General features: G+C 51.9%; 51 protein-coding genes and 2 non-coding genes across 53 annotated transcripts in view; 27 read left to right on the top strand and 26 right to left on the bottom strand.

Moving 5' to 3' along the window:
- Window positions 1–2,139, top strand: part of BDP55DRAFT_153366 (uncharacterized protein) — a 2,620-nt gene extending 481 nt beyond the window's left edge. Inside the window, exons 1-3 of the mRNA XM_060565621.1 lie at window positions 1–866; window positions 919–1,000; window positions 1,054–2,139. The exon at window positions 1–866 is cut by the window's left edge and continues 481 nt beyond it. Coding sequence (XP_060429396.1) covers window positions 1–866; window positions 919–1,000; window positions 1,054–1,700 — 1,595 coding nt within the window. The 3' untranslated portion in view covers window positions 1,701–2,139. The remainder of the gene's footprint in view (window positions 867–918; window positions 1,001–1,053) is intronic.
- Window positions 2,140–2,435: 296 nt separating this feature from the next.
- On the bottom strand, window positions 2,436–3,757 carry BDP55DRAFT_693939 (uncharacterized protein; the record flags this gene model as incomplete). Its single annotated transcript, XM_060577283.1, has 5 exons — window positions 2,436–2,597; window positions 2,633–2,841; window positions 2,922–3,104; window positions 3,174–3,461; window positions 3,733–3,757. 5 exons carry the CDS (start codon window positions 3,755–3,757, stop codon window positions 2,436–2,438), a joined length of 867 nt encoding a protein of 288 aa, XP_060429395.1.
- A 708-nt stretch (window positions 3,758–4,465) lies between these two features.
- Window positions 4,466–5,929, top strand: BDP55DRAFT_704198 (RTA1 like protein-domain-containing protein). Its single transcript, XM_060577994.1, has 3 exons — window positions 4,466–4,868; window positions 4,931–5,179; window positions 5,245–5,929. The coding sequence occupies exons 1-3, from the start codon at window positions 4,715–4,717 to the stop codon at window positions 5,706–5,708; spliced, it is 867 nt and encodes a 288-aa protein (XP_060429394.1). The 5' UTR covers window positions 4,466–4,714; the 3' UTR covers window positions 5,709–5,929.
- A 1,861-nt stretch (window positions 5,930–7,790) lies between these two features.
- On the top strand, window positions 7,791–10,876 carry BDP55DRAFT_664066 (fungal-specific transcription factor domain-containing protein). The gene is made up of 4 exons (XM_060574926.1): window positions 7,791–8,239; window positions 8,315–8,632; window positions 8,714–9,199; window positions 9,307–10,876. The coding sequence occupies exons 1-4, from the start codon at window positions 8,123–8,125 to the stop codon at window positions 10,468–10,470; spliced, it is 2,085 nt and encodes a 694-aa protein (XP_060429393.1). The 5' UTR covers window positions 7,791–8,122; the 3' UTR covers window positions 10,471–10,876.
- A 570-nt stretch (window positions 10,877–11,446) lies between these two features.
- BDP55DRAFT_153262 (uncharacterized protein) lies at window positions 11,447–12,786 on the top strand. The gene is made up of 4 exons (XM_060565620.1): window positions 11,447–11,684; window positions 11,738–11,760; window positions 11,812–12,484; window positions 12,548–12,786. The coding sequence occupies exons 1-4, from the start codon at window positions 11,563–11,565 to the stop codon at window positions 12,699–12,701; spliced, it is 972 nt and encodes a 323-aa protein (XP_060429392.1). The 5' UTR covers window positions 11,447–11,562; the 3' UTR covers window positions 12,702–12,786.
- Window positions 12,787–13,995: 1,209 nt separating this feature from the next.
- On the top strand, window positions 13,996–15,529 carry BDP55DRAFT_664060 (uncharacterized protein). Its single transcript, XM_060574925.1, has 3 exons — window positions 13,996–14,376; window positions 14,437–14,914; window positions 15,006–15,529. The coding sequence occupies exons 1-3, from the start codon at window positions 14,198–14,200 to the stop codon at window positions 15,315–15,317; spliced, it is 969 nt and encodes a 322-aa protein (XP_060429391.1). The 5' UTR covers window positions 13,996–14,197; the 3' UTR covers window positions 15,318–15,529.
- On the bottom strand, window positions 15,530–16,546 carry BDP55DRAFT_582509 (thioesterase superfamily protein). Its single transcript, XM_060570838.1, has 8 exons — window positions 16,428–16,546; window positions 16,335–16,375; window positions 16,259–16,274; window positions 16,141–16,206; window positions 15,971–16,085; window positions 15,827–15,892; window positions 15,696–15,774; window positions 15,530–15,646 (listed from the first exon to the last, which is right to left on the bottom strand). The coding sequence occupies exons 1-8, from the start codon at window positions 16,464–16,466 to the stop codon at window positions 15,574–15,576; spliced, it is 495 nt and encodes a 164-aa protein (XP_060429390.1). The 5' UTR covers window positions 16,467–16,546; the 3' UTR covers window positions 15,530–15,573.
- A 139-nt stretch (window positions 16,547–16,685) lies between these two features.
- On the top strand, window positions 16,686–18,788 carry BDP55DRAFT_664054 (transcription factor tfb2). The gene is made up of 3 exons (XM_060574924.1): window positions 16,686–17,051; window positions 17,144–17,231; window positions 17,294–18,788. Exons 1-3 carry the CDS (start codon window positions 16,919–16,921, stop codon window positions 18,555–18,557), a joined length of 1,485 nt encoding a protein of 494 aa, XP_060429389.1. The 5' UTR covers window positions 16,686–16,918; the 3' UTR covers window positions 18,558–18,788.
- A 160-nt stretch (window positions 18,789–18,948) lies between these two features.
- On the bottom strand, window positions 18,949–20,858 carry BDP55DRAFT_552302 (uncharacterized protein; the record flags this gene model as incomplete). Its single annotated transcript, XM_060569194.1, has 2 exons — window positions 18,949–19,674; window positions 19,725–20,858. Coding segments are annotated over 2 exons (1,860 nt in total), but the record flags the coding sequence as incomplete, so codon positions are not given.
- Window positions 20,859–21,135: 277 nt separating this feature from the next.
- BDP55DRAFT_715545 (NRDE protein-domain-containing protein) lies at window positions 21,136–22,476 on the bottom strand (the record flags this gene model as incomplete). The annotated part of the gene is made up of 1 exon (XM_060578313.1): window positions 21,136–22,476. The coding sequence occupies one exon, from the start codon at window positions 22,474–22,476 to the stop codon at window positions 21,421–21,423; it is 1,056 nt and encodes a 351-aa protein (XP_060429387.1). The 3' UTR covers window positions 21,136–21,420.
- Window positions 22,477–24,556: 2,080 nt separating this feature from the next.
- On the top strand, window positions 24,557–29,578 carry BDP55DRAFT_153075 (ABC transporter). The gene is made up of 5 exons (XM_060565619.1): window positions 24,557–25,083; window positions 25,149–28,168; window positions 28,222–28,668; window positions 28,718–28,834; window positions 28,898–29,578. The coding sequence occupies exons 1-5, from the start codon at window positions 24,874–24,876 to the stop codon at window positions 29,565–29,567; spliced, it is 4,464 nt and encodes a 1,487-aa protein (XP_060429386.1). The 5' UTR covers window positions 24,557–24,873; the 3' UTR covers window positions 29,568–29,578.
- A 414-nt stretch (window positions 29,579–29,992) lies between these two features.
- BDP55DRAFT_632069 (uncharacterized protein) lies at window positions 29,993–31,219 on the top strand (the record flags this gene model as incomplete). The annotated part of the gene is made up of 2 exons (XM_060572375.1): window positions 29,993–30,912; window positions 30,973–31,219. 2 exons carry the CDS (start codon window positions 29,993–29,995, stop codon window positions 31,217–31,219), a joined length of 1,167 nt encoding a protein of 388 aa, XP_060429385.1.
- Window positions 31,220–33,481: 2,262 nt separating this feature from the next.
- BDP55DRAFT_610396 (ribokinase) lies at window positions 33,482–34,754 on the top strand (the record flags this gene model as incomplete). The annotated part of the gene is given in 4 exon segments (XM_060571172.1): window positions 33,482–33,736; window positions 33,782–34,300; window positions 34,364–34,405; window positions 34,421–34,754. The coding sequence occupies 4 exon segments, from the start codon at window positions 33,482–33,484 to the stop codon at window positions 34,580–34,582; spliced, it is 978 nt and encodes a 325-aa protein (XP_060429384.1). The 3' UTR covers window positions 34,583–34,754.
- A 3,543-nt stretch (window positions 34,755–38,297) lies between these two features.
- On the top strand, window positions 38,298–40,780 carry BDP55DRAFT_552588 (peptidase S8/S53 domain-containing protein; the record flags this gene model as incomplete). Its single annotated transcript, XM_060569218.1, has 2 exons — window positions 38,298–38,498; window positions 38,552–40,780. Coding segments are annotated over 2 exons (2,430 nt in total), but the record flags the coding sequence as incomplete, so codon positions are not given.
- Window positions 40,781–41,651: 871 nt separating this feature from the next.
- On the top strand, window positions 41,652–42,602 carry BDP55DRAFT_632066 (uncharacterized protein; the record flags this gene model as incomplete). Its single annotated transcript, XM_060572374.1, has 1 exon — window positions 41,652–42,602. The coding sequence occupies one exon, from the start codon at window positions 41,652–41,654 to the stop codon at window positions 42,600–42,602; it is 951 nt and encodes a 316-aa protein (XP_060429382.1).
- Window positions 42,603–46,515: 3,913 nt separating this feature from the next.
- BDP55DRAFT_664017 (C6 zinc finger domain-containing protein) lies at window positions 46,516–48,962 on the top strand. The gene is made up of 2 exons (XM_060574923.1): window positions 46,516–46,913; window positions 47,087–48,962. The coding sequence occupies exons 1-2, from the start codon at window positions 46,798–46,800 to the stop codon at window positions 48,657–48,659; spliced, it is 1,689 nt and encodes a 562-aa protein (XP_060429381.1). The 5' UTR covers window positions 46,516–46,797; the 3' UTR covers window positions 48,660–48,962.
- Window positions 48,963–49,858, bottom strand: BDP55DRAFT_664014 (CVNH domain-containing protein). Its single transcript, XM_060574922.1, has 3 exons — window positions 49,508–49,858; window positions 49,306–49,450; window positions 48,963–49,239 (listed from the first exon to the last, which is right to left on the bottom strand). Exons 1-3 carry the CDS (start codon window positions 49,709–49,711, stop codon window positions 49,190–49,192), a joined length of 399 nt encoding a protein of 132 aa, XP_060429380.1. The 5' UTR covers window positions 49,712–49,858; the 3' UTR covers window positions 48,963–49,189.
- Window positions 49,859–51,703: 1,845 nt separating this feature from the next.
- BDP55DRAFT_152394 (uncharacterized protein) lies at window positions 51,704–52,260 on the bottom strand. Its single transcript, XM_060565617.1, has 3 exons — window positions 52,082–52,260; window positions 51,912–52,018; window positions 51,704–51,794 (listed from the first exon to the last, which is right to left on the bottom strand). The coding sequence occupies exons 1-2, from the start codon at window positions 52,172–52,174 to the stop codon at window positions 51,923–51,925; spliced, it is 189 nt and encodes a 62-aa protein (XP_060429379.1). The 5' UTR covers window positions 52,175–52,260; the 3' UTR covers window positions 51,704–51,794; window positions 51,912–51,922.
- Window positions 52,261–54,117: 1,857 nt separating this feature from the next.
- BDP55DRAFT_664003 (uncharacterized protein) lies at window positions 54,118–56,282 on the top strand. Its single transcript, XM_060574921.1, has 9 exons — window positions 54,118–54,417; window positions 54,472–54,607; window positions 54,712–54,936; window positions 54,998–55,065; window positions 55,136–55,363; window positions 55,444–55,532; window positions 55,586–55,651; window positions 55,709–55,776; window positions 55,834–56,282. Exons 1-9 carry the CDS (start codon window positions 54,229–54,231, stop codon window positions 56,220–56,222), a joined length of 1,458 nt encoding a protein of 485 aa, XP_060429378.1. The 5' UTR covers window positions 54,118–54,228; the 3' UTR covers window positions 56,223–56,282.
- Window positions 56,283–56,356: 74 nt separating this feature from the next.
- Window positions 56,357–57,722, bottom strand: BDP55DRAFT_768498 (uncharacterized protein; the record flags this gene model as incomplete). The annotated part of the gene is made up of 3 exons (XM_060581026.1): window positions 56,357–56,717; window positions 56,802–57,174; window positions 57,239–57,722. The coding sequence occupies 3 exons, from the start codon at window positions 57,720–57,722 to the stop codon at window positions 56,357–56,359; spliced, it is 1,218 nt and encodes a 405-aa protein (XP_060429377.1).
- Window positions 57,723–58,504: 782 nt separating this feature from the next.
- On the top strand, window positions 58,505–60,429 carry BDP55DRAFT_728688 (cytochrome P450; the record flags this gene model as incomplete). The annotated part of the gene is made up of 8 exons (XM_060579476.1): window positions 58,505–58,687; window positions 58,741–58,777; window positions 58,834–58,916; window positions 58,969–59,053; window positions 59,109–59,183; window positions 59,266–59,874; window positions 59,925–60,292; window positions 60,346–60,429. 8 exons carry the CDS (start codon window positions 58,505–58,507, stop codon window positions 60,427–60,429), a joined length of 1,524 nt encoding a protein of 507 aa, XP_060429376.1.
- A 437-nt stretch (window positions 60,430–60,866) lies between these two features.
- Window positions 60,867–63,491, top strand: BDP55DRAFT_715536 (uncharacterized protein; the record flags this gene model as incomplete). Its single annotated transcript, XM_060578312.1, has 10 exons — window positions 60,867–60,962; window positions 61,003–61,056; window positions 61,117–61,140; window positions 61,204–61,307; window positions 61,430–61,845; window positions 61,902–62,218; window positions 62,270–62,674; window positions 62,737–62,978; window positions 63,039–63,357; window positions 63,407–63,491. 10 exons carry the CDS (start codon window positions 60,867–60,869, stop codon window positions 63,446–63,448), a joined length of 2,019 nt encoding a protein of 672 aa, XP_060429375.1. The 3' UTR covers window positions 63,449–63,491.
- BDP55DRAFT_663998 (short chain type dehydrogenase) lies at window positions 63,475–64,631 on the bottom strand. Its single transcript, XM_060574920.1, has one exon. It carries the CDS (start codon window positions 64,391–64,393, stop codon window positions 63,566–63,568), a length of 828 nt encoding a protein of 275 aa, XP_060429374.1. The 5' UTR covers window positions 64,394–64,631; the 3' UTR covers window positions 63,475–63,565.
- A 215-nt stretch (window positions 64,632–64,846) lies between these two features.
- BDP55DRAFT_663996 (beta-lactamase/transpeptidase-like protein) lies at window positions 64,847–66,372 on the top strand. Its single transcript, XM_060574919.1, has 3 exons — window positions 64,847–65,105; window positions 65,185–66,002; window positions 66,057–66,372. Exons 1-3 carry the CDS (start codon window positions 65,012–65,014, stop codon window positions 66,315–66,317), a joined length of 1,173 nt encoding a protein of 390 aa, XP_060429373.1. The 5' UTR covers window positions 64,847–65,011; the 3' UTR covers window positions 66,318–66,372.
- Window positions 66,373–67,164: 792 nt separating this feature from the next.
- BDP55DRAFT_693926 (uncharacterized protein) lies at window positions 67,165–68,337 on the top strand (the record flags this gene model as incomplete). Its single annotated transcript, XM_060577282.1, has 2 exons — window positions 67,165–67,312; window positions 67,568–68,337. 2 exons carry the CDS (start codon window positions 67,165–67,167, stop codon window positions 68,335–68,337), a joined length of 918 nt encoding a protein of 305 aa, XP_060429372.1.
- BDP55DRAFT_152309 (uncharacterized protein) lies at window positions 68,102–69,842 on the top strand. The gene is made up of 2 exons (XM_060565616.1): window positions 68,102–68,344; window positions 68,411–69,842. The coding sequence occupies exon 2, from the start codon at window positions 68,514–68,516 to the stop codon at window positions 69,525–69,527; it is 1,014 nt and encodes a 337-aa protein (XP_060429371.1). The 5' UTR covers window positions 68,102–68,344; window positions 68,411–68,513; the 3' UTR covers window positions 69,528–69,842.
- On the top strand, window positions 69,842–70,759 carry BDP55DRAFT_152272 (uncharacterized protein). The gene has a single exon (XM_060565615.1). The coding sequence runs from the start codon at window positions 70,157–70,159 to the stop codon at window positions 70,655–70,657; it is 501 nt and encodes a 166-aa protein (XP_060429370.1). The 5' UTR covers window positions 69,842–70,156; the 3' UTR covers window positions 70,658–70,759.
- A 103-nt stretch (window positions 70,760–70,862) lies between these two features.
- Window positions 70,863–73,084, bottom strand: BDP55DRAFT_704186 (uncharacterized protein; the record flags this gene model as incomplete). The annotated part of the gene is made up of 6 exons (XM_060577993.1): window positions 72,551–73,084; window positions 72,089–72,472; window positions 71,901–72,041; window positions 71,674–71,811; window positions 70,956–71,618; window positions 70,863–70,913 (listed from the first exon to the last, which is right to left on the bottom strand). The coding sequence occupies exons 1-6, from the start codon at window positions 72,602–72,604 to the stop codon at window positions 70,863–70,865; spliced, it is 1,431 nt and encodes a 476-aa protein (XP_060429369.1). The 5' UTR covers window positions 72,605–73,084.
- Window positions 73,085–73,801: 717 nt separating this feature from the next.
- BDP55DRAFT_632054 (uncharacterized protein) lies at window positions 73,802–74,596 on the bottom strand (the record flags this gene model as incomplete). The annotated part of the gene is made up of 1 exon (XM_060572373.1): window positions 73,802–74,596. The coding sequence occupies one exon, from the start codon at window positions 74,594–74,596 to the stop codon at window positions 73,802–73,804; it is 795 nt and encodes a 264-aa protein (XP_060429368.1).
- A 256-nt stretch (window positions 74,597–74,852) lies between these two features.
- On the bottom strand, window positions 74,853–75,933 carry BDP55DRAFT_152207 (SGNH hydrolase-type esterase domain-containing protein). Its single transcript, XM_060565614.1, has one exon. The coding sequence runs from the start codon at window positions 75,757–75,759 to the stop codon at window positions 75,022–75,024; it is 738 nt and encodes a 245-aa protein (XP_060429367.1). The 5' UTR covers window positions 75,760–75,933; the 3' UTR covers window positions 74,853–75,021.
- Window positions 75,934–76,103: 170 nt separating this feature from the next.
- On the bottom strand, window positions 76,104–77,110 carry BDP55DRAFT_728682 (RNA recognition domain-containing protein; the record flags this gene model as incomplete). The annotated part of the gene is made up of 2 exons (XM_060579475.1): window positions 76,104–76,470; window positions 76,539–77,110. The coding sequence occupies 2 exons, from the start codon at window positions 77,108–77,110 to the stop codon at window positions 76,104–76,106; spliced, it is 939 nt and encodes a 312-aa protein (XP_060429366.1).
- Window positions 77,111–77,499: 389 nt separating this feature from the next.
- On the bottom strand, window positions 77,500–79,667 carry BDP55DRAFT_552250 (uncharacterized protein; the record flags this gene model as incomplete). The annotated part of the gene is made up of 2 exons (XM_060569188.1): window positions 77,500–78,497; window positions 78,557–79,667. 2 exons carry the CDS (start codon window positions 79,665–79,667, stop codon window positions 77,500–77,502), a joined length of 2,109 nt encoding a protein of 702 aa, XP_060429365.1.
- Window positions 79,668–79,966: 299 nt separating this feature from the next.
- On the bottom strand, window positions 79,967–80,981 carry BDP55DRAFT_663985 (uncharacterized protein). Its single transcript, XM_060574918.1, has 3 exons — window positions 80,858–80,981; window positions 80,087–80,756; window positions 79,967–79,990 (listed from the first exon to the last, which is right to left on the bottom strand). Exons 1-2 carry the CDS (start codon window positions 80,874–80,876, stop codon window positions 80,404–80,406), a joined length of 372 nt encoding a protein of 123 aa, XP_060429364.1. The 5' UTR covers window positions 80,877–80,981; the 3' UTR covers window positions 79,967–79,990; window positions 80,087–80,403.
- A 68-nt stretch (window positions 80,982–81,049) lies between these two features.
- Window positions 81,050–82,373, bottom strand: BDP55DRAFT_552282 (uncharacterized protein; the record flags this gene model as incomplete). Its single annotated transcript, XM_060569192.1, has 3 exons — window positions 81,050–81,660; window positions 81,745–81,929; window positions 82,066–82,373. The coding sequence occupies 3 exons, from the start codon at window positions 82,371–82,373 to the stop codon at window positions 81,050–81,052; spliced, it is 1,104 nt and encodes a 367-aa protein (XP_060429363.1).
- A 2,355-nt stretch (window positions 82,374–84,728) lies between these two features.
- Window positions 84,729–85,999, top strand: BDP55DRAFT_552368 (Alpha/Beta hydrolase protein; the record flags this gene model as incomplete). Its single annotated transcript, XM_060569204.1, has 2 exons — window positions 84,729–85,040; window positions 85,121–85,999. 2 exons carry the CDS (start codon window positions 84,729–84,731, stop codon window positions 85,997–85,999), a joined length of 1,191 nt encoding a protein of 396 aa, XP_060429362.1.
- Window positions 86,000–86,846: 847 nt separating this feature from the next.
- BDP55DRAFT_632050 (alcohol acetyltransferase-domain-containing protein) lies at window positions 86,847–88,531 on the top strand (the record flags this gene model as incomplete). Its single annotated transcript, XM_060572372.1, has 2 exons — window positions 86,847–86,916; window positions 86,967–88,531. 2 exons carry the CDS (start codon window positions 86,847–86,849, stop codon window positions 88,529–88,531), a joined length of 1,635 nt encoding a protein of 544 aa, XP_060429361.1.
- A 2,300-nt stretch (window positions 88,532–90,831) lies between these two features.
- Window positions 90,832–92,030, top strand: BDP55DRAFT_663976 (O-methyltransferase-domain-containing protein). Its single transcript, XM_060574917.1, has one exon. The coding sequence runs from the start codon at window positions 90,913–90,915 to the stop codon at window positions 91,795–91,797; it is 885 nt and encodes a 294-aa protein (XP_060429360.1). The 5' UTR covers window positions 90,832–90,912; the 3' UTR covers window positions 91,798–92,030.
- A 348-nt stretch (window positions 92,031–92,378) lies between these two features.
- Window positions 92,379–93,206, bottom strand: BDP55DRAFT_632048 (phosphoribosyl transferase; the record flags this gene model as incomplete). Its single annotated transcript, XM_060572371.1, has 3 exons — window positions 92,379–92,546; window positions 92,614–93,054; window positions 93,174–93,206. 3 exons carry the CDS (start codon window positions 93,204–93,206, stop codon window positions 92,379–92,381), a joined length of 642 nt encoding a protein of 213 aa, XP_060429359.1.
- Window positions 93,207–94,524: 1,318 nt separating this feature from the next.
- Window positions 94,525–95,655, bottom strand: BDP55DRAFT_552405 (uncharacterized protein; the record flags this gene model as incomplete). Its single annotated transcript, XM_060569207.1, has 2 exons — window positions 94,525–94,716; window positions 94,768–95,655. 2 exons carry the CDS (start codon window positions 95,653–95,655, stop codon window positions 94,525–94,527), a joined length of 1,080 nt encoding a protein of 359 aa, XP_060429358.1.
- A 1,137-nt stretch (window positions 95,656–96,792) lies between these two features.
- Window positions 96,793–97,593, bottom strand: BDP55DRAFT_552685 (oxidoreductase-like protein; the record flags this gene model as incomplete). The annotated part of the gene is made up of 1 exon (XM_060569223.1): window positions 96,793–97,593. One exon carries the CDS (start codon window positions 97,591–97,593, stop codon window positions 96,793–96,795), a length of 801 nt encoding a protein of 266 aa, XP_060429357.1.
- A 519-nt stretch (window positions 97,594–98,112) lies between these two features.
- BDP55DRAFT_663967 (uncharacterized protein) lies at window positions 98,113–100,592 on the top strand. The gene is made up of 2 exons (XM_060574916.1): window positions 98,113–100,186; window positions 100,237–100,592. Exons 1-2 carry the CDS (start codon window positions 98,209–98,211, stop codon window positions 100,368–100,370), a joined length of 2,112 nt encoding a protein of 703 aa, XP_060429356.1. The 5' UTR covers window positions 98,113–98,208; the 3' UTR covers window positions 100,371–100,592.
- A 503-nt stretch (window positions 100,593–101,095) lies between these two features.
- Window positions 101,096–101,863, bottom strand: BDP55DRAFT_632044 (uncharacterized protein; the record flags this gene model as incomplete). The annotated part of the gene is made up of 1 exon (XM_060572370.1): window positions 101,096–101,863. One exon carries the CDS (start codon window positions 101,861–101,863, stop codon window positions 101,096–101,098), a length of 768 nt encoding a protein of 255 aa, XP_060429355.1.
- Window positions 101,864–103,442: 1,579 nt separating this feature from the next.
- BDP55DRAFT_704175 (phosphoribosyltransferase-like protein) lies at window positions 103,443–105,119 on the top strand (the record flags this gene model as incomplete). Its single annotated transcript, XM_060577992.1, has 4 exons — window positions 103,443–103,737; window positions 103,759–103,866; window positions 104,010–104,620; window positions 104,669–105,119. 4 exons carry the CDS (start codon window positions 103,443–103,445, stop codon window positions 104,822–104,824), a joined length of 1,170 nt encoding a protein of 389 aa, XP_060429354.1. The 3' UTR covers window positions 104,825–105,119.
- A 1,256-nt stretch (window positions 105,120–106,375) lies between these two features.
- Window positions 106,376–107,265, top strand: BDP55DRAFT_663965 (uncharacterized protein). The gene has a single exon (XM_060574915.1). It carries the CDS (start codon window positions 106,577–106,579, stop codon window positions 107,123–107,125), a length of 549 nt encoding a protein of 182 aa, XP_060429353.1. The 5' UTR covers window positions 106,376–106,576; the 3' UTR covers window positions 107,126–107,265.
- Window positions 107,266–108,054: 789 nt separating this feature from the next.
- On the bottom strand, window positions 108,055–109,949 carry BDP55DRAFT_744144 (uncharacterized protein; the record flags this gene model as incomplete). The annotated part of the gene is made up of 7 exons (XM_060580507.1): window positions 108,055–108,152; window positions 108,200–108,417; window positions 108,482–109,086; window positions 109,220–109,260; window positions 109,439–109,573; window positions 109,643–109,718; window positions 109,900–109,949. The coding sequence occupies 7 exons, from the start codon at window positions 109,947–109,949 to the stop codon at window positions 108,144–108,146; spliced, it is 1,134 nt and encodes a 377-aa protein (XP_060429352.1). The 3' UTR covers window positions 108,055–108,143.
- On the bottom strand, window positions 109,643–109,733 carry BDP55DRAFT_t175. Its single transcript has one exon. It is a non-coding gene; the product is annotated as a tRNA-Tyr (tRNA).
- Window positions 109,950–110,142: 193 nt separating the features above from the next.
- BDP55DRAFT_610355 (heterokaryon incompatibility protein-domain-containing protein) lies at window positions 110,143–112,636 on the bottom strand. Its single transcript, XM_060571171.1, has 2 exons — window positions 112,563–112,636; window positions 110,143–112,509 (listed from the first exon to the last, which is right to left on the bottom strand). Exon 2 carries the CDS (start codon window positions 112,416–112,418, stop codon window positions 110,316–110,318), a length of 2,103 nt encoding a protein of 700 aa, XP_060429351.1. The 5' UTR covers window positions 112,419–112,509; window positions 112,563–112,636; the 3' UTR covers window positions 110,143–110,315.
- Window positions 112,637–112,805: 169 nt separating this feature from the next.
- Window positions 112,806–115,265, bottom strand: BDP55DRAFT_151806 (major facilitator superfamily transporter). Its single transcript, XM_060565613.1, has 5 exons — window positions 114,641–115,265; window positions 114,187–114,569; window positions 113,847–114,125; window positions 113,389–113,764; window positions 112,806–113,328 (listed from the first exon to the last, which is right to left on the bottom strand). The coding sequence occupies exons 1-5, from the start codon at window positions 114,834–114,836 to the stop codon at window positions 113,045–113,047; spliced, it is 1,518 nt and encodes a 505-aa protein (XP_060429350.1). The 5' UTR covers window positions 114,837–115,265; the 3' UTR covers window positions 112,806–113,044.
- Window positions 115,266–115,972: 707 nt separating this feature from the next.
- On the top strand, window positions 115,973–116,896 carry BDP55DRAFT_663957 (endoribonuclease L-PSP). The gene is made up of 3 exons (XM_060574914.1): window positions 115,973–116,470; window positions 116,562–116,719; window positions 116,772–116,896. Exons 1-3 carry the CDS (start codon window positions 116,306–116,308, stop codon window positions 116,836–116,838), a joined length of 390 nt encoding a protein of 129 aa, XP_060429349.1. The 5' UTR covers window positions 115,973–116,305; the 3' UTR covers window positions 116,839–116,896.
- Window positions 116,897–116,909: 13 nt separating this feature from the next.
- On the bottom strand, window positions 116,910–118,516 carry BDP55DRAFT_663954 (alpha/beta hydrolase fold-domain-containing protein). Its single transcript, XM_060574913.1, has 2 exons — window positions 117,762–118,516; window positions 116,910–117,713 (listed from the first exon to the last, which is right to left on the bottom strand). The coding sequence occupies exons 1-2, from the start codon at window positions 118,154–118,156 to the stop codon at window positions 117,098–117,100; spliced, it is 1,011 nt and encodes a 336-aa protein (XP_060429348.1). The 5' UTR covers window positions 118,157–118,516; the 3' UTR covers window positions 116,910–117,097.
- Window positions 118,517–119,733: 1,217 nt separating this feature from the next.
- On the bottom strand, window positions 119,734–120,169 carry BDP55DRAFT_728665 (dolichol-phosphate mannosyltransferase subunit 3; the record flags this gene model as incomplete). The annotated part of the gene is made up of 3 exons (XM_060579474.1): window positions 119,734–119,895; window positions 119,975–120,043; window positions 120,122–120,169. The coding sequence occupies 3 exons, from the start codon at window positions 120,167–120,169 to the stop codon at window positions 119,734–119,736; spliced, it is 279 nt and encodes a 92-aa protein (XP_060429347.1).
- Window positions 120,170–121,296: 1,127 nt separating this feature from the next.
- BDP55DRAFT_632036 (rhamnogalacturonase B) lies at window positions 121,297–123,156 on the top strand (the record flags this gene model as incomplete). Its single annotated transcript, XM_060572369.1, has 5 exons — window positions 121,297–121,427; window positions 121,479–121,929; window positions 121,982–122,166; window positions 122,228–122,873; window positions 122,944–123,156. The coding sequence occupies 5 exons, from the start codon at window positions 121,297–121,299 to the stop codon at window positions 123,154–123,156; spliced, it is 1,626 nt and encodes a 541-aa protein (XP_060429346.1).
- Window positions 123,157–123,583: 427 nt separating this feature from the next.
- BDP55DRAFT_t174 lies at window positions 123,584–123,670 on the bottom strand. Its single transcript has one exon. It is a non-coding gene; the product is annotated as a tRNA-Asn (tRNA).
- Between the last annotated feature and the right edge of the window lie 290 nt (window positions 123,671–123,960).

Here is a 123,960-nt window from a genome sequence, read left to right as displayed (position 1 = left end):
GCGACCGCTTCATGCAAGAACGGGAGCGGGACCGTGGCTATCCAGATGACCGTCGCTATCCCGATGAACGAAGCAGATTCGAAGAGAGAAGCCGCTTCGAGGAACGTGACGACTATCGCCCACCGCCTCGCCGCGGCAGAGATCACTCAGATGAACGCTTCGACCGCGGTCCATTTGATCGTGGACACCGCGGCGGATACGAAGAGGACATTGTAAGAGACCGCCGCTACGTTGAAGAAGACCGTTATGGCCCCCGTCGCGGAGAGCCTTTGGACCGGGAGTTCGACCGTCGCCTTTTCTTCGAAAAGGAGCAGCGCGAAGTCCGTGAGGCCTCGCCACCACGTCGCCCGACCATGCTCCGTCGCCAGTCTTCCCTCGACACCTTTGACCGTCGTCCCCTCCGCTTTTACGAGCGTGAGGAATACCCCCCGCCAGCCCGCCGAGAGGATGTTCGCCCTCGCGACGATTACCGGGCTCCTCCATACGTTCCAATCCCTCTACCCCGCACCCGCCAGCTGGGCCCCGCACCATCTCAACGATACGACGAGATCCAGATCGCCGAGCCAGGCTTCTATGGCGACGAGGAGTTCCGCGGTATGCCTGAGCGAGTGAAGGAGCGCGAGGTCGTCACCTCACGCCGACGCAGAGACCGCAGCCGCGAGTCTAGGGTGTCAAGGTCAACTAGGAAGAGTTCGCACCGAAGCAGCTCCCGATCAAGCAGCACCTCCAGCAGGTCGACCAGCACCACCACAAAGACCGCGACGACCGTCCGTAGCTCATACCCGAAGAAGGGCAAGACTCGCATTCCCCAACGCCTAGTCTCCAAGCGTGCGCTCATCGACTTGGAGTATCCTTACATTGAAGAGGCAAGTTCCGATTCAATCTAGTGCACTGAACCTCGACTAACAGACACCCCAGGGTAATACCGTCATCGTCCTCAAGGCTCTTGGCCAGGACAACATTGACGAACTTCTGAAGCTCAGCGAGGAGTACAAGCAGAGTAAGTGAAAATATGTGTCTACAGTTGGTTGACTACATCTAACATGATGCTAGGTGAACTGGAGATTGCCGCAGCACGATCATCGGCAGGCAAGCATGAAGAACGCCACGAGGAGATTTACACAATCCCTCCACCGGTTGCTGCCCTCCCCCCACCGCCCCCGACTGTGATCCATGCCCCTCCTCCTCCACCAGCGCCTGCTTCAGTGGCGCCGCCTCCCGCGCCCCCGACTGTCGTTTCTTCTCATCATCATGCCCCTTCCGTCTACTATGAGGCACCCCCTCCACCACCCCCGGCTCCCGTCCAAGAGGTTGTCAACAAGACTACCATCATTCGCGATGTCTCCCCCGCTCGCAGCTCCACGTCCTACACAACGTCAACGACCGCAACACCAGTCGTCTACGAGCGCCGAGAGTACAGCGAGGAGGTTCCCATTGGACCCATGGCCGTTGCTGAGCGTCGCCGTAGCCGGTCTCGGTCTCGCAAGAACATCAGATCTGAGATTAAGGCTCTCGAGGCTGAGCTTCACGACCGCAAGCACGGAAGGAGCCGCGAACTCGTCCGTGCTGAGCAGATGCCCGATGGCGCTGTCGTCCTCTTCGAGGAGAAGGTCGAGAAGGTGGAGGAGCCGCGTCGCGGAGTGCGGATCGAGAAGGACAAGAAAGGTAGGATGGCCATCAGCGTACCAAAGTACTACTAAGGTACGCTTCGTCACCGTCTTGTCAAAGCAGAGCCCAGGCTAACGCGAGAGTTCCCAGGTCCTCCTCCTGGAATCATGCGCGCCATGCTGGCAACTCTCACGTAAGGGTACTGCAATGGTCAGGCGCATGACTTGTTGTTAAGTACGCGATTCAATGTACAGAAGGCGATTTACAGACCTCGTACATTACGAGATGGACTTTGTTGCATTTGTTTTCAGGACGGCAAATGGTTTCCAGGACGATTTTACCATTATTATTCCCCAATAGAAAAAAAAGGAACTCGTTGGTTTTGCGATCCTTGGAAGGGATTTGCATACATGTATGGATGGGATTGGCAGCCCGATAGTTTCACATGTCCTAGCCCAGCTTTCGGGACGTGGTTCATCGCTTCCAGGTACTGGACGACTTGCAGGTATACTCTTTTTGGTTAGATGGCGCAGGTTACTAATTTATGACTTATATCTTTAATCGATGGGATATCGACCATCTCACCTTGCCTATTCTTGAACTACAACATCACTACTGATCTGTAGACGTATGTACGAACGCCTTGCTCGGTATTGTCCACTTGTACTGGCAAAAACATCAACTAGAAGTTAAACGCATTAATTACTGTGAAGCAGCGGTGGAAACGGTGCTCTGAAATTGGGATTCAGAGCCAAGACGAAGGGAAACATCCTCAAGCTCTCCAGTATCACATCTCAACTCTCTCTCTCTTGTACGCGATCTCCCTCTCATTCTCTTCCGGTGTGCAATGTGCAACAAGCAGCCCAGCACATCTTAATGTCCGGATAATCTCCAATCAGCTTGATCATTTCCACGACCCCAAACCCAACCTCCTGCCCCAGAAACTTCCCAGAAACATTAACATACCCCGCGTAAACAGTGTCACTTAGCTGCCGCATCCCATAAATCTCCTGGTCCTCCTCACCGACTTGATATCAAGCACATCCCCATTCTCAAACCTGAGTTCCCAGCGCTGGGGGTACGTGATATTTGACTTCGGAGACGTCCAACCGCTGCAGCCCCGCGTCTCCATATCGAATGGCAGGACGTAGTGCAATTCTTCACCCACACGGATCGTTGCAAATTGGTAAAGCTGGTGCGAGGGTGCACCGAAGCCGTAGGACCAGATACTTGCTTTCGTCGACGAGTTGGGGAAGTGCAACTGGAATCAGGTCCATTTCTGGGGGGCGCCGGCGCCCTTTTGGTGGTCGTACGTGAGCGGGCTGGGTCGATGGTGATGGTCTCGATGTTACTGAGGGTGAGGGTGCCGGAGGTCGTGCTGGCGGGGACAGACCACTCTGTGGGGTTTGCAAAGTTTGGGCCAAGGGTGAAGGCTGCGTTGCCACCGTTGAAGAGGACTTTGGAGGTGCCTTGCCAGGTGAGGTTGTATGCGTAGTCTGGGGTTCAGCCGGAGGTGTACATTTCTGTGATGAGGTCTGCAAAGGTGGAACCTAGAGCGCAGTTACCGTTTCCGGCTGAGACGTGGAAGCCTGCTGCTGGGTTGGAGGAAGAGGCGGTTGTGTTTTGGTAGGTCCTGGTGGTTGCGTTCTGAAGGGCTGTTCCATAGTTGAGGTCGTTGCTATATTCGAGGGTGTCAAGGTTCAGAAGGGAGGATTTGCAGATTGAGCCGAGGATGCGGGAGAGGGCGAGGTATTGGGCTCCTGTGATTGTTGTGAGGAAGGCTGATGTCCAGTGGGAACCGCTCGTTTGGTCGAGGGTTAAGTTGTAGACTGAGGGGACGCGAGTCTTTTGGTCTTCTCGTTCGCATGTGGTTTCTCTGTCTTGATGAATGTTCTGTAGGAGGCACCAACATTGAGGTATGTGCTGTGGTTGTCGGGCTTGAAGATCTCCAAGGCACAACCTATTCTGAGTCCAAAGGAGAAAATGTGAGGGCATCAAATGCATGAGATGGAAACTGAAAATGCTCCGTGGATGACTTCTTAGATAGAGCAGGTGAACGAGGACACCTAAGGATCCTCCTTTCTATCATTTAAATGTACACGGCATGATTGGCAATACACGTACCAAGTATGAATAGGATGGCATCCATTATATATTGTGGGTGTAGCCATCACTGAGTAATAATGGCAATCTCACTCGTCGCTTTGTGTATCATAACAAAGACCTCGGATAATTACCTTATGGCAGAGAGTCAGATAGCGGGTGTCAACTTTCATCTAGCATGAGACTAGTTCATCTGGAGGGTCTTGCCACATCGGGTCTACGTCTGAGATTCAGTTGCCAAGGCCATCAGGAACAGCTCGCATTCACCGCGGCCTGAACCCTAAATCGACAAGCCTCTCATAAGCTCAGTTCCGGCCCCTCTCACAACTTGGCAGCCAGATCGTCAGCAAACAATCATTTAGGGCTAGAGAGCTGAAGCAAGCTGAAGGCAGGGTGACGCGTATGCTCAGCTGGCAAAGCGTTCCTCAAAACCCAATTCTACGGGGTTTGCGTTTTCCAGCCCTGTCGAAACAGGCCGTGATACGCCGCCATCTCAAGATGTATAGGTTGATCCATTGATAATCTATTGCGTCGTCACCCAGAGCATGGCTGAGTACTCCAATGTCACCATCGAGTCAAGATCTCCATAGCGACGTTTCGGACATAACGTGAAGACATCGGTGTATGGGAAGAACGCGGAGGGCGGCTTAGCCCCTGTCAATCTCGTATGCTTACTTTGACACCGGCTCGGCAACTATGTAAGGCCCGCACTTTGAACATCTAAACTCCCCGAACTATATTTTCCCCGGGGACACTAGGGGCGGATTGGGAAATTGGAACCCGAGCACTGCCTCAACACCAGCCTCTGATGTTGTTCATGATACAAGGCGTTGTAACAGGAACACCGTGAATAGATCAGCCAGCGCATATCCACGGGGATCGATATCACAACATGGCTCTTTATAAAAGAATGATGGTCTCGTAGTTGCACAAGGAACTCCAAAATCAGCTAACAACGTGAACAAGCTTCTTCCATACAACAGAGAAGATTGCACGCGCAACAATGGATCAGCCGCCTTCCAAGTATCCTTACGATCCGTCTCTCGCGGCAGCGGTCACCTTCGCCGTACTATTTGGCATTAGCGGTGTAATACACTCCATTCAGCTCAAGCGGGCGAAGACCTGGTACTGGATCGCCTTTTTCATAGGTGTTAACTGTAAGAAGCCCCCAGAACCCAGTGAATTCTTGTGGCACAATCGTTGCTAAGCTGTCGCATAGTTGAAAGCATTGGATATGGGAGTCGAGCAATGAATGCGTCCGAAACGCCGAATTGGTCAAAAGTCCCCTTCATCATCCAGACTCTTCTACCGTTGCTTGCCCCGGCACTGTACGCCGCATCAATCTATATGCTCCTAGGCCGTATTATCGACTCATTGGAAGCGGGCCATCTATCACTTATTCCTGTTAGATGGCTGACGAAGATCTTTGTTTTCGGAGATGTGTTCTCGTTCGCCTTCCAGTGCATCGGTAAGCCCAGTCTTCATCGTCGTCATCTGTGATCTTAATGGAAGGACTGACTCATTATGCAACAGGTGGAGGCATCCTCTCCGGCGCAAGTGATAAAGACGGACTCGACCGCGGTCAGAATATTATACTCGTCGGTCTCGGAATTCAAATCCTCTTCTTCGCAGCCTTCATCGTATCCATCTCGGTCTTTCACCATCGAATCATCAAACACCCAACGGCAATGAGCATGAACGGGCGACGGCCGTGGAGACAGTTCATCATGGTGCTCTATGCCACCTCGTTCCTCATTCTTGCTCGGTCAATCTTCCGGGTGGCTGAGTTCGCCGAGGGACGGGAAGGCGTGCTTCAGACTACAGAGGTGTATCTGTACTGTCTCGATACATCGCTCATGTTCCTATGTGCTGCGGCTTTCAATGTTTGGTTTCCGGGGCGTATTGTTCCACCCATCACTTTCAAAGATGAGGAAAGATTTCCTCTCGGGGCTGTTTCGAATCAGGAGGATGATGGTGCGTTTAGACTTCGAAGGTAGATTGCAGCCTAAAGCCTGGAGCTTTAAGAAGTTCAGACGAACAAGGACAGTCTGTAATGGGACTTTATCACGCGGTCTAGAGAGCTGATGGGTGGAGGAACTGAAAGTGTAAGCGTTTGGATTTTACTTTAGATACTAGCCTAGGAGTCAACAAGGGTATCCATAGTTGTCACGAGATATAGATGAGGTAAATGCTGCCCTGGGCCTATAAGAAGTAGTCCACGTTGTATGACAAATTTCTTCCGATGCCCAGTCAGTTCCATGATTTGGAAAAGCCTTGAGAACATCAGCAGTGTAATTGTAAAGGAATTTGAAGTGTACATATTCAGCTAATCGGCGGACGGGTCTCCATTGATATCTAGAGTTATGCCTTAGTTTTGCAAAACCTCAATCCATCGTTCTTACAGCCATCAATAGGGGCCAAGTGGGGGGGAATATGCATCATTGGAGTGGTGTTGTGGTGGCTGATCCATTCTACTTCACGTTGCTTGAATCATCAATATATATGGATAGTCGGATTTATTACTTTCGTGGACCTCTACTTTTTGCCGCGGCAGAACGTGCAAGGGTCGTTCTCATATAATACTGCCTTGCTATGTCCGCCCTCAGGCACCTTTGGCGTCGTTCTCTTGCTTGTCTGCCTTGTGCTACTGTCTTGGTATTTCTCACCACACTACTTGCTGACTCTTGAACATCAAGTTGCTTGATTTGTTGTGATTGGAGAGCGCATGTCTTGGGTGACGTCCGTGGTGGCCCTGTGGAGGGAGCTCCCAAGGGCCAAGGCCAGTGCAAATACGTCAGCGACGTCGTCGAGGTAAAGAGGACGTGGTATCAGCCAAATCAAATGACTTATCTAGTTCATTCTCAGTACGGGGTAATATTTGGAATTCGTTCCCCAGGATCAGTGGCTTACCCTCAGCCTCGATCGTGCCTCACACAGCGCAGCGCAGTAAACCTACCAAAAGGTGGTATGACTATCGCCTCCCAATCCGGTAGTATTTCCTGTATGGCCAATACACCGCCTAAACTATCGAATCAAGACGGATATACATGCGTGATGAACTCAACTCAAAGAATTTTGGACCCGCGACTATGATCATAAAGTCTGTCGCGGCTTTGTAACCGCCGTAACGGCCCGGCATCCTCAGGCAACCTCAGATAGATAGGTTGTATACAGAGGCGCGAGGCCTCAACCCAAGGCACTCAAAAAACTACACTTTTTGATTCAAGGCCAAGACATAGATGCATTTGAGTTAATAACCATCAATTTGCCAAACTTTGATAGAAACTTTGCTGAGTTGCGCGAATGATCTCAACGGGTTGAACTTGGGAGGTGGCCCACTGGCACATCATCACTTTGGCCGTCTCGCTTCTTATAAAGAACCCGGGGGCCCGCATTTCGCTCCTTATTAAGAGCCGAAAGCCCACGGCCCAGCAAGGCTCTGTGCCCGCATCGCACGGGCATCACCTGGAATCGCACACAGCATGCTCGGTCTTGTTGATTCGAATACTGATAATTTTGCCTAGATCATGTAGATTTTCACTTATAATAGCTTGGTGGCATGGCTTGTCTGCGATAAATATTGTATTCTCCATAGCCTCAATAACTCCATTAGATCATTCACCATGCGATAGGGCTGTGCGACTTAACATTATAGTACGCGCCTTTCGGGAACAGGAACTCCAAACGATTTCCTGCGCTCTCATCAACCTGGACCAGCTGATCGTCTGAGCCCTGTTTCTTCGCAAACCATCTATTGACAGATGTGAAAGGTTTTCCTGCGACAGATTGCATGCACTCGTAAGAGAAGTCGACCTCATCCTCCTAGACTCTCAGCGTCATCAACCGAGGTGGAAAACATCGATTCCCTACTTTGGAGACCTCATCGTGTGTAGAGCCGATCCACAGCAATATTTCACTGACGGAAGTAAGGCGACGAGGACGCCTTGAACCCTGCGCCAAGTATGTTGTAAGTTAAGTTGAAGGGTCAAATCTCGAGCATGTGTGGGAGAGCGAAAGCGAACTGACTTTTCCGAAATCTTAACTCCGAGTAGCCTTTAGAGTTAGAATTACTACATGATAGGTACACTACAGTACCCGTACGATTCATTTGATTGCGTACGCTACCGCTATACGATGGTGCATGTGGCTTAGTGCCCGGTGCTCAGCCCGGGCCTGTGTCACTGGTAGATCCTTGCTCACAATGCCATAAAGGGATGGACGCCCTACGCTCTTTTACCATTGCATAAAAAAATCCGTTCTAGGGACGAGCCTAAAGAATGGTGACATCCTCTGTCCCACCTTTCCTTTCGCGATGCTCTGGAGGCCGCCGTTACCATCGATAAGCTACTCACATCTATTTGTCTGACAGTCTTGGGTAGTAGCTGGTGCTGTGGTGTTATTCGAGCCCGGCATGGAGTCTGCAAATGCTGAAGCACAGCCAATCCCACGCAAGCCAGCATGCGTTCTTTGCAAATCACGGAAAGTCAAGTGCGATCGTGAAAGCCCGGCATGCGGAGGCTGCGTCAAGGTTAGTTGTCTCCGAAAGCACTACCGCCTCGAAGACCTTGCTTGAAGATCTAACGGCAAGTCATTGGTGATTTAGCTAGGCGCAGAGTGTGTGCCGCGTGAGAACTCGAAGACCCGGAACCGGAAGAAGCCCAATGTTGAACTTCAGCGAAGATTGGCGCGGTGCGAGGAACTACTTCAACAGTTTGTGGCTGCAGAAAAGCGCGAGGGGAGTAGCGACAGTACTCGTACAGAGCCGAGCTCGAAAAGCGATACAAGTACGAAGAGCGAGACTCAAGATCGGAGCCGAGACCGAGACATGCAAGCTCTTGAAAACTCTCTCGGGAAGCTCGTTATCGACAATGGGTCTGTCAGGTTTACAGATAACACCATTTGGGCTACGGTATTTGACGAGGTAAAAGGCCCTTTGATGGACCCCTTGGTGGTAGCCTCCTTCGCCAGCCATATTTCTGACAATTCGTCTGCCTTCGTGTAGTTACAAGCCATGAGAACAACCGTGGATAATGCCGACAGTCCTTCGAGCCTGCCAAGCCTACCCGAAACAACGATTCAACAACCATCCATTGCAAACGGCGCAGGCATCATGAACGCAAGAGAGCCTAGATCTGGCAATTCTCGGCCTCTTCATCCACCTCCGAGTCATGCTATGCTGCTATGGCGGATGTTCCTAGATCGAGTCAACCCGATAACGAAACTCATACACGTGCCCTCCGCGCAACGCCATCTGGTCCAGGCCATGACGACTCCGCCATCCTTACCGCGAGACATGGAAGTTTTGTTCTTCTCGATCTATGCATGTGCTGTTGGCTCGATGAGGCAAGAGGAGTGCACCAGGTTACTGGGACAGTCCAGGATAGAGCTGTTGAATCGCTTTTCAAGGACCTTGCGGACGGGGCTTTATCGTGCACGCTTCTTGGAGAAGCCCACTCTTGTATTATTGCAAGCACTTGTTCTTCAACTGGTAGGGAAAATCGCTTTGATCCCCAAGATTGCATCGATCTCCTAGGGAGCCGCGCGTATACCCGTTACCTTGCAAGATCGAGCGTCCAGCTAAATCATGTCTATCAGATAGCGATTCCAGATCCAGAGAGCGCCCACGCGAATTGGGTTATGAGCGGCGTCTGTATTCGAAGTGCCCAACGGCTCGGACTACATCGAGATGGTTCGCAACTGGGGCTTTCTCCTTTCGAAACAGAGCTACGAAGACGCGTCTGGTGGCACATCGTCCTACTTGACTTTCGGTTTGCCATGGCTTCCGGTTTCAACCCGACCCCACTATCACGCGCATGCAGCTGCAAAATGCCGACTAATATCAACGACGCCGATTTCGATGTCGATACCGCGACTCCCCTCGAGAACAGCGACGGCCCGACCGAAATGATTGCCTGCTTGGTGATTTGCAGCCTGTCTCGATGTCTCACACAGCGATCAACCTTGAGCCACGCCATGTTCGTCGTCGAAAAGAGTGCCGTAGGAGACGAGCTCAGTCAAGCTCACAGCATCGAGCTGGAGAAGTTCCTTGTGAGTTTTGAAAAGTGTTTGGAGGATATCGTGGAGCGTTATTGCGACCCGAGCGCGGGAAATCTGCACGTCACGGGCTTACAGCTGAAAAATGCCATGGTCAACAAGATTCGAATCATGGCGTGCAAGCCCAAGGAGGCTGTAGAGCCGCCGCCCGAGGAGAAAGGAGACATCCTGTTTCGTGTTTCACTCGAGGCGGCTGAACACGTTGTGAGTCAGCTTCAAGTGATGGAAGGTTGGAACTTTGTGTGGTTTGTTCTTCAATACCTCGAGTACGACTTATTCCTTCACCTGATCAGTCGGCTTTGTCTCCAGTCGACGGGGGATTTGGTCGATCGAGCATGGAAGGTGCTGCCCGTCATTTATCACTACCAGGAAGACTACTTCGAAATGTCGGTCCACCCATATGCCGTCGCTGGAGCGGTCCTCGTCAGGGCGTGGAGACATAGGCAGGAGAGCTTGTCCTCCCAGTTAGGCTACCTTCCCCCGACCCCGGATTACGTTCAAAGGATTGAACAGTGTTTGGAAGCCAACAGTTCAGTCGGCAGCTCCCCTCCCGAGCTATTACCCCCATCAGGAGAGACTGCGCCAGATACCACTGGGTTTGAGGACTCGGAATGGGGATGGAACTTACCCGGGTTCAACATGGACAGCTACGATCTCGAATACGCAGTAGGAGAAGATCCTTTGGCATGGCCTCCGCCTCAGTAAAGACTCCGGATGCTAGTCATGAGAATCTCCAGAGAAGAGAAAGGGCTAGAGACTGCGAGGCAGTGTCCATCTCTTCGCGGCCAGGAGAATAGCACAAAGAATCATACTCGGAAGTTGTGGCTAGAGACTCAATAACCTGCAGATAGAAGAGAATCACCGAATAATCAATCGCCTATCATCGATTTCTCATGTATTACCTAACACGATCATCCTATTATGGCTATCTTTCGTTACAGCTTATCGGGCCTCATTGCTCTTCCACGAGGCTGTTCTTGAATCGACCAAACCTATTGAGGCTCGGATCAACTTTAGAAGCGAATTGCTATTCCTCAATTCGGGGACGAACAATTGTTCGGCGGTGTCTCACTGTCAACGACGGGAACCATATCCAGAACATGGAGTCATTGATTACGGAATCATGTGTACGATGATATTGCAACTTGTCGCACCATCCTAGCGAAGCGGAGGGGCCTCCTCCGCGCACGTGATATCCAATCTCCTAATCCCTGTTTCGTCCCGTCTCACACTGGCCCACCTTCACTCTATTTGTCTTTGCTCTCCACACTTTGATCGACTCGTGGTGGTGTTTGGATGAACGAGAAGAATTCGACGACCCCTGACTACCTCGCCAAGCAAGACTTTGAGCTCCAATGTGGCGAGGACTCAGCTGCCGTGCTGGCCATCCAGAGAGTTCTCTGAGGCACCTGCTGAAATGCTGCTTCGGTTACATTGGCAGAGGGCATTCAGGACTTCGAGTCCAGGTAGCCAAGAAGAAGAGACGATGCCCCGCCCCTGGAGCAATCCGAGGACCCGGGGTCCCGGGAGGGTCCCAAGCTTTTTCGCTCCCTTCCGTTAATTGAGGGGCCCTGGGGGCTTAATGGGTCTGGTAAGGTGTAGATTAAATGTCAAGCCCCCTTCGAGGAGCGAGTTTCCCGTCATGACAGGTACGCAAGCGATCCTGTTATATAGGTGTTGCTGGGACCCGTCGATCATTCAGGGTGATTTACCGCATCCCCGCCTGTCTTTCCATTCGTTCCAACCAAGTCGTTCGTTTTTGAAATCGCATTCTTTTCTTGACAGGTGCAGGGCACGATGAAGTCGCAAATCTTGACGACCAGCCTCTTGGCTGCTGGAGCGAGCGCTCTTGAGAAGCGTGCCTGTACCGCGACGGCGGAGTGGCCTGGCTTCGCGAATGTCAAGCACGCCTTTGTCTTGTAGGCATGCCACTTCCTACAGTCTATCTTACAGACAAGCTAACATATACCAGCGGCGACTCATATTCCCAAACAGGCACGATACTTGGCGGCCTCGAATCATCATCATGTAGCTAACATATCACAGGCTTCAACACCTCCCTCGAAGCCCCCAACCCCTCCTACCCGGGCTGGACCTCATGCAACGGCCCAAACTGGGTTGACTACCTGACCGTGAAGCACAACGCATCCCTCCTGTACACCTACAACCTCGCCTACGGCGGCGCTACTGTCGACGCCGACCTCGTCAAGCCCTACGCCGACACAGTGCTCACCCTCAAGGACCAGGTCCAGACGCTCTTCAGCAACGCCTACGCTGCAAAGACGGCCCCTACCTGGACCGGCGCGGACTCTGTGTTTGCCTTTTGGATCGGCGTGAACGATATCGGCAACTCGTACTGGAACGGCGCCGACGCTACGTCTGCGCTGAATACGAAGATTGTCGACGTCTACCAAGGCCTGGCAAACGAGCTGTATGAGGCGGGCGCGAGGAACTTTGTGTGGTTGACGACGCCGCCTGTGGACCGGACGCCGATGCTCCTTGCTGAGAATGCGGACGCGCAGAAGCTTTGCAAGGATGACGTTGCTGATTTCAACGGCAGGATCAACGCCATGGCAAAGAATGTTACGACGTGGGGGGGTGCGAACTCGTGGGTTGTTGACGCCAACGGGGTGTTCAACGGTGTGCTTGACAACGTTGCCAAGTTCGATTCTACCAAAGGGTACAAGAACACCACTGGCTACTGCGACGCGTACAAGGAGTAAGTCAACCTTGAGATCGAAGATCCTGGTGGACAGAAGGTGACAAGCTAACCTTTGAACAGCGGTACGACTGCTCAGGATACCCTTATCGACAGCTGCACCTACCCGGTCAACGAGTATTTCTGGCTCAACACGCTGCATCCTACTTACCCCATCCACGATGCAGTTGCCGAGACCGTTGCTTCGGCCCTGGAGGCCGGGCCCAACGTGTGCTAGTTGGTGGAGCTGCTGAATACTCGTGCCAGTTGCGTCTTCTTGTATTTACTCCCGGGGCTATGAACATATCAAAATGGATTGTTACCATTCGTCCTCGCGTTTGCTCTTCACAATGTGATTGACGGCTTGGGGTGCATGTTGCCGAACCACTTGCCTGCATGTGTATCATATGTTGAACTCCTGGAAGGACTGCATGATAAATCAGATGAAGGGAAGTAAGAGATCATCTCTACACCGCTGTGGTACCCGTGCGGATACCGCAAAGCATCTAGCGGTTGAACACACTTACGTTACCCATTCGAAGTCACGATCTACTTCTCAGCATCAGTCGTTCCACGTCACGTCGCCCGAGACCTTCCCACTCTCGCTGCAGCCGTCCATTTTCGCCCACAGGTTGAATGGAATGTAGTTGCTCAAAGGAAAAGTAAGCCTATCATCTCTATCGTTATTAGACAACGGGGCTTTGCCAGGGGCTTAGCACACTGCCAAGGCGCTATGGCTTCACGGGTTGCAGCATTTAGTGCCCGATCATGATGCCGTTGTGCTCAGCAAAGAGCCAGGCAATTGCAATCAATGCTGAGACAAAGTATCACCCTTGCGAAGACGGATGATGGATTCCCTTGGGATAAGAGTTTAGGCATATCGCTTTTCTCTGTTCATGTCGTGAGAGTCAGCTAGGGTCTTGTTTAGCGATAAATCATCGGTTCCACATTAACTGCGAAGTGTTGCAGAAAGTCAACCACTCAGTGTCGTCTTTGAGAATATTTACGTGATGACATTTGCTACTGGGACTTGGGCTGCGACCTCGAATTTTCCCAGGGGAAGAGGAATTAAGCTTGAATTAAGCTAGAAAAGAGGCTTGGTTTTAAGTCAATAGCTTCCTCGGGCTGGCGAATGACCAGGAACGAGCCATGGGGGATGAACATGAGGGCGTGAGCCTTGCAAGTAACGGTCACCAGCCCAAGTCAGTGCCTGTCCATTTTCTACGGCTCCGCCACAGACGCCGACTTGTGACGGTGAGAGGCTGTGGTCAACAGTGACTTCCTAGGTAAAGATACCGCCCTCGATGTACGTCAAATCACAGTGATTCGGCCGTTCGGCTTTCTTGGCAATGAATACAAGGCCTCTCTGGTAGTGGCAGAGCTATGTGTTGCGCCCAGAAGGGGTGGCAGAGTGGGAATCGGGCGGGGTGGGCAGAACCGCAAGACGCCCGGGGCTAGTGCGGCACAGCATGCGCCAGGCTTCCTTCGCCCGGCCGGGGTGAGAGAATTGTATGCGAGAACCCTGAGCGGATGGTAGAGCAGGCCTCGGTCGCAAAATCACTCAGGCGTGTTTGTGATACTTAAGTCAAGAGAGAAAGTTAAACTTACCTGTAATACTTATCTTATCATTCATCGGTCTTGCCCAGCAACAATAACACCATATCTGATCGAAATACTCACGATACACCCGGACCAAGGACTTACATAGGAGGACCGGATCATACTTCTTCAGACATGAATTACATGGACATCCAAATTATCGTGGCGATCGTGTACACTGTTGTGCTTGGACTAGCTGTTATCGCGGGTCTAGTATTATTCGTTTCTCTTCTCCGAAAAACATCCAGAGGCTATCATGACCCCATTCGCCGATGGGTGGCTATCACCAAAGCTGCCATGGGGCTTTGGCTATTGTAAGCACCCCAACTCCGTCTATCTGATGGCAACTAACGTTAGTGTTCAACTGTATCCAGCGCCGAACTCATTCATGTCATTGTCAGCATCATCTCCTTCGCAAACGGGAGCTCCTATGACTACTACTCCTCACTGGCCAAGTTTATCTCGTACACCACGAACATCCTCTATTGGATGCTCGACGTCAGCCAGGCCTTGACTTTTTTGGCACTCTTCTATCTTGCCCGGGCTATCACCCTCCTCCGCACCGACGAGACCTCAAAACGTTATCGAATCGGCAAGAAATTCTCTGTCGGCGCAGTCATTTTAATCTCACTGCTCAGCTTCACGGGAATGTGCCTGTGGATCTCCACTAGAGACGCTTATTATTATTCTTGGGCCTATGGAAATGGCGAATACCAGAACGTGATGATGAGAAGACTGGTGGCTCAGATTTTCGACCTCGTGATTGGCATCTTTAACCTCTTGTGCGCCATTGGCGCCGTCACATACGTTGCCCTGGTCCGCAAGAAGGCCCTCAAGGGTCCTCTGCACAAGGTCAGTTTTTGCTTTGTTTTCACCCCCCCTCCCCTCAGTATCAGAAGATGCGGCTGCGAATGGAGTTTGAATGCTAATATTTCTGGATTAGGCTTCGAACCTTGCGCTCGCAATCAGCATTGTGTGGCTTCTCCGTGGAATTTGGTCGCTCTTTACGTCGCTTTACTCGAGATACGGATACGTCTTCTACGACAGCGACACCAACATCTGGCTCAACGTTATCTCGATAGTCATCAGCATCTTGGGCGTATTCGCAGTTTATTTCATGCTCTACTTGCTGGCCACTAAGGACAAGTACGGCCTAAACACGCGCGGAAATCTGGCGCAGCCCACGAAGTTGGGAGATGAAGAGGCTTTGGGAGCCCACATTACCACTGCCAACCGAAGATCTTCAGTTGTGTGATGACATCTTGGACAGCCAGCAAAGTGCGAACTGTCCATCCGGAAATCTGTTCTCGCTGGTAGACCCTAATGTGGCGCGGCGGATACCCCAGGTTGTGATTGCGAGATAGGGAAGGGTGAAGGACAGCAGGATACCAGACATGTGTGATGATACTCAATGCTTCTAACTTACGGAAACCCGACATCTAATACAATATACCTCCATCTACCTTGACTTGTGTAAATGCAGCCCGTGGACTCTGGGTTCACCATGTGTTTCATTTTTCTTCCTCAACAACATACTCGTCGGGTGCAACAAAGTCCTCTGACCCCCAGGTCTTGGCAATGAACCTAGATATAAGTCAGCAAAGTGCTGGGTCGGTCTGTGGACGCGTCTTACTTAGTGTGGCTTCCTCTTGCAGCCAATTCGCCCTTATTGTTGAAGAATGTGACTGTCGTGTATGCAAGCGTTTTTCCCACTAAGAGAGGTCAGCTTGAGCCCAGCTGCATTGCAAGGGGGCTACTACGTACTCTTGTCACATGTAGCTGTACCCGTCATGATGTCGCCAGGTTTGCCTCCGGGGTTGAGATAGGTGACTATTGCAGTTAGCTAACTGATACAATACTGACCATGAAGTATGTCGTGAGCCCTGATAGATGAAGATGAACGCTTACCGTTAATGTCAGTCGAGACACCAGTCATGAACCGTCCCTTGGAAGCGACGGCGAGAGAGCCACCGAGGTCAACAAGACTAGCAAGGGTTCCGCCATGAATCGTGGAGAGACGATTCTATGGGAAATTATCCATCAGCGATTGGTCATATTTGCTGCTGGATGAGACATACTGTGTGCTCCTTCTGAATTGCCAACTCAAAGTCGACCTTGCCTACCGATGCGCCAGTCACCCGGAACTACTAGAAAGTGAGTAAATCATCGCGCATAGTTGTGGAGATTCAATCGTACGTTGTTGCCAAGAAGTCTTATGTTATGTCAGTACTCATTAGTTGATGCGATTTAGAACCGGTGCAAGCCAGCTTACCTCGGCTCAAGTCCAGAGTCCTTTGTGAAGGAGTTGAAGACCTGATGGGTGATTAGACTCAATTGGCGGCCTATCTATAACCCAGAAACTCACTGAGCGCACGAAGCGCAATGGCGGCAGCTTTGGAGGCATCCTGATGACTTTAGAGGTGAGCAAAGGGACAAAAATTGGTGAGAATGAGCTGCAAGGTGAACTCGGCGAGCTTCGGGAAGGGAGTCGCGACGGGGAACATGACGTGCGGCCAAGTGCAGTGCGTACCTATCTCTGGCTGATAACAAATCTTATCGGTATCTCGATAAGATAAGAAACACAAGCTCCAGGGCAGTCAGGCACCACCCACGAGAGCCCCTGCCTAAGGCGGAAACCTCCGCAGACCCCTGCCCAGTTGATGATTGAACGATCGCTGCGCCGTGCAGTTCGCCTGGTCGCAAACCATCGTAAACTTGACAAACCACCACTCTCGACTCCCACACGACCCCGAACTCGAGTCTGAAACCTCGCGCCGCCCATACGAACATGAGATAATCGACGAATCCCAACTTTTGCTCTCCTCTCCTTAAAAACCAGCGCGCAAATCGCCCATCATGTCGGTCAGCTCGGGTCAATCGCTCCAGCTGGCCGACTACCTGGAGAAGCTGCCCGGCACGACCTTTAGGAAGCTGTACCTGCAGCCCTCTACGGCCTTTGCCATCTTCCGCAGGATGATACCGCCGCTGGGTGAGAAGCCCTGAACTCCCCTTGAATCGATAACTGAGGGCATTGAGTTGTTGCGTTGGAAAGAGAGCAAGGTCGCTGACCTAGAAGCCCAGCCAAAACCATCGTCATGGCTATTCTATACATGCCGCAGCCTATGCTACTAGAGGATCTCGATGTTTGGGTCAAGCCAGACTCAAGAAGGTGCGCGCCGGACTCCCATTAGTGACATACTCTAGCCGTCTGACACACCATCTTGCTCTCAGGCAAAAAGACCAAGCAATCTCGACCCTTCGCAGCCTACACATTCTCCAAATCACTGCCCCCTCGAAAGAACGTCCACAAGAGATGCAGCTCACGACAAACTTCAAAAACTCGCTGCGCCTCGCCCTCGAAGGCGGCGGATCTCACAACTCCTTCGGCGTGCCCTCGTCCCTCCCCGTCCCGCCCGAAATCACCGTCCCGTTCCTCGACCGTTACGCCCGTCGCAAGTGGGAGGACATCCTCCACTACATTGTCAACACCGTGAACCCCGGCGGCGCCGACGTCAGCGGACCTAAGGCGTCTGTTAAGGATCTGCTCGCCGCGGGCGCGCTCGTACGTCGCGCCAATGGTGCCGTCGGCATCACACAGGCCGGCTTCACCTTCCTCCTCCAGGAGGCAAACGCTCAGGTTTGGACCCTGCTGCTGCTCTGGCTCGAGGCCACCGAGCACGCCTCTGCGGTCACGGGAATGGAGAGTACCGACGCACTCAGCTTCCTATTCCTCCTCGCGAGTCTCGAGCTCGGCAGGGCCTACGACACCCAGGCTCTCACTGAACCACGGCGCAATATGCTCCCCAGTCTTCTCGACTTCGGCCTCATCTACATCCCGCAGCACAAGACCCAACAATACTTCCCGACCCGCTTGGCAACGACGCTCACGAGCAGCTCCAGCGCCCTCCGTAGTGCAGGCGCAGGCTTCTCTGCTGCCCTTGCGGCAGCCACCGGCCCAAGGCCTTCCAACGGCCTGACCCCCGGCGGAAGCGAGGAGAACAAGGGCGGCAGCATCATCGTCGAGACGAACTACCGCATATACGCTTACGGCCAGACCCCACTACAAATCGCCGTCCTCTCACTCTTCTGCAAGCTCAAGCTACGTTTCTCCGACATGGTATCGGGGCGTCTCACGCGTAACTCGATCCGCAACGCCGTCGAGCGCGGCATAACAGCCGACCAGATCATCTCGTATCTCGCCGCCCACGCCCACGAGCAGATGCACCGCATGGCCGCGGTACGGAATCGGCCCGTCCTGCCGCCCACCGTCGTCGACCAAATCCGGCTGTGGCAGCTCGAGACGGAACGCATGACGACCACGAGCGGTTTCTTGTTCCGCGACTTTGACAGTCCTAGGGAGTACGAGGACATCGCGGGCTACGCGGCAGAGATTGGCGTACTGACATGGCGCAACGATAAGCTTGGCATGTTCTTTGCTAGCAAGCACGAGCAAATCAGGGATTACCTCAAGTTGAGAAAGAAGGCTGAAGATTAGACAAAGGCGCTATGGTGCTATTCCGAGAGACATAGACAGACCTAAGCACAGGTCTAGAGGCACCCGGGATATTGCAGGGCGACTACATGCATTAGCAGGCGTTTTTTGGTATGGAGGACGGTTCAGGCTGGTGTAGAAAGTAAATGGGTATTGTTTTTTGCAGCTAACTTTTCGTCCCTGATAACCTTCATGTCTGGTGAACGCCATCTAACACAATGCAAGGACATAGGGTCCTTTCTTCATACACTCCTCCTGTCCGACAAATGCTCTTCTTGACCGAGTCGAACCATGCGATTATGACTCCGTCTCCCCGAGTCCAAACAAGCCCAACATGAAAACGCCGATAGTCATGATTCACAATAACCCTTCGCTAACAATGTACTTCAGATCATCACATAATGCTTGCTCGCATGACATTCCCCTGTTTACCCTTGCCAGCATCTCTCTCCACCTGGGAGCTGCCGATACTTCGCCTTCCGCCTCCGCTTCCACTAAAGAGCCGCGCAACGAATCCCCTGTCCGAGTTTGTACCTTCTGGCAGGAGGATACTGCGTCCCATCCTCCGAGCATATGCCTCTTGCCATGCGTGTAAGCTTTTCTGGGCCTCGGGCGTACCGCAGAGTGCTTGAAGGTGCAGGAAGATGCGAAGACTCCGATTATCTTCGTCTGAAAGTCGCTTAGCCTCTTGGATAGCCGCAGTACCGTAGCGGTCGAGGGCCGTTGTGGTGCTTAGGGGAAGATTGCCACGGCCTTGGTAGGTGGCACGTTGTTGAGCGAGAATACTGGCCTTGGAGGCGTGGGCTGTGACAAAGATTGATAGAGTCTGCTCTTGAAGGGATTCGCCTTGGAAACGATCCTGTAAAGACATGAAACGACCCGACCAATAAGCCGATGGCTGCGCTGTCGTGATAATGAGTGGATTAAGTTCAGGAGTAACGGGTGTGGGGGTTCTTGTAGGAATGGTCGTTGTCAGAGTCGAAGAGCTGCTGGTCTTGCGAGAAGCCACTGTCTGAAGTGAGGCCTTCCGGTCGCTTCCGGTGAAGCTCGCTAAAGATGTTCTTGAGAGAGAGGCTGTGAGGTTTGACAGAACGGTAAGAGTGCGAGACTTGGGGAGCCGCTTCTTCTCTACTCCGCTTAGTTCTGGCAATCTCGACTGCTTTTGAGAACCTTTGAGAATAGGGCTGCTTCCGCCGGAGCTTTCGACCGCATCGCTCGCACCTCTTTCGTTTTCGGACGACACGGGTAGATAAGACTGCCCTGGCAGGTGTGCGCCACCCGTGATGGCGGTGACGGGGAAGCTGGCGACAGTCGGGTTGCTGGACAACGGTCCTCCTGTGGTGAAGCTGGCTGAGAGTCGTCGAACTCCATGAGATCTTGCCAGGTACATTTGGTCTGCTGTTTCCGATGGTGGTACGAGCTGGTTCTCTTGGGAACGAATTCTCCCACACTGCGCAAGAGCGGCCTCATCTGGAGATGGAATGCGCGTGTTGTTAGCGTTGGCGTGGGAAATCTCCCCCAAGACTCGACGATCTTGGACAGTAGCATGTCTTTGAGAAGTGAGATATGGTTGGTAGCTTCCACGACCGGAAATGATGCCTTGCCGCTGAAGAGGTGGGCAGGTACCTCCTTGGGATTTTCGATGGTTGGGATTGACACGTTCGAGGGCTCCATCACCTTTGCCTGTTTGGGAAGTCTTGAGATTATCGCCTTGTCGATTAGAGCCAAGAGCTGAATGGCCGATTCCCGAATCAGCGTCTGTCTCCGGCCGTGAGATAGCTGGGAATTGCTTTTCGGTGTCGTTGATGCTCGAAACGACGGTGATTGCTGCGGCACGCTCAAGATCCGGTCCGCTGCTACGCTGGACAGGCCCAACAGGTCCCGAGATAGTCGGACGCGACGTGGTGTGCTTTGGTGTCCGAGAATTGCGGTTCCGAAGCGGGAGGAACGAAGATGTAGATAGACGGTCTCGCATTTTTCCAGTAGAATGATGAATGCGGCAAGGTAGATGATGCACTCGAGGAAAATGAGGTAGGGAATCGCCCAAATGAGGACTGTGATAGTTACCTGGCTGGCAACAAGTGTGTGCTTTGAAGCGGCAACAATGATGTTGATAGACTGAGTGAATGAGAGGAAGTTGAGAGTAGCCGCAAGAAAACAAGACTTGGCCCAAAGAGCAAAAAGGCTGAGGTTGGCGTTGGCCAGGTCGATGCAAAAATGGGAAGTCGTGATGATGCAGCGGGCGGTGTGGGCGAGTAGGACCAGGCCAAGCGATCCGGACCCGGCGGGGGACATTGTCTGGAGAAGAAAGTGAATTAAAAGAATCAGATCAGACGAGAAGGGAATTTCAGTGTTGGAATACGCAGTCAGAGCGGTGAATTGCAGCCGCGGCGAGGTGAGCCAAAGGTGGTGAGCCAAAGGTGAGGTTCAGATGAAAAAGTGCTCTGATGTTGTTGGATGTTTGGAGGACGCGTCGACATCGGGTGCACGGTCGAGGCCCTTGAACAGATGTCGACTCACATGCAGCTCTTGCCGAGCGAGAGAGAGAGAGAAAGAGAGTTGCATCATCGAGGAAGGTCAAGTTCTGTTATCATTGCCATCATCGTTAAGTTCTCCTGACGCCCCTGCCGTGATGTTGATGCCACCACAGGTGGCGGAGGCAGCCTCTGCCGCATCTTGGTGTGTTTACCAAGCGTCACTTCCCTCTCTAATCATCGCTCTCACTGTGGCTGAAAAGTGCTCATAAATCTTTACTTCATTAAACTATGCCGTGTCATGATGCGTAGGGCAAGAACGACTTCCAGCGCCGACATTGATGATGCAGGACCCTTTACATCTAGTAACGTCTCGATGCGAGCCAGACACTTCAGTTCTCCCATCCCTCAATCTTGAACTTGAATACCTCGTCACCCTGGCCTCTTTTAATAACGTTGCCATTGCCGTCCCACAATGCTCTCTCGCGATATGTCACGTTGCCATCCCAGTCAACCATGATGATGGTTTGCCGCTGTGTCCCGTACAACCCCACCTCGAAGCCCATGGTGCCTTGGGCAGGAGGATCGGGTCGTTCACCCAGCTGCAGGCCTTCGGCTGCCTTTTGGTCATCCGTAGCCCATTGACCCGGGCCTCTGGAGACTGCCTCTTCCATGGCTTTGCGGTGACTCTCGTCGCCCAGGGCCGGCACGAAGATGGATTGCTTCAACTCCTTGATGTAGTCCGACAAGCTCATATCTGGGTGCTTGGGCAGCGTATCGGTGTCCAGGACTTTGAACAGGCGCTCAGCTAGAGCATCCTCGTCCAAATTGTTCGAGACAGCTTCCTGGATGGCCTCCTTGATCAAACGTTTTCCATTCTCAACCTTGGGCCACGGCTTAGGATCATCGTACACGGTGTTGCTGAGACCGTAAACCTCACCTCGCTGCTCTCCGATCCACGGTACGTCTTGCAGTTCGTCACACCGATTGGAGATAATGGCGATGCCCTCGAGCGCATGTTCAGGCTTTTCGTCGGTACCACGCTTTCGCTTCAGTTTGCCAGCCACCATGGAGAAACCGCCGACGCCCTTCACACCCCCATCCTTGACGAGATGATTGACCGATGTTGGGGCGGGCTCTGCGGGATCGAATCCCAGCCAGGCGGTGACCATGCCTCCGCGGCTGCGGGCAGCGTGAATGGGGTGGTTGGCATCCTGTATATCTGTCTCGCGGTAGTTGGTGAGGACTGCGAGTTGGCCGGTCTTGGTGATGCCGAGCCAGGTGCCCTTCTCCGCTCTTTGAAGGTCGCGGGCAGAGAGGACAGTGGCGCCGGAAGGATGAGTCCACCAGTGCGGGCGGGACGTTGGGCGGAGGATAAACTCGTCCCGGTTGTCGACAACGATGAGGGCATAGTCCGGGTGGGTGGTAGTGAGTAGAACGATGCACATGCTGGGCGTTCTTGTGGTCTTTTGAGGGTGTCTGCTGGGTGTATCGATAGCTTTCGAATTGGGTCTGTCTCAAGGTGACAGGTTTGGTTTTAACGAGTTCCTTGAGGCTTTGATCCAATAATGGATTCTCGGGGAGGTGCTCGTGTTTATGTTTGCGTAGATGACCGGCGGTTAATTGCGCCTGCTTCAACCTAGAAGTTGTTGGTGAATTAAAGGCCTGACGTGTCTATGTATGACTGGTATTCGTGATGGTTAGGTTTTAATACGGTACGTGACGGTGTGCCCAAACTCTGCAAACCCCTAGGAGTTGTTGGTCTTTTAATGCTTTCTGTTCTTGGATCTATAATCAGTCCACCTCAGGAGCGCCAGATTCCAAGGTCAGCTCGGCTTAGCTTGGTCTGGTTGGAGATGGTATTGCCTCGGTCTTGGAATCATACATCGCCTGACGCTGAGCTTGGCAGGCTGTTGAGGAGTTGGCAGCGTGGCCGATCCTATGTGCTCCGAGGATCGGACAGCGGTGCCGGCCGGGGAAGATGACAGCATTCTTCCAGGCACGCCAGGTTGGAGGGATCAGCTTCAGCTTGCGAGGCCGACCGGAAGCTGTCTGTGGCCCTGGGCATGTGCTGTGCTCTGCAGTGTGCTGGCAGCTGCACAGCGGTACTGGAATCTGCAGCAGCAATACGACGCGAGCAGCTCGGTTCGGGTTCGGATTCTTGGCCAGAGACCAGCTGTACTCAGCTGACGGCACTCGAACTCTTCTTCTCAGTTGGGAGTTGGGAGTTGGTGTGGCGCAAGATCTTGTCATGAACATGGCGTGAGGTTGAGGCTGGTGATGCTCTCATTGTGGCTGTGCCGGAAGCCAGGAGACTCTTTCCCCCGAGATATTATATAATATCATCCGACCAGTGCTCTATTAGGTAATCAGGACTGGGGAGATTCCCGGTCAATCTCCCCGCACTGTACTTCGTAGGGCCAACCCCGCCAACCGTCACGTCCGCATCAAAACTTCGAATTCCAACTGCCCGCCTTACCCCTGTGTAACGACCAATGCAATGCTGCATACGGAGTACATCAGATAGATGATGACCGCAGTGTCCCTTTTCATGTTGCGAAAGTTGGTCAGACAGACAACGGGATGACGGTCCTTTTTACTGTAATTAACAGACGTAGAAACAGTCGTAAAATTTCAGCCTACCAGTATCCCACGATCAGCAATTGTTGGACTCGTCATCAGCTTCGTGGTTGCGAAAGTGTTGACTGCACCATGCCAACGCGTCTACCCTGACACTCTTGCAGTCGTTTTTCACGCTAGATCTAATCTCAGGTGTCAAAATTGTCAGCAATCTCGGAATCAGTCGTCATCAGCCGTAGTAGCTGTGGATGTTGCCCCAAGACACCACGTAAACCATGCCAAACCCTCCCGACTGAGACGGCCGGCGGTGTGGATACCAGAGGTCCCTTCTTTCGGCCGACCAAGGATCGCCTTGGCGGCGAAGGTGTTCTTGGCAAGGATCGTAATCATACCTATCGATCTGGCAGGCATGGTCCTTAGATGCGGAAGCCTGATACGGAGACTCCGGGCTCACTCTGGCGGAGATCGAACCCTGAAAGTCAAGCTCGAACTTTGAACATCACAGTCACAACTTGTGGTGTCCCAGTCGGAGGCGGTCCGAAGAGATTAGAGCCTCCGCGCGTCTTCTTCAATGCAGAACTTTTGTTGGTCGCGCCGTGCTATCCTCTAGCCTCCATGACTCCTCCGTGAGAGAAACTACGAAGCAATGCTCCGAACGCATTCGACCTTCCTCATTCGACATGGCGCGTCGGCTGTTACCCGGTGCGAGCTCAGCAATCGCTGCAGTCTGACATGAACCGGCACCATGTCCCGCCGACTCTCTGGGTGCAATGCCAGCGTGTGCTCACCAAAAGCCCAATGACAATCTCAGTGCTTACATTCTCAGTTTTCGCCGCCAACACGACGACATGGCCTCATAGCCTGTGTACGAGTCTTGCAAGGCATCTATGTTTCGCTTAGGCTCCGCGTCAACTTGGCAGAAATTGCGCAAACTTGTTGGTCAAATCAAAGGGATGTAGCCTGACGTGAGTCAACAGGCATGCATCAATGCCGGGCCTAGGAAGTAAGCTCAACCTCGTGGCGCGCCCGGTCATCGTCGGGGTGCGATCATTTAAGCTTGTTTGACAAGCCTCTTTATTAGTCGACCTGATTTTTGTCAGTTTTTTCACAACTTTCGAATTGCTCAGCCACGCTGCCTCTGCAAAACGATTTTCACACTCATTCGAGCCATTGAGTTCGACTCACCCTTAACCCCTAGCATATTCAACGAATAGCGTACCCTGGACAAGCCATTGCATCGACGCTCACTGTGAAGCCTAGTCTGAATGATGAGCTCGAGATGTCTCAACGACGACTCCCTCGGGCCTAGTGTTGAAGGCTGCCGCGGCGGTTTTGACTTTACTCTCCGGTTCGAGAGGATCTTCTTAGCCATCATCCCCGCAGCCGTTTTTGTCGCTCTCTCGCTTCCGCGAGTTGCCTACCTTGCGCGCAAGCCGCGCATTGTCGGCGCCAAAACATTTCAAACAGTCAAATTGGTAAGAGATGGTGATTCTGGGCAAAGTCTATTCAAGTTTCCGTTCTAACGATTCCCTCTTTTTAGGGCATAATAACAGTATTTGCCACACTTCAATTTGCAATTCTCATCCTCCAGACGACATCGAGTGGCTCTCGCATCGATGGATTTGCCGCCTCGGCGTCAGCTCTTGGTTTCCTTGCCGCTCTGTTCATGGTTGGACTCTCGTATGCCGAACACTCCAGAGCACCTCGACCCTCGTTGCTTTTGACTGGCTATGTCTTTCTCCAAATCCTGTTTGACATCGCTCAAACGAGGACGTCATGGTTGATTGCCAGAACCTTTTCGACTCAACTATTCGCACGACTATTCACGGCCTCGCTGGTCATCAAAGTCGCCATCCTCATCATCGAGGCCCAGAAGAAGTCACGATGGATCCGCTGGACCGCCGAAGAACATAGTCCGGAAGAGACAAGCGGCCTTTTCAGCCTCGGCGTCTACTGGTGGCTCAATCGCCTTTTCCTCCATGGATATCACAACGTCCTGAAGGTAAGCGACTTGTATGCTCTCGACCGTGGCATGATAGCCGAGACGATGCAAGTTACGCTAGCTCAAGAACTTGAGAAGGGCAAGAACCGAGGCAAAAACCACGGGCTCGCAAGAGACCTAGCCAAGGCATTGGCTGTTCCTCTACTCTTGCCTATCGCTCCACGGATTGCCCTCATCGGATTCAGCTTCAGCCAGCCGTTCTTCATTCAAACTCTTCTCGAGTACCTCCAAGATGACAATGCGTCAAAGAATATGAGCTACGGTCTTATCGGAGCTGCTGTCATGATCTATTCCGGAATCGCCGTCTCTACGGCTCTTTATTACTACTTTCAGCAGCGAGCCTTGTACATGTCTCGAGGCTGCCTATCAGCAATCATCTACAAGAAGACCACCGAAGCCGCACTCACTGACACTGGCGATGCGGCAGCAGTAACTCTCATGAGCACCGACACCGAGCGCATCGTTCGTGGGTTCTACAGTCTGCACGAAATCTGGGCCAACTTTATTGAGATCGCACTTGGGTGTTGGCTACTACAGGGCCAGCTCGGTACAGCCTTCGTTGCGCCTCTCATTGTCATTCTCGTGTGCACCGGTGTCACCGCTGCTGTGGCCAAGTTCACCGGCGAACGCCAGTCTCGTTGGATGGCCCAGATTCAGAAGCGTGTTGGACTCACCGCAAACGTCATCTCCAACATGAAGTATCTCCGCATCTCTGGCATCACACAGCCTGTCGCAGAGTTCGTCCAGAAAATGCGTGTTGAGGAGATGCGCATCGGCAATCAATTCCGCTGGCTGATCATTGTCACGGCGCTTGCTGCACTCGCCCCGAGCATGCTCTCTCCCGCAATTACGTTCGTCTTCGCGCAAGAACGCCTTGACACTACCACCATCTTCACGTCATTCTCATTCTTGGTCCTTCTCAACAATCCTTTGGGCCAGCTTTTCCAGTCTATTCCGACCATTATTGCCGCTTTTACTTGCCTTAATCGTATTCAAAGGTATCTCGAAGGAGAATCCCGTATCGATTTCCGGCAATCTGCCCATCCTTCGGCATTTCAGGAGAGGTCATCCGACGAGAGCCCATTTCGAGACAACTCGGATGGCATTTCCCTGGAAACCTTCCCCGATCGGAAAGACTCCGAATCCAATAGCGCGAGGCCCGCAATTTCTCTTGTCGATGGCAGCTTCGGCTGGACAGCAGACAAGATGGTTCTCCGGAACATCACGGCCTCTATCCCGGCCTCCCAGCTCACGCTCGTGGTTGGGCCTGTAGCATCAGGAAAGTCCACCCTGTGCAAGGTTCTCCTAGGTGAAGTGCCGTTCAACACTGGCTTAGTCTCCGTGCCATCACGCAACGCTGCCATCGGATACTGCGAGCAGAATCCGTTCCTGTCAAACGGCTCCATCAAAGATAATATCGTCGGATGGTCAACTTTCAACCAAGCCAGATACGACGAGATCATCGACGCATGTATGCTATACACGGACCTTCTGCTTCTTCCATATGGTGACGATACGAAAATTGGAAGCAACGGGATCATGCTCAGCGGTGGCCAGAAGCAGCGCGTGTCATTAGCCCGTGCACTGTATTTGAACAGCGACCTCCTGATTTTCGACGATATCCTGAGCGGGCTTGACAATGACACAGCGTCTGAAGTCTTTAGAAGGGTGTTTGGGCTCGACGGAATCATCCGGCGACGGAAAGCAACAGCAGTACTTTGCACACATGCAATTAAGTATCTACCACTGGCAGACCACATCATTGCCCTGGGGACCGATGGCACTCTTGCTGAGGAAGGTACTTTTGCCGACCTGATGCGTGATAAGAAGTATGTCGCCAGTCTTGGGGTGAAGGCTACAGACTCTGATACCGATTCCGACTTTGGGTCTGAGACTTCTAACAAACCTACCGCCGGTCAACCTCCGAAAGCGAAGCGTGCTCCGGCCGTTGCCGACGAGATGATGGAGAAATCGAGACAAACGGGAGACGTGAGGGTCTATGCCCACTACTTCCGTAGTCTGAGCTTAACGTCAACCATCATATTCGTTCTCTTCTCCGCGTCCTACTCCATTTGGAACCAATTTCCTACGATTTGGATGAAGTACTGGGCCGAAGATACTCTCCACAAAAGCAGTGGATACTATGTTGGATTGTTCGGCCTCTTTAAGGCGTTGCAGCTCGTCTCTCTCATGGTGGCAGGTGTCGCTTTGATTATCTACATGACCACCTCCTCCGGCACCATTCTGCACCAGCAAGCGTTGAAGACTGTTATCCATGCGCCTCTCACGTTCTTCACCACTACAGACTCTGGCGTCATCACCAACCTCTTCTCCCAGGACATGACACTCATCGACAACGAGCTACCAATGGCGCTGCTCAATGCTGTGCTTGCCGGTTTCGAGTCAATTGGCATGGGAGCTGTGGTCGCTGTTGCATCGCCCTATATGGCCGTTAGTTACCCGTTGCTGATTGCGTTCTGTTGGATCATTCAGAAGTTCTATCTTCGGACTTCTCGGCAACTGCGACTTTTAGATCTCGAGTCAAAGAGCCCACTCTAGTATGTACACGAAAGCCCAGGCGGATGAAAGACCTTCAACTAACAGCTGCTAGTACACATTTTCTTGACACGATCAAGGGTGTTGCCACGATACGCGCCTTTGGCTGGGCACACAAGGACATTGCTCACAACCAGCATATGCTAGATACCTCGCAACGTCCGGCATATCTACTCGCCATGATCCAACAATGGCTCGTCGTTACGATGCAGCTCATGGTGGCCGGTTTGGCCGTCGTTCTTGTGACCCTCGCCACCCAGCTCCGAGCCAACTCAGGGTTCACTGGTGCCTCCCTAGTCACTCTGATGTCGTGGGGCGAAACCCTTTCATCCCTCGTCCGATTCTATACCCAACTCGAGACTTCGATTGGCGCCGTTTCACGCATCAAAACATTTTCTGAGAAGGTAACCCCAGAAGACCTCGAGGGCGAGGATATCGAACCGCCAGAAGAGTGGCCCGAGACCGGGCGCATCGAGATCAACGGTGTCTCTGCCTCATACAAGTGAGTTGGCCTCAATTCGATTGCAGACGGCGCTGACATTGTGTAATAGCAACGAACAACAAGCAAAATCAGATGGCGTGACAACTCCTCCGCATCTCGCACTGAAAGACCTCAACTTCTCCATTCAGTCTGGCCAGAAGGTTGCCCTATGTGGCAGAACCGGGAGGTAAGTTGCCTTCTGCATCGCATAAGCTATGAAGCAGACGAATCCTGACCTCATTCCCCTTAGCGGCAAATCGTCTCTGATTCTCCTCCTCCTCCGGCTTCTGGACCCAGTATCGTCCTCCCCGAAGAACATTGAGATGGACGGCATCCCCTTCCACCGCATCGACCGCTCAACTCTCCGCCGCCGCATCATCTCCGTGCCCCAAGATGCCGTCTTCCTCCCCGACGGCAGCACTATCAAGTCCAACATCGACCCCTTTAACGCAGCTACAGACGCCGAGTGCTTCTCCGTTCTCCGCACGGTACAACTCGGCACCTTTGTCGAAGAGCGCGGTGGCCTACGTGAGGCCATGAGCGCCGACAGCCTCAGCGCGGGACAAAAGCAGCTCTTCAGCCTTGGGCGAGCGATCGTGCGACGCCGGGTCAAGGACGCCAAGTTCAAGCGGCGTGGCGGCGGGATTCTGCTGCTAGACGAGGTCAGCTCCAGCGTCGACCATGCGACGGATAGATTGATGCAGGAGATTATCAAGGAGGAGTTCAGGACGTATACAATTGTGATGGTGTCGCATCGCCTGGACATGGTGATGGACTTTTTTGACGCGGTGATTGTCATGGACCAGGGGCGTGTTATTGAGACGGGGAGCCCGCGGGAGCTAGTTGAGACAGAGGGGAGTCGGTTTGGTGAGCTGTGGGCGATTGAGAATCAGGGAAGATCGAGGGATCCTGTCAGGTAGCCACGGTTCATGGCAGAAGCATTACTGTAGCAAGCGAATGTTTTCCATCAATAAAGGATATGTTCTGGCATGGCGGTCCTTGAAATGAGGGAAACAATGTTTACACGGTAGAGGACGGATGTGATACGCGCAGGGCAGGCAAAAAGCGAGCACCTTTTGTCCACCTGCTTTACCCCATTCAGGGAGCAAACACTCAAGAACAAACATCTTCTGTTCGCCCGTCCCAATCCTACCAGTCATATCAAAGAATGAGCATCTTCTGTTCAATCATCCCGATACTATAAGTAAACGCTCAAGAAGGAGCATCTTCAATCTTCTACCTCGGTATACAGCCACCTTGAATCCATAGGAAACACCACTAAGACCCCATAGTTTGACGATTACCATCTCCTCCCACGAAATATCTCCCCTTTCAAAATTGCAACATGGCACCCAGAAAGCTACCCAAAACAGCACCCGAAATAGCACCCAAACAATACACTATCGGGGTTATTGGGGCTCTGACCCTCAGGATGTCCATCCTTATCGACCAGAAGAAGCTCCATGAGCCCGGTGTAAAAATAGAGGAGGCAGTTTCAGCACCCAAAAAACAAGGGGTCATTGAGGGCGCTTATAACATTGCACTTGCGGCATATCGTTGCTGTCGCGCGAACCCGAAGTCAAACGTAGTGCTCAAAGATTATTTTCCGCGCCCTGTTCAGGTCGAGATGGTCAGTGTAATCGGGAATGACGATGCAGGCAAAGCAATCATGGCAAGACTCCAAGAAGAACAAATCGGGACAGCAGGCGTTAGAATGCTGGACGACAAACCAACAGACATCCTCTTCGATAACCTTGGCGGAACTACCGATGACACGGTCAACACCCAGCCTATGGAAGGATCTCGTCAGGCCACCTCTCTCAGATACCCTCAAGATCATCCGGCCACACCTGCCTGTTGGAGAAAGGAAGATTTCACAACTCCTGAGAGCCTTGGAGGCTCTGTCATCCCAGATTTGGTCATTATTTCGGCAAAACTCGAAAAGGACGTCTTGGAGACTATTCTCAAAACCGCTGAGGACAAAGACATTGACGTTGTCCTAGCTGCGGTGCCTGAGTCTCCTATTGACGAGGACCTCTTCAAGTGTATTACATATTGTATACTCAAGGAGCCGGAGGCTGAAAAGCTCGCTAATTTTGGGCCGGATGTCCGGAAAGGGACATACCGAACTACTCACCATCTAGCACGGGAACTTGGCGTGAAGGCTGTGATTCTTCCATCCGGTACTTGTTGGTATTATCACTGGGGCTCCAGGGGAGCCTCGACTTCTTGTGCCTATGATGAGAACGATACTGAGGTTGGAGTGTAAGTAATTTCTCCCCTTCTTCCATCTCTTCTGTTTGGTATACTGATACAGGTGAATAGGGACACGTTTGTCGGGGTATTTTCAACTTATTGTCTGGTTCAAAGAGGAAAGTGGGGGAAACGTCAAGAGTTCAGTCTCGGCTTGTCAATCAAGGTTGCATCTGCAGCTGCTGCTATAGCTGCCGGGAATGTGGCAGGGCGTACTCCATATCCGTGGTATGATGAGATCGATGGCCTTGCAGCCCCTGGAGGGTCGACTTCATATACCTCTAGATTCAGTCGCTGCTGGACTGATCGAGACGAGTAACCCCGGGCATATTACGTTCATGGATTACTTCCATGGGTAGCGAGGACCATCCCAGTTGCCAATGACTTTTTTGCAAATTGGTCTCTTTTCAATTATTCCGTCCTCTTCTTTCTCTTTTCTTATTTTTGTTTGCTTAGGTTTCTTCTGAGAAGAAAGGACAGCTTTCAATCCAATCATTACCTTCATCCAGTTTTCTAGTGATCGTAATGTGTTTTCATGTCGAGAGCCAACGTCCACAATAGTCTTCCAGCTGTGTGTTGGCTGGCCAGAATATGGTGGGCGAGAGCGCTAGTTGCCTAATATCACAGCACCGGCCACCTCAGTTGAGGGCAGGGTTTCAACCCATCGGGAAGGGGATTAGCTAGGATTTGTGGGCTTTGGAACGTTTTGAGAGAATGCATAGATGTATTATCGAGTTGTATGATGCTATCATTGACTGGTTTACATCAGATCGATGAGTTCTAGATCGAGGTGCTGCGCAAAAGCCTAAAGGTCTGGTCGCAAGCAGCCACAACGCGAGGAGGGTATAGGCCTTTGCCAGGCGCCGACCTCGGCTTGGCTTATAAAGATGGCAGATTCCGAAGCGTCATCTGAAGATTAGTACAGGAGAGTAAATTGTTCAGTGTGTAGTTATCACGAAGCGAGGTAGCAAGCGGAAGACATTTATAGTAGAGAGTGGCTTGATTCCTCTAAGCGGAAGACCCGTATGAGGGTCGTGTCTATATACCGTACGAGGGCTTGTAGAAGGCGGTATCGTGCGGTAGTAATCGGCAGCGCCACACGTGGCGCTGCGACAGTAGTCCTTTGATGTAAGTCTACACGCCGTATGCCAATGAGGGCATCAAGGACATGTTGTTATGTTCATCTCTAAGCAACGGCTTACTTTCGTAGCCTTCACAAAAAAATTATGGAGTGCACATCTTGTAAACACAGTACACCTTTGGGGATCCAACAATCTTAATCGTACCATGTGTTTGTGTACTACGGGTATCCAGAATTCAGCTGCTCATTGTTGGAATTCCAATCTCTATCGACCGGCTATGACCGATGAAGAGAAGAGCGATCTGATGGGAAACACATGCGGAATGCTTTCGTTTGTGCGTTTATTTACCAACGCATGTTTTAAATGATTACTGGCGGTGAATGTTAACCGCCGGAGCCGCATACTTTACCCGATTGCTTCAATGATTGTTGACATGATACCCTGTTCTGTGTTGTAACTTAGCCCGATTATTCCATGGTAGAAAGCATCCTCTGAGCCGTCAAAGAGTGGCAAGTCTTGTGCGATAGCACAAGCTAATTTTTGACTGCCTGTAGGAATGACGGTCTTGGCCTACGATGGTGGCATTGCATCGAATGACTTGAATTATGCCATTGGACTGTACAGCGAAGCAGCTTCTCATACTGTGCATGCCCGTGTGATCTTCCAAGATTGATCCTTTTCGAGGGCCATGACTAAATGCACAGAAATGGTGTTGGCTTACTTGCCTTCTAAAGCACCAGAAGTCGATGTAGTGGACGCCTGCCCAGTAATTAGTCCATCCTACTCCTCTGGAGAGACACACCCATGACAGCCCGGCGGCTTTAAGGTTGTTAACATCACATGTTTACTAGCAAGAGACCTCGCTCTTGGAACTTGTCACCATGGTACCGCAGACGATAACAACCGGTGGGCCTCTGGACGCTGATCTGATAGTGATCTCACCCCGGACTCCAGATCGAGGAGAGTGTGTTCTAGCAAACTATTACCAGGAAACCTTGAGTAGAAAGGTCAAAGATGGCGAATGCTGCGCTCTAGATGGACCGCTCTTGTCATAAGAAGTGAGTGAAGTCCTCAGCCGAGAGCTTGTTGAGATAGAGGGGGTTCGTTCTGGTGAGCTGTGAGTGACTGTGAATCAGTGGAAATCGAGGGATCATGAGTATGGCGGGTGCGGACGGCGTGGTCATAGATATCATCGCATGCAGGCAGACATAAATACAGCGATAAACGTAGACGATATTTTACGATGTACGAGTAAGATGTTCTAAGTTCTGCCTTGGTTCTGATTTCTGTAGCCTGTGGCCTCCATCTCATTACGAGGTCGCAACTTCTTTGAGCCGCGCTTGCATGGGGATCCTTGGGTCAATGTGACGGCAGACAAAGAACGAGAACCTTCTGTTCACTCAATGCAGCCCTATAAAGGACCATCATCGCCATAACCCGATGGTTTTCCGATCACTGACTTTCCCACCTCAAGCACCCTTGCGTTTAAAGATTATACCATGGAACCAAAAACGAAGACTATCATGGTTATCGGGGCGCTGGCTGCTGATCGCATCACGGTCGCGACCCGTGTTCCAGATGCAGAGGAAAGTATGGTAGCAGAGCAGTACGAGGAAGCCTTGGGGGGCAAGGGCGCAATCACTGCGCTTTCGGCATACCGGTCTTGTCACAACAAAGCGTCGTACCACGAGGGCGACGGCGCCATTCGGGTCAAAATGATCGGCAAAGTCGGCGACGACTTGAGCGGAAAGATGGTCAAGGAGGAGTTGGATAAGAGTGGCATCGATGTTACTAAAGAGGTACCAAACACACGAACAAACATCTGCTCTGCCACAATCGAAGAATTTAGCCGCGAAAGTCAATGTCTCGCTAGCCCGGATGCAACGGCAGCCTGGAAGAAGAGAGATTTCCTCAATGCTGGGCAGTTCCGGTGTATGACTTGGCAGGACTTGATCGTTGCGCAGATGAAAATCGATAAGGAGGTCGTTGAGGCTATGATCCGCGATGCTGGTCACGCTGGCGTCCTGTTCTGCTTGAGTGCGGCGCCGGGAAGTCCCATCAATTCCAATCTCTATCGATCCATTACGCACCTTCTGGTCAACGAGTCTGAGGCTGCGATCATGTGTAAGGTGAAGCGAAACGACGTGAAAGAGAAGACGTGGCTCAAGATTGCCGAGAAGTTCTTGATGGGCGGGGTCAAGAACGTGGTTATTACGCTGGGTGCAAAAGGTGCGTTCTACGCCAATGCAAACGGAAAAGTTAACGGGCACTGCCCGGCGTACGTCGTCACGGTCAAGGATACCATGGGAGCAGGGTGTGTGGTTCTCTGTCACCCTTTCTGGAGATTAACGTGACAAGTACTGATACCGACTGCTAGTGAGGTCTTCGCTGGGGCATATGCGTCTGAATATTTGCGCCAGGATGTCAGTCCAAATTAGGATTGGGATATCAAGAGTGCTGTTATTCGCGGGAACAAGGCTGCTGCGATAGCAATACAAAGCTCTGGAGCACAAGAGGGCATTCCTTGGGGGGATGAAATCGACAAGTTTGAGGCACCTTTACAAAAGGATGAGCCCTCCTCTAAATGTAGGGTCATGTAGAAAGCTTGGCTCGTTGTGTTTGGTCAGTCTCGTCTGGTGATTTCGCCGGGAGGCCGAAGCTCGTCAGTGACTCGGACTTTTCCCGGCCGGCGAATTGCGGAGGGACGGGGCTCCGGTTCCGGCACCGGTTCCGGATGGGGTTCCAATCTATCGGAATCTACTTAAAAGGAATCAGAACGAGTAAATGTCCTGCGGGGCTTTCAGATGCGATGAATTTGATGCAATCCGATACTAAGGGGTTAGCACCGATCAAGTCTAGACCGAGAGGAGGTGCAGCGCAAAAGGTCGTGGAGTGTTCAGCCGCAATGCGAGGGTGTGCTTTTCCAGCTTCCGGCCTCGGCCTAGCTTTTGAGAATGGTAAAATCGAGAGGCTGCAATGAGAAGAAGAGGTGCGCGACATGGCCTCTCGATAAGCATCTCGGGATTTAGGAGTTTGAGGGCCATGGTTCGAGCGTGCAATGGTTCCATCATGCAACAAGCTCTGCTCTCGGAATAAGGTCATCATCGAAGGTACCTCAAAAGCATGTGTCTTGGAAACGAGAACGAGATGCCTGGAGACTCTCTAGCCCCATCGTGCCCCTCATCGCGCCGTGGTTCCTGGTGGCTGCGTGGCTTGCGCATGTGGCAGCCCACCCTTTCACGCTCCCATTGCCCCTCCTTCTAGAACATGTACAGATCTACCTCCCCGATCGGGATGGCAACCACAATGTCGGAAATTCAATAGTGCCATTCTCGTTAGACCTCTTCCAAAGTTCTCCAGGCACAGAGTACATGTGGTGGGCGTTAGATACCTTCCTATGTCGTCCTAGGTCTTGCGTTTGGATTTTGCGTGTATGTCAAGGGAAATGTGCTCATTAGTCACCAATGGGTGGCCTGGGTCGGGCAATGGCCGTATGGAGCATTGGAGCGTGGTGGATATGCGTACGAGACCTTTATCATTCTGTTACGCACTGGTGAAAGGAATAAGTTGCAAATGATTCAAGAGACGCGACATGCCGTCAGCATGAGACCAGATGAGGCAATGGTGCAGGGTGTCTCGGGTTCGGATGTTCCCTTGAAGCCCGCCCCGGCTGCCGCTCCGGCGACGTTGGCGGAGAGGAGAAAGGGAGCTTGCTGATCTTCGTCGGGTAGAGACATTCAAACCAACAGTCTCTCGCATCGGGAAATGAGTCGATTATTTGATTAGCTGACGGGACCTTGGTCGGTGAATGGGGCGTAAGGCACGCCTGGGAGGGCACAGCTCTCATGTTGCCAGGCGAGGTGCTCCACGATGTAGGATGGGGGGCGGAGCTGGAATAGGCACATAGGATGCGAACGATGTGACGCTGCAGATGGTTGTTTCTGAAAGGTGTTTGTTCACATTCTGTTTGTATGGGTGAAAAATCTAGACTTGGCTCATTTCAATGCGCATGCGGGTGAAATTGTTGGTTCCTCTTGTTGCCCGACTGCTCGTGATCGGGCGAATGCGGCGGTGACTGGCATTGAGGATATCTTGTAGAACGCGAGGTCTATTGGACTTTTACCATGCTTCAATATATCCAAGCCGCGGATGGTATTGCCTATTTGATATGGGCAGTTCATCTACCTACACATTGATACCAGATGCAAAGAAGAAGAAAGCGACCAATGTTGTGTTGTTGTTGTTGTTCGGTTGAAGGAGGAAGAGAGAACCTGGAGGGACTGCCCCCTTTCGGTACGTACCGTCAGCTCCGGGCAGGTGGATCCTCCGATCGCTCAGCTGCCTATTCAGGTTAGCTCGGGTATCATTAGCTAATACAAGCTAAGCGAGAACACACGGGCCATCAGCTTATCGCATTTACGAATAGCGCTAAGAGGCGCCTCCTATCGTGACACCCGCCGCCGTCTCTTCGTTTCCCCATCCTCTCTCATCCATGGACCATGGACCACCACTACATGATCCGCCTATGGTTCTCCCCCGGTACCTGAACGAGCGGGGAAACACATCATGGAAGTAGAACGGGTCTTTGGCAACTTTGTTTTGGCGACCACGCGGCTGTATGCGCCTTTTCTGCAACATCCTCAAGCCATCAACGCCATGAACGCCAAAGACGCCACCATCGACACTCTCCAATGACATCCCAACTGCTGTGTTCGTCGTGGTGGCTTCTTTCTTATTGTCAATGTTTCGACTACGCGACGATGATAGTACCCGTACACAGATATGAATGCCGGCGTATCGGACCGGTGCCTGAAGCTGTAGGGTGGTACATAGCCACTGCCATGTGCTCTTGAAGCAACAAGTACAACCTCTTGGCCGCCTTGCCACACATGATACCCTCATCAACCCGTCGACGCGGTGTCTGGTTCAACGACATCGGACGCACTACAGCTACGAGGCAGCTTTCTCATAGGATCGACCGCTCCTACTGACTCCTCGTCTGGCGAGATACCCCCGTGCCAGTTCCGGCCCAAGTGCTCTTCCATGAACTGTTCAACAACACCCAGACACAGACCATCCACGACCCACGCTATCAAGACAATCCTGGGCCTTGATACCACGTCTTGGCATGCACAACGGCCGGGTTGTGGAGGACATCTCAAGGCGGTAGGTGTCCAACGAACGGCGCACCCGTACCGCACGCCATTCGCACTATTGGACCCCGCCTGGTCTGCATCCTCTGCGCCGTGCCATCCACTGCATCCCAACGAGGAAGCTCATCCAAGTCTTGGCGGCTCTCCGAATGAACAACCTCCATCGACCGGCATCGACATCCAAGACCACGACTCGCCCATCTGGGCCCTTGCGAAATTACACTCTCGGTTTTTGCCCCAGATAGCACGGCCCGCGCCTCATGGGTCGAGCCTTTCGACCACCGGGCGAGCACGACTATTCTCTATCTGTCTCTCTATGCTTCTCCATGTGCCCCCCCCCAGTCTTTGGGCCTTGCAGCGATGCACTCGATATTCAACGCGACTCTGCACCTGGGCGTGCAAGTAAACATGCGCGCACAAGACAGACGCAGCTAGCTGCGTACAACTTGGTAGCTCTGACCAATGAGCATGCCTCTGAATCCTGGACATCACGTCTTTGACAGGGGATATGAGAAAGGTAGCTTCATCTTCCTCGTGCTACCTTTTTATAACGTCTCTTGCTATGCCGAGCTTCAGACAGGCCGGGCTGCTTAGCGGAAATGGGCTCATTGGCATTTGCTTCCCGGGAGTGGCGCCGCCACCTAACGGGCATCTGGTCGTCGACGAGACACGCAAGATAAGGACTACTTAAACCACGCCGCCGCCGCGATGCCACCTTGATCCGGTTTTCTTCGGTAGCTTTGCGCTCTCTCACCCTCGTTCATACCAAGGCAAGACCCAGCACCCGGGAAGATGCGCATCTCGGCCACTATTTCCACCTTTGCCCTCGCCCTCCACCTTGGAGGCGTTGCGGCCCTCGGCCCTCGCCAAGAAGCCAGCGTCGCGAAGGAGACTCCTACCTTCATCGCCAAGAGCTTCATCATCGAATACGCTCCTGTGAGTGCCCGCTGCGCGTGGCTGCTGCCCGAAGAAAACCTTCCCAAAGGTTGTAGTCCCCAGCTGACACTCACCGTCCTTCTTACTTTAGGGTTCCAGTGCTCGTGTCCGTCGTCAAAATGTCGCATCCACAGACGGCATCACCGTCGTCAAGGAGTTCGCCAGCAACGTCTTCTCCGGTGCCAGCATCGAGACTGACACCTTCACCCTCGACACCCTGCAGGAGCTCCCTGACGTTGTCAATGTCTGGGTCAACGAGCAGATCAAGCTTGCGCCAACAGAGCCCAAGGCTGCTGCGCCTGAAGATGCTCCCACGTACTCGACACACAACGCCACTGGTGTAGCCAAGCTTCACGCCCAGGGCATCTTTGGTAAGGGTGTCAAGGTTGGTGTTGTTGATACCGGCATCTGGTACAAGCACCCTGCTGTAAGTTGGAACTGCACCAAGGTGAAAGCGAAGGTAGACTTACCATTCTTTAGCTGGGTGGCGGTTTTGGTCCCGGTTTCAAGGTCGCCGATGGTTACGACTTCGTCGGTGATGGCTCATACCCGGCCAGCGGTCCCAAGGCGCCTGATGAAGATCCTCTCGACACTCGCGGCCACGGCACTCATGTTGCTGGTATTGTCGCTGGCAAGACTGACTCGTGGGTTGGTGTTGCCCCCGAGGCCACTCTCCACGCCTACAAGGTCTTCTCCAATGCGGAGTCTACCGACACGGCCACTCTGATTGAGTCGTTCCTCGCTGCCTACGACGACGGTGTTGATATCATCACTGCCAGTATCGGTGGCTCCAACGGCTGGTCTAACAACGCCTGGGCCGAAGTCGCTTCTCGTTTAGTCGATGAGGGCATCGTTGTCACCATTTCGGCCGGAAACAGCGGTGCCAGCGGCCCTTTCTATGGCAGCTCCGGATCGTCTGGCAAGAATGTCATTGCTGTAGCTTCCGTCGAGACGGAGGTCTTCCCGGCCATCCCCTTCGAAGCCACCTATGGCGGCAGCGAGACCGTCCGCGTTGGATACCTTCCTTCAGGAACCTACTTCCCCAACACTATCGTTGATTGGCCCATTGTCGCTCTCAACACCGATACGAGCGCTACTGCTGATGGCTGCACGCCCTACCCAGCGGGCAGTCCCGACTTGACGGGCAAGATCCCCTTGGTTCGCAGAGGAACTTGCACCTTCCAGGTTAAGCAAGAAAATCTCGCTGCCCTAGGCGCAAAGTACATCCTCATCTACAACAACGCATCGCCCATGACGACCCCTAGCACCGGCAACACCGACAGCCAGATCGCCATGATCACTGCCGATTCCGGTGCTGCCTTCATCAACGCCATCAAGGCCAACATCACCGTCACTGCTGACTTCTCGGTCAACCCCGAGATCCCGATTGCCCTCGACTACCCCGCTGGAAACCGCCCCAACATCTTCACCAGCTGGGGTCTGCTTTACGACAATCAGCTGAAGCCTGACATCGCCGCCCCTGGTGGTAACATCTTTTCTACCTACCTTGACGGAACGTACTCCATCCTGTCCGGTACAAGCATGGCCTGCCCCTACGTAGCTGGTGTCGCTGCGCTCTACATCTCTGAGAAGGGTGGTCGTAGCGTCCAGGGCAATGGTTTCGCCCGTGCTCTGTCCCGTCGCATCATCTCCAGTGGTTACGCTCTGCCTTGGTCCGATGGAACTGCTACGAACTACGGCTACAGCGCACCCCCTGCCCAGGTCGGTAACGGTCAGATCGACGCTTGGAAGATTCTCAACTACGACACTCAGCTCGAGTTTGAGAAGATCCAGCTCAACGACACCCGCTACTTCAGTCGTTACCACGACGTCACTGTCACCAACAACGGCAAGTCGGACGTCACCTACAAGTTCTCCGTTCAGCCCGGTGCTGGTGTAGATGCTCTCGCCTGGATTCCCGCCACCTCAAGTCTTCCTGGCACTAAGCGTGTCAAGACCTTTGCTCAGCTTGCCCCCAAGACGTACACTCCCGACATCAGTCTCCCCCGCGACTTTACCCTGAAAGCCGGCGAGACCAAGACTGTGTCCGTCAATTTCAACAACCCCGATAACCTCGGCTGGAACGCCACCGGTCTCCCGCTCTACGGAGGCAAGGTCGTCATCCAGGGCAGCAACGGCGAGCAAGTCTCAGTTCCCTATGCTGGCGTCGGTGCTGATCTCCGCAACACCCTCGGCGGTGTCCATGAGGCCGGCTGGCCCCAATCTGTTTCCACTGTCAATGATATCCCCATCAGCCAGAAGGCGTCCTACTCCTTCGACCTCAGCATTGAGGCTCAAGACTTCCCTAGGATCTTCCAGAAGCTCCTCTGGGGAACCCGCCAGACACGCTGGGATATCTACGAGGCTGGCTGGACTGAGCGCCAGTGGGTCTACCCTCCCGTCGAGGGCCAGAACGGCTATGTTGGCTCGGCCGCGTCGTGGGTCGGCTCTGGCGATGTCCAGACCTTTGACCCTGCGCAATATGACCCCAACGATACCTTCACCTACCCCATCACCGACATCTACCGCAATGCTGGCGCGACATACCATGAGCACTGGTGGTTCGGCAAGCTGGGCAACGGCACGCAGATTGCGCCTGGTAATTACACCTTGCGCTTTGCTGCTCTCCGACCTTTCGGAGACCCGACACATGCGGACAATTGGGATGTCTACAAGACACCTCAGATCCAGATCACGGGACAGTACTAGACGAAACGGCTTAGTGTGACGAGCGCAGAGTATATGATACAGTAATGATTTAATACAAACACAATACCTTGAGAAATGCTTTTGATGCTTTGTTGAAATCTGAATGTGGTTCTGACTCAAGTTTCACAGAGACATGTCTGAAGCGGCCGCTGGTAGCCGGGCCCCGCCTCTCTCTATGCAAGTTCACAGGTCACACCCCGATGCGATTTACTGTAGCTCGGTTATGAGCTCAATCAGTCGCCTCGCGTCAGCCTCATGCATGAGCCTACGGCAGCCTACATGACCCGACTCTTCATCGAGATACGCAAAGCAGCAAAGATTCTCGGAGTACGACTCAATTGTCACGCATGTTGACCCCGCCGCTAATGCACAGAATTGTCTTTTCATACACTGAATCGACCGAGCAGCGTCGATCTTGGCCATCGAGCCATGAATGAAGCGGGGGAGAAAGTGCTCTCACGGCCCGCACCGCAGATGTTGGCCTGGGTGGAGGGTTTGGTAGGTAGGATCCGGCTTGCAGACCGAGATCCTGATGGGACGTTGATGTTCGCTTCAGCATATGGGAGTGAGTGACAGCTCACATGAATGCAGGTCCCTCGAGAAACTTGATTTGAGCACATGTGAATGAGGAGATTGGTTGGTTGGTGACATTTGATGCTAATCTTGGCTCTTTTCTCTAGCAGGCCATACTAAATCATCTCGTATGAGAGATGTAGTCTATTCTCATCTGAACCGATAAATATATAGCTCACCCAAGACTCCGTCGCTTACCATTGACTTTCAAAAAAATCAAGAGACTAAGATACAATCCATCCCGAAGAGTCTTGTTCGTTGTAGTCTATAACTTGCTCGCCCGCAAACCAACGCCAAGATGGCGATCGAAGAACAGCCCGAGCAATTCAACAACACACGCAAAGCCGACTTCAAATCAATCTACAACCAATCCGATCCCCGCGCCTACTTCGCGGCCCTGAAGCCATTGAAATATCAGATCCCGCAGCTGGCGCTTCCTTTCGTGAACCGTATTCTCCATCACATCTTCAGCAGCGCTCCGTCCGCGTCTCCATGCGGGATCACTTCCCACGATGACGAAGCTGTGACCACGGCAAACAAAGTCAAACTTCTGGATGTATGCTCCTCGTACGGCATCAACGCTGCCCTCCTCCGCCACGACATTGATATGAACGGATTGGCGAAACACTACGCCTCTACACCGAAGCTTTCTTCTCGGGAACAGATCGAGGCCGACGAGCGTTTCTTTGCGGAGCGTAGATTGTGGACTACGCAAGATTCAGAGAACGAAGTCGAGGTCATCGGCTTAGACGTCGCACCCGAAGCAATATCGTATTCTCTGCAAACAGGCCTCCACGCAGCCGCCTTCACAGAGAACCTCGAAACCCACGACCCCTCAATAGAACTCCGCAGCGCCCTCCGCGATGTAAAGCTCGTGGTGTGCACCGGCGGTGTAGGCTACGTCGGCGCCTCAACCTTTGCACGTGTCGCTGCCGCCGCGAGGGCATCTCCGTCGTCTCCCTCGGAGTTGTGGATGGTGACGTTTGTTCTGTGCGTCTTTTCGTTTGATGAGGTTGCGGAGAGGTTGAGGGCGGAGTTTGGGCTTGTGACGGACAAGGTTGAAGGGCGGGTGTTTCGGCAGCGGAGATTTAGTTCGAGGGAGGAGCAGAGGGCTGCGGTGCAGGATGTTAGGCGGAAGGGGCTTGATGAGAGGGGGTTGGAGGGGGATGGATGGTTTTGGGCGGAGTGTTGGGTTACGAGGCCGGAGAGTTGGAGGGGGGAAGTTTGGGAATTGGTTAAGGGTCTTTAGGAGTTGGCTTTCCGAGGGATGAAGATGATGTCGGTGACTGGATGTTGTCTTGGTGTCTCATTGAGTTCGCTTGTGGGATTCGGCGTCTCGATATGTGGAAGGGTCTGGAGTGTGTATAGCACAGAGGCGTCGTCAAATCCCAGCGCTATTCCTGTTGCCGTAGGTTTGCCGTGTCTTTCGATGAGCATATGACGTCGGACAATCAGCAGATGATAGAGGGAACGATGTCTATGCCGAACAAGATATCGCTTCCCATTCTTACAAACGTGTGCCAGGAATCGGGCTGGTGGCGAACCGGAAGTTGGACGTGGCTCTCTGGGTCGATGACTATGTCGCCCCAGACATGACATTCTTTATGTGGGAACACCCTTAGACGCCACTACGGGCGAGACTCGGCTTCGAAAAACTGGAGCGTGTCTTTGATGATAGTGAGTCTCCCCGCAACCAAGGCAGCTCCTCGTGGGAATAATTGGTCCTTGGTCTCGTGACCGAGGGTCCTATAGAAGATATCGGTGCTGTAGAAATGTGAAGCTGATTAAGTTGGATAGTTGAGTGACAAGCAATATTTTCTAGAGGACAAGTTTTGCTTTGAGTCAAGAATTCGTTAACCCAAAGTTCGACGTGTTTCAAACGTAGAGCTTTCCGACTATGGCGACTGAAACTCGACTTTGATTCGGGGAAGGGTTCTATCCCTATCCGCAGGCGTGGAGTCTCGCGACGAACCTACTTCCATTATGCACTCATGACAGTCCTTCGGATCCCAGGTCCGCGGAGAGGAAACGCATTGCTGTGGTACGCAAGATGTTAGCTCTTCAGCTCTCGAAACTGACTGAGAGATCAACGGTAATCGCCAGTCGACTTTTAAGTTTCAGGTATTTGTCAAACCTTTTGCTTGGCCCTTTCACACACGCATTCTTTACATTTCTGATGCTGGAGGGTGCGAGGGATTCGATGCATTGCGTCGTCTAGTCGTTTTCGAGAAAAGGCAAGTGCCCTGTTTGTCGCGATTTGCATCAACCACAAATCTGTCGTCTTCTGATAAGGTAAGGTAGGTTCTTAATGGTTCTCTTGTAAGTTGACAGCTTTCACTCGGGTTCAACTATTGCCATGTCGACAACGAAAACGAAAAGACTTTGCGCCAACGCCAAGGCAGCAACTGTCATACTGGGCTGAGTAGATTTACGCTTAATACTAGCGTACCATAAGGACCATGACCAACCAGAAAAGCTAAGTGCACTCGGACCTCGAAAGGACGGGAGATTTCTATGGTTTGTCTCAGCGCGCAATTTCCCTCGACTGGTGAACTGGCGAATGCACATAGTTAACATGGTCAACTCAGGGTAGGCCCCCCATCTACCCACTACCACGTCTATGACTCCATGTGCACCTCGACACCGCAGACCAGTCACACCACTCACAACATAGACCCGCGCCCCCTCGGAAACACTTACCATGGTAGGACACGATTTCTATATGCAAACCGTTACGGAAAAGACCGAAACGTGCGGAAAAGGCCGAGTAACACCGACCGAAAGATTATTGATCTGCTACCCAGGGCTGGCACAGACACGTAAGCCATGGGGGATCTTCATTGCCATTGGATCAACATTTCTTCATAACATTTCTTGACGGAATAGTATTCACCTGTACATTTGTCGATGTGGTTTCTACGATAAGATTCAAAGAACGCCTTACCTGAGTTGCATGGGTGATGGGTCGGCCTCCGGGACTGTCTTGTTTTTCCAAGTGGGTCGAGGCCTCCGAGCCCAAGCCTCCCCCTGTGTTGCTTAAGCCCCTTGGATGTTTGTTGCATGAGGTACCCTTGACATACCTGCATGTCTTATGCGGGGGGGCGCCGTTGATAGTTTTCAATAGCTACGGAGTATTGGAGGCCATCTCCGCGGACCTCGTGGGATGCCCCCCATATTGCTCTGTACTGATACTAAAGGTATGCCTCTCCAGTATTTCTTTACATGCCGAGAGGCCCAAGCTTCTCAATACATCCGCGAGGCCCCTATCAGCATGACCTGTATTTGTTATGGCCATTTAGTAGTACGGTGCATTGGCGAATGAACCATCTGGTGAATGCAAAGCCAAAGGACCGACTCTAGTTGGTTGAGGCTGTTCTTGGGGCTTAGTCTGATGAGCACCGCCTTCTGTCTTATGCAAGCTACAGCTGTCAGTGAGACTCGTTGCGGTGTCCGTCCAGTGACAGATGGTGTCACCGTGTCATCCCATGTTATCAGGCACATCTGCTTCAGAGCTTGTTTCTGGCCCCTAGAAGAGTCTCGCAGATCGACACTGGCAGGGCCGAGCTTAGACTTGGCCGGGGGGATGCCCCTTAGGCTCATGTCTCAAAATATAAAAGCTCTACCTGAATTAAAGCCGTGGAAAACAACTCTCTTCATGGCGCAGTCTATCAGATCGGATGACATCTCGTACCCCGTCGAGTCAAAGTCCAGCATTGCATACTGGACGCGTGGCAGCGACCGATCTGGCGGCACATGTTGACATTCTTGGTGATCATGCAAACTAACCCTGACGCCGAGCTACAAAAGTTCTTGGCATGCCTAAAATACAGCAGCCAATCAATGATATCAAGCTAGATCATTCCTAATCGTATCACTCACCAGCCAAGTTGTCGTTAGGGTTCCCACCAGATGAAAGTTTGTCGAACATCAATGGCAATGATACCGGCAATTAGTGCAGAGACAATTCGACCGGTGACATCGAAGCGCATCGCGTTCGTCGGAGAATGAGCAGGACGTTCCCCTTGACATTCCCCATGTCGTGTCCAGCCATGTCAAGCCAAGTTGAGGTTTTGCCGGCGTTGTTAACTAGCGTGGCTCACGACGGGTCATTGGGGCCCGGTGTGGGTAGGTATGTTTGATGGTTCTGTATAGGTAGATTATCCAAGTATGGCAAGTATTCCGACCAAAAGCTGGAGACGTTTGTACTAGCGAAACGCGAGCGCGAAGCCCCTGATTCACCTCCAATCACCAATTTGTGCGTTCAGCACTGAAAGTTGTCGGTACTAGGTTCACAGTGATGAGGACACTAACTCAGAAGAACTTGCTTTAGGAGATGACTCTTAAAGACAAAAATAGAGTTGACAGCCAAGGGCATCGTTGTCCATCGGCTTTAGCTATCTATCTAGTCAGGCCTAATTGTAGGAAACGTCAAGCCTCAAGCTCTAATCGTTGGTTTGTACGGATAGAGACTCGAAATAACTGCGATACTACGTTGCAAGCGTTCGTGTTCTAGGCAGCAGCCAATTTGAGTTTCACATGTTCCAGGCCTAGGTTCCCTGCAGACATAAAAGCCCGGCGCTAGAAGCACGGAGCTTCGGAGGCTTGGAGCCATAGACTGACCTACAATTGGCGGCGGCCTTGCGCCGTTATTCCGAATCGCAGCACAGACGACCGGCACTCGATGCCGAGTCCAACTTACCGTTAGAAAATGTGACCTGGGCAGGGATGTTGGCTGTCGAGGAAGATCTGAGACTGGGCCACTTGAATCTCCAGACTCCACGGACCACAGGGCGAGAGGTATGTCCATCTCAGGGGAGACTGGGAATGGACTAGGAGCGGGAGGGTGTTATCGGCCAGTAACACTCTTTCGAGAAACCCCGAGAAACGTGACGAGGTTGAGACTCGGCCTCGTAGGGCTGAAAGAAGCGTTTTACTCAATCTATCGGCGTCGCCGTGTGATCCACGCCGACCAGGCAACTGTTTTTCTTGTCTCGATGGGCTCAGTTTGGACAATCTGCGGAGTCTTCAAAACTGCCTCACCATCCCGGCCCCATAATTGATGAGGTAAAAACTTACGTTTTGTCTGTGTGATTGGTTCCATCGTAAAAGACTAAGCCTAGCGCCAAAACGCATGTCGATTCTGACGAAGGGGCTGACGTCGCAGGGACAAGCCAGGGGCACACGGCGGCCGAGGGTCGCGATCATCCGTATCCGACACCTTGGCTTTATATAGTGGACGCCGCCCGAACGCGCCAATCTTGGCATGTGTATCCCCTGTCTTAGTTCCTGCGCCCGCACAACCCGATTCCCGAGAGAGCCTCACTACCGACGGTGTACTGAGCTCAGGATTCGACGGCCTGTCAGTGGCTACGTTGCCCTCTAACCAGTGAACCCTATGCGCCTAGAGACGCACGCATATACACACTACACAACCGAAGCCGACAATGTCATTGGATACCTCGATCCCGGGTACTGGAGTCTTCTCGGTGGTACCCGCACCCAAGAAGCCCAAGCGGACTAGGGCGAGCGCATCAAAGGTCAGGACCGGATGTCTAACATGGTTTGTGACAACACTGATGCCACTGTAGTTTATTAAAGACTAGTTCAACTGACGCCACCTACCCCATTGACAGCAAGTAAGGCTTCTCTGCCTCTTCCTACAACTACCAACTCTGCCTTATCCTTCAACGTAGATAACCCCAGTTCCCCAGTAGCTGACCATGATTCCGTTGTCAGAGCCCGGCATGTGAAATGCGATGAGGCGAAGCCTTTCTGCAAGCGGTGTAGCAAGGACAAACACAAGTGCGATGGGTATCCGACGTCACTTCCGAACAAACGCCCGAGTCCGGCATCATCATGCTCGTCCCGTTTGACACCTCCAGTCCGGCGACGGAATATCAACTCAGTAATGCAGCTATCGCCACCTGTTGACTGGGACGTTTCCGGCACGACCCTCGAGAGGTTAATGTTCCATCACGTCAACCGATGTACTGTCCCGGATTTCGGAACCGCAACACCACTAGCCAAGCTATGGAGCAACTACATCTTACCGCTGGGATACTACTCCGACTCTGTGAAGCACGCCATTATAGCACTCGGTGTAGCTCACAGGGGATTTCTGGAGAATCCCTACTTCGACGAAGAACCTTCCGAATCCGCGTTAGCTTTTAACGATCTAGCTGTGAGGCACTACCGAAAGGCCGTGTCGGAGACTATACAGATCATGGCTGACCCGTCACCCGTCAACATTCGGATCACGCTCATCTGCTGCCTAGTATTCGTATGTTACGAGATTGTGCGAGGCCAATACGATAAGGCCATCCAGCACCTCAAGGCCGGGTCCAAAGTTCTCGAGTCACTTCACCAAGCAGCGATATCCAATCAACGTGACCCGTCATCAGTATCGGCCTACGACAGACAGCTAGCAGACACGGTCAAGAAGCACTTTGACCAGTTGTGCGACATTACAAATATGTTCACCTGTGTAGGCATGGACGCCTCCATGCTTATCGAAGACGAGGTCGTTCCCGATCTATCTTATTTCACACAGCCAGAATCCGAAGACGAGCGCAATACACCATTCGAAAACGTATCCGAAGCCCGGTACCGTCTGCACTTTGTCGAGTTGACGTTTTCAGACGCCTTTGACGATAGCTGGTTCTGCGAATACGATAACTGCTGGCACTCGAGCTCCTCGCCCTGCCAAGCACCGGAGCCTTCGCAAGAAGTGCAGGCCTTGCAGAAGGCGGCGTGGGATGAGGCAGCAAGGCTTTTCGACGTTTGGTGCTGCCGTTTCGATCTGCTACAGGAGACACTGCCAGACAATCTAGAACCCGCGGACTTGAATGAGTTGAAAGCTCTTCGCTTCTCCCGCAAGAGTTGGGAGATTTTCAATGCCCAAGAAGGACCGTGTGCCATGAAAAACGGCAATATGGCCGACCTTCACGGACTCGTTGATATGGCCGAGGAGATTGTGGCCGGCAGAGACGGACTTCCCCGGCCGACGTTTGCGCTCGCAGCAGACATTGTGCCCTCTCTCTCGTACATTTGCGCCTTCTGCGACAATGTCGACCTTGAGCGGAGGATCGTCGATGTTCTCCGTGGTATGAAGCGGAGGGAGGGCATGTGGGACAGCAGGGAGCTGGCGAATCTGTATGATCTCGTCATCCAGGCCAAGACTGGCAACCAGTGGAAGGACGAATACAACTGGGAGACACTCCCAAGCCTTGCGAGGATGATGGCAAATATGTCGTTGTCTGGTTCGGGGGATCGAGCGGGGCCGCCTAGTCCTTTGACATTGCTTTGAGAGTAGGGCAATGACGGAAGCGTGGAGTTTTAGGTGATACAAAGAAGGGATTTCTGATTCGTTCCAAGGCGGAAACTTTTACTTCATGATTGTAGTAAGGACGACTCCGTTTGGTCGTCAACATTATGGCCCGACAATACTGGCTGAATGTGTTCAATTAGATCATCACACCTGGGAGCACAGATTTTAGGCAGAAACTTCGCCGATGAACTTTCAGAGACTAGGGGAGGGTCGTACTAGGTACCGTGTACGAAAGAAATGAAACACCCTATATTGAAATGTAGCTACTATGCAGAACAATAGAGTCTAAGTATGTACAAGAAGGGTATCAACTTTTGAAGAAAGTGTCCATGATTTCAATCTAGCCAAATCGCGTCTACGTGCGTAGCGGTAGAGATTGGCGGTTGTTCAAATCATGCTCTGTGATTCGTCAAACATCATTCGTTACTCCAATACGACTCGCCACCCACGACCATCGAGGGTGGTTTGCAGTAGCTAACACAGGCGACTTCGGCTCTCATACTCGTAGATCATGAAGTGCAGCTGAGAGTTCCGTACTTGTTGGACACGGGCGTAGTGTCTAGCAAGAAGAGAACGTAAGCAGATGGTCGAGGCTCATCCGATAAGGAGAAATGAGGCCACTTACCAAGCTCGATTTGGCTCTCGGAGCCGTTGCAAGAGCAGCTCAACCAGACTCGGGTGGTGCCGAAGATCGGCCCGTAGACCGGGTCCTCGATGCGGTAGACATAGCAGTCATTGCAGGCATCACCAAAGTTGCCCTTGCCGCTGTACTGCACCGGGAGAGTCAGCAACAGAGCGCACATGTGGTATGAGATATTTTTGCATACCTGAATCTTGGTGCCCGTGTAGGTGAAGCAGGCGTTGAGGTCGAGGGAAGTCGACTTAACCGTGCCCTTGCCGTCACCGGCGTTGCAGTTCGCCGTCAGAACCTGGGTTGCGGGGTCGATGTGTTCGTCCGTGCAACTCTTGCTAAAGTCCCCTGCAGCTACTAGGGACGCTAGCATGGCAACGGCGATGGAGAAGGTCTTCATTGTGTGGGTATGACTGGATCTGAGAGTTCACAGATTGTTTGAGACGGTTGTATCAAAGCTTGATGTTGCTGCTGTAAAACTTGTTGTTCAGACCTGGATTCTTGGAGAGGCACATTCATCCTTTAATAGCCAGATGCGAACATCGGAGAATAAGTTATTTCACCGGGTCTTTTTTACTTCCGCATCATGGTTCAGGGCGATGGAGTTTGCAGCGTCGTATGCTTCGCTGCTTTCGGTTTGCCGTTGCAACCGCGGGATGCGTTCATTTGGCCATTAGAACGTGACATCCAATACACCCAGTACCCAATGGGCAGGTGCGGAGCATCACTTTCCATGTTTGTGAATCTTAAAATCCAATCAGGGAGGTGAACGGCGTGGGACTGCGAGGGCGTCTATCTGCGCAAGCTTCACCAGAACTTTCGTCTTTCAACGAAGCGGACCCGGCCAAAACCCCGATGAGGATGGAGCCGGCCGACGGGCGGTGACAACACATGCTGTTTGCCGTGTGATTATAACTCAGCTTCTAAGCAGGATGTTTGCCTCCCTTCTCGGACGAACCAACGGTGAGGCACGCCCGCCATGTAAGGTTACAATTAAGGCTTTGTCACAGCGGGACATTATGCAAGGGTTCCAAGATACCTGCATGCAGTGGATCTCTGACATCCGGTCTAGACGCAGATCCTGACATGAAATCTCCTCATTTCGATCGTCCCGCGCGGTACTCGACGCTAGCCTTGATTCTCTCACGTGTTGAGTGGACGGGCAGATCTTTCCGATCACGGGTCGTGTGAGTCTCAATCAAAGTCATAAGCGGTAAGGCCGGATGGGTATCTACATGGAGTGATGGTTCGGGCATTGGGGTCGCTGACCTGAAAGTCCGAGCACTTGTCAGTCATTATGTTGAGAATCCTGAGGTCTTACTTCCTGGTGAGCTCTCGGGACTGATAAGCTGTAACATATGTTTATTGTAGAGAAATATCTGCTTACTCAACAACGGTGAGAAAGGACAATAATGGAAGGTGAGTGCCAAGAGGGGACAATGAGAATAAGTACTGATCGTGGCGCCGGACGGCAAAAAGGTTCGGCAGGCCTGATTCCCTTCCTTGCATCGTGCCCCCGCCCCCACCTCCCGAGAAACCGGGTGGTCCTTCACAGTTGCCACCAAACAAACCCGGATGGTGGTTATCATACCATAGGTCCAGGCCATGCTCACGGGAACTAGCGCATCAAAGGTCCCGGGCTCTGGACCAAACAACTGAAACGGTTGGTTGTGAACTATCTTACATGTGATTAGACTCGGGCAACTTGTTGCTGATTTGTGACGGTTGAGATATTGGAAGCTCCTTGAAAACCCAATAGACCGACAACATGAACAAGCTCTCCACGATCATGCGAGAGACATGAAATCATAAGGAGACGAAAGGGCCGACTTCGTCACATCACGCATCTAGAATGCCGATGAGACCAGTCGTCTGGCCCTTGATGTTCGAGATCAGTTGGCCATAACTTCTGCAAAGACGTTCACTATGCCAGGTGATGGATTACATGTACTAACCTACCAAGCGATGCCCGTAGTGACCAGTGGCCCGATTAACCATGTTGGTTCAGGAGGAGCCTAGCTTGTCCTTATCGGTATCTTGCTGAAAGTAGATACATGCAGTATGGCATATGCACCTCGGTGCTTACCCCTTTTCTCAGGAACACAAATCTCCTTTCAAGCGACTTTCATTGGTCATGGAAAAAGCAAGTAAAACAAGGTTCATGTAACTGTCAACCTCCAAGGAGATTGACATTCGGAACTCTGAGTCCACAAGACAGGTCATGCAGGCAGGAGTTTGGGTCAATTAGCAGCGCCAATCATGACGGAACAAGCAAACAGTCGTTGAACTAGGCCGATAGGATTGTCAAGTGACTTCTTGGTACTCGGACTTATTGAACATAGTGTTGCATTGTTGTGGTTGATCAACTCCAGCCTTTTGTGCCCGCACCTATTCGCATCCGTGGCAGGCCCCTGAAGACTAAGAGACGAGCCTCCGCAGTACAACGATCACAAATTGCGCGTGTCTGGCGGACGGACTCCTTGCTGTATGTTATGGACGAGTCAGAGACCGGGCAACACAGGGCTTGTAGCTAGCGTACCGACATAGAGTTGTTGGGGTGTCCTCGTTCGAAGAGAATGATTCAAACCATGACCACTTACCCAGTGTTCTCTCAGGGGCGTTCACCGCAGGTCCTTCTGCACTGAGAAATGGCATGTCCATCGTAAATTCCAAGATCATCCATGCATTGCTGGACGCACTGATGTGACTTGTTAGCTAAGAGCTTGTCTCTTGGTTCATCGTGCCCACATGCAGATTGTGAGACACTTACAGCAGAAAGCTGACGCTTTTCAGCCTCTACGGGGCTTGCCGCTGAGGCCACAGCCATGATAGCGGCCAAGAAAGCGATGGCGGAGAAACGCATTTTACGACTTGAAGGTTTTCGACTCGAAGGCAGTGAGTGCTAGAAGTTGGAGGATGTTCAATCGGCTGATGTGTCGTGGATTGTGAGAGATAGTTGAGATATGGTCAGCAGCGTCGCTGTCTTTATAGCTCTCCAAAGGCAATAACTTCAAATTGGGACTGTGTAGAACCGTCCTCAGAACATCCTACTCTGGAAGAGATAGTAGTGAGACTTCCTAGCCATCTTGGCGGGGCGCAAGCTAATTGACAACTACCCTATGGGAATTGCAGTTGTAGATGTAAGGGTAATGGTGAAATCCTATAGGATCTGCCAAGCTACAAAAATAAGCGTGGCAGCGTTCTCAGATTCCTATATGGGACTCAATCGGCAGAATGATAAGACAGCCTGAATTCCAGTTCATTTGCCTTCCTCTAATGAACTAGGGGCTTCGCAATTGTTGTGCGACCCCAGCATCCGTATCTCTAGAGACGATCTAGTACGTGGCGGTTCGACTGTGCTGCGGTGGCACAGCGCTCAATCTGAATGGCGAAGGCTGCAGAACACCCCGGTCGTAATTCCCTCCCCTCTTTCTACTTATTTATTTACCAGGATCCATAGACCACACCTAACTGGATTCTAGCGAGCAAATCGTTGTTGATGTATTTGATCGTTGTTGAACAGAAAGTCTCGAAGGCCCTATAAAGACGAAAACTTGGAAGGTTTAGGCATGACCTCTAGCCATGCTCGACACTCAACTGGCCTCAAAAGGGTAAAGTACAAGCTTCTTGAGCATCATTGGCTATCTCGGACTTGTTCAGTCAAAGCTTCTAGAGCCCAGGACGATCCGAACGATCCCCGCCCAGGGCCTAAAGCTTGAAACTCAATGCGCCATACCTTGTGATCGAAAAGCAATCCATCTTCTAACGACATCCGAGTTGAAGGGCAGCTCCGATACATGTTGGAGCTCTCCAGGTTTCCCATAGCCAGTACGGTCCATGACTCTTGCAATATTAGGGAACACCAATCTAAAGGATCGCTGCTAAACTGTAGATGTCACGCAGATCTGAGAGCACAGGAAGCGACTGACTCATTGCTCTTGGGCTTCCTAGAATAAAGTTATTAGCTCTCTGTGCACGAGACAAAGACAGCCATATCTTGAGACTGAGAACGCGTCGTGTACTCCCTTTGCACGTGCTCGGGACTTTATCAACCAGCCGACGGCCTGGTGCCCAAATTCAGGTTAATATGGATGAAAAGATGTCCAGGCCGTCGGCTATCTATTCAGGCGTTTGAGCAAAATGTTATTGCAAACCATCTCGCCGGGGCACGCGGAGCCTGATCTGGGCCATTCGTCTCATTGCCTTATGACGCGCAAACTCGGTAGAGAGGTTCCTCGTCGATGAGGGTCATTATTCAGTAATAGCTGCCACGTGGGAAGAGAGTTTTAGACAAAAGTTTATTTTATCATCGTATCACGACATGTTGTAAACGAAAGAGAAAGGCCCGCGCCTCCCACGGATCGAGTCATCCCCGAATTTGGACCGAACTAGGGAAGCAAACACCCTGGGCCCTTGCGGAGTTGAACATGCCGCTCCAAGTCCCGTGGGAACCTGCCGTCTCTTCATGCTTTGGAACAGCGGCTGCAAACCTTCTGCAAGCCTACGGCAGCGTGGCTCGCGTGGGCAGTAATTTGGACTCGCACTTCTTTAGCTAGCAGACAGTCTGACTCGGGACGACGAACTTGACGATGCCCACCGTCCGTTTTGAGTTTGGCTTCGCACCGACAACTATGAGTACCTTACGTTGCCCAAATGTCTCATCCGCATGCGCCGCCTCCCCGACGGGCCTGGGTTCCTCCGATCCACATAGCTTCTCGTTTCGCTCAATCTAGACTGCAACCGGCTATAGTGACAATTAGTGGCCTCATAAAGAGAGTGGAGCCCCCATCCTTCAAACACGCGCAATGATCTCGTAATCATGGCTGGGCGTTGGGACTGGACTTTTTCCATCACGTTCATGATTACGCCAGGTGGTCGATACGAGTTGCTTCAAACCCCAGCGGATGACACGCAGTCATGAGCCGAACCAGACTGCGCATCGCGGTTTGGCTAGCATGCCTCGCCGTGGATATGACAGCAGCATCGGCCTCCATACAACTTGTCGCCGTGTCGAATGCGACTTCACCCGGGGTAACATCGCCAGCCCCCCTTGACCCGGCAGCAGCCGCAATGGAGCAGATGGCAGCCTCATTATCCCCATGCGCAGTAAGACTCCACTGATCTACCATTCTTAGTGCACGTTGACTCAGAGTCTTGTAGTTGAATTGCACAACGACTGAGGTCGCAAAGTCATCCTGTAACGCAACCGACTTCGCGTGTATTTGCGCGAACCAACTGCTCAACAGAAACATTGGCGCATGTTTGGCACAGAATTGCACCGTGACTGAGTCTCTACGTATGGCATCACTTACTTGGAAACGGTTCTCTTTCAGAGCTCATCTACCTCTTTGTGTGTAAGACAATGGACATACACTATGCTAACAGACGTTCAACTATTAGAGGCACAGAAATACTCGAAAACGTCTTGTAGAGTACCCATTCGTCGCAACACGGATCAAGCTCCCATCACTTGGACTCTCTTCTCTATTGCCTTGGTGGCTCTAGCTGCTCGACTGATCTCCAAAATCCCCTCTCTCAATCCTGCGTTTTCGTTCGGCTGGGATGACTGGTTAATCCTTGCTTCCACGTTGGTGCTGATACCAGCAGACATCGGATCGCAAATATGTGTGTTCAGTGTCCGCCATTGGTACTCAAGAAGCATGGCTGACCATATTTGTTTGTGTAGTGATTGGCATAGGCTTGGGACAGGACATATGGATGGTAACGCCAGACAATATTACCCAGATACTCTTGGTAAGTAACTTGCCTCATATCCTCTCCCAATTACTGAGGGATTGGTAGCATATGCTTACGCAGTCCCAAGCTCTTTTTTGTGGAGGAGCTCCTCTACTCATTTGTCGTCGCTGTCACCAAGCTGTCAATTCTCATCTTCTATCTGCGTCTATTCGCCGAGGCCTGGTTCCGTATTGTTTGCTATGCTATGATAGGAATTACCACAGTCTATGGCGTTGGGCAGATACTAGGTATCGTCCTCGTTTGCTCACCAGTCAGCTACAATTGGACTCAATGGGATGGGGAGCACCAAGGAAGAGTACGTGCACAAGAAGTCTTCGCTTTAGCCTCTTACCGTTCTGTCAAGACCATCAGCTGACGTCCAATACTACTTTCCAGTGCGGAAACGTTAGTGTCATGGCATTTATCAATGGCGGATTGAATATTGCCATCGACCTCATTCTATTCATCCTGCCGGTCACTCAATTGTAAGACGATGTCAAAGGTCGTCCAGAACTTGCTTACTGATCAAAACGCCTAGCATCACTGTCTCCTGGACTCTCAAGAAAAAGATTGGTGTCAGCCTCATTTTTCTGGTCGGTCTATCGTAAGTACTGCCCAAGAGATCACAGCATGGTGTTGGCTGGTATTAATGATTTCGTAGGGTGACGGCCTCTAGTGGAATCCGGTTAGCTACATTGGCAAAGTTCGGCGGAACTCAAAATCCAACTTGTGGGTGGGAACTGGTAAACTTTAGAGTCAACGATTGACACTGAAATCTGCATCTAGATGATTACAAAGAACTGTCGATTTGGTCGCTGGTTGAGATGCATATGAGTGTCATCTGCGCGTGTATGCCGGGGATGACTTCTTTTATTCGACGCGTATCCCCCCGAATGTATCGATCGAAGCAGTATACTCCCCAGCCGCGAACAGGGCGCTCCGTCGCTCGCCGGATTCAAGACACTTTGGCACGCATCACTACAACCAGGATCACGGTCAATCGCTCAGGCTGGGAGAGCTCACGAGCAACCGGGAAGAGCAGTGGCACGGAGAGCTCAACCACTACCAGCCCAAGACCAAATGAGTACAAAGACTACTTGGCTTACGCATCATACGCGGACGGGGAGGAAAGGGGAACTGAGTTGGGCACGTTGAGGAGTAGAGAAGTTACATAAACATTGATTAACTTGTCGCAGTAACTTAATACGAGAAGAACGCATAGTTGAGAAAGAATCATTACTTCTTCTAACATCGCTTTGAACCTGTGGCTCACACTATCGGCTAGTAAAGCCGGGGGGACATTGATGTGCTAAAGTTCCGCCAATGATGATGTAATTCCATCATATGTCCAGTTGAACTTCATTCTCTGCATTATGATCTCGGGAGAAACTTTGGCTGCGGCCACTCTTGAATGCAGCTGAACCTGAGACGCTCTTGTACATCTGACTTGGTCCCACTGCTTCAGCTTATCAAGCAAAACTTCTTTGGTAAAGTCTGGGTGAACTAGGATCCTGAATGCTTCAGCATCTTCCAAAGCTTGGTTGGCTCCTTGCCCTTGATACGGCACCATAGGGTGGGCCGCATCGCCTATCAAAATCGTCGAATCTTTTGTATAGGTATTCAATGGGTCTGCATCGCACAGTTGATAGAGTTTGACATTGAACAAGGTTCTTAAAGTATTGCAGTTAGCCTATCGCGTCTGAACTTTTCTGCTTGGAGCATAGAAAGAGACTGCGAGGAGAAGAATAGCTTACTTCATAAGTTGTTTGAGCCAAGGTGGGAAGTCCTTGAAACTCTCGAGCATTTCATATACATCGCCATCTTTACTCCAAGACTCTTCAGTCTGGTGCCGGAGCATGGTGTCTGGGATAGCGCAGGCAAAGTTCATGACTTCAAGATTACGACAGGGATATACAACAACGTTTCGGTTCGACCCGTCTGTCGCAATGAATGAAGACAAAAAGACGCCGTTGTCATAACGTAGCACATCCGGGATTTCTCCGAGAATATCCGACATGTTGGATCGGTTAATGGTGAATCTGTACAGAGAAAGGTTCGCGGGAGTGGATTCGGCATTACACGGACCAGCAACGGCTCGACGGACCTTCGAATGAATGCCGTCCGCACCTGAAAATGTATAAGGTTCGGTTTTTCTAGTTATGGACACCGACAAGACGTAGACAAGACGTACCAATTATGAGATCCGCTTTGATCTCGGACCCATCCTCGAAGATTACAACTTGATCTTGAGGGTTGACTTCCACAACGCGAGAGTTGTAAACAATCTTGGCAGGACGGCCAGGCAAACCTGGATCGAGGCCTGTTGCTACTCGTAGCAAAGCATCTTTGAGGTCCTGCCGGTGGACCATCCACCACTCTGAACCAAAGCTTTGGAGGCAGTCAATTCTTGATTCGTTAAGTAAGTTGCCGCTCTGGTCATAACTCCTGAAGCCATCTGACACAACGGCTTTCAAGGACTCTATAGTAAGTCCAAGCCTGGCTGCCATTTTCGAGCCATTTGGACCTAGCCCGACAGCGGCACCGCTTTCTGTCGCTTCTGGGCTGTTACGCTCGTATATGGTGACATCATGAGCCTCTCGCAAGACGCGTGCTGCGGCGAGTCCGGCTATGCCGCCACCGATAATGGCAACTCGAAGTGTTATGGGGCCTGGCATCTTGATGTCCAGGCAGTAAAAGCTTGCCTCCAGGAGTTGTAATCTCGAAACAAGTTTCTATTAAAGGGAAAGCAATCAGAGGAAAAACTGTGTGATAATAGTTTGAGTTTTATCCCGACCGCGTCTCACTTTCATGTTGACGAATATGATGCATCACTCGGCTATGAGAATGGCCACAGCTTCTCTGAATCGGAACTAACACGAATATCACTATCCCTGGAAGAATCATGACTCGACTCCCGCTTCTACCTCCCGGTATTGAGATAGACTTTGTGTTATGCCCGTCGCTCTCGGACGGTAGGTGGGTTCAGCTAACACCCGGCTTTCGGAAACCGGAGTCCGGAAAACCTATTCGTAGATCTCAACTTTCCGTGCGACCAAAGATCTGTGACTGTGGTGGGGTACTTGGCATTACTCAAGTTTTGAGACTTGCTCCGTCGGATGTTGGCCTCCCTGCGAAAACGGGAACCCGGCCTTCAGGTTCGATGAACTAGCTTGAAGAGAGATGTGTTTGATTTGACTCCACACGCTGAGTCCAACCAGGAGATACTCATTGGCGATTGATTTCTTGCAATTTGTTAGGCACGATGAGTTGTGGGCAACTCGGGGGTATCCTGATCATTTCCAGATCAGGTCGTGTCCTCAATGAGTGATGGCGAAAAGAGGCCGTCTTTTCCGATGTACTTAATGGGCAAAGGGAGCAATACAAGGGAAACTTGAGTGTATTCCTTCATCGACATTTAACTCATTGGGGCACACAATTATTGCCGCAAACTCGAGCCATGTTGTCAACTATATGGACCTGGGCTCTCCTCTGCGGTGTTGCTGCTGTGCTCGCCTATCACCGATCAGTCTCCAAACTATCTGGAATCCCCTTGGTTGGATTCGAAGTGAAAGACCCGAAACAACGGAAAGACCAATACACCTTCAATGCTCCCGGTATTGTGCAGAGAGGATATGAAAAGGTACGCAGCTTCATGCTTTGAGCTAATTATTCCGGTCTAAATAAGTACTTTAGTTCAAAGACAGAATATTTGGCGTAGATACCGCAGATGGTACGAGCAGTTTGCCACAACACTCCTCAAGTATGTGTGCTAACAACGTAGGTCAGGTATCAAACTCATCTTTCCGCATCAATATGTGGACGAGATCTCGAAACAACCAGGGCTTAGCTTCCAAAATTCCCTTGACGAAGTAAGTTCAAGAGAGGAACTGAAAGCCAGATATGCCATGCTAAAGAGCCTAGGACTTACTGATTAACTACACGTACATGGGCGGGTTGAAGCAATTTGCATTGTCTACTTTCAAGCGGGAAATAACACCTCATCTTCGTCAGTGTTCCCTTCAAGATTCTTTCTATGCAGTACTAACTTCGGCATTTTCCAGCCATATTCATTCCGGACTTCATTTCACTTATCGACGGTTTTATCCCCAACGCGCTTGAAGTTCCCAAGTCTGAAGGTATGTCATGTATACATCTTGTCCAATCAGCCTGATCGACTTGCAGGCTGCAGCCAAATTTGGCTAAATCTAATGCCGATAGAATGGACTCCGGTCAACATCTATCCGAAAATGCTTCGCATGCTTGGCATACTTACGGCAAGAGTCATGATTGATAGCGATGCCCCTCACAACGAGACTTGGGTTACTCTTACCACCGAGTATCTACACGCAGGGGTCACACACGCGCATGCTTTGAAGTTCTGGCACCCGATGCTGAGGCTGCTCGTTCACCGATTCGTGCCAGGATACGCTGAGGTTCAGAGGCAACTCAACCTTGGGAGGTCGATAGTTGTCGACGCAATCCGCAAAGTAGAAGAGCGTGAGGAGAACGGAGTACCGGAGCCTCAACCGACGAGTGTGCTCTACCATATGTCTCGCAAAGCACCAGGCACTTCTTCCGCGGTCATCGATATGCATCTCAAGGAGCAATTGAATCTTGCTGTCGGGGGAATACACACAACTTCAGCCGTCCTCACTCAGGCGCTATTTGAGCTTTCTGCGCATCCGAATTATGTTCCAGAGTTGAGAAAGGAAATCATTGACACTTTAGTCAAGTTTGATGGAGAATTTTCAAAAGCAGCTTTGTGGGACATGCACAAGTTGGACAGTTTCATTCGCGAGACTCACCGTTTGAGCTCGCCGAACTTGAGTACGTCAGCCATCAATCATGTGCCCTGAGTGTACCTAACGATGTCACAGCAACTCTACAGAGACGGGCTACCGAGGATGTCACTCTTTCCGACGGTACCTTCATCCCGAGTGGAACGAAGCTCGAGTTTCCAACTTTCGCCATCCACCGTGATAGCGAATTCTTCGACAACGCTGCCGAGTTCGACGGCTTCAGATTCTTGAAATTGCGCCAGGAACATGATAAAGATGGCGGAAAGCATCACTACGTCAGCGCTCGTAAGGATATGCTGGGCTGGGGGCTAGGCAAGACGGCATGTCCTGGCCGATTCCTGGCCGACATTGAGATCAAGCTGATCGTTGCATTCATCCTGATGAATTACGACATCAAGAATCCAGATGGCCAAGGCAGACATTCGCATGTCCATTTTGAGAATCAGGTATGAAATCTCATCTATCAAGGCCACATGGGCAAATACTAAGAATTCAGCAGGTTTTCCCTGATCCTGTCAACCCGGTCCTAATGAAGAGGATTCGGCGAGAGGATATCGATGAAAATGGGCTCATTAGAGAGTAGAAGATAGACATATCTGCCTTTGCCAGAGGGCAGAGCCCCAAAAAAGGAAATATCCATCTGAATTCGATTCCAATGACCGTAAAGCAACCCATAGATGCCTTACTTCGTGTACGCCCCATCATATGACTAGACCCTCAAGTTGATCGCGCTTATCTTATCTCTTATCGATGTGCAGTTCCAATGAAATTTCACTTGATAATACTCGTGATATTTCAGACTTGAATCAGTACAAGTGTGACATCCGCGGACTAAGCGTCATCATTGCACATCCCACCGGCATCGGTGGCCGAACCCTACGATCCCGGGGATCTCCTCGCCATTGTCCACTCAGATCGAAACCATTTCAATGGATGACCGCTTCAGTTAGCTGGAAATCTCCGTCCGAAGTCCGTCCGGGTGCTTGAGTGGCTGGTCTCAACCACTCACTTCCGGCCAGAATGTCCTACTCACGCATCTTTTCGCTGTGTCTTCGTCTTGGTCACACCCCTTTCGGACACAACATTCCGGATTGGAAACAACCCCGTGGACTCATGGTCAGCACCGCTACAATACACTTGATTTTCTGCATGCTAGAGCATGGCCTATCAAATCGGGACGACTGACGATGCTGCGCCGAGGAATCGCGCCGTGAGTAGTCCCACCTTTCCGCTATGATTGAGAGAGTAATGGATACTGATCAAGGCCTAGTGTGACTTTTGCTTCGAAAAAAAGGTAAGCACTTGCTGTATTTGTATCAAAGTTTACTATTCAAGTTGCTTACTGATCATCGAAAAGATCAAGTGTGATAGAGAGGATCCTTGTGCTAATTGTTTGGCGGCTACTGTGGACTGTTTGCGCAAACGACCTAAGAGAAGAATCAGACATGCAGCTTATGTGAGGTGAGTCTTGAATCTTTGCACGAGATATGAAGAAGCTTAAGGCAATGAACGAATACATCAATTGACAGATGAATATGGTGTACTAGTAGACATAAACCATCTGAGATTACTTCGACTTGGAGGAACCCTCCATCGTCAAGAATAACATCCCACAATTCAAAAATCACTCCTCGCCAAGTCTTGGAAGGCCACTCTGCGATTTTCCAAGAACGCTCGGAGCCAGGACTTGACAGCGAGGAAAATGTCCCGAAAGATACTCCTGCTTCCCAGAACAGCAAGCAAAAGTCAACATGTTCTTCCACTACTGAAACGGGGCCAGCTGCTGCACAAGCTCATAGTCATATTGGGTCGGAGCTAGAGTCACGCATAGGGCTAGATGCAGGAAAACGAGAAGTTCTCAGAGCAGCTTTAGCGTTTGCAAATCAGGCGTCTCAGCAACCAGGCGTTGGTGCATTTGGAGAGGACACTGGGGAATCTTTTGATGCCTTTAGCGAAACATCTTATCCGACAGCGGAGAGTCTTTATCTGATACTCTCTAGTAAGTAAAACATTTGCATATTCGCTGGGACATAAATAGTGCTGATGGAAAATAAGGTCCCAGACAAAGTGTTGGCCAGGCTTTCACTATGGACATCGGGTCTGTCATTTCCGAAGAAACACTGGAACGTCAAGCTCTTGGACTGATTGAACAGTCTGTCAACGGTGCGGCACGTATTCACTGCATAGTGAATGTCAACTTCTTTGTCTGGATGTATTTGGGAGCCTCCAACTTTCAAACCACAGGCTCTGCAATGGCACGGCATCTTTTATTGAGACGACAGCAGTATGAGAAAAACTTACGGGCAGCCTTGTGCCGAATAGGCGTTCTAGACCAGCCTAGCTTGCCACTGCTTCAAGCACTACTGTCCGGTGTAAGCAGAGCGCAACTCCCTCTGCTGATAATGCGATACTAAGTCGTCTAGGCCATGTTTATGTTACTCTCCGGGAAATTGGAGATGTGCTGGCAGCTGAGTGCATCAGCATCAAGAATATGCATGGCCTTGGGTGGACCTCGCAGAATCAGCTCCCAGACCATGGCTAGCCATGAGCTTCGAGAAACTCGGTATACTTTATCGATCTGCTACATTTTTGATAGAGCGCTTGCTCTAAGTATGAACCGCTGCCTCTCTCTGCCCGAGTTTGACATAAACCCCACGGAGCTGGTGCCCACTGATGCAGAAAAGCCATACACCTCGCTCATTCAAGTCTTTTTACAGCTGGCTGAGGTTCAGTCAAATGTTGTACAACACGCGAAGACCAAGAATGTAATGGAAAACGTCGAAACTGTCCAGAAATTACAAGGCAAGATGTGGAAGATTAAAGAAACAGTGAGAGAGGTCATTAGCCAAGACCATCAACTATGAGGGTAACTTTTGCTGACTCGGAATAGTGTCAAAAGCAGCCTTTGCATACCAAAGAAAAATATCTTCAGGCGGAGTGGATGGGCGTTGATTTTGTCTATCATTCCGTTATGACATCTATCGTTAAGCTCCATCCGTATCTCCTGGACGATGCCGGTTTACATCAGCAACTGCTTGGCTACGCTCGTACGTCGCTTAGTTCTCTTTCAGAGATGTTGGGCCTCGCCAAAACCTTGGTAGACTTTCACTTATTTCGGGTTTCGGTGTCGTGGTGAGTATCTCCATCAAATTTCCTTCGCTCAAGTGCTGTGGCTAAAAACCAATTGTGTAGGCTCATTTTGTTATATCCTATTTATCCCTTCTTCGTCATCTTCACACACACTGTCAACACCACGAGTCTTCAAGACTACCGCTTGATCACGCAGGTAACAACAAGCCTCTGCGAGTTTGCTGGCCATAATCCAGCTTTGATGGGCGTCCAAAAGTTATTTGAGGAATTCGTTAAACTTTGCACCCCTATCTTCGATAAGAACAAGTCAATTGATATCGCATCTCCGGCGCTCTTAGAAACAAGAGGTTCATCACCACAAAGGACTGGGTCGCAATTACACCATAATAGGATGTCTCAAGGGCTTTCTGGTCCTCCTGAGGTAGCGTCTTTCACATCTTCAATACAGGATGCTCTATCCATCCCGGCAGCAGGGGACCATGCGGTCAGCGGAATCACATTTCCCGACTTGAGCACTCTAGAAGAAAACGAGTTACTAGCAGAGTTGTATAGCACACAGCCATCTATAGGGTGGATAGATGGCAATTGGTCTATACAGTAAACTTATGACACAACTGTAAAGGCTATGATCAATCAAGGAACATCCCTCCTGATACATTCAAACTGGCACCATTGATCCAGCTGGCTCTCTCCTCTGCCAGGAACGCAACAGCGAAAGCGACATCTTCAGGTAATCCAATCCAACCATCTACCGGTGTCCTGGCATCGAAAATCTGCGTCAAAAAGGCGCCGCCCGTTCTCTGCAATTCTCCAAGAAACTGTGGCGATTTAATGATACCAGGAGATACTGCGTTGACGGTACATCCGTAAGTTGGCGGCAACTCTTTTGCCAGACAGCGGGTCAGGGTCGCAACCGCACCCTTGCTGGTTGCGTATGCCAGTTGTTGAACCTCGGGATCTGTCGATACAGCAGAAGTGATGTTGATTATCCTGCCGCCGCCACCCTCTGACTTGGGTGGAAGATGTGGCAGCGCCGCCTGACACACTAGGAATGGCCCACGGACGTTGGTGGTCATAGACGCATCCCACAAGTCGACGTTTGTGTCCTCCACTTTGGCGAGCGTCGCTTTGGCTGCATTGTTTACGATGATGTCGAGTTTCCCAAACTTGTCGACGGCGGTTTGCACAAGATGAGAGGGGCCATTCAGGGTTGATATGTCTGCTTCCACGGCAATCCAGGGGCTTTTCAGGCTTTCCCCAAGATCACTCGCAGTGCATTCCAAATCGGGCCAGCCGTAGTTGATGACCACGGAAGCCCCTCGAGCTGAGAGTTCTTTGATAACAGCAGCCCCAATGCCGGATGAAGAGCCCGTCACTAGAGCCACCTTGCCAGCTAGCGCATTTGGAGTGGAGTCTTTGGAGGGATTGATTCTCTTGCGACTCGCAATAGCTTCCATGGTTGGGTTGTTGATCAATTCTTCCTTATCCTATCAATCTTCTCCCTTTGGGCTCCGAAAGCTCAACGGCAGAAAAGCTTGAAAGGTCTCTAAAATATCATAGACGCATTTTTAGTACTGGGCCTAAGTTCCCGGACGTCCAGATCTCGAGTGGCTTTCAGTAATGCTTCAAGTCGGGCTACGTTCGCTTCCGGAACTCGCGTGGTGGTGGAAGAGATTCGCGTCCGAGATCCCTATCACCTTCACCGCGTGTCATTGCGTCGGATAGGATGCAGTCCTTCTGGCGAAGTGGTCTTTCATGTTGATGTCAACCAATCATATCGAGACATGGGTTATGGGTCATTCGGATTTCGGCCGGAACTCAGCATCGCCATCCTCCGGCCTTCCGGCCTTCCGGCCTGTGCGACCGGGCTACCTGGGGTTCCGTCAAACAATATCGACGAGGAAAATGATGCATATGTCTTGAATGTCGCTAGATCAGCAAAAGATCACGAGTCGACCTCTTGCCGAAATCGATAACATCACGCCTTGGCTTCCCTTGAGGGGTTGAATGACATCTGCGTGTCACGTTGAAACGTGAACTATCGCGGCAGCACGTCCGAGAATCTTATTACCAAAATGTCGACATCTTTCCAGAGTCATGCTGAAGCAGAGACGCGTCCGGATTCTGACGGTGTCACGGGCCTGGCCGTGTTCGTGACGGATTCATCGGGTAAGTCTTTGTGCAAGCTTTCCAAGCGCACTGGTTATCAGGGCCAGTCATTGTGATGAGACAGCTCACGTTTATCAAGGAAAACCTTTCATTGAGGAGTATTTTGGCAGAAGCAGTAGCATCAAGTCCGACAAAATTGGGGAAGACAGTGTATTCTGGATCTATTCCATCACCAAAACGATCACCGCAATTGCTGCCTTGCAGTGCGTGGAACGAGGCCACATCAGGCTTAACGAATCCGTTTATGATATCCTACCGGAACTGAAGAACTTCCAAATCATTGGCCATGACCAAGAGGGCAATATAACACTCCATCCACATAAGGAGAGGATCACACTTCGTCATTTGCTTTCCCACACCAGTGGCATTGGTGTGGACGTCTTTGACCCAAGACTTCAGGCCTGGCGGATGTCTCATGGAGAGCACCCGCAAGCCTTTTCAGGAGATTCAAAGAAGGCATACACTATCCCTCTCCTCTTCGAGCCAGGTCATGGCTGGGCGTATGGAGGAGGTATCGAGTGGGCTGGGATTCTCGTCGAGAGACTGAATAAGATCAAGCTCGGCGAGTACATGAAGGCCAACATATTTGAGCCTTTGGGGATGACAACTACCACATTCCATCCTGACCAAGATTCTTCGATCAAGGAGCGACTGGTCGCGACAAGTACAAGAATCTCGGATGGCACACTTGTGCCCATGGAAGGCCCATATCCCGCCGTCACGGAAGACGACAGTGGTGCTATGGGTCTCGTCTCGAGTCTACCAGATCTCATGAAGTTGACAACTGATCTTCTTCAACCTAGGCCGAGGGTTCTCGGCGAAGAATCTTTGAAGGAGTTGTTTTCGCCACAGTTCAGCGCCGACTCATCATCTGCTGGGATGCTTGCCTATGGTGCGGTAAGTCTGGCATACAAGAAACCCTTCGATACAAGAATACTAACAAATTTCGAGATGATGTACGGCCGTCTAATTGGAGAGGAATATGATCCCCGAAAGGTTGGTCAAGCTCCAGGAGCTTACTACATCAAGGAGGACACCAGGACACTGCCTGGCGCGACGCTCGTCATGACAGGAATTCCGAACCTAGTCTGGTTTGTGAACCGCAAGAAGGGCATCGGCGGTTTTTACGCGAGCGCCATCATGCCGCCCGATGATGCCAAAAGCACGGAGTTGATACAAGAGTTTCTAAAGGAAGCATTTAGAGGCAAATAAAAGTCAATGCTACTTGGTTGCATCCGAAGTCTACAGGCATACAGGTTGATTATCACGACCTTGTGCAGTGCATTGACATTGAGCAGAGTGCTCTGAACAAGTGCCAGAAGGATCGGCGCGCCGTCCATCTCAACCCCTGCATTCAGCTCCTCGTTAGCGCCAACAGAAGACCCTTGCTGCCATCACAGCAGAGAAGCTAGTGTTTCTTGAATAGGCCTTTATTGGTTGAAACTTGGGTGAATGACACGTTCCAAGGAGCCTTCTGGTTTCCCATGCCAGACTCCTTCAGCTCCAGCTTATTGACCAAGACCGCCGCCGGAGGGAAGCCATCACAGAAAAGAGCCATGGTTCCACACATACAGAGTAGGTAGTCTGCTGTTGAAGGTAGTAATGTGCGATTTCAGCTGCTCGTTGCAACAAGATATTCTCACGCTCGGAGCAAGGGTTAACGAAGGGCAAGTATTCACATAAACTTTCGACTGAGGAGCATAACAACCCGCCAAACGGGCAAAAATTGGCGAGTCATGTCACCAAGACAACACCGCTGGGGGCAATACCTAATCCTCGAGAAACATCCTCAATTTGACGTCACTAGTGTCAGCAGCAGCACCCTGTATCCGACTCATACTAGTCTAAATCTTCCTTAGATTTGTGCCTAGGTATACCTGAAGGACGCTTCCTTTGTTCGGGAGCTAACGCCGAACTTTGGGTCCCCGCCTTACGCTCTACTTGTACGCTCTGTTGGGTTACCCTCCCTCCAGTGTGTCCCTTCTTCTCTGTTCGTTCTGTCAGAAATTCTCCATCACGAAAGAATCATCACGGCGAAAAGCACATGGAGTAGATCAAAATGGCCGAATCGACGACACTACCACCTCTATCAAGCCTGATTCAGCCTGCGATACGAACAGTGGTATCTGGTGAGGACAATTGGAAGGGCAAGACGAGCCCTGCGGAGAGGAGGAAGATCCAGAACAGGCTCAATCAGCGAACGTGGAGTAAGCCGCGCACCCACCTCATGCAACCTGCTTACGCCCGCCTTTGATTGCCCATCGTTTGATGGAATTTTCGACCACATCTCGTCCAGTGACATGTGCTTACTCGTCTATCTTTTGCAACAGGACAACGAAGAAAGGCTGAAAAGCAACAGCAGCGCCAGGCGAAACCCCGACAGTCTGGTACGGACGCCAGGAAACCCTCGTCTTCTTCCTCGTCCCCCAACTCGTCGCCGCCGTCCTCCGGCGCCCTCGTAGCAAGCTCGAAGGGGGCGGCGGCATTACCGGCCGCCGCCGTGGCCAATGATGGCACGACGACCTGCGTAACGATGAAAATGTCTCGGCCGGGCCTGTACAAGTCGAAAAAGAGTGAGCGGACGTGCGCTAAGAACATGACGTTGATGGCCTTGACATATATTGGGCGGCCGCGGCAAATGGCAGACATTCGAGACGAGGACCTGGACGACTTATACCAGCTGTTCCTACAGCACGCGCATCAGAGTCGAAAGAGCCCGAGTCCGGATCCAATGTCGGACTCACTAATACGACTTGTGCAGTTCAATCTGTTCCGCGGTCTGATGGAGAACATGAAGACGCTGGGTATTACCATGCCCATGATCTGTGACGATGACTGCGTGTCCCCGTTTGGAAGCGATCCCGTGTACAATGTCAACACCGCATGGAATGTCCCGTACTTTTTGAAGCCAACGGAGACGCAGCTGACACGAGTACACCATCCCTGGCTCGACTTTCTCCCCCTACCGAGGATGCGGGATAACTTGATTAAAGCCGGGGATGACTGGGATGACGAGGCGCTGTGTCTAGATATGATCGGTAACGGAGATGCGCCATCTGGACAAGGAGGCATGATTCTGTGGGGAGAACCATGGGATCCCAATAGCTGGGAAGTCACGGAAGACTTTGTCGAGAAGTGGCGGTGGATCCTTGAAGGGTGTGAGGAGATAATCAGGTCGTCTAACTATTGGAGGGCAAAACGAGGTGAGAAAAGACTGAGGGTGAGAATATGAAGACCAAGTTAGCTCCTGTGGCCTCAACTGCGTCAACGCCATGTTCCACGATTGATTGACGCTTTAAAACCAGGTGCCTGTGAGTCAGCCGTGCCAATGAGAGTAGTTAAAAATCAGGTGGAATAAGACAAGGTGACCGGCCAGTGTTTGGCTGTTAGCGAGGCGCTTGCAAACATATGATCCGGCCATGGGCAAGCTGGCGAGGCAAGGGCCAGGCGGCATTGATCTCACCACGCCCGAAACACCACGCACTAGAGCAATTTTGCCAGCTACATGTACAAATCCTGCCGTCACTCATGCGGTCCTTGATTCGATTCAACTTCGGGAGGCGGGGGATTAGTTGCCGGTGTTACTCCTCGCTACAGCATCAATTTCGGCCAACAATTGGGACAATTCGCACAGATGGCACTGCGGCCCATGCAGTTCTACCAAGAGCAGCGCAACGACGGGCGTACTCTGAGGCCTCGAAAGCTAGGGTTCTGCCCGCCTCGCAAGCAACGATAGAAGATCATTTGCGAAATTGCGACATCGACAAATGGGGCTGGGTGATCTACCGCACCACATATGAGGATGATGAAGCTTGGGAACGTTGCAAAGAGATCATCAACTACCGTGTGTGCCGCAGCCTCGCAAACTCGGACGCACCAGGCATAGTAAAGAACCTCAGGCTAACGTTTGTTGACGACAAATCCTTGTTCGACGGGGCCTCCAAACGCGAACTTCGATCTCATTTTCGCAACTGGTCCCTGGACGTATTCCAGTCGGAGAACCCAAAGGCGAAGGATATAAACGCAGAGCTCGGATATTGGATGCAAGGCTGTGGTGTTCCTCGATACGTTTACTTCTTCGAGGTAGACCTAGAGTCCCTGCGGAGCATCGTGTTCGAGGCGCCCCAACCGCCTCACTACGATCTCGACTGTGAGAGCCATATCAACTTCATCGACACCTACTGGAAACCGCTGAGGGAATGGACAGATGTGCTACGACATACAGACCAAGATGAGATCGATGACTTCGAGAACGCTCATGAGCTTATTGAGGGGTGTGGGGAAGAGAACGTTGGATGGATGAAGGTGTCCACCGAGACGATGGGTTCCGATTGGTATGAGGTATGGCTTGGGAGTATCGGCGGCGATGCTAGTATTTGGTATGCCTTCTACCAACGCCCGCCTGAAAAGGTGTATTGGTAAGAAAGCTATGAGAAGCTTCACGTATTCGTTCCAACAAATGCATCGCTCATCTGCGTTTCTTTGCGATGATGAGCGTGTCCCGGTGCCAGAATTATTTTCAATGAACGAGGCGTATGTATAACAGGGGTTGGCGCCAAGGCAACAGATGCCTCCAGACGCCGCGCCCCTGCGTCGCAGAAGGGGCTTGGATCGAGGGAACCAACACCTATCAACGCACCTCAATCTCACGAGAATCTCACCTTTCTCGTGACGACGTTCGCATAATGGGCTTTCTCCCCGGGCCCTTTCTGAGCCCGAATGCTCTATTCTGTTCAAGTAGGATCACGGTTCGCCTTTTCAACAAGGTTCCTCACCCTCATCGGCGATTCCTGCCCATTGGCCATTCCTCTTCAGCTCCTGGCGGCTACCGCTGCACAGCAAGCGACGCGAAAGACTCAAAGCCCAGAATGGATGTTCCCTGCGAGTCTGAGCTGCTTAGGGACGAAACCTAGGGCTTTGGCAAATGGGGATGGGTATTTTACCGGTGTACCTACGATGATGATGATGCTTGGGCTCGCTTCAGAGACATCATCAATCACACATCCCGAAAACACAGAGAGTTCTACGAATATCCGGAAATACTCGATAAGATGGAATGGACGTTCTTGGAAGACAAGCAACAACTCGATGGCGCTTCCACGGCAAAGTTGCGTGATCACTTCCGCGAGTGGGTGAAGCAATCAGCACCACCAAGGAATTCATCAGAAACCCGGCCCCGAGAGCCCAACCCACCCGGCCTAGAAAGCAGTTTTGACAACACGATGTCTGATGAATACTTTGTCCAAGTAGACGATACATCGCTGCGCAGTATCGTCTACAAGGAGTTGCCGCCGGCCGAAGCCAACCTGGACATCCGCGGACACATCAATCTGGTGAGCGCCGAGTGGGAACCCGCGCGACTGGAGGATTACCATGGAGACCGTGTCATCGAAGACCATTTCAGCTTTCCGGAACTTGAGGGATGCACTGAGGAGAATGTTGGTTGGATGAGGTTGGCGGGGAGTGAAGTTGGCCTGTCTACCTTTGAGAGGATCCCTCATCTGTGGTACATCGTTTATGAGAGACCTCCTGATATCTTGTACCGCGTGTAGGTAATCGGATCAATTCCCAAATATATGCAAGACGCTAGTAGTGGAAGATCATTGTGTGCTTTTTGTTGGTTACTTGCTTTTACCTATGTCCTTCAAACTTCCGCAAGTGTCGAAATTGAGATCATCCAACATAGGTTCGCCGACGGCCTCAATACGAGGTCCTCCAACTCCGACGCCAGTCCGGCAGGAGTCATGTGTCCGACTTCTACTCCGTGATGACCATCTCATCCTTGGCGCCATCTGTTTCGAACCAACCCTGTTGATACATCGCCATACCAAAGCCTGACGCCTGGCTAACCGCCATGCACTTGTCCATGATCCACATCTTCGTATCTTTATCCGCAAAGGCAGATTTCAGCACCGCTATCATGGGCCAGAACATACACCAGGCATTAAAACCAACACCTTGGATGGTGCAAGCAGAGTCTCTGCCATCGAATCCGAATATGATACGGATCTGCTCGCAAACTTGCTCCATCGCCGTCAGTCCATGTGGGAGGTTGACAAGCGTTTTCAATTCTTCGCGCGTGGGTTCACCGAGAGCAATGGATAAGCTTAGAATATATTCGATGAGATGGAGCCGGATCGTGAGGTAGAGCCCCTTTGCTATCGCATCGCTTGCGTCCGACTTGCGGCCCAGTAAGTGGTTGAACGAGTTGAGATCCTCGTCAACGGCGCCATCTGGCCCGGGTTTGTTTCGCGGCCCGGGCGATAAGATTCTGTAGTTCGCAGCCGCTTCGAGATCGCGTATGATGTCGATACCCGTCTGGAAGACATCTGTTACGTGGCCGACGGATGCCCGTCCGATGTCTGGCGATGATAAGACGTGCTGGACCATATTTTTATAGTCGATGGCTCGAACGAGCAGCGGTTCTACCATGCCGCCCTTTGCCCACGCTGCTTGTTTCAAGCCCACCAAGACTGGTGATCGGCCTTCTTGGCCGATGAATATTTCCAGCATCTGGAATAGCTTAGTAAAGGAGCCAGAGCTGGCTTGGAAGTACGAGAAGACTTACCCCTAGGTGAACGACAAATGCGAGTAGGCCCTTGTCAAGCGAAGTAGCAACGCCCTGTTCGGCTCGATACCTGAGAAGTGCGAGAGAACCTCGACAGTGTGATGTTATCTTTCTTGGTGATGTGTCCGGTGCTATTGCCTACATGTAAGAATGTGTCAGTGCCGGAAACCGGTGGGTCCACATGGCATTGAGAGGTGTCACCCGCCAGCCTGTCTCAAGTCACTTACCTCGAAGAGGCCGAGGGTGAGTAATGCGACTACAACTGAGTCGTCTTGCGCTGTCGAATTATCTTTCAGTGCGCCGCCAATCTTGCTGATCGCTTTGCCATAGTGTTGCCGCGCTTGAGCCATCAAGCCTGCCTGGCACATCTGCAGAGAGGAGCTGGCTAGTGCCGTAGCTTAGCCTCCTGCAAGACAGGCGATGAGGCATCCGACGATTTGATGCCGGGGAAGAGGTTGAACAAGGCGACCTCGCCTCCGGAGGCATAGTTGGAGTAAAAGTGGTTCAAGGAGACGAGCTCGGAATCGACATGAAAGACCCTCGGCACGGCCGCCGGCCTCCTCCGAATCTCCTCTTCCTCAACTGAGTCTGGCGAGGTTCCCTCCTCATCTACCTCCAAGATTGACGACCTTGAGCCAAATGTGCCTCTTTCTTTGAGTCGTTTGGCGACGCGGACTTGCACTTGATGAGCTGCCGAGGTATTTTGCTGACGATGTACAACGGCCCACGGATCCGCATAACCCGGACACGCCCTCCCGAGACTCGTACAGCGGTTACACGAGGGCTTCTGGAGATCGCACTGGCAGCTTGCGTTAGACTCAATTCACTTCAATAACCAACTTTGGAAGTAATTCATGGGCGTTTGGAGTCTCAGTACTTTGACTTTGCGCGCCTTGCAGGCGAAGCAGCTCGCTGACGGCCGACATCCCATCGTATCCGTCGGCTCCGGTCCTCTGTGGGCGATGAACCCCCTGGTGTGATCCCGACCCCCCACCACTTCTGCGTAAAAGACGGAACGTTAAGCCAGCTCTGCGGTGAGCTCAATCGGACATGATTTGATGAGGGGAGCTCGTGGGATACCGACGACGGTGACGGCTTTTTCGGGAAGGCGGCTTCTTTGACCTTTTGTGAAGCGGTGATCGCTGCTGGTCGTTGGCTGAGAATGGAGAAAACACAGCTAATTAGGGCGCGGCCTGGCGTCTAGGTATTGAGGCTAGCTGTTCCCTGGTCCGAGGTACTGGTCGTGCGGGGGCCACCTCTGGACGATTGAACTTTCAACGAAGGGCTCCAACGCGCAACGAGATGGGACAGGTACTCGTATGAGGAACTGGGTGACTGGCCCAGTGACGAAAGCGTCAAGGTAGACCGAGGTGATGGTGGTGGCGTCGAGTCATTTGTGGGAGCTTCTCACACCTCAAGCTTGGAAAGACTCCCAGCTGGCACCCATTGAACCCGGACGCTTTGGAACAAGACTGGATCGTGTTTGATGACGTGGTCAAAGCGCCGAAACCTAAATCATTGTCTTCCGGACGGTCAATGGCGGTATTCTTGTCCCATGGATGGTATTTCACAGGCTTCTTGAGGTTCAATTAAGCTTCACAACGCGTGGGAGTTCCCATTGTTGACGAGACATTGGGACATGAGGGCAGTTTCAAGATTCTCACGCAGCATTTAAAGGGGTTGGCTGGGCGGCTACCGAAGACTCTCTTGGGACCCAAGCTCTCTCGTCCCGAAAGATCGGGCAGATCGGGTACAGTCTCGAGCCCCTGAATATCAAGGAAACTGTAGCCTCGGCCTGCCAGAAATAGCATTCGTCCCGAAACTCTCACTGAGTTCATTTCTCCATTGCACTGGCCGCCGTATTTCTCGCTGAGGTCGAGACCGTCGACTGGATTGGATCAATCACACCTTCGTTGACGTCCTTTGACTCTCGAGGTCACCCAAACTCCTGGAACACGCACATCAGACATTTTGGGAACCATCCACTTGGCAAGCCAGAAATGAAAGGGCCGTTTAGAGATGTCAATAACTGAGACACGTCAGAAGAGCTAGAAGATGAACGCTCATCGCCTACTTCACGCGTGCGAGGTGGCACACGGTTCAGGCACGGTTTGGGACAACCCTTGGTTTACGAGGTATCAGAACGCGTGGTGACGATGATCACTGATGACAAGATCTCATGTAATTGATTCAGAAATACCACCATTAATGCTGATGACAACTCCGGTGTGGTGTAGAGCCTTCTCGGCCGAGTGCTTGCCGATAGACTTTCGGGTTCGGTATAATACACCGAACGCGCCTCTCGTCGCCGTTTTCTCTCTTCTTGTTCGCACTGGACGTAATACCCAACCATATCCTCCAAGTCATCCTCCCATCTATGAGTTTCTCCCGCAAATTCGATGGCCGTGAGGCCCCAGTTGACCAAAATTGTGTTGATCTCTCTAGGGCAATCGGCTTCTGTGATACCCCCATTCTTCTCAGGAATGACTATATCTCCGTGCTCCTTTCTCAGCCTATGAATCTCCTCTTTGTGATGCTTCCCCGCTGTTCTTCTTTCTTTTGCTTGGAGCAGTTGAAATTTTGTAATCTCCATTCTCCGGTGGACTCGCCCGCTCGTGGAGAGCCTTCCTTCACCCGGAGTGGCAGATTCCCCAGTGCTACTGTTTTTTGAAGTTTGGCTAGATAAGCTGCGTGTCGTCTGTGATATGGCTGCTTGGAGACGGAGATCATCTTTGAAATTTTCGAGTTCAGTGTTGTGAGCCTGCCGTAGCTCAGCCAAGAGCGTGCGATGAAGCGTTTCGAGTACGCGACGCTGGATGCTATATGCTGCTACTGCGACTTTGATTTCGGAGGTAGTTGGCGCCTTCTCAGTCCTTGGGTCATTTTGTTGAGATCTAGCGAAAAACTTTTCAAGACCTGACATGGGTTTAGGTAGGCGGGTCGTCTGATTTAGACGCATTTGTTCGTTGCTTGCTCTGAACTTGGTAAGACTGGAGGTGAATAGTTCCATCAAAACGTCGTGGTGTATTCAACTTTTGACAAGGTCAAGGAACGAATTTGACAATGTGTAATCCAAATCCTGGAGGGCAGGAATTCCAGGGATTAAACAGTCTGATAATACCATCTCCTCTGCAACTATCTCCGAAACTTCTCATGAAGACGTAAAGCCCAAAGTTGAAGTGGTGGATTTTGTCAAAGATTCCCGTGGAACCTTAGAAACCTTGAGGCCCAAACTCAATGTTAGCCACAATTCTTTGGGCGCCGACCTACATTATGAAGTATTTTTTATATAGAACTGTAAAACTAATAACGCAATGATGGGATTAAAAGTATGCATTCTGAAGCCCATTACTTCATAGCATTCGTGACTTCTCTAAACAAAACCTTGGACCAGATGTGGTAACCCCTCTCGTTCAGATGGACGTGGTCTGCCAAACATTCATCCATATCGACTAAGGGTGGCTCCAAGAACTTTATCCGGTCTGATCCTTTCTTTTGGAACTCTCGAACAAGCTCGAGGTAGTTCACATTCGCTTTCTCAACCAGCTCATCATTGATGTCCTTCCTCCTGAAGAGCCCGACGAGAAGTATCTTTCCACCCATCTCGAGTAGGGCCTCAACAATCAAGCGAAGCAGAGCCATGTCGGGTTCCCTCATTCCGCGCTTGGGGTGTAGGTTGTTTGTACCCACATGCAACACCCATAACTTGACAGTGCGTTTCCGAAGGGCTTTCAGTAGACCATCAAGAGGTCTCGAGGGCTCTGGTGAGCCAGTGAGTCGATAGATGACGTTTTCGAACTTGTCGCCGCCCACGCCAGCGTTGAAGACGCCTTGTAAGCGTCCAGGGCTAGCCGAAGAGGCTTGAAGCTGGTGCTGAATCATGGTTTCATCGCTGATCATAGTTGCAGATGGCCACGGGTCGAAGCTGGGAGATAAGCCAGTTGTGATCATGCGTTCAATCATGGAATCTCCCAGCAAGACAATAGACGGTTGCTCAGGGTTGTCTTCAAGCTCTACAAGGTGCCTATCACGAGATGTCTCGTGAGATCGCTGCTTGTATTTGCCGTGTGGGTTCCCTTTCTCCATCTTTCCAGCTTTCGGCTGCTTGGTGTCATGCAGACTGCTGGGCAAAAGAGGATCTTGAAGAAGTTCGGGTTGCTGGTGCAATGCAAGTAGTTCAATTAAAAGGTTCCATTTGCTTTTGAAAGTAAATCTAAGGGTCTGCTGATAACTTAACAATATTTAGGTCAAGCTGTATAATCCCCCCCGCATGTCGGAGTGTGCTTATGGTGGCTAGGCAAATCTCACGAACCTGCCCAGCCCGCCGTTGACTCATCCGGCGTGCATCCTTGGCTTTTCATGAACCACCAACAATTCTTCATCCAACTGAATGCAGCCCATCAACAAGGAATATCGCCCAGCAATTCGTCTCAGGTCGAAGGCTCCTTTTGCCGCCAGTTGCCTGATGCTGCTGATCTGAGTGGTTGGGAAGATCTCGTGCTGTTCTCACGGTTGTCGCGGTTCGAGTTGTCGTATCTGGGCTTCCGCCAAGCCGAGCGCTCACCGTTATCCCTCTCATTTTGTATCTCCGCGGGCGTCGTACGGTCCTTGAGCTTGTCGGGCATAGCGCGAGCAACGTTGACACGCAGTCGGCCGGTTCCCCAAACCTTGCGGTCTAGCGCGTTCTTTGCTGCATCGGCCTCCTCAGCTGTCGCGAAATCGACAAAGCAGTAGTGGTGTTCACCACCCTTGGCCCTAGTCGACTCATGAGGAGTGATGCGCTTGCTGATTGCTAGTCTATATCGTTGGGGTCAGATTCGGTGTTGCGTAAGGAAGTGAATCATCACTGGCGAAGGGTCTCTTACGATTTGTGGCCCCCGAGAATCTCCTGAATCTCATCCTGGTGTTGCGCCTGATCAACCATCGGGCCCAGTCCTCCAACATAGAGCCTCCGACCGTCTCCCTCCGTCGCGGCGACCTCGTCGAAGTGCTTGGTGGCGCCATACGGTCCACTCTCAATGCCGCCGTTCCTGCCAGTGCGCGCCGGCGATCTGCCGGCCTCATCTCCGCCTTCACCCCGCGATCCGGACCAATCTCCCCACCTGTTGAAAGCAGGTTCTCTGTCGCTTTGCCATCGGCTCCGGTTCTGCTTCTTGGGCTCGCAAGGGCCGACCTTCAGTGGTCTACCACGGAGGCGCGCATCAAGAGAGGATAGTGCCCGCTCAGCGTCCTCGCGCTCAGCGAAATCGACAAAGCAATACCCGGGGTTCCGAGCCGAGACCGGATCCATTGAGATATGAATCTTTTCGTACCCTTCATAGCCGTTATCCTTCAGCATATCCTCGATTTCGGCGGGTTGGACGCTGTAGAGCAGGTTGCCCAGGTAGATGCGCCGACCCTCTTCCAGGGCGGCGGGCTGCTCCGATGGTGAGGCCATAATGTCAAAATGTGAGATCTTGAGGGAAATGAGCGTTGACGCGACTAGCTCACAGCCTCTATGTTTGTCGACCACGTGTCGTTGGGAGCGATGTGGAAGATCAGAGTTTGAGAGGTTGAGTAGGACCCTAGTGAGGGGCAGGAGACAAATTCACAGTGGGGTAATTCGCGTTTTTGCGCCTAGGGTTCGCCGGCACAGAAAGCTTATGATACTTGGTCGTCCCATTGGTCTGCGAACGATGAATGTTGGAATAGTATCATTGAAACGCTCTTGAACTACAAGGTCCTCATTACCCATAATTGCGAATAAAGAGTCATGGTATTAAACTTCAGCCCAACAACGTCAACAACGTGCGCCTCGAAAGACCCTCAGTTCTTCCACAACCCAGTTCAGAGGATGAACACGGGCTGTCTATTCCCAATCAACTCACTTTTGGGCATCTGCACATCCTTCTTGTCGAAATCATGCAACATCAACCAGCAAATCATCCTAAAAACGAGCGTATACCAGATTGCCAAACGTTGCATCTCAACATGCTTAGGCACTATCGTTTCCCACTGCGGCAACTCTGCCAACCTGCTGGGCGGCGGGGGTTCTGGTAGATCATTCAGCAGCTCAGTCTCGATCCGATGAGGCCACGTCTTGACCCTGCTGAGGCCCGGTGTCGGCGTCGAGTTGTCAAGAGCCTTGGTAGGGGATTCTCCAGGATTGAGTCCAAACGGCGATGGGGGAACTGCACTGCCGGCTTGAGGTGAACCGTTGCCCAAGCGCGATCTCCGTTTCTCGGTGTCGTCGTGTATGGCCCTCGAAACAACCTCATCGTCTCGCTTGCCCCTCTTGGCAGAGTTGGTAGGCACTACACGCCATAGTATGCGCTCAAAGTAGGTCTCCATGAATCTTTGCTCCCTCATCTCCAGAGGAATACCAAGCAGGTCCCGAAACGAAATGTTTTCTTTTCCCTTCTTCTCAGGGCTGTTGATAGCTGCTAACACTTCCTGGAGGTGGCGACGTAACACATCGAGCACGATTCCCTGGTCTCGTTTCTTCAAACTGTTGTCTGCCAACTCGATAGCCTTGTGCAAAAGGCTCATTCTTTTGCTCGTTAAAGGCGGATTCTCGTCAAAATCATTGCTCATCTCCTCCGCCGACTCAGAAAGCGCTCTGATATCATCAACAGCGGCTTCCACCCTCTCGTCGACAACAGTCTCGGCCTCTTCCTCGACAACCGTAAGATCATTCATCAACAATCCACTGAATGCGATAAGCAGACGTTGTAAGGATAACGATTCTCTGTCCCACGGGAAAATTGTGGGATTGGGCAGGAAACGAAAACATCTCCCTTCAATATGCAACACTCGTGCGAGCATGCCAATCACTTCGAACGTGACTGTTCAAAAAGTTAGCCGAAAATGCACGAATTTTCCGATAGACAAATAACCAACATACCAGAGAAAAGATGTCTGTCTTTCTTCCCTTCCTTATAAAAGAGTGTGGTTTTGCCGTTACACCCTATTTGGGTCAAAGTTTCCGCAATGGCATCGCGGCTGCTCAGTTGAAGAATCTCGACCTTGGTGCCAGTTCCTGAGGACGTCTTAAACTCCCTCTGCCACTCCAAGTCTTCGTCTGGGTCATCCTTATCTCGATAAAACGTTGGTACTCGCCCAAAACAGAGCTCCTTCACTTCAGATGTCGGAATCACCCGTCGCTCTTCAAACGCAGTTGGGCCGGTTTTCTCAAAGACAAATACGACACCCAAGTCAGGTACACGTGAGCCAGTCAGACTATAGCCGTTTCCTTCTGCGCGGTACTGATTATTGTCTCGGTCAAAGACTCTCCAGTAAAGCCCAAGTATCGCTGCAAGCTCGACCAGGTGGGAGATTGTAGATGTTGCGTACGGCTTCTTTATAGAGGGGTTGGCATCAAAACTTCTCTCCTTTGCCTGTACTTTCACGGCCAAAGTCGGCTCAGGCAGATCCGGGATGATGGAGCTTGGCAACCGTTCTCCCTGGAGCTTTTTCAACTCCCATTTCTTGGAATCTTTCTCCATTCTTTCCACGGCGATCAAAAGATAGACCCATGTCGCTAGCTCATTGTTGACAGTGTGCACTTTTTCGGTAGGCTTAGACTGTTTTTCGTTGTTGGTTCCGTTGGCTGATTCACTTTCTGGAAATATCTTCTTGTAGTCGAGTCGGTTCTTGGTACAACTTTCCTCGGTACCCTCTACAGCCCATACGTCCCCCTGTTCAGGTTTGTTCATGTTCTTTGGGGGAGATAGAAAAATGATTGGCGCCTCGAATCTGACCTCGAGACGCAGCTCCTTAAACTTTGGCCGTTTCGTCGTGCCTTTCGCCCATCCTCCCATCACGTCGTCGGTGCAATTCGGAAGTCCTTTAGCCGATGCGAAGATCGCTTGCATGATCTGTAAAGTCGCCGCAAAGAGTGCGACTACGGAGACGACGAGGGCGACAATCGCAACGACTGTGTCGCTCCCTCCGTTAGCATTGCCATTGCTGTTACTGCTGTCGCTCGGGCTATTACTAGTATTGCTGTCGGCCATTCTGACAGATTCTCTCTCGGTAGACCACCGTAGAAGATGACGAATGCGACTGAGAGCATCAAAGTCCGAGGTCTATGCCAAGAAACATGTCCCATACGGCTGGGACTGAGGACGAGATCGAATCGAAGCTACCCCGCCGAGGAAGACTCCGTTGATCACCGGCAGAAGTGGGGCGCAAGTGGACAAGCCGGCGCCGGAGTTGTGAGCACGTGGGCGGCGGCGACTAGCCGTCAAGTGTCTTAGACCAAAAGTCGGTGAAGGCGTAACTCAAAACGCCATTGCTTCGACTAGAATCAGTTTTTCCTATCGAGAACAGGACATAAGTAAGTAGATCAAAGAAGACTGAAGAGGAAAGTTGAGAATGAGGCCTTTGTGAACTGCCGCAATTGCTGATTTTGCATCGGTTCGCCCCGTCTCAGAGGATCGCGGCTGCAGCTGAGTCCGCTTATGCGGCATCCCTGGAAATGCGCATCATGAGGTCCAGCTCAGCCCATGGCGCAGCCCAAAAGAGACTGAAAGAGACACTACGGATGTACGGGTTTTGCGGCCTGCGTAGCCTGCCTGATAAGCGGCAACTAGAAACTGCGCAATTGGTGGCCTTCTCCTGTCAGAAACTTGCCGTACAACCAATGATTCTACTCGTTGATACAGGTGCGTCATCATGTCTCAACCATTGGGCAGTGTTCAATTGGAGAAGCTAGAGGTTGTCACTTCTCACCAACAACACTCTTCAGCTTCAAGCAGCCTGCGCAGAGCCTCTTTTCTCCACGGAAATCACAGCTTCTGCGAATCTCATAGGGTCTTGGGTGCAGATTTGCCTACTGGAGTCTGCCTGACCAACCTTTTGGCGCACTTCAGACGTCATAGTCCATCTCTGGTTTCTAACCCAACAGCTGGCCAAGCAGAAACCGATCGACCGACTGTACCCAAGGTCCGATGCATTCTCTGCTAACCCCTTGATTTCGGTCAACTTGCGAAGATGAAAATGACGTTGAAGGAAAGCGTTCAAGTGCCTTCCACTCTTTTGAGATTGGTGGTTTGGGGTTGAGTACAGTGTTGTCAAGTTGAAGGGTTGAACCCTGGCGACAGGTTCGTCTGATGCTTTCGGGATATAAGGGAGTCTGTGCATAGTATTATGCGGGATGACGGGGGCCCTACCTTTGAAATGAAAACTAAAGCATCTCCGGCAGCAGCATCCTGGCGACACATCAGCCGACTCGGAAGAGGGCGTTCAACTGCTTGCTGATCAGAATTCGGCCTTTGCGATCTGGAAAATAGGCGGGAAACGTTCACTTGTCTGAAGTATTGGGACCTTGAGCGTCATTATGTGTCTCGATTCATTTCTTGCTACTTAGATTTTAAACAAAGAAAATTACGCTTCGTTAGTTCTTCAATATCCCATGCTGGCTTGAATGATTTGATGCGTTCTCCACATCATCAGGAAGATGCTCGTAGGGCCCGGCCTTATGATCTGCGTCTTGCCTGAATTCCGACACAATCACCTCTTTTGTTTGCATGATTCCCTCCATTGGGCCCAGCTTCCGCCTTGTGTTCATAGCATAAGCCTCCTCCTCTGCGTTTCCGCGCCGGACTGTGGACCGATGTGTCGACATATTGGTCCCTCGGCCATAATAGTGAAGTCCTGAAGTTCCTCCGTGAGATTTTGACGATGACTTTGCTTGCCTCCTCTTGTTCCAGAGTCCGTACAGTGTCGGTGCATTGACGACGATCGCGGCGGTGAGCAGTTCAGTGCTGGCCCAAGTCGTTCGGCTAATTTGGCTATCCTTGTTCGTAATGTTGATCGGAAGTCGAATAACGGTGATGGCGATGATGAAGACGCCGAGCGTGAAGAGGGCGTACAGCTGGATCTTGCGTTGCCATGGGGTCTTCAAGGAGAAGACTAGGGGAAGCGGTAGTACGAGCAGCATAAAGTCGGTGACGATGTTGAGCACGCCAACGACGACGAGTTGCATTTGTGCCTTTGAGCATGCGCCTGCAAGGGTTGATGATTAATAACCAGAGTTCGTTCCATCCCATCGGCATGTCTCGCATGTCGGAGAATTGGCTAGTCACGTACCTGGGTCAGGGACAACCTGCCAGTAAAGGTGGAAGGGATTGCATTCGCTGAACGTTGTCACCTGGCAGGCGATATAGGTGCAAAAAAAGACGATGGAGAATGACCAGATGGTAACCTTCTCGAAACGAAGGTTCAATAAGAGTCGACGATAGACATCCAGCAGGACGAGCTTCTGTAGCCAGAGGCTTGGAAGATGTCAGTATGATTGATCGTAAAAGTCTAATAACCTTCCTGACTCAAACAGCATGCACATTGTGACCAAATGGCCTGAGTCCAGGGTGGTTGAGGGTGCACGGTGATGCAAATGGGGGCGGCACTGACTAGGAGTTGTAAAAGACCCGGTTCACAATGGACAGTTTGCTGCCGATCTCCCGCCTGTAGATCTCCTCGTCGGTAAAGGTGTGATTCTTTCGATATGCTGCCGAGACGTTGTTCGTGCCCCAAGTCAAGACGACGTGGATGAGGCCGAGCCGCGTCAGCGCGCAGATGATGGCGGCGACGGTGAACCAGTCGCCCAGGTTGTATTCCTGTCTGGAGATGTGTACCTTCTTCCAGACCAGCCGAGCCACCATGATGAGGAGGGCCAAGCAGCTAAAGAGCCAATGGATGAGCAGCGTCGGGTCGTCCATGGCCGGCGAGTGTCCGAGGCTCCAGGGGGTCGACGAGGCGATGGGACGGGACGGAGACAAGACAAGACAAGAGACGAAAAAGAGAGACGACGGAAAAAAAGGAGCCTCTCGAGAAGAGGAGCGCGGATTCGGGGGCAGATCATGAACATTATTATCTTCTTGGTTTCCTGTCTACGTACTCATCGCACTAAGGTAGGGGAGAATAGGGGGCCTTGCTAGCTTGATACGCAAAGTCTCCCGATCCCAGCTTGCCCGAGGTACTGACCTGCTGTGTGAAAGGACCATCATACCATTCTCAGAAATGTTTGCGGGCGTGACCAGTCTCTGGGGAGTCTGGGACCTTGCCAATGCTTGCAGAGCGGCCAGAGCCTTGCAGAGAATAGAGAAAAAAGATGGTCCTAGATGAAAGGATCAGGGCTTGAGACCTCCCGAGTTTGGTTGCTGCGAACCCCAACTTTCCCTGGTGGTTCGGATGCACGTCGGCTGTCGAGGAATCTCCATAAGATGTGTGATTGCGATGATCCACCGTGGGGCTCTTCCTCGCTGCTGTGTGGCACGTACTCTTCAGCCTGTGTGGTCTGTCGACTTCTAGAAGCCGAGGCGGGCCAGTTTTCGAGAGCCTGAGAGGAGACGTCTGGAGTCTTGACCCAGATTCGCCTGTGCCGCTGTGCCGCTGAAGATTGCTGCAGGATTTAGAGATGCCGAGGGAACGGGTGGAGCGCCAAAAGTCTTGAGTTGTCGACAAGTTGGACAGCCGATATTGATAGAAGTTTGTTTTGTTTGAGTTTGACAGCTTGACAGTGACACTCCAGTCTTGCGCTCAGATGTTCTCAACGGCTACCGACGACGGGAGCGATTTCTTAGCCGATCGAACCCCAACTCAATACGGACAACTTCTTTGACTGCCTTCACTGAACCGAGTCTAGCGGCGGCGGGCGGCGGGCGTCGCTGAACTTTGCGAATGTTCTCCCCGAGCTAGGGGTTTATCGGAGCAAAAAAAGCTCACGGTGCAGAGAACGGGGATGGGCTGACCGTTGGTCCGCCGGCTGCTAGCAAGTTAGCGACACTAGTGAGTGCCGCCACAGTCGTATTACACGTATTGATCATGGTCCCCCTCCTCCAGGATCCAAGGCCGGGTTAGACGGGCTTGGCAGCCTGTTGAAGAGTATCCAGGATGACAACTCTGGGATATTGTTGTGCAGGCCCGATTTATCCAAGGACCAAATATCACAATGGTGGGAAGATGCCGGGTTTGCGAGATCATCGTAATGAGGACTTCGCCCCGCCGCTAGTTTGAGTTGATCAACCGAACCCCCCACGTTACGTTGGAAGCGATTTACGGTAATATGTCGTCTTCAAGCCCCTTGGCTTTCCCGCTGCCCGGCACATGGCTTTGACAGAATATTGACGGAACTTAGCCCCCAAATATGCCACATAGGGTCAGATTTCCTGCCTTGGGAGTTGGCAAGAGTCAGACACCTCGTCCGGAATCGTGCTCTGCCTGTCTAGTCTGAGGCTTTCTCTGCTCAATGGCGGAGATTAATCCTCGGGCTTGATCCGTAGTCAGCGTCCTAGTGGAAGGCTAATATCCACGATGCCGGACTGATGCAACACTTGCTCCATTCTATATGAGACCATCGGGCGTGGTAGTCCCCCGGTCCCTGTCCGCCCGCTGACTCGCGCACAGAACACCACTCTAATATGAGCCGACTTGCTCTTCTTGATAAAGAAAATTTCCAGCAGGAAAAGCTGTGCACGGCGGTGCGCCTCCTTTTGCGGCTTGCCTACGTCCCGCACCACCCCCCGACTTCCGCCGTGATATCATCTTGTCCGCTGGGCCATAGCCCACCTCGACGGTCCTCTATAGAGATCGGGACCTAGCCGCGTGGCGTTCCTGTTCTCGACCTTTCGGCTGACTGCCGCTCTTCAGACACACAGACCGAAGCGGGTGGATGCCGCTCGCCGGGTCCAAAGTCTCCAAGACCAGGCCTAATGTCGTATCACCCTCCCTCGCCTCCATTCCTTGCCATTCCTTGATTGTTCTTCTCCATCAGCCCTATCTTAAAATCACTCGAGGATGGACCCTTTATGCCAGGCTAGCGGAGCACGCGGCAAGGTGATTTTCATTCATTAAAGAAGTCCCAATTGCCACCCTCCCGTACCGCGTGGCCCAAAGTTTAATCCCCTGCTCAACCGCTGTCGCTCTTTTCAGTCCTTTCCCGGTTTCTGCAGCTCGCGTCCGTCCCTTTATTTTCCTTTTTTACCTGTACTCTAATTCCAGAAAGACGGTACCATTCCTGTCCGAGTGTCTCACTTCCCAGGCCATCTACGTGACACGCCCTACGCAGCACAACCATGCAGTTCCTCAAGTTCACCGCTGCGGCCGCCGCTCTGTTGGGCCAGGCTTCCGCGTTCCCTCCCGGCCCTGGATTCGGTTTCCCGGGTGGCGGCGGAAGCCCGAACGCTCAGCCGGATAGGGATGGCTGCGTCGACTCCGAGGCGGCGTACGTTCGCTCCTACTTTTACGTCGGAGGCGGGTACGTCGACGATGGATCCGGTGGTCACATCTTCCGCGACCAGATGTACGTTGAGAAGTTGCTCCCCACGACTGGAGTTTCCCAGGAGACGCCGATCGTCCTGATCCACGGTCAGGCCCAGACGGGCAGCGTAAGTTTTGCAGATCTTTCCCAGCGGGATCATCCCTTGCGATGTCATAATATTGAATGTTTGCTGATACTCCCCCCAAGAACTTCTACAACAAGCCCGATGGCGGTAGAGGCTGGGCCTCTCACTTTGTGAGACAAGGCTTCGAGGTCTACATTGTCGACCAGACGCTCCGTGGCCGCTCCGCTTGGATGCCCGCCTACGGCGCCTCCAAGCCCTCAACGTACTCCGCCGAGATCATTCAGCAGCGCTTCACCGCCGTCAAGGAGTACATGCTCTGGCCCCAGGCCGTGAACCACACCCAGTGGCCCGGTACCGGCATGATGGGCGACGAGGTCTTTGACGCCTTCTACAGCTCCAACGTCCAGTTCATCAACAATGCCACCTACCAGCAAAAGACGGTCCAGGACGCCGGAGCCGCCCTCCTCGACAAGATCGGCAGACCCGCCGTCGTTCTTGGTCACAGCCAGGGAGGCCTCATGCCTATCATCATCGCCGATGCCCGCCCCGAGCTGACCAAGGCTCTCATCCTCCTCGAGCCCACCGGTCCTCCCTTCCAGGAGGCCGTCTTCAGCAACAAGTCCGCCCGCGCCTACGGTCTCACCGATATCCCCGTCACCTACTCCCCCGAGGTCACTGATCCCACCACCGACCTCGTCCAGCAGACTTACCCTGCCAAGGGCGAGAACTACGTCCAGTGCGTGCTTCAGGCCGAGGACCCCGCCCCGCGCCAGCTCGTCAACCTCGCCGACAAGCCCATTCTCCTCGTCACCTCCGAGGCGTCCTACCACGCCCCCTACGATCACTGCAGCGTCGAGTTCCTCGTGCAGGCCGGCTGCAGCAAGACGGAGCACCTTGAGCTTGGCGAGGCCGGCTTCCACGGCAACGGCCACATGTTCTTCATGGAGAAGAACAGCTACGAGATCCAGAAGACCCTTCGTGACTGGATCCAGGCTCTGTAAGGCTTTGGCGATGTTGTCAAAGCGGGTGGTTGGAGTGGAGGAGACAAAGATGATTGAGTGATGTGCTCACGTGTACTCCGTACGTTTTGTACGAAAAGAAAGCGGATACCCATAGACGATGAATATCATAATCTGGTAATGACACGCACTCGGTATTCTCATCACCTCCCAGCCTCCATCTGCGACCGTCGAGGTTGGTTCGGATTACCGTTGTGACGTCCGGAGAGATCTGCCTCAATCTGTAGCCACGTGCCGTTGATCCCAGTGTCGGCCGAGTTATCGTCCATGTCCGAGCGCAACGATCTTTGACAAGTTGACATGAGCTGAAATGTGACTTGAGCTATATCTTGACAGTCTGGTTGAAGGAAAGATCGTCGCTGACAAGGGAGGGACGTGTCACTATTGCTTCCGTCCCCTGCCGTCGAGTCGTTGACGCCATGTCATGTTTGTCCTCGGCGAGAGGTGGGAGATGAGTCCATGTCGCTTACACGGACCCAGATCTCGGGAAAGGCAAACGGTCATAGACTAAACCTCGGATGTTGACTTACACTGCTCTTAGCTCTCTTCTGCACCTTTCACCTCACAGACTCTACGCTTTGGGCATCACGTTAAGCTGTGGCATCGCCAAACATCGCATCTGCACCTCAATGGCGTTTCGACTAATGCAACTCATTTCTGTAACGGACAACCGCACGGCTGCTGAAAGGTGCTAGGTCTCTTGTTTAAAATGTAGCTAGCTACCAAGCTAGAAGACCTAGAAGTCTTCTAGTTTCTTGTTCCATGACAGATTGACTGCTTTCGCCCGTGTTGAGGACTGACAGTACGGATAATGGCGACTGCAACCACCATGATCGCGGCCAAGGGGGCGGAAGATGGAGCCTCAGACTCAAGTCACTACACGATTGTCCGTAAAACGAGTATGTTCGATTCGCATCATTGAAGAATGCTCAACGCTAATTCTTATCAGCAAATCTTGACCGAATGTTCTACACCTACCATCGTCTCGGAATCCAGTCCAACGTTCTAGTCGCAGCTCGCTACGCCTCGGCCCAACCAGGCAAGCAGCGCCTAATCCTATCCGATGACGCAGTCTTCTCAGCTCTCCACGCCGTTGTTGTGAAATACCCAGAGCTTGGCCTTGTCGGAGTCGTAGGGCCAGCCGCCCAGGGGGATAAGCATCTCTTGTCTCTCGCAACACTCAACGAGATCAATCTCGAGCGCTGCGTCGAGTTCGTCGATGACGACACAGCCCAGGTCGACGCCAAATTCCTGGAAACCCTCCACGGTAAATGGCACTGGGCTGATGGTACAGTCGAAGCCGGAGTACCCTGGTGGAAAATCATCGTCGTCGGACGCCGAGACGTCGTCTTCGTCTACCACCACCTCGTCTGTGACGGCGCTTTCGGGATGACATTCCACCGCGAGCTCCTGGATGCCCTCAACGCATCAGCCGTCTCCGATACAGGCTCCGCGCCCACTCGAACCATTAAGCTGGATCCCGAAAGAGTACGACTCAGCATGACGCTCGAAAACGCCATTCATAAGAAACCGGCGGTTCTCGGCGTCATCTACAACCTCCTCGTCTTCCTCTTCTACCGGTTCTTCTACGCAAAGAAGCTCTTCTTCGTCAACTTCCCCAAGCCGAAGGAGCTGCTCAAGGACTCGATGGCCGTTGCTGGACCCTCGGACCGCACCGTCACAAAGGTGACAACGTGTCGTATTCCTCCTGACAAGATGAATGTCATCATCAAAGCGTGCCGCGCGCACGATACAACCTTCACGCCTTTCTTGGCCGTTGTCGTCGCCGGCACCCTCGCGGCAGACTTTTATCCCCACGCCGAGGTCGGGTTTACCCGGTACGCCGTTGATATGCGCGCCACGGGCTGCTTCGACACGGCTTCCCCGGACGAGGGTAAATTGCTCAACCTGGCTGCAAGTCTTCCCGAGGCGGAGAGGTTGAAGAAGTACCGCCAGGCCTTTTCGGCATCGTCATCCGTGGGCGACAAGCAAAAGGGCCTCACCGCGACCGTCGATTCCAAAGTCGCATGGGAACTTATTCGAGATTACGGGAGGCGGATGGTAGAATCGCGAAGTGGCGGGGATGAGTCTTACCTGTACAAGGCCTGGATTAGCGGCAATGCTCTCGGACCCAGCCTCGAGGAGTTTGCGGAGAAGCTGCCGTCGATGGGGCTGTTCATGCAGAACAGCTTTTCAGTCTCCAACGTTGGATGCCTCAAGGCCGCACCTCCATCCTTGGGCCTCGAAGAACCGGTGGTCAAGATTGAGGATGTACAGTTCTCGGCTGGCCCGGTACAAGGTGCCGTCGGCTATCATGGCATTGTGTTCAATGTGGCGGGAGTTACGAGTGGCGATACTGTCATCAACGTTTGCACTGAAGGGGGAATGGCGCCCGAAGGAATGGTTGAAGCCGTGTTGGATGGTGTCATGGCTAGAGTCAATGCATTGCTGCAAGAGGAGACCACTCCAAGTGAGGGCGGTAGCCGCAAGGGATTTTGGCATGCTTTTGGCTGAGGCGAGAGGAATTTCATTGCTTCAGACAGATGTAATGAGAATGAACTTCGAAGCGCCGGATCCTTGGTCATAGTTAGAACCTATTGCAAGACTAACCTCGCCAACCACTTACATGCTGAATCAAAGATGAGCCCCGGATGAGAGACAAGTTTGATGCCCGCTCAGTGCGCTGGAGATATTTGGATCTTCTCTCCCAGTGAACCGCGACTACTATAGCATGTTTAGACAGGTATTTGTAGCGCTATAGATGACTGGCTAGAGTGTGCAAGGTATCTAGTAGATGATAGTGAAAGCCCTTAGTTACTTGGTTTAAACTGAATTTGGCTTAATATGACCCCAAACCTTCATCTCAAGTTGTTTTGTCGGGAAGGATGACTTAAGCTTATAATTATGGCTTACCACAACTATGGACTAACCTTATATGATGGTTTGTCGCATTGTATACATAACTCTTCGTTTTTTCGAGTTGCTACTGAATGATGACGTTTACTAGGGCTTGAGTTGCTAGCCTTGGATTTGAACCCAATCGGCTCTTGGCTGAACGCGGCTTACAGCGAATTTTGTAGCAATCTATCATACTAACTCCTATCTTAGTCTGAAGCCATAGAACTTGAGGAACACGCTAGATGCTACCCGATATTGCGCGGTATTGACGTTGGAAGGGTATCCAGCGTCGAGAAGTCGTGTTCTATGCCTCGAGTAAGCACTCAATAGGATTACGGGCAAGTGATATTGTATCTTTGAAAACACCCGAGGTTCAACATCGAAACACTACAACATTGAATCCTCCTTCAGAGAACTTGTTATGTAAAGACTCGATATCGTGTTCCAACAAAACCGAGCATTCAACTTCGTGAGTTGAAACCTCACTCAGGGTCGCGGAGACATGAACCCTCCTCTAAAGCTGACCTCCCGCCAAGGGACCCAGCAAGGCCTAGCCCAATCTCATTGAAGCCCCATCTGCACTCGCCATCACCAACCCAGTCCGAAGAATCCACTCGTCCATAAACCCAGTGCAGTCAGCCGCCGCAACCGACACCCATGTCGCGGCACCCGAGAAAGCGCAATCTAAAACATGCATGCACATTGCTTTCTTGTGTCAAGAACCAACACGAAAAGTTCAAGTTACCATCTCGGGCAGGTCGAAGCATCGAGAAATTCGACCCTGCGGAGCAAACGATGAAGGGCACTAACCTATCCCAACAAACGGGGATACGGATCCTCATAAATGGAGTCGGGTTCGTTTACGTATCCACCGTATCTGAGGTATTTGCTTGGCTACTTCTCCAGCTGCACACTGAGTCGGTCCCCGCCTCACAATGACAACGCTTACGCAGTAGGGAGCCACGAGAGCCTGGTTCCAACACCACGGGCGGGCATGTGGGATATCTGCACTTCTGCAAACCTGCAGCGGAGCCTGCTGCCTGCTTGTTTGCTTGTCTCGCAACTGTTAAGCTGCTTGAAGATGCGCAGTGCCGCGCTTAAAGACTCCCGGGAGCCTTGCGTGCATTGCTTGCTTCGGATGTTTGTCTCCCTCAAGCTTCTAAGCGCCACCCCCCAAGAGCGCGATCGGAATACCCGTCGAATCGAGGCCTGTCGTCTTGCAAGTTGACGAAATCCTTTACCGGTTCGGGGATGCTTCGGCCGGGGGATAGCGGGAGGTTAGGCAGGGGTCGGTGGGTTCGAGATTGTGTTTGCTGCTGTGCCGCTGGGATGCATATCGTGAAAGTGATTGTTGGAACCGGGGTGGTTTTGAGCTTTTGGTGATATTGTGGACTGCAGTTACGATTGTTCCTGGCGAAAAAACCGAGAGACTATTGAGAGCCACCTTTTCTTGGCGGGCACGCAGTCTGCTGCAAGACGGAGTTATTGAACGAACAATTCTGTATTAAAAGTTCTTCGGCGTCGTCAGTAATGTCCTCTTTCAAAGCTTGGTGCTTCTGCAGCTTGTAATTCTTCAGCAACTAGAGTTGTCGGCGGCTTTCACACAGATACTGTATACCAACACGAATAGCAGGGATGGCTACCGCGGACGCGTTAATTGCAAGTCTTCAGGACATCAACGGGGAGAGCTTCACAGATAAAGCAGAGAGGATACGAGCCAGAGATGCGCTGTACGATGCGTTGAGGAAAGTCCAGACGCCGTGGGATATCGCGTGGGATCACATCGTGGTCAAGGGCGGCGGCAACGCGGCGATCAAGACGCTCATCGATGCTGGCATCTTCAAAAAGTGGCATGAGGCTGGTGGTGAACCCATCACCTGTACCAAGCTCTCAAAGCTGACGGGTGCCGATGAGCACCTCATCCGTACGTCAGAACCCCCCTCTCAAACCAATTGGAAGATGAGAAAACACACCACTGACCCGAGAGAACAGGCCGCATGATGAGGGCGATCGCAGGCCAACGCCTCGTCATCGAGACAGACCTCGACACCTACGCCCGCACACCCTGGGCCCAGGCCCTCGGCGAGGACGCACCGCTGCCGGCCATGTACGGCGGCTTCTACGGCGAGCTGACGAACCCCATGTTCCGCTCGCTGCCGTACTACCTCAAGCAGAACGGGTACCGGAACCCGACGGACAAGAACGACTGCAACTTCCAACACTGGCGGGGACCCGAGGCCGTCTTCTTCAAGTATGTCGGCACGAACCCGCTTCTCACTTCGGATTTCAACGACGTGATGGAGTGCCATTCGCGGGATAATCTCACGGCGTGGACGGAGGTGTATCCCACGGAGAAGATTATTGACGGAGCGATCCCGGAGAGGCCGTTGGTCGTCGATATCGGTGGCGGAAAGGGTCACGATTTGAGGAAATTCCACGTCCGGCATCCGCAGGTTCCCGCGCGGCATCTCATCCTGCAGGACCTGCCCGATTTCCTGAAGGACATCAAATCCGATTCCGCCTTCACGATCCAGGCCCACGACTTCTTCACGCCGCAGCCGCTGCGCGGGGCGAGGGCGTACTTTCTGCACAATGTCCTGCACGACTGGCCCGACGCCACGGCGGTGGATATCCTGAACAATATTGCGGGCGCCATGGAGAGGGGGTACTCGAGGCTGCTGATTCACGAAAGCTTGATCAGCGAGCGGGCGCCGCTTTCCAAGGTGACGGCGACGGATATGATTATGATGGCGGGGTTGGCGTCGGCGGAGAGGACGGAGGAGCAATGGCGGGAGTTGATTGCGGCGGCGGGGTTGCGGGTTGTAAAGATTTGGAGGCCGGTGCAGGCGGTTGAGAGTATTATCGAGACGGAGTTGGCTTGATGAATGATGGTACGCGCTCGGAGTTTCTGGTTTGCAGTGGGAGGAGGGCTTCTTGTTTGATGTATCTGTATGGTTTAGCAAGCGTATGGGAGGTAGGTCTCTGGTAGAATCGATGTTATACTTGGTCGAATGAAGTAGCGCTCAATTTCCTGCGCATCTTGAGGTCGAGTTCAGCGATTCGAGAGTCTTTGAGGCGTAAATGACCACCGTGATACTAGACACTGCTACTCGACAGTCGCAAAAAAAAAAAAAAAAAAAAGGGCAGTTCGAAAGTTGGCCTTGTCTTGTTGGAATGCGAAGACTTCTAAAGCTGCTGATTTACCATGTTAGCCACGGCGCTTGGTCAAATCCGCCCCTAGCACGTGTCAAGTCTCTCGAGCCCGAGGATTGAATAACTTTGAAATATCATTGGTGATGTGTATGCTTTGTGGGCAGCTCGATGGCATGACCCCTCTTGGTATCCTTTTATACGCCCTTGGCTGGCTTTCTTTCGCCAGACAGCCCCGTCCGTCTATCCTCCTCGCCCCCCAATCGTCGTCACATTCTCGTGTTACTCGTGAGCTCAAGTCTCTCTTCCATCTTTACTGGCGCGCAGCGAGGGCCTCGGCCGCGTGGCGGTCGTGCTCGGCAATGTCAATGGCCTCCCAGGGGTAGTTGATCCAGACGTCGCCGACGGTGCGGGCGGCGAGGTAGTGGCCCGAGGTCATCATCTCGGAGGGAAGGGTGCCCTTCTTCGCCTTGTCCTTGTTCTGTATTTTGTTGCGTTAGTATGTTTGATCCTCTCTTACAAGTGCGTGGTAGGCGGCAATGACTCACGTGCAGGACAAAGATGCCAAACTCGGTCTTCTGACCCTTGCCGAGGCGCTGGCTGGCAGCCTCAACGTCCTTCTCCAGCTCCTTGACGGCGTACTCGAGGGTGGTGCGGGTATCGTCAACCTCATCGACAATCAGGATGCGCTTGCCGACAAGGTTCTCCATCTCGCCGATAGCAGTCAGGTCGAGCCATTGCGTGCGGGTAACCTTTGTGCCAGGGATCTCGGGGACGCCCGGGGTAGAGTTGCCGCCGAAAGTCTCGGGAAGGCTCTCGTACAGGGAGAGACCGATGGCCTGGATGGGAATGTTGGGGTTGCCGGGCTTCTTCAGGAAGGAACGGAGGATACGGGCGGGAACGTAGCCACCGCCGCCGATGGCAATAATGAGCTGGGGCTGGAAGGTCTCCAGGATCTTGACGGCGGACTCCTGGCAGAGGTTGTGGACCTGGAGGAAGAAGAATTAGCCCATGTTTGCGGTACCTCGCACGAATAAAGCGCAGAGACCACTGGAATAAGGAAGCAATAGCGCTAGCAGATTGAAAGAAGAAACGAAGGAAAACATACATCGTTGTACGTGACGTAGAGCTTCTCGACCATTTTTGCGGTGTTTGGAGGGGTTCTTTGACTCGAATTCGGTCGGTAGACGGGGGGTGTACTGCGGGGTAGGGGGAATGCTGCAGATTTGGAGATGTCTCTGACGTCTGGTATTTGGGAGGATGCAGAGAAGTAAGAGAAACGGGAAAGACGGATCGTGTATATCGGAGGGGAAAGGAAATATACAGAAGAGTGAGTTTAGAGTGAAAAAGAAGCTTAAGTAGGGAAGAATGGGACCAAGGTTTCTGCCAGGAGAGACAGTGCCGCTATTCACACGCGAGACGAGGACGGAAGAAAAAAAAAGATGCGCGCGCCAGGCTGCCAGGACCCCTCCATCCGTTCCATTGATGAGCAAAAAGGGACCCCGCCATCATGGATGCATGGGATGGGCCAAGGGCGTAGGCGGCGGCGCAGCGCAGGCATTGGGAGAGAAATTTTGTCTGTCTGGCGAGCCCCGAGCCCCGCGATGACCACCGGTTGCTTTTGGACCCACTTGGGCATGGATTTGGCAGCTGCGCCCCGGATGCCAGTCATCCGGCTGTGGCTTGTGAATGGCTGCTGACCGACAAAGGTCTCACCGAGGCATCGGAACCCGCCGTGGCTCTCGGTGACGGGACCCCACATCCGGTGTTGATCTACCAATGAAATTGGCGTGACTCTCAGGCAGGGATCAAGCGTTGCGCTCCTTCCAAAGTTCCTTCCCGTCCCAAGTGAGGAAAGAGCTCACTGCTGAATTTTCACTCCCTGCCACCTGCCACTGAAGATTTCACGATAATTTCAGGCCGTAGAAAAAATGCTGTGATGCTGCGACTGCAGCCTTATTTAGCTGCTGCCCTGTCAATATCGAGTCATGAAGATAGCAGTGTTGAAATCGACTTCTTTGGCGGGAGCTAAGGTAATTGACTCGGTGACATGCCGCCTTGAGCTCCACTCCACTCCTTCCCGACCCTGGCCGCGCGAGCCGATGGAAATATTTTCTGCCGTACTCACAGCTTTCGATTCTTCTCTCCCTCATTCTGGGGCGAATTGCTTGTCACTCTTGATGTGTACAATTCGGGTTACGGACGACCTAACATCCTCGCTCCCATGGGAGCCGAGCTTCCCTACTACCACAGAGATCGTCTTTGGGCGCAACGTCATGGGCCACTCTACAATATGGCACACCTTGAGTGGAATTGCCTGTATTGTCTCCTTATAGCTCTGGGTATCCCTTCGTAGTAACTCATCAATCCCAATGAAACTCATGTCCATGTCCTCGTCAACACAGCGATTGTCCTTCCCAAAAAACAAAGCTCAAGACTAAGCTTGGCACAAACATGACCTAGAGCGTCTTCATACGCGCCACCAAAACCTTCATAAGCAACTTCCTCATCTCCTGATCCCGATACGATCCCTCCGGCGCAATATCCTCCTTCCACTGAATGATCCCCTCGCTGACAATCATGTATGCCGCCCAGAACGCGTCAAAAATGCCAGAACCAACGCTAGGCCGCGGGAAGAAACGCTCGTTCTCCTAGATGTAATCGGCCGGATCTCCCACGAAGTCGTCTCTGTCCTCATTGACTTTCAACTCGTCCATATTCCCCAGCCCACACACCCAGAGCTGCGGCTTGTCCTGCATAGGATCGTACGCGAGCCGAAACTTGACATTACGGGCGTCCTTGTGCATATCGTGGTGAATGATGGCGAGCGCGGTACCCATCTTGCGTGCGAGCTCGAGAACGCCAGGGCGACCGATGAATTTGAGGAGCTGGTCGAGGTAGGCTGGTCGCGTCGCGAGGTTCGGGTAGTCTTTGAGCGCATCTCTGACCTCGGGCGGCTGTTCGAAGCCAAGCCAGATCTTCGGGTGGAGGTTGTAGTTCTCTGGCATCATGAGAGCCTGATTCTGGAAGTCGCGGCCGATGGTATGATCAATGATGATGCGCACGACGGTCGGCTTGATGGGTCGCATTCTCTGCATGATGAGTCTACCCTCCATTTCGGGGAACGGCTTGAGAAGCTGATCGGGCAGATGTTTGGAATTATCCATGCCTTTGATGAGCTTAAACTGGCGCGGCGCGGCGGGAAGTACGAGGCGCTCGAGGTAAGGGTGATCGTCTCCCAGGATATCTTTGAGTCGCTCGGGAAGCGCGTTGGACCAGTGGGTAAGGAGCGTCGCAAACGCGTCGGCGGCGAAGAATCCATTGCTCAACGTCTCGTAGGAGGATCGCTCCTTAAGGGCCTTGCCGTCCTTCAGCATGTAGATCTGCGTCTCCCAGGTCCTCGAGTGGTAGATGAGGCGGAGTTGTGCCGAGTGGGAGGGGGGAGAAGGCGGACGGGCCCTCTCGTGGGGCAAGAGAAGGTCCTCGTCTTCGTTGTAGTCGTCATCCGACGAGGAGGAGGAGGAGGAGTCTTCCCAGTCCCCCTCCTCGTGGATGACTGGCAGTGGAGCGATCGTGCCCCTGGATGCCATCCTTGGTGTTGAGTTGGTTAGTTTGGAAGGAAGGAGAGAGGGAGAGAGGGAAGAGGTTGAGTAACTTGAAAGGCGGCCATTGGCACCCTCAGGTGCTTAGTCGTCAATATCCGCATTGATCCCACGGGGTTGAGGAACCCTAAGGTGGTCTGCAGAGGTGTGTCGGCAGGCAAGATGAGGGCCATTGAAAGCTTGTAGACGGCAAGTTGCAGAGAGCTGAAAACTCAGGCTTGTGCCGGTACCTAATAAAGGTAGGAACACTCTCTCGTCACCTTCCGTAACCAGACCGTTCGTATTCTAAGTATCAACACGAATACGGGAACGATAATGCGCAACGATAGTGATGGGAGCTTTAAAGGAAAAGGCATTTAAGTACCCTGTGAATGTTCCCTGTTGATGGTCGAATGAGCGACTGCATGAACGAGACACTATCATGAGGGACCCCTGATCGCTGCCTTCCATGCCATGCTTCATTTCAACTGCCGTTCGAAAGGTATTGAGAGACCAGTGGCTGAGCCCTTTATAGTGACTGACTGCTTATAGATTTAAAAAAACGCGAGGGTGAGTGAAGGGGGGTGAATTACAAGTTGAAGAAGGCATGTGTAAGAGTGAGATAATACCTGTAAGGAAGAGAAGATTTGGCGATGAAAGAAGGTGCATGCTAAGGTTGACAAGGCAAGAACGACCAAGAGGATTCGGTACACAGAGTTCTACTCAAAACAACTGGGGAGGGCTCCTGGATTTCTGAAAGACAACAAAGGGAGAAGATGACCGTGGACTTTTGCCATGCTGATGACAGATATTGTCTCTCAGCATTGAGATGGGCACAGTCGAGCTATGTGATAGTTTGGTCAACCCTCTGATCTCTTCCCCACTTCAATTCTTGAAGCTGTCGGAAACTTCGAATATCACCTGTATTAAGACAATAGTCAGCTGGCCAGGGAGGATGTGGTGGACTTTTGCTGTAAATACTTCGACACCACAGCTCTTGGGAACCAATTTGATTGTGGTATCGTGTATTGTAACAAATGTCTATGGATGACGCTGATGATGGAGCTTTTAAGACGATTGCCTCCTACGCAAGCTATGAGACGTAGAAGAAAGGAGAAAGAAACGGGAGATCAAGTACCGTTCCCCTCAGCCTCCAGTTGTACCCTCTTTTTCATGTACAGCTTTCAACTTCTTCTCCGTCTTCATAAACTCTCGGATGCCCACGGGGACATCGTCGTAGAGCTTCTCATCCCACATGTTCTTGGCAATCTTAGGATCCTGCGGCACCCAATTGGTATCTGAACCGCCGCCGTCGTCATCCATGGTATTCGAATCGCTCGCGCCTTGCTGCTCCTTCAGTTTGAGCTGTGCCTCCGCATTCGCCGCCGACCAGTCTTCCATCTCCTCCCTGTACCGTTCCCACACGCAGTTGACGCAGCCGCTCATGCAGCAGTTATCCGGCTCCTCCGGCCGCGGGGGAATGACCACCCCGGCTATCGTCGTGCTCTTGGATCGCAACTCCTCAAGACGCTTCTGGCGCGCGGCAGGGCCGGCCAGGGCAGAGCCGAAGACAATGGCGGCTTTCTCAGCCGCGGTTTGCGGCGGCGGCGTCGGCACCGGCTGTGCAGGTAGAGCTTCAGCAACGGGTTCGGTGGTTGGGCTTGGGTTTGGGCTTGGGCTTGGGGAGGGAGGCGACGTCTTACGGCCTTGCTCCTGCTTGTGGACGGAGGAGTTTGGGGGCTCCTCGGGCTTCACATCGGGGATGGGTTGGGGGTCGTTGAGGATCGCATCGTAGTAGGCGCCCAGCGGGTGCGCTTGGGTCTGGGAGGGCTCGATCGGTGCCGGGCCGGTTTGCGACTGGCTTGTGATGAAGGCACCTCGGGGTACACGGGCGATGCGCGGCACAAGAGGCCGGAGGCGGGGGAGGAATCTGGCGGGTGCTGACATATTGACTGTGCTCCGTTGGTATGTCCAGTTCTAGGTAGGTTGAAGCTTGGAGATGGGCATTATTGGGGTTGAGTGAGGCCGGCCTGCTGTCACTACAGAGGCGAAAGAGACCAGGGCGATTGGAATGCGGTCATCAAAGCCTCGGACGTCATCGGTCTCTCAAATTGGTGCTTAGGTAAGGTGGGAGATATCGTCACGTGCTCTCGCGTCTGGACTTTGTACTCCGTACCTGGGTGAGATGAGGGAGGAAACATCAATCATAGGCCAAACAACTGCTTTCAGCAGCGACTGAGTTGTCATGGATTATCACAAGTTTTCTATAAAACTGAGAAGCTAATGAAACAAGAGAACTCTAGAACGTGGTCGAAGTTGAGTAAGATTTGGGAGATGCTTGCACTCCTAAGAGCTCTAAGAGGACCTCCCCTGTTTACCTCCCAAGATCTGCCCAATTAGGAAAGCGGTGGAGTCGCATGTACACAACGCGCTGCCTGTGCAACCGCTGGATGAGAGACCGTCGCGCATCTCACCAAGGTCGACAACCAGCACTGCAAAACAACCTCGAGTGGCCAGCTCTGCGCCGAAATGCTCCCATAGGGTTTACACCGATCATTGAGCATGGACGAGTCCGCTCCCAAGAGGCGGAGGGTTTCTCCCCGCCTCAGCAGAGAGCGCGACGAAGGCAATAACGAATCGACCACACCGCCGGACCCTCCCCCACCACGGTCGCGAATCCCCAGGAGACCATCCTTTGCGTCGCCAACTAGAGCAAGCCTTTCCCGGACGAATCCCGATATCCTACGAAGAAGAAGTCGAAGCCTGAGTCCGTCAAAGGCAGGTAGCAGCAACCCGTCAACGCAGTCTACCACCCAAGACGTCACTGGCGAGGGTTCAGCTGCCCAGGCCGAGACCCAGGCAGAGCGATTCTTAGAGAAAGGGCCTGCGCGCCCAAGGAGTAACATGTCTGGGTCAATTGCAGTCGAATCAACCAACTTGGGCTCTCCAGCACGGCGGATGGCTCTTGAGTCGAGGGTCAGCGGTGCTTTGGCGTCTAGACCACGCCGGTCCGGCGGCATTCCCATTCCCAGGCCACTTCCCGAACCCGGACCCAACGATGATGAGGACTTCAACCCTTTCGCTGGACGCGTCTTGAACCGTACACCCCCTCGCCATGGTACCGCTCTTGGAAGAGCACCTCTTCGTCAACCTCAACCCGAACCTGAGCCTGAACTTGATCAAGAGCCTGAACTCCCGCCGACGCCCACGCAGAGGGGCCAGGCTGACCCTGTCGTCACGACACCTCCTCGCGGCATACACGATACGCCCTCGAAAAAGAAGCGGCGGAATGCGTCACCGTCTAAGAGCTCGCCACTGAAGCAACCGCCTCTCCGACCACCCGAGTTTTCTCAAAAAGCGCAGGACCCCTCCAAAAAGGCCTTGGCACGAGCCGCGCGAGAGAAGAGCCCGACTCAGACTGCAAAGCAGACAAGATCAACAAAAGGCCCTTCAGGGACACACGAGGCGCGTGGGATACCAGTGCCTGATCCCTACGCAGAGCTCAAGGAGACAAGGGACGCGCTTCAGGCGCTACTCGCCAAGTTGGAGGCCGACCTGGAACTTGCAACCGATGAGAACGAGCGGATACGTAAGGCGCAAGCTCGTCGTTCAGGTGATGTGCAGCCTTTGGGCCGTTCCCGTCAAAACCAACTTCTCGACTTGCTCCGCAGTCATCTTGTGCCCCCTGAGAAGGAGGCCAAGCCAGATGTTGCGCAAGGATGGTTCGACATGGCAATGAATCCAACATCATGGCTTTCTTGCGGATCTCTTGGGCAAGCTCAACTGTCTCTGTCAAAGGAAGAGCCAGAGCAAATCGCCGCTCCGACTTCCCACCACCCCATAGCGATGACGGCCATCGATGAGCTTCCATACCTTCAGGCCTTCACCCCCTTTGAATTTGCAGCAACGACGATCATGCTGCCGAAAGAAAGTGACTCTGATCCTTTACTTCGGAAACACAACATCGTCGTCAGATCAGCTCATCCAGCGGGCCTGTTCATGGCGAAGATGGAAATGACCGTCGACACCGAGAATCTCCAAATCAAGGAGCTTGCAGTGCCTCGCCTGGACCCTGCCGCTGTCGCGGAACTCGGCCCCTTTGTTGAAAAGGTCACAATCGGAGGCTCCAACACTCACATGAACCGAAACGTCAGCATAGTCACTTGGGCTATGTCTGAGTGGTACAGAGTCGCCGTCGACAGAGCGAATGTTTGGCACACGCTCGACACCGAACTCGGCGACAAGGAGAAACTGGCACAGAGCGTGGCGAGGATACGGACAAGACGCAAAAAGCGAAGGAGAAGGGATGACGAAGAGGAAGATAGTCAAGATGCGGATGGTGCCGCCGAAAGGAATCGGAGCCAGAACCTGCCTCGTTCAGTACTGCTGCCTCATCTTGGACGAACAGCCTGGGAGATTCCGATACCAGGTGCCGTGAAGGAAGAAACATCGTGTTTGAGATTACAATGGCGGATCGACTTTGACTGGACGGGCGAGGCGCAAAGCAAGGTCGGGTTGGTGATTGGCATGCCCGGCAAGTGTGAGTACTCAAGGAAGCCTTGTATTACGCATCTGACTAATATCGACCAGGGCATTTAGGTGACGAGCGCGGTTCATTGGCGGCAGCGTCCAAGGTATTTGAAAGATTCGTGCAGGGTAACGAGGGACCGATGACGGCTGTACGAACTGTCGTTGCATTGCTGGCGGGAGACGCGTTGTCTTGAGGATACCTGGTTCCATGCAGTATTGCCTTCTATAGTAAAACCTTTGTGCTTTAGATGGGCGTATCATCACAATGTTAATGTTTGCGCAATCCAGCGGCTTTCCCATTCATCCTCTCCATATCACGCTCGTCGACCAGGCACATCAATTACCTTGTCGTGATGTCAGTGTCTAGTAAAAATGTAAACGAAATTACCGCCCACCTATGTTAGTAATGGGGAGGCAAAAAAAAAAAAAAAAAAGAGTTCATCCCCTCGGTGTTGAAATGGGGGCTACATCTCTTGGTGCTCATGCTGGGATTCGAAGTCGGGAACTCGGCAGCCTGTCGTCGAGTAGGCTATGGGCGTGATTGATTGTTGGCCATAAACCACTCCACCACCCAGCCAGTTTGACACGACCCGTCGATCTAGACGGGCGCCTGCTGGCTGGTGACAGGATTGGAGTTGAGGGGATATATATGGGCTTCAGTGGTGGCGTATTCGACTGACTGGGTGAATACATGTTTCGGAGAGCAATACTCTTGCGCATAGTGAGTTGATCATGTTCTATAATTTTTCTTCAATTCGGTTAGACGCCATCTATGGGCTCGCGACTAGGGTCTACCTAATAATTGATGTTACTTGCTACTGAAAGAGCCATTGACCTTGCCCCTTTTCTATATTATCACTTAGGGCCCCGTCTTAGGTTCTCAAACCACCTCAGGGAGAGTTCACGCCATTACTAGAGTCTAGGAGGAAAAGCCGCCAGAAGGACCACCCCGACCGCGGCCGACACCGCCGCCACCGCGGCCGTAAGGCCCATTGGAACCATACCCATTCCCACGTCCACGGCTCCGACCATTGGGACTACGCGTGGGGCTGCCATTCGAAGTATCACTGCCATAGCCATTGGTATATCCGTTGGTATGGCCATTGGTATATCCGTTGGTATGGCCATTGGTCATACCGTTTTGGGTGGAAGAACCACCGCCACCCCGTCCGTAGCCGCCCGGTACGCCAAACGGAGCTGCGGGGCTGTTTCGGTACGCATCGCTTGCACGGGGACCATTCGCGCCAGACATGAAGGCTCCTCCACCGCCGTTGGAAGAACCGCCTCTGCCATAGCCATTCATACCGTTCGTAGGTCCAGGTCCAGGTGCGCCTCTACCAAATCCAGCGTGGGTAAAGGGTGGACTGCGAGGGGCAGGACGCATTGGAGTCAAGGGGCTCTGCTGTCTAGTCCCGTTTGTTCCATTTGTTCCATTAACGCCGTTGGCTGGACGGAAGGGGATGTTAGCTGAGCCGCCGCCGTAAGTGGAGCCGCCGCCATTGGCGTACGTTGGGCCGGAGAAATTTGCGCCGTTGTTGGCATTACCGGTAAAGGCTGCGTTATTGGCAGCGGCATTGTGGTTCATGTGCCAGTATGCGTCTAGGACAGAGAAGCCATTTATGTTTCCTGGAGAGAGACGGCGAGGGGGGTTGTTCCCGTTGTTGGAGCTGTGTCCGTTGCTGGACATTGTGTCGAGTTGTTGTTTTGGGGGGTTTTGATGTTGATGTTGGGTGTGCTTCTTTTGCTGTGATGGTTTGTGTTGTCTGTGAAATCTGTAGTGTTCTTGATGATGATTTTGAGAGATGAATAGAAACTGGTTTCGTTGCTTCAAGATTCTTTATATAGATCTTAGAAGACATTGTGGTGAATCGGTGCTGGTGGTGCTTGAACAGTGAGTTGAGAGTTCGTGATGCGGTGGTTTTCTTATTGAGCGTGACAACTTCTCATGTGGGACGAAATTTCCACCAGCCATTCATTGTGCTACTCGAGCAAAGGCTTGCGTATGGTAGGTACCTGAACAGCCTCTTTGTTGACTAGAGGTGCCTATAGCTAACAATCACCATGACCATTGATTCTCAAAGACACCGCAAATCAGAAGACTTCCTCCCATGGAAACATCAAACACGTAGGAGGTTCTGCAGCTGACCACAGCAAACTCGCGAAGGACAAGGAATCTAGAGTTTGATATTAAAGTGCCTCCAATCCCAGCAATGTAAGCTACAATCACAAATTTCATGCTGAAAATGTTTGATGCAACAAATATGTGCGCCTATCTTTCGGCATTCGACATATTTACTCTTACACTCCAAACTGCGGTAGATAGTCCCCGTTTAGACTCCCAACCCAAGTTCAATAGGATACGAGTAGACTTTGGATTCATAAAGTGACATTTTTTCTTCTAATGTCACCCTCATTACTGAAGGCCTTGAACTGCAAAACCAGGACAAAGTTGTAAGTAGACGAGGCCGGGCCCGGATGCCGAGGTGGGGCCGCCATCAGACCCGGTGCGGACGCTCAGGGCCAAACAACGCCGTTTCCTCAACCACACATCATCTCGCCGGATTTCGGGTTGCAGTCTTGGTTTCTTCCATAAAGATGGAAAGTTTGAAACATGCTAATCACGAGTTGTTTCGCTTTCATGTGCAAAACAATTGGTGCAATAACTGCTCCCATGTTGATGCGGCTCACCGCATGCTTGATGCTGGCTTACTGGCTTACTGCCCAAAAGGAATAACGAGCTGCATGTCTCCATGATGTCGGAGGCCGGCAACAATTTCAAACACGCAGACGGATTGAGCTGAGGACGATGTGATCCTGCAACAGTCGAGACACTCGACGGGAAAAAATCAAGATAATGCGGCAAGCTGTCGTACGGTACAGCCCGCATGTTGAGTTAGGTATTGTATCAAACGACATAATCTGCTCTTCGACTTGGCGTTGAACTTCCTCTCTCACGCAACCCAACGCTTCAATATACACTGTCACTTATTATGACAACTTTGGACCCTCTGAAGAACGTTCTGAGGCAGCAGGCCGCAGCCCATGGATCAACCGCGACTCAGTCTCTATCCGATGCACAATACAGCGCCGGCTCCAGTTTTTTCGAAGCGGGTCCTGCATGTAAGACATCCCAAGACTTCATTCTGCCTCAGCTATACGACAAGGTTGCTAAATTCGACCACGACATTGCTAGTCAACTTTCTCGACACAGTTCTGCCGACGCGTTTCTATACTGGGACACTGGAAACCTCCATCTCGGCGTGACCATGTACGAAGCCTCGACTGCTGGTAAAGTGGCCGAAACTCCCTCGCTTATTTCCACGCCCATGGCCACGATTCTGGGCCCGGAGTACAGCACCAGTATCGTGGACAGCGTCGGTCTCTTCGAAAATGAGATGTTCATGTCGGCAATGCACGGTGGCTACGCTGGAGGCAAGACATCTGCTTTCAAACGTGTCGCGGACCCGCGTCACATAATTGCATATGCCTGCTCCCTACCAAGAGAGCCGATGGAACACGGCCTTATCATCGTGGTGACTGGAGACAGCTGTGCGGGCAAAGGTCACTGCGCTAAGATCTGAGCTGATGATTTCAATGATTATGGCAAGACTACGCGTGTTGTTAGCATCAGCGATGCAATCATGCGGCAATTTGCCGCGGCTACGGGCGCGGACTTGAGACGATTGCTTAGTTAGCGAGAGTACAAGAAGAGGCATCGGCCGGCTTTGACGGCGTTCTTCAATGAACGTGTGCAGGAACGGCCTCAGCTTCCAGTTGAGAACTTTCTAAACGTTGTTACGGCGCTGTTAGCGTGGATGTGCTGTTCATCACAGGCATGAGAGATCAGGCGCCGGTCACAACTTTGGGCCACCTGGTGCCCAACAGTAGGCTTGTCGATGTCCGCGTCAAACCCGAGCTAATTATACAACTTCGGCAAAGATTCAGCACTGGCATAGAAGATTGCAATGGCTCTCAAGAGGAACCTAGCAAGCTGACAGCTGAGCTGCTGCCGGCAAGGGGTGACTGCGACTACAGGCCCAACTTGTCTTTCTATCATGACACCGCGGGAGATGACGCTGCAAGATCGTTCGCAGGAAAACGTCTGCTTCCTCTAATACGTGCAGACTTGAGGCGGCTCATTGATATGGTGCGCGTCATACCAGACCTTCCATGTCCAGGCATCGAATTTCGCAATATTCTTAACATCGCCCAGATGCCAGGTGGCCTGGCTCTATGTACGACTCTTCTACAGTCTCACTTCACGGGAACCTGGTCAAAAGTCGACGCCATTGTCAGCTGCGAGGCAGGCGGCTTCATCTTTGCGTCAGCGTTAGCGTTGCAGGTTGGTCTGATGTTAGTCCCGATCCGAGAGGCTGGCAAGCTGCCGCCGCCTGTTGTTTCTTTTGCCAGGCCTGTGTCTCACATCTCATCCGGGGTGAACGGGGTAAAAGGAAGAAGACTTGAGATGGATTGAGATGCGGTTCGGAGCGAGGCGTCAGTTGTGGTCGTAGATGACGTGTTCACGTCGGGGGAAACGATGTGTGCGATCTTGAAGCTGTTGAAGGAAGTAGGCCTTGGGGCTGAGCAGATCAGCGTGATGACTGTGGCTGAGTTTCCACTCATCTGGTGTAGCCTGCAAGCGGTTTGATTTTCGGTCGTGCATCGTGCCTAAGTGATAGAGCAATTGCGTGGAGAGTGTTGACAATCTCTAGTGTCAAGACCAGATACCTCTTCGTCGGTTATGGTGTTGTCTTAACCTCACTGGCAATGAGCACACGTAAGCTTCTCGAGGGCAACGACAGTAAAAAGATTTCCTTTGAGGCGAGTGATCTACTGCGAGCTGTGGGGAGTTCGTATGGTCAATAAATACTCCCTTTAAATATCACATGAATACAGATATCTGACGACGGGGGAAGCGAGACCGGGGTCAGCATGCACAGCACCTCAAGATTAAGGATGACCACGAAAGGCAGCCATCATCGGGAACGAATATTGAAAGCTAGTCAGTAGTTATATGAACCTAGAAGACGAGTTGAAGCATGTGCAAGGTATAAACCACGGTGGAAAAGTGAAATATCCTGAGGTTTGATTTCTCACTTAAACACACCGCTTTGAGCACAAGGTCCAGCTCTTTTCTTTACATTGATTACCTTATATCTTCATTGAATTTTGGTGCACCATGTCTGCGTAGTGCAAAGTAGTGTCAACGATTAGCTATCGAATTCTCCCGGTATTCTCAGTAACAAGTTCACAACCCCTGTCAAGATCAGTCAGTATGGTCGAGCGGTGTTACAGAGATCCCATCAGCACCGAGCAGAAACGTTTTATTGTCATCGGAATTGACTTTGGGATAACGTAGGTATGAATGTATCTTCTGTATCCTGACTTGCATCGCCTATCTATAGGAACCGAAGATATCTCATCCATGTCAAGAGGATACTCACAGGGGTTCACGAAGATAATGCGCCGCAATTAGTGAACTTTCGTCGACTACTAGATCTAGCTGAATTTTCGTTATATCTATTCCGGTGACTGGTGCCAACATGCAGCGCGATGGAAGGAGCAGCATTGGCCGCCGCTGTTGGACTTGGTTAGTCGCGCGGTTAGCGAGGAGACGAAGTACATCAGACGCGTTCTTCCAGTTATATTTTACCCCGCTCCGTAAGGCCCTAAAGCCTCTGTACCTGCCTCACATTTACCCTATGTTGACAGCCCCAGATTGTCTCACCCGAGCTACCTACAGAGTAGACCGGTGAGAACCACCTCACCAACCTCGGCCGTCTTGTTTATCCCGAGTATCTACCTTCGGCCTTCACCCTATGTCATTGACTCTGTTCAATCTCAGCACTTCCTTTATTAACTGTTCACGTCCTGGTTAATCGTTCCCTCGACCACATCATCACCGCAAGCCACCAACATTGAAGACATGATCGACCCAGAGTTCGGATACTGGGCTCCAGGTGGGGCCATCTTTCCCAGAGGACCCAGCACATGATACATTCACAGTATTGACCAAAGGCGAACAATCGCCGTCACCATGGACGGAAAGCAAGAAAGCGAGGACCTGGCCGTGAAAATCCTCAAGAAACATATCAATACTCTCCCAGATGATGTGTACGCAATCAAGGTCTCTCCAGACGGAAACTTGACCTCCATGTCCACTGATGCCGAAGACGACGAAACCTTATGCATACATTATCCGCATTATCCGCCTCTAGAGGAAATTCAACGACTTGAGGATATCAAAACGATTGTTCGCTCTGAGCTACACGAAATTGATCGACTCGGTCCAGACATTGCCCTTGTGTCCTATCAGCCACACCCAGACGACAATGGCCCAAAGAAAGTCGTCTTCAAATACTAATTTCTTTTACAGCCCATTCAAAGGGCGTGGAATGAAATGAATCTGTGGATGCGTCTCCCTCGGCACCCAAATATTGTCCCTTTTGATCGACTGGTGGTGGAAGAACTGAAAGGCCGCGTTGTTGGGTTCACCAGTATCTATAATCCTGGCGAAACACTCGAAGATAATCAATCCCGCGTGTTCAAACTCAAGTGGCTTGAGCAGTTGACTCGCGTTGTCGAAGATCTCAACCTAAAGCACGGCATCATGCATCAAGATATTGATGCAAGGAATCTGCTAGTCGATCCGTCGACAGATAACCTGCTGCTATTTGACTTCGACTACTCGGGTCGCATTGGAGACACCGGGTATGTTGAAAATCGGAACGATATCAAAGGCGTTATATTCATCCTGTACGAGATCATCACCCGTGACAACCATTTCAGGGAGGTGCCACATCAGAAGCAGAACCCCAATGATGTTCAGGGGTTGCCCGTATGGTCCAAGCATCCAGAGGTACAGCTCGATCATTCCGTCTCGGAATATCGATCAGCCCTCGATCGTTGGGTAGAAGAGAGGAGGGAAGGGAAAAGTATCTCTGTTTAATACGGAAGCGCAGGAGCCCATCGACTGGCCTCCACTCGATACCCCAATGGGAGAGTTCCCTTGTTTTGATGCGGAAGGAAACGAAACTACTCGCATAGGACCCGCTTGGGCTACTTCACGCCGCAGTGAACGAAAGAAGGGCAACATCACGTTGGACTGGCAACGCCCGGCATGGAACAAATTTCCGCGAGAAGTGAATTGAGCGGAAACATTATGACATAGGTACTTTGAAGTGTGGAGGTCACTCAAGTAGAATTTCATAGGGCGAGCAGATTTTTGGCAGCAATCTTCATTGATTTGGATAGTGAGCAAGATTGAACGGACAAGTCGTCGCCGACCGGGTGCTCATTCAATAGAACTGGAGGGGTGTATGAGATCATGTATTTACTCTAACAATCACCATAGTCAGGTTTGTTATTCGTCATCTGCTCCGTCGTGAACAACATTAAATTTGGCGCCTGGTGTCGTGGAAGTCGCCTCACAGCTTCTTCGCAGATCGAAATCGCCAGTCGAATGGATCCTCAAGGCAATTCGAAAGAAAATGCGCTGGCGTAGTGAACGCAGATGCAAAAGGAAGCGCAAGGGCCTGATTCTGGCAAGTTGCGTAGCTCCGAATCTCCTTTTCTCTAACCCAGTACTGCTGCGATTGCAGTCTACACTTTCGTAATCGACAAAGCAACTTGTCCAGAAGCTACTCGTCGTCTGCCTTGTGAGTGAAATTGCTCTCATTGACTCAAAACTTCTTGATATCAACCAAGTTCTGCCGAGTCCTTCTGGCTTGCCCCATGGATACTGGATTGAGCGTCGGCGGATAGGTTTGAGAACGCGAAAGTCAAACATTTTACCGCTACCTTAAGCAATGTGAAACTCATTGTATCAACGGGATAGCTCTCGAATGGCATACTCCCGCACTGGTACCGCTTCTTGAAGGAATTCCTCCTTGCGTAAAGGCCCCGGCCAGCCGTATTCATAGTACAGTCTTTTAATACCCTAGAGGATGTCAGGAGCAGTTCAGAGCTCATCTTTTCTGCGAGATGAGCAGGAAGTTCTCAGTCGATACATATCTGCGCTTACCTCTGACCCAAAGTCCCCGCTACCCATGATGCTCTTTCCAAGGTTTCCTGCCGCAGGAGCCGGCACAAGTGTCAGAGAAGAAATTTGATTTCGAATCTTGTCAAAGAACTCTTTGAACGAGAGAGCTTTTGCTTTGAGCCACCACATCTGCTGCTCGTCGACCTCAGGAGGCTCGTCGTCAAATAAGTAATATTCATCCGCGTGAGGGTAGACACAGCCTGACGATAGAGACATGGTGAGTTAGTACATAGACACTGGCGAACTTCAGGGGCCCGAGTTCACCTCGATCGGTGTCAATGACCCAAGTGATTCCTATCTCCGATTCCTCGCACGTCAGCGTGATGAGATGCGGTGGCATGGGTCCATCGAAAGGCGCCAGGCCGAGCGCACAGAATGATCTCTTGTGCCAGTTGACGCGACGGCCGTTCTCGGGCTGCCAGTGCTCATGCAAGTAGGAAATAGCCATGGACGCGTAGTAAACCTCAGTGTTTCTTTTGCGGGGATAAGGAATATGCCGAAGTAGTTGAATGACCGTGACATCGCGACCTAGTATTTGTAGTGCGTTCACGTTTAGGTCCTCGTCGGACCATCCGGCGGGCTCTGGTGGCCAGCGGACATCTTCGGGCTCGAAGTAGGCCATGTCAATCAGCAGTTGATAGTGCTTCTTAATGAGCGATACGAGCTCATCATGACTATAGACGAAGTTCTCAGTCTTGGTGGTGCGCTTCTTGCGACGAGCCATGACGAGCGTGCACTTGTACTTGATGGACTGGATGTTGTTGACGCGAAGATGCACATCGCACTGAACGGAATGAGGGGAACGCGAAGGTGTCAGGTGCACTTCACTAGGCCACGCCCATTGGATGCAAGGGGCTCTTTCATAATACCTGCATGTTGGGGCCAACGTCAAATCGAATGATGCCAAGAGCTGTGCTCCTACTGTTCAACAAACGTTCGATCGGAAGTTGTGATCAACCGTAGAACACGGATTAATAGATTACTTGCACCGTGTCTGCTTACGTATCTGCACGCACAGAAAAAGACCGTTTGGACATACCTACCTATGCCAGCGTCATTCATAACAAATTGCCTTAAAAACATCAAGGAAGGCTTTTGGGCAGCCCAAGATATGTTAGTGCAAATGATTTCGTCAACGGCCATTGATGGTAGCGAACTCAAGAACAGAAGTCGTTATGAGTGATGAGTAATTTGGTTCAGACTTCACTCAATTACACTAACTTTGGCACATTCAGCGTCGTTCCCGCCTTTCACTATCAAAAAGTATGTAATATGATGCTCAGGCAAAGCGTACTCTCCCCAAATGTTCAATAATTGCCCACTCCACTTGACTACCCCGCAGCAAACAGAAAGCAGCTACAGTAAGTGGTAAATAGAGCACAATGTGATTCAACTTGAAAATCAGGCAAAAAAAAAAGTACTCACTCTCTCCTTCCAGAATCGAACTAGAGACCTTTCGATAACAAGGGGCAAACCATTACAGTCGAACGTGATAAACCATCTACACCAAGGAGAGGAGTTCAAGGCTGGGCCTTGCTCGGTGTGGTGGACATATCCAGAGAAATGCCTCAAGAAGTTTGGTGGTGACCCACCGTTTGACCCTCGTCACCTACCTGTGACTTAGTAAGAGAATTTGGGGACAGGATGGAACATGCGTCCGAGGACACTTCTACTTGACATACGGTTTATTCCAAAGATGGAGAGTTAGTTGTGATGTCGTTGTGAAGAACATTGTGCAGCCTGTTCACTTCATATTATCGAGTTGAGCTCGTTGAGACGTGAGTCCTTCCTAGCCGGAAAGTCTGGTCAGTGCGCACTCCTAGACAGGAATATGAGTGGTAGAGAAGCTGTAGATATCAACCTGACCATAAATATGGAGGTCACTGCGTGAAAAGTGAGGGCTCAGAGTGGTACGAGATATCGGACGGACCTAAGATCTTGGAAAGCTACGTGCTTCTCATTGTCCATGCACAGCTCCCACGTATCAGTTTAACAAGACTAAATAACGAAGTAAATAACTTCTTCACTTTCATATGACTTTAGGAATCAAACTCTCAGGAACACGCAATGCCTATTCGCCCGTTATTCTTCACCATGATCAACCTACGATGACCTGTCTAGTATGTAGGCCCATAAATGAGTCTGAACATCCGCCATCCTTCATCTGTCTCAGCTTTGCAGATAGATCTGGCTCACCCAGGAGCAAAGTTTTACCCGCGACTTTCCAAACCCCATTTGAATCTACGTCTTCGCCATCCAACGGTACTAGCAACCAGGCCCTCATCCACGCGCAGTCTTCTTTCAGCAGATCCGTCGGCACTGCCACCCTCATTCGGGTGTCAATGTCACTCTGTCGGAAGTTCTTTGTGAAGCTAAACCCCGTCAAAAGTGCATCTTTCCCCTCTTGTGTGCACGGAAGTCGCAGGGCAAATGTCGACATCCAGTAGATTGATCTTGGGTCCGTGATCCATGTCAAGAATGCTGCAGCAACTTCGACTGTGAGGCCGTCTTCAATGTCAACCAGACCCTGATCGCTCTTGGCAAAAGCCTTGAGCATCTCTTCCGCTCCGAGACGCAAATTCTCGTTTAATTTGAAGTCTGCAAAGATGCCCGTGTTGTAGTTCCACTTTATCACTTCACGATCGAGCTGGGCCCAAAGGCGCCTCAATAGGTCTGGCCCACTCGACAGCACGGCAGCAAGGAATCGTCTCCGTGGCTTGTCCATTTTCTCTTCAGACTGGAACTCCGGCATTTTAACCTGGGCTTTGAGCGGTGGCGGGGTATTCCGTATCATGTCTGGAAAGATGGAATATGTGCGCTGGAGTTCCTCCTCTGAAACCCATAATACACCCCGATTAAAGAAAATCATGTCGATTTCTATTTTGTTGAAGGTCAAGGCATGGATGCCTTTGATATCCCCCAACGTGAACTTGTTAAGCGTGGTATCCGCCGCCGTAACCGGTCGTGCAAGCCATGATCCCTTTCCGCAAAATGTCAGGGGCTCTATGTTAGTGAAAGCAAGTGGCGTCTTTTCGCCTGCTGCCAGGGCGAGTAGAACTGCCAGATAGTATACCTCGTCTACTGTCGGCTCCTCGGATCGGAAGAATGCCAGGCCAAGACCGATGAGATTGAGGCACACGCTGAGCCTGTCACCAGGCATCAGGCAACCCGTCTGCGCGATGGCGTTGAATTTCGCCATGAAGCTGGACCGGATTTCGCCGACCTTACGATCTGGATTGTCGAACTGCGGGGATGTGCGATTCGCGAACCCAGAGAGGATTGGGTTGAGATGAATGCTCCGTTCATTCTGATGGCCGAGCTGTACTGTGATGGTCGCTAGAATTGCATGCAGTGTAGTCCACTCTACCGTAACTGTTCTATCTTTACCAAGGCCTAGGATGAAGACGGTATTGTGAACTCGTTGATGTCGCTTGTCACTCCACGGCTCGGCAACAACGAATTCATGGTAACACCATGAACGCTGCCACCACCGGGCGGCGGCCACTTTATCATAGAGTGAAATCAAGAGTGAAATCTCTCTATCATCAGCCGGGCCCCTTTCGAGAGCATACGGAGACCTGTAGCCATCATACAGGTCGAACAACTCAGCCTCGTCATTGGTGAGCTCAACGTCCTCCAGCAGTACAACCAGCTTTCGGCAAGATTTGTAGACAACGTCCATTGACGCGATAGCTCTTTGCTGCTCAAACTCATCACGCTGATTGATGCAGACCTGGTCTATCCACATTCCCTCGCGCGGGTGGCCTCGTTGTTCTAAAATTGCGTCGGCGAAACTTTTGCCGACCGGCCACACCCCTCCAGGCTCTGGGATTGATTGAGGTGTCCCCGGCCAACTAGGGTTGTGCCAACTGTAACTAATGGCCAGAAATTGTCGGATCACAAAACGACTGTCGAATGGGATTCCGGTTGGACTCGAGCAAAGCAGCCGGAATGGAGTGTCAAGGATGACGTCCGAGGTGCGTCGCTGGAAGCGTTGCGCGGCCTCGGCGGACCATGCTTGGAGGTTGCTGAGGATGAGGTCTGCTTCTCCGCGGCCTGAATCTAAGCTGCCGATGGCCTCGGAGAAGAGATTGAACTTATTGTCTCTTGTCAATGACAGCTTGAAGAGATCCGGCGAGAGCTGTTCGACTTCAAGAGTCTCCCCAGCTTGCGTCGGAGAGTATTCGATCAGGCCAGACATTTTTTATAGTCTTTTATCAACTACTTGCGTGGATGTCAGTCGCCAGATCAGAAGTCGTGGATCACGGGATGGCTAGCAGGGTTTGATAAATCTGTCGAGTTTTAGTGAAAATCTTTTGCCAGCTGTCACAGATCAATGCTGTACCTTGAAACCCGTGGTTTTGACCATGAAAAACTGAGGTTCAGTGAGATGTTCTTGTTTCCCCTCCTTGGGAGAAGCGTGTGGGTCGTGTGTTCAGCTGAGTATCCGTAGCTACTAAATGTGTGGTGTGATCGCCTGGGCTGCAGCAAAGCCTCAAACGGGAATTGGCAACTCTTTCTGGTTAGTAGTTTGGCCAAGCCTCTTTGCCTCGAAGCTAATCTATTTGCGCTCATAAATATCTGCAGTGCTCAGCATAACTTTATTTCAGCGGGTTTCAAATAATGCCATGGTTGTCATTTAAAGGAAATCGCACCCAGGTATCTCTCGTGGAGGTGCAGACACGTCAAACAGTGTACAATCATGAGTGCAATTCAATATCCTTGAGATGGATGATCAAGAAATAATGCACGTCTAAGCTTTCCTAGGGGAAGTTTTCACCTAATCGCCTTTTACAATTTGCACAGAGAGAATTCATCACTGTGCTCCTACAAGAACCAGCGGAAGTGAGGGCTCCTAGGTCCATCGCCCAACTTCGATGTCGGGACTTCACTAGCGGTCAAGGTAATACCCTCGGCCCGATTTCTCCTTCGGTTATCCCACATCATATAGAATCCTAGAGCCAGCGCGCACGAGGCACCAGCCACACCGAATGCTGCGGTTGTAATCAATGCAGGTGCGTATTTGGGAGCATCTGGCTTGCGGAAGATGTTGCTGCTCACAAGACCCATGAGGTTGGCCAGTGGGACACCGATTGAAGTTAAGAGTACACCTGTAGTCTCGACATTAGTCTCTAGCAGCGAATAAGAATCTGATTCTCTATCTGACTTACGCTGATTCTCATTGACAACATTGTTGTTGTACCAAGTCGACAGCAGCACACTGGGTGCCGAAGTTCCCCAGGTCATCATAAAGCACGCATAGTACGCGAGCTTGATTTCAGCTTCAACGTCGTCAATAGCAGCGTATATGATAAAGCCGATGAAAGTGAGCATGAAACCTAAGGCGATGAACGGGAATCGGAGACGTCGCCAATCCGAAAGGAAAGCAAGAATGAGGAGCATGGCAGCGCCGCTGACATTCGGTGCAACTGTGTAAAGGTTCGTCTTGATGGTGCTGTATCCTAGGCGCTGAACGATTTGGGGCATGAAGAGGCCGACGCTCTGGAGTGGAACGCCAAGACATATTTCGATGGCAAGGAAGCCGAACTATGTGAACGCGAATTAGCGAGTGCACGTCTTGATTCCAAACACCAAAATGAAAAACATAGAGGAAGATAAAGATGCCTACCGTTGTTGGGTGCTTGAAAACCTTGGCAGCTTCTCGGATCTTCATCTTCTCTCCGACTACGGATGAGCTGTCGACTCGGATGCGATGGTGGGCAAGCTGCTTCTGTTCCTCTGTGAGGAATTTGGCCTCCGCAGCGCTGCGTGGCAGATACCAGAACGCAAATAATGAGAACAGAATGGTCGCAGTGGCTTCAATGATGAACAGCCATCGCCAGGGATGCAATTTGGTGTTGGTAATGTGAAAAACACCGAATGCCAGAAGGCCGGAAAACGCGTTTGCCTACCGTGTGTTAATCTCAACAACATCACTAGCACGACATAGCTAGAAGAGGAGGCCATACAATGTTGGATGCAGCGTAGAAGACAGCGAGGCGTCGCGCAAGCTCACCGCGACGGTAAAATGTTGTGAGATAGTAGATGACCAGCGGGAAGAACGCCGACTCCGCCATGCCGAGGAACCACCGCAGCGCAAAGACGCCTCCAAAGTTTTGCGCGGCGGCCATGAGCATCGTCATTGTGCCAAAGGTGAACATGAGGATCGGGAGGACGATGGCGGGGCCAAATTTCTTGCCGATCAGGGCAACGAAAGGCGCGGCCGCTACGAAGGGCACGAAGAAGATGCTGACGATGAGGTTGTACTGGCCATCTTTGAAGCCGAGATCCGTGCTCAGGCCGTCAGTTTCGGCATTGCCCAGGTTGCCCTTATCAAGCGCGTTGAAGAGGTCTGGCGGACAAGTATTAGCAACCACGAGTACATGCTCTCGCGAGTCAAAAGTATATCAGGAGGCTACTTACACATCACGGCCAGTACAGGCAGGATGTGAAAGTCCAACTTTCTGCAGAGGGCGCGCTCGGCGGCCTTGTCGACGACTTGAACCACATCGTCATCGTAGTCGTTCTTCTTGACGTTCTCGCCGTCTACGGATCCATCGCGAAGTGATCCTTCGGGCCGTGCCGCCGGGGTAATTTTGTTGTCCTTTGCAGCCTCCATCGTAAATCTCGCGGGCCCGTTTGGCTAAGACCACACGAGCGATGCAAGAGAAATGTGCGAGAGTAGAGGTTAGGAGACTCAAGTAGTGCAAATCTAGAGGGAAAGGGAGACAATGCAAGGTTACAGTTACCCCAACTGGGACATTGGTATCCGTGCTTTACGAGCAGACACATAAGCTTCGGTTGGAGTTGTTGGAATACGGAGTGGCATTCGCTGATCCAGCATATCCTTTTCCCTGATTGACGTATCTCTCACCCCAGTCATCTAGAATCCTTGTGGCTGGTTTGTAGCTATGAGAGACACACCCGTTGGTGGCCGAAGATAAGAGTGATATTCCAAGTGGGGTCGTTCATTCACACGCACACTCCTCCGGTAACCCATCTCTGCCATCCCTCAGCACTGGGCGAGTGAGAGTCCCGACTTCATATCAGCTCACCATCACCGTCACCGTCGGCGGAGGATTTGCGACGGGAACATATATCCCCACTACTGCCGTGTCACCATAGAGCTTGAATCGTGGGAAGCAACAACCCAGAATTCTTCAAACCCCAACCCCTTGGTGAACGTACACTAGTTTTTAGGTCTGGTACTACGCAGGGGGCTCCTTCGAGCTCGAAGTTATCCCTCCGCTTTAGCCCACGGCAAGCTGCCTTCAATTACCGCCAGTGATTTACCCTATTCGTACTTCATGTTGAAACTTCCGCTTCGAGGTCCTTACTAGCAATCAAAGGTGAAGGCAAACATGCCATATCCGCGTCCAAGTTGTACGGCTTGATAAGGATGGATGCCGACGGCCAATGGCAGAGTATCCCATTTATCAATCTGCACCCCGCAATCCACAAAACTTGCAGCAACTCCATCATAGTAGGGCGAACCGACAAGAAGGAGCCGTGCAATGGAAGCGCTCTCCGGCCTTGACGACGGAGTAGCCGGTGGTGAGTGGTACGTGGGGGTACCCGTGCCTCCTGCTCAGTACCTCCTGGGGTTCGAGCATCTCGTAATAACAACTTAATGCAACACGAATGTCGTTCCAATCAGAGATCAACCCGAGATTTGGAGACAGAATTACGCTTCCGAAGTGACCCACAGGTGAGATGCTTAGAGAAGATAAGGACGAGCTATCCGCGAGGGGGGGGGGGTTGAAACGTTGCAATCCCGCTGACTTCAGGATTGCGGGGTTGATAGGACGATCCGACACAACTCTCCGCGGGCAGCTGAAGCACATCCGAGAACGGAGCCAACGATGAACATGTTGGCCTAGGAAAGAGCGATAGTCACGATGTGTGCGATGGAGTATCGATGGGGTTTGCGAGTGACTTAGTAGTAATCCGAGGGATGGACTTTGATGTAGTGCGACTCGATTGATGAATAAACACCAGCTAAGATCAACTCTCGCACTGAACTTACAGCACTTTACTGATCATCAATTCCAGCAATTTTAGCATAGCATACTTACAGTACCTACCACCATGTCCTCCGCAAAGACCCCCGTTCTCACCGATAGGGCACCCAAGCCCCTGCCCGGCATCTACAGCCAAGCCATCATCGCCAATGGTATGGTCTTCTGCTCTGGCGCCGTTCCCATGGACCCGGTGACTATGCAAATCATCGACGGTGACGTCCAAGCACACACGGTATGTGCATGCAGCAAGAGAGAATCTTCCCGCTCCGCAACCCTATTTCAGTCGGACACCGATGTCGCTCATCGCTAATCGATAACCTCAGCACCAATGCATTAAGAACCTCACCGCGGTTTTAGAAAGAGCAGGTACAACGATTGATAAGGTGGTCAAGGTTAACGTTTTCCTCTCGGATATGGACAACTTTGCTGCGATGAACGAGGTTTACTGCACTTACTGGGGCGATGTAAAGCCTTCGAGAACGTGAGTTTATATCGTCGCTGAGTTGATTGAGGTGCTAATTGGTATGATTTAGTTGCGTTGCGGTCAAGACCCTTCCTCTTAATGTTGATGTTGAGATTGAGTGCATAGCTGTCTTGTAAATTAGGGTGATTAGAACAAGTAGACTTACAATGCAGAATCATCAAGTATCAGATTGAGATGAGATCGTGATAGCTTTTGATAACGATTAAAAGTCCAACTCTCGGCTTGGACGCTGGTGGCCTGGGCACTATCCGCACGCGTAATATCCACTCACCAAAATTGAACTTCAAATCATTTGATTCAGCTTTCAACAGGAATCAAGTTGAAACGACTCCATCGATTTTTGGTGAGTCCAATTGACACGATGTCTTCGCTGTCTCACAAAAGCTCTATCAACTTGTCGCAAAAGTAAGTGATCGCCCTCCTGCCATCTTCCAACGCCTCATCCATCGCAATGAAAGGATGTGGCTGCCCCTTCATAATATGCACATCCGTCTTCACACCCGCATCCTGAAGTTTCTTGCCAATAGCCTCTCCCTCACTTCGCAAAACATCAAGTTCGCCAACGACCACCACAGCAGGAGGCAACTTGGACCACTCCCCTTCCCACAGCAGCGGGCTCGCCTCAGGGTGCGTCCAGGTCTCCTTGTCAGGAAGGTAATGGTAACGATACCACATCATTTTCTCCGCCGGCAGCGCGGGCGTGAACTCGTTCTCCTTCCACGAAGCATGCTCCGGCTTCGTTGAGTCTGTCGTGGCGGTGTTGTCTGCGACGGGCACGGAGAGCAGCTGTGTTGCCACGGTTGGGAAGTCTGGGCGCTTCGTTGCGCGCTGGCAGATGATGGCTGTGAGGTTTGCGCCTGCGGATGAACCTCCGATCGCGATGCGTGAGGTGTCGAGGTTGAGCTTTTCTGTGCCGGTCGCGGAGATGGCCCAGAGGACGGATTCCCAGCAGTCGTCAACGGCTGCAGGGAAGGGATTCTCTGGTGCCAGTCTAGAGGTGAGGTTAGTAGTGGTCATCTTGTCCCGTGGTTCTCTTCACCTATAGTCTACGCAAATGACGACGCATTGTGCCCGGTTGCAGAGATGCGTGGCAATCACGTTCTCCGTGTCAATGTTGCCCAAGACCCAACCGCCGCCGTGGAACCAAAAACACAGAGGCCATCCCTTGGCCGGCCTATCTCCCAAGGGGGTGAAGGCTCGGAGGAGGATATCGGGTCCGCTCGTTTCTTTCCTCGGAATGGTGAAATCCTCTGAGTTGGCGATCTCGAGCTTAGGGCCGGCGCCTGGGATTAGAGTGCCGCTTGCACGAGATGCGGAGATGGGCTGGTGGTGCACGACTTGCTTGTCAAAAACGAACTTGTTGTAAAAGTCCTTGTACTCGGGGTTGATGCGGTCGACAACCGAGGGGTGCAGGGGATACGGCGGCTCAGGCATGGTGGCAATAATTTGGCATAGGTTGGTGAAATTCGGTTGGCAATTTGTTGTAAGCTGATGAAGACGCTCGGATTGTTATCCAGCCTCACTCCTCACCTGCGCGAAAGCACATCCTCGAGCAATCAGCAAGATGCCGTCTTTAGCCAGCAAACTCCCCCGAGCTCCGGTCACCGGCCGGGCGCCCCGTTCGAACATTGCTGCCAACGCGACACCTTCCCCCTGGGCCCCCTACAGGATCATCAGTCTGTCACCAGATGCAAGATAGCAACCGTACGGAGTGGTGCTAAGAGCTTTATCGGTGAGTGGAGCAGTCAGGAAGCTTAAGATTTGGCCCGACGTTACTCTCAGGGGTCAGCTTGCGTCATGCTACCCCTCCGAACCCCGCAGGGATCAAGATCTTTGCTAAACTTAAATAAAGCAACATCAAACTCATAAAGGTGTTGAAATGGGCTGCGAGGCCATACCTACTGATCAGCTGGGTAGTCTGGATACGATACGCTGATACAAATGAAATGGAAAGTTTCTTGCTCGAAAGAGACCAGCCGGACGACTGACGTACCTACTGAGGTCCATGGATGATATGTAGGATCCAAACTCTTGCGCTTGCTGTCATCCAGGGCAGTCTCATCATCTTAGAGTTTAGTTGACACCCTCAGTGGAAGCCTATGTCGTCGTGCCTTCGTAGCAGTATCATCAATCCGTGAACGAGCATGGCATGAGATTGTGCAAGCCGGAAAGTCCTCAAATCTGCAACATTTTGGGCCAGATTCAACCTTCCGGTGGGTACCGCCAAGGGTTCAAGCACAGCATGAGATGTCGGCTGGTGGAGACGGAGCAGGAACAAACACAGTACAGACGGATCAAGAGAACCAGAGCGGTACAGGATTTCCTGCCCGCCTGGAAAGAAACGGCCAGAGCGGATGCTCATACGCACTTCTCGAATAGGCACCTTGGTGAGATGGACGGCGAGAAAGGTAGTCTCGAGAAGCAACCTCCATCCAACCGCCCTGGGAAATGAACCATCACTCAATCTTTACGCGGGAATGAACGAGTTTGCTCCGGCGGATGTCTAGCATCGCCATTCCCGTCGGAATTGAATCCATGGTCACGTTACCAGCAATGCTCCAAAGAAGGTCGTATCGCGGTTTCACAGTATCCAGAGGTCGGCGTAAGCATCGAATTGTCCAGCTATATTGCAAGCCACATGGTAGACCACTGGAAATCCACACCCAAGGGTCCTCCAGGCATTGAGAGCTACTTGTGCCAGCTTGCCATCATGGGCACATGGTGTTGACAACGTTGTAGGCCTTGCACGAGATTTTCCGTCTGGCCACCCCTCGTGTTCGTATGAGCCCTTGCCGCCTTAATGAATCGTCGTCTCGTATCGCATACGTGGCAGGGATAGTCGTGTTGTACAAATCTCTGGTGGGCGCGAAGAACGAGTAAAATCGTGAACGGGTTGATGCAGACGTCGACGAGCCATTTCCATCGACACATCTTAGGCTACATCCTCCAAGTATCCTACAGTGTCGGTATTCGCATCGAGCCGTCAGTCTCTCGTAGACATCATCATTCCCTTAGTCCACATCAACACCAAGCTTCCTCAGGTCGACGACGGCCTCCTCGATCTCAGCCATAAGCTCCTTGTGCGCCTCGGGCACGTCGTTAAAGGTCATGACATTGTATCCGAGTTTGGCGAGTAGGTATGAACCGAAGGAGATGAGAGCCCAGAAGGGCAGCTGTGCGCACGGAGCATATGTTAGCACAGTTGGGCCAAGCCGCAAGGGTTGCTCCGAGAGTGCGATCACGGCTACGTACAACGGGGACGACATCGTTCTGGATCTTGGCGGGAATCGGGATGAGCTGGAGGAAAAGAGCGAGGTAGAGCTGTAGAAGAACATTGACGGTCAGCAAAGGTCTCGTAGGAGGGGATGGCTCTGGACACAAGGGAGGGAGGGGTCGTACCGAGCTCACGAGGAGCGCAAGAGAGATGGTCTGCTGGGCGCGGGTCATGGTTGCGGGCGGTGTAGGAAGCTGGATGTAATGGTGGGAAATATGATTCGAGGTAATTGTCTCTGCGCAGAAGCAATGGTGGCTGAAAGGAGTGACTGGAAAGCTGGCGAAGAGATGACGATTCCCGTACCCTTGGAAGCAATGACAAGTGGAAAAGGAGTCGCGAAGCTGTCCTGAATTCTTGGTGGAACTCTGAATGACTAAGCAGATCTTTGGCCCTGTATGCACCTTTGTGTAGCCGCACTTTACGCGTTGGACCCACTTGCGGCAGGAGCAGCCGCGCAGCCTTCAGCTCCTTCCATGCCTTCCCTCAATGCTGGAAATCTCAAATCTCATCAACATGACGACTCACTTGAGCATTTCATGTCTTTCGCATGTTCACATCGATCAAGGGTGAAAGTACCCGAATCATTCATGAAATCTATGCTTTGGGAACAGTCTGTCCGGCGCAGGGTAGCCTGTCGAGGAACCCCGTGGCCGAGGTTGTCAACCAGGGAATCGAGTACCGGTGCTGAGACCTACCCATGATTCAAGACCCAACAAAGCCTACCAGAAGCAAAGTCCGAGTCCCGTGAAGGTGTTCTTCGTGTGGCGAGTAGAGTAGTAAACTCATGGAAACTGCAAGTTCAGTATGCTTCGTTAGGCTCAAACTGACGCGAGCTCATACTTACCGCGTTACCGAATACCTGACTCCTAGTTGTCGTCGCGAATACATTGGAATGGGATAACCTGCTCGGATCCGAAAACTCGCACCAATCGCATCACAGACCACCTGCTGGTCGTTATCGGGATGGTCATGTCCTGAGACATTGGACGACGATGATGAGGGGAACTGGTCAGTGCAGGAACACGCAACCTCTGTAACTCTATTCTACGCTTCTGTAGAACAAGCTTTTGGGAATAATCTACGACGAACTGGGAGAAGACTCAATGACAAGTCCGCCCGGCCGTCCGAAAATGGTGGGGATGAAGTGCGTGGCAGACCGCGGCGACCGCCTGATCATGAATGGAGTTTGCCGAGGGGTTCCTGAAGTTAGGAGCTTTATTGGCAAAGATACCGCGGTTGAAGAGCATCCAGATTCTTGTATATCGAGATCTCTCAGTTACCACTTGTATCCAGCGTCAAGATGCATCCTCTCGGCTTTCTCGCTTGCGTTGCCGGGCTTTCCGGCACAGCATTTGCCGACTTTGGCTTAACGACATCAGACTCCACATACACGATCGACACCAGCGGTGGACTAATCTTTGAGGTTAACCGGTAAGAAATACGATGGATGAACCAATGCTCTCGAAACGTGAACCTACTTAGTGAAGCTGACGGGGAGTCAAGCACAAATGGCGACATCACCAGTCTGCTCTACAACGGTGTTCAGTTCCAAGGCACGGGCAAGATGTCACAGATCAACTCCGGTCTCGGAACCTCAATAGTCACAGCTGACACCGTAAATGGGCATATCAAGATCACCGTCAAGGCTGGCTCGCAGCCCTTGACACACTACTATGTATCTAAACCAGGCGATTCAACCATCTACATGGCAACTCACATCACTGGTGAGATCGCGCCTGGCGAGTTGCGCTGGCTGGCCCGACTACAGCGCAAGCAGGTACCGACTGGTGTGCATGGCGATGTTGCCGACCTCGATGGATGCGTGGCATTTGAAGGCAAGGACACATTCAAGTGTCCGGACGGTACCACCAGATGCAAGATGTATACATCTGACCGTTTCATTGACGATCAAGTCCACGGCGTGACCGGTGATGTAAGTCATAAGATGAAAGAAAAAGGAATCTGAGTGATGCTGACAATTCCAGAATGTCGGGGTGTGGATGATTATGCCTGGTAACGCCTATGAGCACTCTGCCGGCGGCCCTTTCATGAGAGACATCAACTCGCAAAGCACGGGCGACCAGGAGCTCTACTGGTATATGAATAGCGGTCACGTCAGGACCGAACCTTGGCGGTTCGGCCTTTTTGGCCCCTACGCAATGGGCTTCACGTAAGGTTCATCCGTCTTCTCAGTCTCGCCTATGTTCAGGATATGCTGACTAGACGCGTAGACGCAGCATCAAGCCGCCGCCGGCGGATGTCGACATGAGTTTCTTCGACTCCTTGAACATAGATGGCTACGTTCCCGATAGCGGCCGTGGAAGTGTTTCGGGCACCGCGACGGGAGTAGCAGGTGGTTCTGAAACTGTAGTACACTGGCTCAACCAGGATGCGCAATACTGGACAAAGGCCGCCGGCAGAAACTTTGAGTCGCCGCTGATGAAGCCCGGAACATACACGATGAAGATGTATCGGAACGAGTTCCCCGTCGCTAATGCTAGTGTAACGGTCACGGCGGGTGTGAAAGCCACGCAGGACATTGTGGCAACCGAGTCCGAGCCGCCGGTCATCTGGCGCATCGGCGAGTTCGACGGACAGCCTTTTGAGCTGAAGAACGGCGACAAGATTCAGAGGATGCACCCCTCAGATGCTCGCATGGCGAGTTGGGGAGGCAAGTTTACTGTCGGATCATCCAAAAACCAAGACTTTCCCATGGCTTTATTCTCCAAGATTGGAGGCAATGCCACCGTCAACTTCAATCTAGGTGCCAATCAACTAGAAGGGGTCGTCCTGCGTATTGGAACGACGCTTTCGTTCAAGGGCGGAAGGCCTAGTGTCAAGATAAATGAGTGGGAAGCAGCGGATCCTGGGGCTCCGGTAAGTTATCATCACAAACCTAATTTTACGTGGATTTCGCCAGAAAACTTCCTAATGTAGGTACTGGTAGACACTCATTGACTCTCGCGGTGTGACTCGTGGTGCCTATCGCGGGTTCGGCGACATGTACACTTGGGAAGTACCTGCGAGTGAGTTGAAAACGGGTTCGAATACACTCGTGATGGGGGTGATTGGGGCAGGGGACGTTGACTTTCTCAGTGCCAACTACATCGTCGATGCAGTTGAGTTGCAGGGTAAAGGGGGTTCCAGGAACGGCACCTAGTCATATGCTTCTCGACACCAGCGGCGCTTTGGATATTAGAAGTGAAGACTCATGTGTTTTTATACATTCTATCACCAAATTTACTTTCCTCACTCCCAAAGGGTCTGTCTCAGGACTGCCTTTCAGTTGCTTTCAGCTTTCCAATGCCTGCAAGTTGGCCGCAACCTATCTCTTCTCATTTTGAGCTGGCCTGTGCAGGTGTCGTCAATATCACTTATCCGTGATCTTTGAGATGGATTCGAACAGCCGAGGGCAACAAACGACACTGACAAATAAATTGGGCAAGCCGCAAAAGAGGTGTTGCTTAACTAAAGTCACTGTTTGAGGTAGTGATTATTTGGATCTGCCTTCCATTGTGTTAAAAATGTGCCGAAGCCTCCAACAGCTTCCATGCTATCCCGGTCAGCAAAAACGCAAGCTGTGAAGTTCCCGAAACCGAGAATCGAACTCGGGGCTATGCCTAACCTCTCAAAGAGATAATAGGGCATCATGTTGGCCCCTACACCATATCGTAAGTGAGGATGTAGTCTTCACCCACCAGCAGCATTCATAGACTCCACCGGCGTTACGGATTTCTTCATATAACTCCAGCTGCCTGGCTAGGTGGGCGGCCGATCCTTCAAGACGTTCTACCGCGTATGTTCTTACTCTGCTCTGGAATAGAAATTATGATTGCCGATGAGATGTTCTATCTCTTTGTCTCTACACGCTAAATTGCGCACAGTGCTGTCTTCTTGTATATAGAAAGTCCATGACTTCAAATTTACATTCCCATGTTTTCCTGTCATATCAAGACTCAGTTGT

The sequence above is a fragment of the Colletotrichum godetiae genome (genome assembly GCF_030913485.1).
Source record: "Colletotrichum godetiae strain CBS 193.32 chromosome Unknown BDP55scaffold_21, whole genome shotgun sequence".
NCBI classification, from domain to species: domain Eukaryota; kingdom Fungi; phylum Ascomycota; class Sordariomycetes; order Glomerellales; family Glomerellaceae; genus Colletotrichum; species Colletotrichum godetiae.
Note: the sequence above shows the minus strand (reverse complement) of the source record. Positions and strands in the feature narration are given on the sequence as shown.

What these genes read in the sequence shown, in the direction of transcription:
- BDP55DRAFT_152272 (XM_060565615.1), top strand. Translation starts at nt 70,157, where the DNA reads ATGGAATGGACGTTCTTGGAAGACAAGCAACAACTCGATGGCGCTTCC.
- BDP55DRAFT_704198 (XM_060577994.1), top strand. Translation starts at nt 4,715, where the DNA reads ATGGATCAGCCGCCTTCCAAGTATCCTTACGATCCGTCTCTCGCGGCA. An exon ending in CTTTTTCATAGGTGTTAACT is followed by an intron (nt 4,869 to 4,930) that starts GTAAGAAGCCCC and finishes GCTGTCGCATAG; the next exon opens with TTGAAAGCATTGGATATGGG. An exon ending in GTTCGCCTTCCAGTGCATCG is followed by an intron (nt 5,180 to 5,244) that starts GTAAGCCCAGTC and finishes ATTATGCAACAG; the next exon opens with GTGGAGGCATCCTCTCCGGC.
- BDP55DRAFT_664066 (XM_060574926.1), top strand. Translation starts at nt 8,123, where the DNA reads ATGGAGTCTGCAAATGCTGAAGCACAGCCAATCCCACGCAAGCCAGCA. An exon ending in CATGCGGAGGCTGCGTCAAG is followed by an intron (nt 8,240 to 8,314) that starts GTTAGTTGTCTC and finishes TTGGTGATTTAG; the next exon opens with CTAGGCGCAGAGTGTGTGCC. An exon ending in AAGCACTTGTTCTTCAACTG is followed by an intron (nt 9,200 to 9,306) that starts GTAGGGAAAATC and finishes CATGTCTATCAG; the next exon opens with ATAGCGATTCCAGATCCAGA.
- BDP55DRAFT_664003 (XM_060574921.1), top strand. Translation starts at nt 54,229, where the DNA reads ATGAGCCGAACCAGACTGCGCATCGCGGTTTGGCTAGCATGCCTCGCC. An exon ending in AGACATCGGATCGCAAATAT is followed by an intron (nt 54,937 to 54,997) that starts GTGTGTTCAGTG and finishes TTGTTTGTGTAG; the next exon opens with TGATTGGCATAGGCTTGGGA. An exon ending in ATATTACCCAGATACTCTTG is followed by an intron (nt 55,066 to 55,135) that starts GTAAGTAACTTG and finishes CGCAGTCCCAAG; the next exon opens with CTCTTTTTTGTGGAGGAGCT.
- BDP55DRAFT_153075 (XM_060565619.1), top strand. Translation starts at nt 24,874, where the DNA reads ATGATGAGCTCGAGATGTCTCAACGACGACTCCCTCGGGCCTAGTGTT. An exon ending in GAGTCAAAGAGCCCACTCTA is followed by an intron (nt 28,169 to 28,221) that starts GTATGTACACGA and finishes AACAGCTGCTAG; the next exon opens with TACACATTTTCTTGACACGA. An exon ending in GGTGTCTCTGCCTCATACAA is followed by an intron (nt 28,669 to 28,717) that starts GTGAGTTGGCCT and finishes ATTGTGTAATAG; the next exon opens with CAACGAACAACAAGCAAAAT.
- BDP55DRAFT_663954 (XM_060574913.1), bottom strand. Translation starts at nt 118,156, where the DNA reads ATGCCTGAGCCGCCGTATCCCCTGCACCCCTCGGTTGTCGACCGCATC. An exon ending in GTCATTTGCGTAGACTATAG is followed by an intron (nt 117,714 to 117,761) that starts GTGAAGAGAACC and finishes CCTCACCTCTAG; the next exon opens with ACTGGCACCAGAGAATCCCT.
- BDP55DRAFT_664017 (XM_060574923.1), top strand. Translation starts at nt 46,798, where the DNA reads ATGTCATTGGATACCTCGATCCCGGGTACTGGAGTCTTCTCGGTGGTA. An exon ending in AGGACCGGATGTCTAACATG is followed by an intron (nt 46,914 to 47,086) that starts GTTTGTGACAAC and finishes TGATTCCGTTGT; the next exon opens with CAGAGCCCGGCATGTGAAAT.
- BDP55DRAFT_152394 (XM_060565617.1), bottom strand. Translation starts at nt 52,174, where the DNA reads ATGCGTTTCTCCGCCATCGCTTTCTTGGCCGCTATCATGGCTGTGGCC. An exon ending in AAAAGCGTCAGCTTTCTGCT is followed by an intron (nt 52,019 to 52,081) that starts GTAAGTGTCTCA and finishes TTAGCTAACAAG; the next exon opens with TCACATCAGTGCGTCCAGCA.
- BDP55DRAFT_663957 (XM_060574914.1), top strand. Translation starts at nt 116,306, where the DNA reads ATGTCCTCCGCAAAGACCCCCGTTCTCACCGATAGGGCACCCAAGCCC. An exon ending in GTGACGTCCAAGCACACACG is followed by an intron (nt 116,471 to 116,561) that starts GTATGTGCATGC and finishes CGATAACCTCAG; the next exon opens with CACCAATGCATTAAGAACCT. An exon ending in GATGTAAAGCCTTCGAGAAC is followed by an intron (nt 116,720 to 116,771) that starts GTGAGTTTATAT and finishes GGTATGATTTAG; the next exon opens with TTGCGTTGCGGTCAAGACCC.
- BDP55DRAFT_663976 (XM_060574917.1), top strand. Translation starts at nt 90,913, where the DNA reads ATGATGAGGGCGATCGCAGGCCAACGCCTCGTCATCGAGACAGACCTC.
- BDP55DRAFT_663998 (XM_060574920.1), bottom strand. Translation starts at nt 64,393, where the DNA reads ATGGAAGCTATTGCGAGTCGCAAGAGAATCAATCCCTCCAAAGACTCC.
- BDP55DRAFT_610355 (XM_060571171.1), bottom strand. Translation starts at nt 112,418, where the DNA reads ATGTCTGGCCTGATCGAATACTCTCCGACGCAAGCTGGGGAGACTCTT.
- BDP55DRAFT_663996 (XM_060574919.1), top strand. Translation starts at nt 65,012, where the DNA reads ATGTCGACATCTTTCCAGAGTCATGCTGAAGCAGAGACGCGTCCGGAT. An exon ending in GTTCGTGACGGATTCATCGG is followed by an intron (nt 65,106 to 65,184) that starts GTAAGTCTTTGT and finishes ACGTTTATCAAG; the next exon opens with GAAAACCTTTCATTGAGGAG. An exon ending in GGATGCTTGCCTATGGTGCG is followed by an intron (nt 66,003 to 66,056) that starts GTAAGTCTGGCA and finishes ACAAATTTCGAG; the next exon opens with ATGATGTACGGCCGTCTAAT.
- BDP55DRAFT_664060 (XM_060574925.1), top strand. Translation starts at nt 14,198, where the DNA reads ATGAATTACATGGACATCCAAATTATCGTGGCGATCGTGTACACTGTT. An exon ending in GCCATGGGGCTTTGGCTATT is followed by an intron (nt 14,377 to 14,436) that starts GTAAGCACCCCA and finishes AACTGTATCCAG; the next exon opens with CGCCGAACTCATTCATGTCA. An exon ending in TCAAGGGTCCTCTGCACAAG is followed by an intron (nt 14,915 to 15,005) that starts GTCAGTTTTTGC and finishes TTTCTGGATTAG; the next exon opens with GCTTCGAACCTTGCGCTCGC.
- BDP55DRAFT_151806 (XM_060565613.1), bottom strand. Translation starts at nt 114,836, where the DNA reads ATGGAGGCTGCAAAGGACAACAAAATTACCCCGGCGGCACGGCCCGAA. An exon ending in GCCTGTACTGGCCGTGATGT is followed by an intron (nt 114,570 to 114,640) that starts GTAAGTAGCCTC and finishes CTTGTCCGCCAG; the next exon opens with ACCTCTTCAACGCGCTTGAT. An exon ending in TCTACGCTGCATCCAACATT is followed by an intron (nt 114,126 to 114,186) that starts GTATGGCCTCCT and finishes AACACACGGTAG; the next exon opens with GCAAACGCGTTTTCCGGCCT.
- BDP55DRAFT_582509 (XM_060570838.1), bottom strand. Translation starts at nt 16,466, where the DNA reads ATGCCTCCAAAGCTGCCGCCATTGCGCTTCGTGCGCTCA. An exon ending in CATTGCGCTTCGTGCGCTCA is followed by an intron (nt 16,376 to 16,427) that starts GTGAGTTTCTGG and finishes ATCACCCATCAG; the next exon opens with GTCTTCAACTCCTTCACAAA. An exon ending in GCAAGAGGAAGCCACACTAA is followed by an intron (nt 15,647 to 15,695) that starts GTAAGACGCGTC and finishes ACTTATATCTAG; the next exon opens with GTTCATTGCCAAGACCTGGG.
- BDP55DRAFT_152309 (XM_060565616.1), top strand. Translation starts at nt 68,514, where the DNA reads ATGATCCGGCCATGGGCAAGCTGGCGAGGCAAGGGCCAGGCGGCATTG.
- BDP55DRAFT_153262 (XM_060565620.1), top strand. Translation starts at nt 11,563, where the DNA reads ATGAAGTCGCAAATCTTGACGACCAGCCTCTTGGCTGCTGGAGCGAGC. An exon ending in CGACTCATATTCCCAAACAG is followed by an intron (nt 11,761 to 11,811) that starts GCACGATACTTG and finishes AACATATCACAG; the next exon opens with GCTTCAACACCTCCCTCGAA. An exon ending in TACTGCGACGCGTACAAGGA is followed by an intron (nt 12,485 to 12,547) that starts GTAAGTCAACCT and finishes ACCTTTGAACAG; the next exon opens with CGGTACGACTGCTCAGGATA.
- BDP55DRAFT_663967 (XM_060574916.1), top strand. Translation starts at nt 98,209, where the DNA reads ATGGACGAGTCCGCTCCCAAGAGGCGGAGGGTTTCTCCCCGCCTCAGC. An exon ending in GATTGGCATGCCCGGCAAGT is followed by an intron (nt 100,187 to 100,236) that starts GTGAGTACTCAA and finishes AATATCGACCAG; the next exon opens with GGCATTTAGGTGACGAGCGC.
- BDP55DRAFT_663965 (XM_060574915.1), top strand. Translation starts at nt 106,577, where the DNA reads ATGAATCTGTGGATGCGTCTCCCTCGGCACCCAAATATTGTCCCTTTT.
- BDP55DRAFT_152207 (XM_060565614.1), bottom strand. Translation starts at nt 75,759, where the DNA reads ATGGAGAAAGGGAACCCACACGGCAAATACAAGCAGCGATCTCACGAG.
- BDP55DRAFT_664014 (XM_060574922.1), bottom strand. Translation starts at nt 49,711, where the DNA reads ATGAAGACCTTCTCCATCGCCGTTGCCATGCTAGCGTCCCTAGTAGCT. An exon ending in ACACGGGCACCAAGATTCAG is followed by an intron (nt 49,451 to 49,507) that starts GTATGCAAAAAT and finishes CTCCCGGTGCAG; the next exon opens with TACAGCGGCAAGGGCAACTT. An exon ending in CGAGAGCCAAATCGAGCTTG is followed by an intron (nt 49,240 to 49,305) that starts GTAAGTGGCCTC and finishes TCTTCTTGCTAG; the next exon opens with ACACTACGCCCGTGTCCAAC.
- BDP55DRAFT_664054 (XM_060574924.1), top strand. Translation starts at nt 16,919, where the DNA reads ATGTCGGTCAGCTCGGGTCAATCGCTCCAGCTGGCCGACTACCTGGAG. An exon ending in CAGGATGATACCGCCGCTGG is followed by an intron (nt 17,052 to 17,143) that starts GTGAGAAGCCCT and finishes CTAGAAGCCCAG; the next exon opens with CCAAAACCATCGTCATGGCT. An exon ending in GTCAAGCCAGACTCAAGAAG is followed by an intron (nt 17,232 to 17,293) that starts GTGCGCGCCGGA and finishes TCTTGCTCTCAG; the next exon opens with GCAAAAAGACCAAGCAATCT.